This window comes from Eutrigla gurnardus (assembly GCF_963514095.1).
Source record: "Eutrigla gurnardus genome assembly, chromosome: 8".
NCBI lineage: Eukaryota > Metazoa > Chordata > Actinopteri > Perciformes > Triglidae > Eutrigla > Eutrigla gurnardus.
In genome coordinates, this window is record NC_139922.1 from 2,652,520 (window position 1) to 2,769,275 (window position 116,756).

A 116,756-nucleotide genomic window follows, 5' to 3' on the forward strand; every position below is an offset into this window, starting at 1 on the left:
AGTGACAAGGTAGAGTAGCTAACGCCATAGCGATAGTTACATTAGCACAATAGCAAACGCCTTAACTAACATGAGCCAATAAAATAATCAACAATGTATTGTACACAGATGCACACTGTTGGAAAAATAATGATTACCGGTATTATTTACAAGTCTAGCAGCAACAAAGCCAAGTCACCATCCGTCTTGCATTTTGTAGCCTCCTTCAGCTATCGCCAACGAGTGTGAGCCGGTCCGATATTCACTCTCGTTTGAGCTCTTTCTTTGTCATGCTGCCGTTTTCTTTTCTTCGCCTCATCGGACATTATACTCCTTTTCTTTGCAGGCTGTGCCATGACGCCAATTTAAAAACTACCTAGCTGCAAGGTATCTTCCACACACCTGCTGGGTGTTCTCCCTCTGATCTCCACGCCTACGGCTTTTGTAACGCTTGCCGTAAAGCAGGTAAAATTTGTATTCTCATTAGAACTACAAAACCACTACCCAACGAGGCAAAGTTACATAGTGCGGTTACAGCCGATAGAAGTGCCGTTCACCTGCCGTTCACCTGGTTTTGAGGTGATGAACCACTGAAACTATTTCGGAAACATTATTTTAAGGCACTAAAAACTCTTTAGTGTTGCTTTAATGTACTTTGACAGCCAGCTGTAAACTACTGTGTCCATTCTGATAAAAGGTGCTTTTTCTTCTACCGTCACGTTTCCTACAGCTGAACATATTGATTATGTTCTTCCAATAACAGACCGTTTATTATCAGCAGATGTCGAACCCGTTCTCACTGCCGAGGCCTCAAATAATCCGCTGGATCTCCTCGGCATCTGACACCGGCACTCATTCAGCGCGCGAGCGGTTCTATGCATCGCAGCCACCCGCTGCATTGTGGGTACTGTGTGATGTAGAGGAATAGTCCACACAGGGAGGGGAGGTGGACGGTCAAACAAACAAAGGACTTTAGTGCAGGAGACCACTGTTAGTGTCCCATGTCAAACGTCACGTCGGTCATAACATGACTCGTTATCGATAATCACATGACTCATTAGTCGGTCAAGTTAACAGGAACTACGCTCTTTTCCTAGAGGGGAATGTAGGTCGTGACATTGGAGGATAACGAATCGTCATTCTTGTCATGTTTGGCGGACTTGGAAACAGGCATGGACTCGAAAAACAGGTGGTGAGGACCCAAATGCAGTTAAAAAGGAGGATTTATTTAATAATAAACTAAATACAAAACCAAAAACTAAGACTAAAACAACGTATCAACTGAAGGAGACCACAGGGGCAAAAACGCCAGACAAAGAAACACTTACGAAACGGAACCAAACACGAAGGGACACGGGAGGCAGGACGAGGTACAAAATATCCATGGGCAAGACGTGAGACCGTAGACAGGGAGTGACAGACAGCGACATCAACGACGACAGCAACAACGACATTCAACAGCAACAATGATCCGACAAGGACACAAGGGAAACACACAGACTATATACACACACAGGGAGGCAGGGAGCTGACGAGGAACAGGTGAAACACATTAGGGCAGGCAAGGTAATCAACACGAGAGGATGGGGGAGTCAAGACAGCGGAAACAACAAGGACCAGGAAGTACGAGACAGGAAATCACACCAAGGGCAAAAATCACAAAATAAACCAGGGAATCAAAACATGAAAACACAGATCATGACAGTACCCCCCGCTTAAGGGACGGATCCCAGACGTCCCCAAGGTCCATGATACGTAGGGTGGGTGGAGGGGGCCAGGAGGGGGGGTTCAGGAGGCCGGGCATGAGGGCGACCTAGCGGGCGGGGCCGCTCAGGAGGCCGGGCATGAGGGCGACCTAGCGGGCGGGACCGCTCAGGAGGCCGGGCATGAGGGCGACCTAGCGGGCGGGACCGCTCAGGAGGCCGGGCATGAGGGCGACCTAGCGGGCGGGACCGCTCAGGAGGCCGGGCATGAGGGCGACCTAGCGGGCGGGACCGCTCAGGAGGCCGGGCATGAGAGCGACCTAGCGGGCGGGACCGCTCAGGAGGCCGGGCATGAGGGCGACCTAGCGGGCGGGACCGCTCAGGAGGGCGACGTGGAGCAGGCGTCGGACGGACCCCCGTCGGAACAGGAACGGGTGACGAGCGGACCTCCCGGAGGCTGCGCGGAGCAGGCGTAGGACGGCCCCCCGTCGGAACAGGAACGGATGACGAGCGGACCTCCCGAAGGCTGCGTGGAGCAGGCGTGGGATGGCCCCCCGTCGGAACAGGAACGGGTGACGAGCGGACCTCCCGAAGGCTGCGTGGAGCAGGCGTGGGGCGGCCCCCCGTCGGAACAGGAACTGGTGACGAGCGGACCTCCCGAAAGCTGCGTGGAGCAGGAGTAGGACGGCCCCCCGTCGGAACAGGAACGGATGACGAGCGGACCTCCCGAAGGCTGCGTGGAGCAGGCGTGGGACGGCCCCCCGTCGGAACAGGAACTGGTGACGAGCGGACCTCCCGAAAGCTGCGTGGAGCAGGAGTAGGACGGCCCCCCGTCGGAACAGGAACGGGTGACGAGCGGACCTCCCGAAAGCTGCGTGGAGCAGGAGTAGGACGGCCCCCCGTCGGAACAGGAACTGGTGACGAGCGGACCTCCCGAAGGCTGCGTGGAGCAGGCACGGGACGGCCCCCCGTCGGAACAGGAACTGGTGACGAGCGGACCTCCCGAAGGCTGCGTGGAGCAGGCACGGGACGGCCCCCCGTCGGAACAGGAACTGGTGACGAGCGGACCTCCCGAAGGCTGCGTGGAGCAGGCACGGGACGGCCCCCCGTCGGAACAGGAACTGGTGACAGGCGAACCCCCAATAGGCTGCGAGGAGCAGGTGTGGGACGGTCCCCTGTCTGGGCTGGTGCCGGACGATCGTCCGCCGGGACTGGCGACGGACGGGCCGCCGACTGAAGACCACTGGAGAGTGTCGACCGGACCGCCGACTGAAGACCACTGGCAGGTGTCGACCGGACCGCCGACTGAAGACCACAGGAGAGTGTCGACCGGGCCGCCGACTGAAGACCACTGGCAGGTGTCGACCGGACCGCCGACTGAAGACCACTGGCAGGTGTCGACCGGACCGCCGACTGAAGACCACTGGCAGGTGTCGACCGGACCGCCGACTGAAGACCACTGGCAGGTGTCGACCAGACCGCCGACTGAAGACCACTCGCAGGTGTCGGCCGAGCCGCCGACTGAAGACCACTGGCAGGTGTCGGCCGAGCCGCCGACTGAAGACCACTGGCAGGTGTCGGCCGAGCCGCCGACTGAAGACCACAGGCCGAGACAAGGGCTGTGACCGAGGCGTGGGCTGGATGCTTGGCTGTGGCTAAGGCCTGGACTGGAGGCTTGGCTGTGGCTGAGGCCTGGACTGGAGGCTTGGCTGTGGCTGAGGATGGCTGGAGCTCAGGGGTTAGGAGGAAGCCCCTGACCCAGGCAGGCAATGAGCCCCTGAGCCACGGGCTGGCGGAAACCAGCTCCCTGGCCCTCGCCAGGGCCGACTGCCTCTCCTCCTCTCCCTCAGCATGCCGGTGCTCGGCCTGGAGACACTGGAGTCTATAGGTAGCCTCCCGGAGCTCATGCGTTGAGCCACATAAAAGAAAGGCTGCTAGGTCCATATTAGCTGCTGGGTCCTTAATGTGGTCGGATCATTCTGTCATGTTTGGCGGACTTGGAAACAGGCATGGACTCGAAAAACAGGTGGTGAGGACCCAAATGCAGTTAAAAAGGAGGATTTATTTAATAATAAACTAAATACAAAACCAAAAACTAAGACTAAAACAACGTATCAACTGAAGGAGACCACAGGGGCAAAAACGCCAGACAAAGAAACACTTACGAAACGGAACCAAACACGAAGGGACACGGGAGGCAGGACGAGGTACAAAATATCCATGGGCAAGACGTGAGACCGTAGACAGGGAGTGACAGACAGCGACATCAACGACGACAGCAACAACGACATTCAACAGCAACAATGATCCGACAAGGACACAAGGGAAACACACAGACTATATACACACACAGGGAGGCAGGGAGCTGACGAGGAACAGGTGAAACACATTAGGGCAGGCAAGGTAATCAACACGAGAGGATGGGGGAGTCAAGACAGCGGAAACAACAAGGACCAGGAAGTACGAGACAGGAAATCACACCAAGGGCAAAAATCACAAAATAAACCAGGGAATCAAAACATGAAAACACAGATCATGACAATTCTGGTCCACCATCTTGAAAGCCATCTCAGAGATCTTATTTCTGCTTCGAGCAGTGACAAGAGATCACTGAGAAGACATGAGGAGAGATCACTGAGGAGACGTGAGGAGAGAAGAGAGGTGAGGAGTGATCACTGAGGAGACGTGGGGAGAGATCAATGAGGAGAGGTGAGGAGAGATCACTGAGGAGACGTGAGGAGAGAAGAGACGTGGGGAGAGATCAATGAGGAGAGGTGAGGAGAGATCACTGAGGAGACGTGAGGAGAGATCACTGAGGAGACATGAGGAGAGATCACTGAGGAGATGTGAGGAGAGATCACTGATCCTTTCAGAGCTCTTTTAGTATAGGATACAACGGACCTTCCTTTACGAAAGGAAAGAAGATCACGCCGACCCACAATTCTTTGCGAGAGCAACATTTAAAGTGCCGCACACCTCGGCCGTTCATGACAACAAACGATATGTGCATTTACATATTTAACAATGACTTTCATGCAGACATATAGTTATTGGAATTGTGTTGATAAATGTGTGTGGAAAGTGATAATAGTTTAGTGATATTTTTATTTATTTCAATCATGTTACAAATGTTTGACAGAAACTAAAATAAAACCACAAATTAAATTTTAAATACAGCAAACGGTCAAACAGGAAGGAGGAGCTGCTGGATCTGAAGCCGGTCAGTGAACCAGCTGTTTATAAAACCAACAACATGGGAGAAGTGGATGATGTGCCTTTTCTAGTCCATTATTGTAGTTTCTCCAGCACAGACGCACGGCAATCACCGGTGCCGATCATCAGCTGTCAATCATCAGCAGCATTATAATGACGTAGCTGAGTGAAAGTCCGGTCGGATTCTCTGAACACGGCGGTCATCTTTTCCTAAATCCTTTTGAGTTCTCCTATCGCCTTTCCTTAACCCCGTGACGTTTTCCCTAAAGGTCAAGGAATAGGAGTTAGGAATATGAGTTAGAAGTAGGAGTTAGGACCAATTTTTTTGACTATTCGACTGCAACCCTGTTTCAAGTCTTCTTCAACCCAGCATGATGGTCATTTAGTTAATTGGTCCACTTACTGCAAGGCGGGTTTGCAAGTCCTCCCCAGTTCTGTGGTTGATTTGTGCGTGCGTGCAACCGAAAGGAAATGGCAGAAATCAAAACAGCCCGACGACCTGCTAACCTATCAATCTCTGTTTTCCTCCATCCTTATTTCTGCAGCCAAAGGGTCTTTCCATCAGTCCGAAAATCTTCATTCTCCACCCCAGAAAATGCTTCACCGTCTTCTCAAACCTCTCTTCTTCCATTTCTCTGCAAGACACTAGAAAGTCTCTCTTCCTATCTTCAATCAACTCCAGGTCTGATTTCAAGGCAGGCCACTCAACAGAAACTGCCCTTCTTGCTGTCACTGAGCGACGTCACGGCCTCTCTCTCCTCCATGGTCATCCTTTTGGACCTTTCTGCAGTGTTTTACACAGTGAGCCACCAGATCCTTATTTCCACCCTTCAGAATCTGGGTGTCTCAGGCTCTGCACTCTCCCTGCTCACATCCTACCTCAAAAACCGAACATACTGGGTAACTTGGAGAGGATCTGTCAGAACCTTATCCTCTCACTAGTGGGGTCTCTCGAGGTTCTGTCCTGGGTCCCCTCTTCTTTTCTCTGTACACTGTTCCGTTATTCATTCACATGGCCTTTCCTACCACAGCTACGCAGACGACACCCAACTTAGTCTCTCTTGTCCCCAGTCTGAAACATATGTAGCTGCACGAATCTCTACTTGTCCGACTGACATCTCTCAATGGATGTCCACACACCACCAGAAACCTAGACAAGACCAAGCTGCTTTTCCTTCCAAAGAAGGGTACTCCCACCAAAGACCTTACCATCACCATTGACAACTCTGCGGTAGCCCCACCCAGACTGCAAGGAACCCCAGTGTGACGCTCTACAACATTGCTGCAACAACCTGATCGTGTAGATACATGCTGCACAACATCATTCGACACAGGTTCTGGTCCAGGCTCTGGTCATTTCACACCTAGACTACTGCAACTCCCTCCTGGCAGGTCTGCCTGCATCTACCATCAGACTTCTGCAGCTCATCCAGAATGCAGCAGTTCGACTGGTCGACTGGTCGACTGGTCTCTCCCACTACACTTGTACTTACGATGCGTGTTGCTAATGGATCAGACCCAGCATACATCCAGGACATGGTTAAACATTACACCCCAGCCCGTTCACTCCGCTCTTCATTGGCCAATCAGCTTGCTGCGCCCTTACTGCAAGGGACACCAAGTCAGTCGACTAAGTCACAAATGGTGGTATATATATATATCAGCTGGATAGTACAGTGGTTATGATCACTGACTTGAACACGGGAGACCAGGGTTCGAATCCTTAGGTAAGACCCCTCATGATATACCGGCCTACCTCAGGCATGAGTGAACACAAAAATGATAGAGTCATACCGGCTCAGACGTCACCTGGGTCAACAAGGTCTGCGTCAGTTGCTAGGGGACCAGGGCAAACTGATGAGAAATGGGCTACTGGAATGAAACACAGATGGACGAGGGAAGAAAATACGGAGTTGTTGAAAGAGCAGCTGGAACAGATGTGGAAGGTCAAGGCTAGCGTGGTCCCCGTGGTAGTGGGGGCACTAGGGGCAGTAACCCCCAAACTGGGGGAGTGGCTCCAACAGATCCCAGGAACAACATCTGAAGCCTCAGTCCAGAAGAGTGCAGTCCTAGGAACAGCCAAGATACCGCGCAGAACCCTCAAACTCCCAGGCCTCTGGTAGAGGACCCGAGCTTGAGGATGACACAGATACCACCCCACCAGGGGTGAGAAGGAGTTTTTTTTTTTATGAAAATGTAGCACTCTGTAGTATGGCTTATTTGAAGCTAATGTACTTACATGGTTGCTGTTCTGGGTTTGTACCCCCACGGTTGAATGCACTCATTGGAAGTTGCTTCGCATAAAAGCATCAGCTAAATGAAATGTAACACATTTAGAGTCAAACAGACCAGAAAGCAGGGTATGCTACCTGGTGACTGACAGGTCGCTACCACGCTACCAATGCAGTTAGCTACTAAGATGACTTCAACACTTAGCTGTAAAGTTGACCTTGAATCATGAAGCTAACATTGTTAACAGCCTCAAACCAGAATCCAAATGGATCCAGATCCAGTAAGGTTGCTGTTCGGGGTGCCACCTGTCACTCTTCCACAGTCCAAATATGGTCACTTACTTCACTGGTTCTGCCAAAATGGCAAATTTGAGGATTATTATTATTCCACAAACCAATGGGTGACACATCATCATGACTATGTCCACTTCTTATAGTCTATTTCTATATTATACATCAGCTTGACAAGGGCTCGGGTCTGACTTGGCATTTGTTTGGCTCGAACTCAACGGGTTTTGTAGACGTAACAGAAATAATCTTGACTGATCTTTTCTTTCTTTGCAGGACTTTCTCATAATATGGACCGAAGACTTGGTCTCCAGCCTGGTTAATGAAACAGATTACCACATAGGGCTCTAGTTTCGTAGACCAGGTAGTCAGCGCGCAGTGCACCTGTGCCACGCCAACGGGGTGTGTCCGCCTTGACTTTGCAAGTTTCGTGCACCGCGCAGGCTCGCGCAGGCTCGCCTCCCGTCTCGCCCACCCGCGCAAGTGGGAAAGAGGGAGGAGAAGAAGGCGTGAGTGGGAGACGAGGAGGAGACGAGGCGTGGACTGGGATTAATACAGCCGATTCAGATCTTCACCAATCAAATGAGCTCCTCCTCACCTTTAATGCGTTAGGGGAGGTTCAGTGCAAGTTCCGTCACTTGACAACCCGATGACAGAAGCAGCGCCGCCGCTCCCACCATGCGCATCACGCGCTGTGTGTGCGTATCATAATAATAACAATGCCGATATTATAAAAAACAGGAGAGAGAGAGGAAGATGTTTTGGTCCGAGAGGCTGAGTTTCCGTTACGCGTGCCATCCGCCTTTGATCTGACGTCAGATGTGACGGGACAATCTATATAGATATAAATTCACGTTGATTCAATTAGTTGCATTAAATAGTGTTTGTTGTGATTATTTATTGCATTTAAATGTGCCTGGAACTGTGGAAACCTGCCTGTGAGGTCTCGGTGACGTGTGCGCCCTGCGCGCCGGTCAGCCAAACTTCCACTCCGCCAAACTTCCACTCCGCCAGCTGTAATTCGCCTTGAATGAAGCCTGTTTCCCTTAGTTTAGACCGCCCACAAGCTCCTCGATTGGCTCTGCCGTTTCTTGTGTGATTAGCCGTCCCCGCTGTCACTCCATCTTTCTTGCACACCGACTGGTCTGCTAGTCAGGAGTCCTACAGGAGTCCGCTACTGGAAGTTGGTAGTTTGTTCTGCCTGGTTCACGTCTGCTAGAAGGATGTTAATATCAGGATACTTCATACTACAGAGTAGGCTGCTCAAAGCAAGTGATTTAAATTGATATTAATATAGGCAAGGATAAATAAATAAATATAAGAAAAATATACACCTCCAGAAGATTAAAAAACAACAACAACAACAACAACAACAATAGACAGCCGCTATTTGTGGTTAAAATATCTGACTGCTGCAGGAACAAAGGAGCGTCTGAGTCGTTCAGTAGAACACCGAGGCATCACTAAACGCTTACTGAAGGAGCTTTTAAGATCCCTAAATATATTGTGGAGTGGGTGGTTATCATAGAGGAGGACTGTTTTCAACTTGGTCCTTGTTCTCTTCTCCACTATTACCTCAAGCTTATCTGGGTTAAAACCAATCACTGAGCCAGCCCTCTTGATTATTTTATTAATCCTGTTCTTGTCGTCAATAGGTATACTGCCTCCCCAGCACAGGACAGCATAAAATAAGACACTAGCCAGGATGCCCTGGTAGAAGATGCCTAGCAGCCTTGGGCTAATGTCAAAGGATCTAAGTTTCCTTAGAAAGAAAAGCCTGGACTGAGCCTTCTTTACAAGGACCCCAGTGTTTTCCTTCCAGTTGAGCTTATTGTCCAGATGGACACCAAGATATTTGTAGGACTCCACAATTTCTATTTTCTGATTATTAATTGTCACTGGGACAGCCTCCTCTTTTTTCTTTCTAAAATCGATAATTAGCTCTTTTGTTTTACCCACATTCAGCTTTCACCATTTGGCAAAAGAGTGTGCCTCTTTTTTATAGGCCACGTCATTGCCATGGTTAAGCAGACCCACAAGTGCAGTGTCGTCTGAAAACTTTTGTATTAGACAGGATGGCTGACTATGCCTGTAATCAGCTGTATAAAGCGAAAATAAAAAAGGAGATAAAACTGTCCCCTGTGGGGCTCCTGTATTGGTTAAAATGATGTCTGAGGCTTTATCAAGCCTGACATACTGGGGACGGGCTAAAAGATAATCTAAAAGCCAGGCAATGGTTTTGTTATGCAATTTAAAATTACTTAATTTATCGGCTAAAATGTGTGGCTGTATTGTATTAAAAGCACTAGAAAAATCAAAAAACAGGATCCTGACAGAACTGGCTGTGGTTTCAAGGTGACTGTAAATGTTATGCAACATAAAAAAATGGGTCATGCTGGGCCTGAGGACTGCCCCTAAGGAGGACCTACAGTCCTCATCAGCGGAGCTGGTGTATGGCCAGCCATCGCGGGTTCCAGGGGATTTCGTTCCGGACTCTACAATTCCCTGGTCCTCAGCCCATCAGCGGACGGTGCTTCAGGATAAGGCTAAGCTTTTTGCGCCTGTACCCACTTCACAGCACAGCCTCCCACAATCCTACACTCCCCCACGTTTGCCAGCAGCGGAATACGTTTTCATCCGTCATGACGCACACCGGGGGCCGCTACAGCCTCCTTACGACGGCCCGTTCCGTGTTTTGGAGACAGGGGAAAAACAGTATGTGGTAGACATTGGCGGTAGGGCAGAACGCATTTCCGTGGACCGCCTTAAGCCGGCTCATCTGGATGTGGACAAACCTGTGGGGCTAGCCCAGCCTCCGAAACGGGGGCGCCCTCCAGTTCGGCCCAAGTCCCTGAGGTGGGCGCCTAGGTTTTCCCCACACGACGACCCTCCCTCCCACCTCAATGCCTCAGAGACGCCACCGCTGTGCGCTGGTAACTCAACCCACGCTCCAGTGCAGAGGAGTCGTTGTGGCCGAATTGTTCGCCCACCTCAGCGCTGACGTAATTGTTTCTCTGTTATAGTGAATTCTGGGGGGACGTGTGTAGTGGACATATTGACATAATTCACCATAATGTATGTTGACATGTATTTCCCTCGCTACGCTGTTGTTTTACTATGATCTGACGTGCGTTCCGCGTGACATGTTAATGTGTTAGCTCGTCCCAGTATTAGGGACGCTGTCTCTTTAAGGATGCCTACCGGGTTTGTTGATATCGCGGGCAGCGCCATGTTGGTTTATAACGGTTTCGAGTGACAAAATAAATGACACGCCGTTGCGTTGTCGACGTGAGAAATTGCTTCTTCTTGTCTTAAATCACAATTTCCACAGCGTATTAATTGTATGGGGTTTAATGGAAAGAAATAGCTCTGAATGAACAACAGCTGAGCAAAAGCGCTGGTCGACCGCCGCAGAGAAATACGCGTCTGGTCTGAACGGGGGGTGCGCGGATCGCTCGCGATTTTCGGCGGCACGCCGCGCGCTGCGCTTCCGCGTCCAGTGTGAACCAGGCGTTACGCCGGCTCCGCCACCATGCGCCACGAAACTAGGGCCCATAATGTTTAGCCTGATCACCTCCTAGAAGGAAACCCGCTAATGAATCATAGCACACACAATCCACTAAACCACACATGCATATTATACACACGCAATACACTTACAAACATGTCATTATTCCTGAAGTACTGACGTCCTGAGAGAGTGTGACTCACCCTGCAGCAGACTCTGATGTCTGCTGCAGGTTGAGTCACCCCAGTTTGATTACTCTGCTCGGCCAGGACTGTGTCATGATTTCAGATCCTCATAGCATAGTTTGCTGTGCTGTAATGACAATGAGCTCTTGCTCTGCAGTCGTCTGGCTGTGTTTGTTGCTTGTGTCTTTAATTAAACTGTGATGCTCATTTCTGCTCTGGTGAGAATATCTGTATATGTACCTCAGACTGTATATAACAAGTGGAAAAAGTCATTGTGATGTCACCTGTTGGTTTGTGGACTACGGTTTTGAATACTCAAGTTCAGCATTTCGGCCGTTGCTATCTTGGATTTTGGCTGTCACCATCTTGGATTTTTTTGCAACCACTTATTTGGACTGCAGAGGAGCGACCTTTCTGCATCTGGATCCATCTGGATTCTGGTGTCCTTCCACTAGTACCCTTCCACCAGTGTTCTTCCACCTGTCTCCTTCCACCAGTACCCTTCCACCAGTGTTCTTCCACCTGTGTCCTTCCACCTGTGTCCTTCCACCAGTGTCCTTCCACCTATCCTCCTCCTCTATCATCCTCTTCCTCCCCTCCATATCTGTAAAGTTCTCTAATGGAGGGGATCTTATCTGTTAATGTCAGACAGCCCATCTTCTGCTGGAAAACCAGCTAAAGAATCAAAGAAGGATATATAAGTCCAGATGGTCCATATTCTTTGTAAATATGATGCTTATGATGGTGGGGGGGTTTAGCTCAGGAGGTAGAGCGTGTTGGCTGGCAACCGCAAGATTGCCGGTTCGATCCCCGGCTCCTCCTAGCTGAGTGCCTGGTGTCCCTGAGCAAGACACCTCACCCTAATTGCTCCTGACGAGCTGGCTGTCGCCCTGCGTGGTTGACTCTGCCGTCGGTGTGTGAATGTGTGTATGAATGGGTGAATGTCAGTCATTACTGTAAAGCGCTTTGGACAAAAGCGCTATATAAATGAGGCCATTTATGATGTGATGGATGACGCTACTACAGAACTGTAGTAAACACTTCCTTCCACTTGTTAGGCTCCACCCACAAAATACATCATCCCTTTTTACAAACACAAAAGTGGTTTATAGATCCTCCTAAATGCTTCACACTGGACCTGTAAGTGCTGTTTCTGGTTAACTTATTCACATGCTTCCATATTTGACATGTCTAAATATGGACTCCATTCCATTTAATGAGTAAGGTTTTTTCCATAAATAGAATGATCCACTTTGTCATTTGGGAGCTACTTTTATATGCATGCGTGAGTGCATTTGAGTTTTGGGGCTAGACATAAAGGATTGCTAAAGACACATATTTGCTAAAATACCTGCCACTGGGGTTTAATGTGCTGTTTGTGGGTCTAAGTGCTGAGGCATTGTGTCTGTGTTTAATTTATCAGTGTCTGCATGTAGGGTTAAATTTAGCTCCACCATAAGTGAACGAAGGTGAAGACGAGGCAGAAAGCGAGCGCACAGGGAACATTTGTAACTCAGTTAAACAATTTACCACTTTAGTGTCTGAACTGGTCATCGTTCCTCATGTTCATCGTGTCTTCATCATGTTCCTCATGTCTTTACCATATTCCTTATGTCTTCCTCTTGTCTTCCCCATGTTCCTCATGTCATCACCATGTTCCTTATGTCTTCCTCATGTCTTCACCATGTTCCGCATGTTCATCATGTCTTCATCATGTTCCTCATGTTCACCATGTCTTCACCGTGTTCCTCATGTCTTCACCATATTCCTTGTCTTCCTCTTGTCTTCCCCATGTTCCTCATGTCTTCCTCGTGTTCATCATGCCTTCACCATGTTCCTCGTGTGTTCATCATGTTCCTCATGTCTTCCTCATGTCTTCCTCATATCTTCACCATGTTTTTTATGTCTTCACCATGTTCCTCGTGTGTTCATCATGTTCCTCATGTTCATCATGTCTTCATCATGTTGCTCATGTTCATCATGTCTTCCTCATGTCTTCACCATGTTCATCATGTCTTCATCATGTTCCTCATGTTCACCATGTCTTCTTCATGTCTTCATCATGTTCCTCATGTTCATCATGTCTTCCTCATATCTACATCATATTCCTCATGTTCATCACATCTTCATCATGTTCCTCATGTTCATCATGTCTTCATCATGTTCCTCATGTTCACCATGTCTGCTTCATGTCTTCATCATGTTCCTCATGTTCATCATGTCTTCCTCATATCTACATCATATTCCTCATGTTCATCACATCTTCATCATGTTCCTCATGTTCATCGTGTCTTCATCATGTTCCTCATGTCTTCCTCATGTCTTCACCATGTTCCTCGTGTGTTCATCATGTTCCTCATGTCTTCACCATGTTCCTCATATCTTCCTCATGTTGTCCTCATATCTTCACCATGTTCAGAATGTCTTCATCATATTCCTCATGTTCATCATGTCTTCACCATGTTCCTCATGTCTTCCTCATATCTACATCATATTCCTCATGTTCATCACATCTTCATCATGTTCCTCATGTTCATCGTGTCTTCATCATGTTCCTCATGTCTTCCTCATGTCTTCACCATGTTCCTAATGTTAATCATGTCTTCATCATTTTCATCATGTCTTCCTCATATCTACATCATATTCCTCATGTTCATCACATCTTCATCATGTTCCTCATGTTCTTCATGTCTTCACCATGTTCCTCATGTCTTCACCATGTCCCGCATGTCTTCACCATGTCTTCACCACATAAGGGACATGCATGTCCCTTATGTTCATCATGTCTTCACCATGTTCCTCATGTCTTCACCATGTCCCGCATGTCTTCACCATGTCCCTTATGTTCATCATGTCTTCACCATGTCTTCATCATGTCTTCCTCATGTCTTCCTCATATCTTCATCATGTCTTACTCATGTCTTACCACTTACCACTAAGTTTGGTTCTATTTCCTTCTCTTTTCCTTCCCCTCATGGCCTATCTGTTCCCCAGGTTTTTGTTTCCTGATGATTTTGATGATTTTTCTTTACCAGCTTTTCATTATTAAAGCTCACCTTTTTTCATTTTCTCTGCCTGTCTCGTTTCTGCATTTGGGTCAATCATGACAAAGATGTCTCAATCACACCAAATCAGATGATCCTGGACGTTCCCAGAACCAGAGGCGGCATTCATATATAAACGGCAGAGAACACAGAAACATCAGACACAGTTGAAGACTCACCTCTTCTCAATAGCATTTGATTGATTTTAGCCTGACCTCTTCTTTTGTTGTCCTGCATGTATTTTACTCCATATTACGTTTTGTTGTATATTCTGTCCTTATTGATATTTGCTCTTATGCTTGTTCAGCACTTTGGTCTTCTGTGGTTGTGTTTAAATGTACTGTACGAAAAAAAGGTTGACTTGAACTGACCCTCCAACATGATAACGTGTTAGCAGACACCTGTTTCTGTTCAGGGATCAAATCATTTTAATTACTGTTCGAGTGTGTGAGTCATGGAAGGTCATTTGGTGCTCAACTCTATGGAGAAAATATTTACTTTCATTGAGCTGGAGTGCTGAGATAAGAGAGTCGGTGGTGAACATGTAGATCTGCATGTCATCTGCATAACAATGTCAGTGAAAGTACTTTTATTTGTTCCACTTTATCTGTCTTACTCAACTACATAAAAATGTGTGTGTGTGTGCGGGGTGTGTGTGTGTGTGTGTGTGTGTGTATGTGTGTGTGTGTGTGTGTGTGTGTCTACCCCAACAAATAAGCCTCTGGTGATGTAACTTGCAAACAGATGATGTCATTGACCGACTGCACAAGCTTACAACCACGATGGCAAACATCTGGCTTGTATTAATACACACTGATCCATGTAGATAGACCTTTCTTCATCTCCTCCTCTTGTATCCTCCTCTGTGGTGGTGGTGGTGGTGGTGGTGGTGGGGGGGTCATCAACCAAGACCACAAAAAGATGAAAAATATGTAGTTCTTCATAATTAAAAACCACTAATATCAACCATAATTTTGCCATCAGGCCTGCTCTGTCTGGTTGGTCCTCTGGTGTTGGTCCACCACCATGTCTGGTTGGTCCTCTGGTGCTGGTCCACCACCAACACCATGTCTGGTTGGTCAATCAATCAATCAATCAATCAATCAATCAATCAATCAATCAATCAATCAATCAATCAATCAATCAACTTTATTTATATGGCACTTGCATACTTTACAGTAGCACTGTGATGGCCAGGGCCACACGGTAATATCACACTCATCTACTTTAGTTTCACTAATTAAGTTTTTTTGTAGACCACACCCCAAACAATTCATTCATCACACACAACCATTTATTTGATAGTTTCTTTTTATTTCTTTTAACTTTACACTGTTTAAAATGGTATGCACACATTTTACACTGTAAAGTTTATAGCATATATTTTCAGTATTAACTTTTTGTTTTGTGTTAATCTCTTTGAGTTACCGTGGTGCAGCTGGGATCTATCAAGGAGAGGCCAAAGGCGTGGCCAGGGGCGGAGGAAAGACTTATGCGTCACCTGATCGTTGGGCCAGGCCATCTCCAGCCATGTGGGGGGGGGGGGGGGGGGGGGGGGAGGGGGAGTTTTGAGTGTTAGTTGGTGCTGTGTATTAGTTCTAGTTAACCTCCATTTTGGTTTCCCCTGTTCTGTTAATTGGTTTGGCCAAGCCACTATATATGTTCTTCTGTGTTTCATTTGGGGGGTCATTTTTTGTTCAGTTAACACCTGGTTTTCTGTTGCTGTTTAGTTTGTTTATGATTCTATTCAGTTGACCTCTTTTATAGGCCTAGTTGTTAAGTTTGTGCTTTGTTTTGGGTAAATAAAAACCCTTATTTTTTGAAAAGCCCGGGTTTCCTCCTTGCCTTACTGTTTGGTCCCTGACAAGCACAAAGTGTCTCACAGAAAATAAAAGAAAAACTAAACGAAAAATGAGGAACAAGGACACCATGAAACCCAAACCTCCCACCCTCCCAAATATAAACACAGAGATACACAAATACATACACACACATACATAGTCATACTCACAGACATTCACACCCTCACACCCATACACTAGCTGTTGCTGAGGAGATATGGCTGGGCACCGAGATCTGAGGTGAGGAAGAAGCTACCTTTGGGGGCCGCGCACACTGAGAGGAAACATGGTCCATGACTGCAGGGGACGCCGCCACAGGGACCACCCCAGCCCAGGCAGACAGGAGGCTCCACACCACAGTGTAGAGCTCTCTAGCCACCCGGGCCAAGGCCGTCCACAGGACAGCACCCCCATCGGTGGACCAGAAACAACTCCCGGTGTGGTAGGCCCCCAGGAGGAAACACTGGAAAACCGAGGGGCTAAAACAGTAAAATAAGAGAAAAGGTATAGAAGCTAAAATCTGAGGGAATAAAAACAGTAAAATGTATAAAAATGCATAAAATAGACCCATTAAACATCAACATTCTCTGCGGCCCTGAGGTCCTCCGACAGGCTGTTCCACAATCGGGGGCCATAATAACTGAATTCCGCCTCCCCATGTGTTTTAGTTCTTAACTGTGGTATGGTTAAGGTTAAGGCCAGCACTGGAGGTTCCGTGAGGGTTGATAGGGTAAAAGTGTAGCAGATAAATAAGAAGGCCCAAGACCATTAAGACATTTAAAAACTAGTAAAAGAACCTTAAAATCGATCCTGAAGCGCACGGGGAGCCAATGCAGCGATTTTAAAACTGGTGTAATGTGCTCCCACCCCGTGCAGCTGAGTTATGTAGTAATTGTCAATTGTATATGTTCTTTTTGGGAAGACCAGAGAGCAGGGCATTACAATAATCTAAACGACAGGAGATAAAAGTATGCATCAGCACCTCCTCTGGTGTTGAGAGAGAAACTCGGACTCTGGCTATGTTCTTAAGATGATAAAAACCTATTTTTGTCATATTTCTGATATGTGGGATAAAATTCAGCTCAGAATCAAAAATCACGCCCAGATTCTTTACTGATTGTGTTGGTTTAAGATCTTGTAGTTTTGGTAAAAGTTTCTCTCTCTGGCCTTCAGGACCAATGACTAAAACCTCTGCTTTATCCTGATTGAGCTGCAGGAAGTTTGCTGCCATCCATGACTTGATGTCTACAATGCAGTTAAAAAGGGCATCAATTGGCCCTGTGTCATCAGGAGACACGGCCATGTTCAGTTGCGTATCGTTAGCATAACTATGAAAGCTGATGCCGTGCCTCCTGATGATGTCCCCAAGGGGAAGCATGTAAAGATTAAAAAGAGTTCGACCTAAAATTGACCCTTGAGGAACCCCACACTTTATCTTATGGGTTCCTAAGGAACATGTATCTACACTTACAAAGAATTGCCGGTTCGATCCCCTGCTCCTCCTAGCTGAGTGCCTGGTGTCCCTGAGCAAGACACCTCACCCTAATTGCTCCTGACGAGCTGGCTGTCGCCCTGTGTGGTTGACTCCGCCGTCGGTGTGTGAATGTGTGTATGAATGGGTGAATGTCAGTCATTACTGAAAAGCGCTTTGGATAAAAGTGCTATATAAATGAGGAGCATTTTAGCATTTAGATTAAAATCACCGGTTATTAAAATTCTGTTAAAAGTGGTATGAATGATTGATCAAAGTCCCGAAATTCACTAATAAAAGAAATAGAATACTGGGGTGGTCTGTCGACTTTTATACAAAGAATACTGTTGTTGGTCCACCACCACCATGTCTGGTTGGTCCTCTGGTGTTGGTCCACCACCATGTCTGGTTGGTCCTCTGGTGTTGGTTCAGCACCATGTCTGGTTGGTCCTCTGGTGTTGGTCCACCACCACCACCATGTCTGGTTGGTGCTCTGGTGTTGGTCCACCACCATGTCCACCAACGAGGAGATCGATACTGCTGCTGATGTCATCATGTCACCCTGCTGCAGGAACACATCTGCTAGCAGCAGCAGCTCCAGTCTGTGGAGGAACAGGAAACACACAATGTCCAACTGGTCCTTTGGGTTGTTGTTATGAGTTTATTAATAACATGTATTCATAGGCTGGAATCCCTCCCTACCCCCCCCCCCCCCCCCCCCACTCTCACTTTCATCTCCCCACGCTGTGTGGCCTCCCCCACAGCCTCCCGTCTCCTCCCCCACAGCCTCCCCTCTCTTTCCCTCTCCTCCCTCCGTCCTCCCACCACACTGCTGAACTGTAAGTACAGGGCACAGCAGAGGCCGAACATTCTTGGTTCCTGAGCCAATGCTCAGCTGGAGAGCACACACACACACACACACACAATTTTATGATTTATCTTAAATCTTAATCTTATTTAAGATTATTTGATTGTTTTTCACTGTAAACGATGTTCAGGGGGAACAAAGATGCGTGATTCCATGTTTCAGTGTCATTTTAAAAGTTGTAAACACATCTTGATGATTATTGGGATAATATCATAAATATAATATTATTTTTGACAGGATAATCATCGTTTCATGAGATGTTCATATGTCTCATAATGCCCCATGTCTGTGCACGAGCGGTCACCTCATACCTTTAAAATCCCGAAGGCGCGGTCATGACGTCACCCAGTAAAAAAGAGGCAGAGCGGGAGGGAGGGAGAGAAGAGAGATAGACAAATAAATAGAGAGCGAGAGAGAGAGAGAGAGAGAGACAGAGAGAAAGAGTCACACCCCCAGCACCTCTTTTGTTTTACCCGTTTACCAATTAAGGCTCTCACGGTGGAGGACGGAGAGAGAGAGAGAGAGAGAGAGAGAGAGAGAGAGAGAGAGAGAGAGAGAGAGAGAGAGAGAGAGAGAGAGAGAGAGGCAGACAGAGACCGAGGAGGTAGAAAAGAGCGAAGGAGCGCGCGGACCATCTCTCTGATTTTCCTTTACACCACCAGCACGACCATCACACCCACTTCACCCCACCGGGACCGTGGGGAGGGAGGTCCGGGACTCACGCACTCAGCCACTCACTCCGTCCGGGACCAGAGGACCGGCAGGCTGGTGCGCGCACTGACCGAGGACACGCACCTGAAGACCACAGGACGCAGCGCGCACGTAAGTCCGGTCCCGCTGCGGACACTTGAAGTTGTCTGTGATATATGCAAGTGTGTGTGTGTGTGTGTGTGTGTGTGCGTGCGTGTGTGTGTGTGTGTGTGTTTGTGTGTGTGCGTGCGTGTGTGTGTGTGTGTGTGTGTGTGTGTGTGTTTGTGTGTCTGTGCGTGTGTGTTTGTGTGTGTGTCTGTGCGTGTGTTTGCGTGTGTGTGTGTGTGAGAGAGAGAGAGAAACTGTCATTGAACGCACCACTAAGGTTGATAATGAAGCTCTTCGCCGTCGCTTCATGCCGTTATGCACAACTCTGGATATGCTGCGCGACAGGCAGCGAGACACGCAGTGAGACAGGCAGCGAGACAGGCAGCGAGACATGCAGTGTGACAGAGAGACATGCAGTGTGACATGCAGAGAGACATGCAGTGTGACATGCAGAGAGACATGCAGTGTGACGGGCAGTGAGACACGCAGTATGACAGGCAGTGTGACAGGCAGTGAGACAGGCAGTGTGACAGGCAGTGAGACACGCAGTATGACAGGCAGTGTGACAGGCAGTGAGACAGGCAGTGAGACACGCAGTGTGACAGGCAGTGAGACATGCAGTATGACAGGCAGTGAGACACACAGTATGACAGGCAGTGTGACAGGCAGTGAGACAGGCAGTGAGACATGCAGTGTGACAGGCAGTGAGACACGCAGTGTGACAGACAGTGAGACAGGCAGTGAGACAGTTCCAGTCTCTGGTGGTGATGTAAAGCGCTCATCCATCTCGCCTCGTTCCTCCACATGACGTGTGTGTATGGGTTGTCTCATGCGCGCGCCCGCGCGCACGGCAGCCGGACTGAAGCGTCTCTCCAGTGTTAAATTAGGGGCTCCGCACCAAATAAGGTAATACACTGGCTGCACTGGAGCTCGTTACGGGGGGCAGGGGCCCGCGTGCGCCCCCCGCTGGCGGCTCTGTACCCGTAAAGAAACCCGGAGCCTCGTGCTGCTCTTTAACGTTCAGAGCGCGAGCACCACCTAACCCAGTTTACTTGTTGGAAATTCTAAAGAAGCAATGCCGTTTAAAGACGTGTGTGTGTCTATCTCAATAATAATCATAATCATAATACAAATTAATTTGAATTATGATTATTCATTAATGTTTTAGTTCACCTTTATTTAACCAGAAAAAGATGCACTGATTAAAAATCTCTTTTTCTAGAGTGTTCTGGCCAGCAGGCAAGTACGTTATTATTATTAGTAGAAGCAGTATCATCATAATAAAAAATATTATTACTATAGGAAATCCATGTCATAATTTGGGACCTAAAAAGTACATCTATCAATCTATGATAATAATAATAATAATAATAATAATAATAATAATAATAATAATAATAATAATAATAATAATAATAATAAAATATCTAATATAAAATGTCTTCATATAATAAAGTGCTTTTCAAAACAAGTTACAACACATTTTACATACAATAAAAAAAGACAATAATCAAACACGCATTCTTATGATAAGAAAAGATAAGAAAACAACAGTTACAGCTGGTTGGAGGTCAGCTGTTAACCTTCAAAGTTATCGTTGAATGTAAACATCCGACAGAAATGTATCTCTGTAAATATAAATAAAGGCCTGTATATGAGGGACCGACTACCAGCACCAATATTCACCATTATCGGTCATTTTTTAAGCCCATTTGCAGATAAAATAATTGAATTTTAAAGTGCGTTATTTGGCTCTGATGTAGCTGCCTCGCTACTCTCTTGTCTTTATTTTAGTTATTATAACTTTATAAACCATATGGGGACTATTTTCTTTATTTGTTCACTTGTTTGTTGGTTTGTTCATCTTCATGCTGCTGAACGCTTCCTGCACTTCTTGTGTTCAGGTCACGTTGAACGGTTCTGTGAATTCAACGCTTTAAGACACTTTTCTATTTACTGCAGAGTCTTATCTGTTATCAGTGCCGGCCCCTACGACATAACACACATAGGTCCAGGACACGGGTCCATTTAACGTTCTAAAGGGACAAAGGTGACCTGGTTAGGGGTCCAGGTCTTTTCCTCGTTCCAGTGAACATGCAGCGTGAGAACAGTGATCAGATCCAGCAAGCAGGTCTAAGAGCAGAACTGTGGTTTCTCAGGCCTCGTTGGAGTCCATGTTTCTGAAACCATGACTGAAATAAGTGTGAACAGCGTGGACGAGAAATGTGATGAACACACCCAACTTCCTGTTCCACAGAGAGCCAGAGACCAGAACGTATAGACAATGATACGGAACATATATCTCATGAAGAAACCGAGGACTTTCTGTGTCTATACAGCTGTTTAATGCAGATGTTGCTAGTTTGAATCCTTTTTTAAACACTCACACAGCACATTGGTGCTTTATCTGGGGCTTTTGTGTCCACTGTCCAGTAACAGAGGGCTTTATGTTCCTCATACTTCATGCAGTAGTAGTAGTGATGACTGCATTAGTTTATAGCTCTTATTTCTGTTAACTTTCAGAGCAATGCAAAACAAAACGTCTCTGATCATTTAATCGACTTTCATTCCTGTCATGATTAAGTGATGATATCAGCCGCCACATTCCTCATAATCTGTCCCCCAGTGCTTCTTTGGTGATGAGAGTGATGAGAGAGGCTTTTATTCTGAAAGGGAGGTTTTCTGGCATCCTTTCATACTGTTGGTCATAACATTCCTGACACTTCATTGTCTCAAACCCAGCTGAGACAAATGTGTGTTTGCTGAAGGTTTGGGAGTCACGATGATGACGTATGCAGCGTCGTGGCTTCATTCCACCCTTACAACGAAGAGGTGACGAGGCCACGCAGCGAAACGAACGGGGCATCGAACGTGTGACATGGTAACATGTCCTTGTTTGACACTTCTTGGTATTCATAACAAGTGCCACCGATGTCACACACACACACACAAACACACGCACACACACACACACACACACACACACACACACACACACACACACACACACACACACACACACACACACACACACAGGGGAATGCCATAACTGCAGTAATCTGTGCGTCTGACTCTAAATGGGTGTATCATGTGGTTTGTGTCGCGGCATGCAGCTTTTATCTAACTTCCTGTGTTGACTTCTGCTCTGTTCAGCTTGTGGCTGGTCGGGTGTGGAAAGTGATGATGGTGGGAAGCTATTGTCATTGCAGTCTAGTACTGTTCTAAGAGTAGCATCATTGCAGTCTAGTAATGTTCTAAGAGTAGCATCATTGCGGTCTAGTACTGTTCTAAGAGTAGCATCATTGCAGTCTAGTACTGTTCTAAGAGTAGCATCATTGCGGTCTAGTACTGTTCTAAGAGTAGCATCATTGCGGTCTAGTACTGTTCTAAGAGTAGCATCATTGCGGTCTAGTACTGTTCTAAGAGTAGCATCATTGCAGGCTGCACGGTGGTGTAGTGGGTAGCACTGTCGCCTCACAGCGAGAGAGCGGGTTCGATTCCCGGTCAGGTTCCTTCTTCCTTTGCATGTTCTCTCCGGTTCTCCGGCTTCCTTCCACAGTCCCCCCCCCCCCCCCAGGTCTTCTAGGATCTTTACCTGCAAGTTAAAAAGTAAAGCACCATAATATAAGCATATTCATATTTTATGAAACAAACTATAACAGCTACCTAATCAGGCCATTACATGTAGGAAAAATCAGCCTGGAAGAATAAAACTAGAGGATGTAATATAACCACTAGAGGGAGCCAGGAGACAGGCCATGGCAGTTTGCTCTCCACATCCTGAGACATTTGAATGTGTGTTGTCAGCTCTTTCTGACTCCGCCCCCTTGTTTTGTTCCTTGTTTATTTGGCAAATTCCAGTGAAACAATAGGCAGCTCCACCGTGAATCTCTCCAGTTTTACTTCCAGTATAATATATGTGACATTTCTCTCTCTCTGTCTTCTGGGCCTTGCTGCTCCTTTCAATCCATTCTGCTGCCGTTAATCTGCTTTCGTGCTCCGCTACAATCAGTAGCACTGTCGTCATCAGGGTTCTATTTTAATGATGGCCAAAGCCTGTAAACTGTCGCCAGTGTATATGTATGCATTAAATGAAGATTACACACCTACAGGGACCAGAGCTGAAACTGTTTAAATCTATTGTTCTATTGTTTTAAATGGCCCAGTGAATGTAAAAATGTGTGTGTGTGTGTGTGTGTGTGGGTCTGTGTGGTTGGGGGGGGGGGGGTTGTTACATTAACAGGGCTCTTTTATAGGGGTGTTATTTAGGCTGGGGGCTCCAGGGTTGTTATGAGGGGTGAGTGGCATTCTTAAGATTTTCCCTCACCAGACTGCAAACACACGAAGGAAAAGCTCATCTCCCTCTGTCTCTGCAGCCACAAATCGTGTTAAAAGGACATTATTCAGTGTTGCAAGTTCACAAAGTTGGATGAGCAGGCAGAAACCTCCACTTCTGAAAAGTGAAGCTGAAGCTGAAGGTCCTTAAAGCTGCATTCTCTCCGCTGGCCACCAGGGGGCGACTCCTCTCCTATTGTATAGAAGTCTATGAGAAAATTGTCCTACTTCTCTCTGCTGGCCACCAGGGGGCGACTCCTCTCTGGTTGTATAGAAGTCCATGAGAAAATGATCCTACTTCTCTCTTGATGTATTATCTCAGTAAACATTGTAAAACATGCATTTATGGTCTTGATCTCTAGTTTCAAGTCTTCTTCAATCCAGCAGGATGTTCATTTATCATCAGGCATCTCCATGTCCCCAGTGTATAACTCAGGTCACATGTTTGAAATCTCGAGCCTGAAGGTGTTTCCAGACAGCAAGTGGTTCGGCCTCCGTTGTTTCCAATGTAAACATGACCTTGCATGACGGAAACCCTCGCTGTCTGAAGTCTGTTTAACTCAAGGTCATCCTGATGAAGCCGGGTGTTCAGAACTGAGACCAGACCTTCAGACCTGAGACAAGGCCTGAGACCAGACCTTCAGACCCAAGACTAGACATGAGACCAGACCTTCAGACCTCAAACCAGACCGCTACAACCACAGAGACATCACACAACTTATGTTCTTTGAAGCTATGTCAACATAGGTTTCGAGTTTCGTGATGATTGGTCCAAAGGTTATGGAGTTATGCTAATTGCGTTTTGATGGCACAACCCTCTTATGTTCTATGGCCGGTATCTTCTAAATAAAACCATATTTTCAGAACCTTTTTGGACCATGACCCTAGCTAGGTCTAACGAGTACGCACAAATTTCGTCCAAATCGGATCAACGTTGTCGGAGAAATTAGCAACATCCAGTTTTTCATAAAATCCAAAATGGCGGAACATTTTGGCAGGCGGACTTTTGTACTCCAAGAGGATTTTTTGTAGAGGACATTTGTCTGCACATTTGTGCAAAATTTCATGTCAATTGGAGTTACGGTGTGGCGGGGCTGGCGAATCTCCACACTAGGTGGCGTTAGCGAGCTACTTTTTTGTGGCTAATGCGAAACCGTCAAATTCGCAAATTTTTCACCAGGCCGCATGGACACACCAAATTTGGTTAGTTTTTTTTAATGCTGATGCCCCCAAAAGGCACATCGAATGTGTGTAAGAATAATAAGAAACATTCGAATTACAATAGGGCTTCGCAGCCCGACATTGTCGGCGCTCGGGCCCTAACAAGATGGCGATGGAAAACATGCTTAACTGGAAGCTTCAAACCAATGGGTGACATCACGGTGACATCACGGTGACTACGTCCAGTCTACTGGCCCATGTTGGAGACTCACTGATGCTCTATTCCCTCACATATTAATAATATTTACTTATCTGAGACTCGTTACCAGAAGCTGTAGATGAGTTCACATAGATGAGTTCTAGATGAGTTCTCATAGTTGAGTTCTCATAGATGTGTTTTGACAGATGAGTTCTAGATGAGTTGTCATAGATGAGTTCACATAGATGTGTTCTCATAGATGAGTTCTAGATGAGTTCTCATAGATGAGTTCACATAGATGAGTTCTCATATATGAGTTCTCATAGATGAGTTATCATAGATGAGTTCTCATAGATGAGTTCACATAGATGAGTTCTCATAGTTGAGTTCTCATAGATGAGTTCTCATAGATGAGTTCACATAGATGAGTTCTCATAGTTGAGTTCTCGTAGATGAGTTCTAGATGAGTTCTCATAGATGAGTTCTAGATGAGTTCTCATATGAGTTCTTATAGATGAGTTGTCATAGATGAGTTCTCATAGATGAGTTCACATAGATGAGTTCTCATAGATGAGTTCTTGATGAGTTCTCATAGATGAGTTCTAGATGAGTTCTCATAGATGTGTTCTCATACATGAGTTCTTGATGAGTTCTCATAGTTGAGTTCTCATAGTTGAGTTCTAGATGAGTTCTCATATGAGTTCTCATAGATGAGTTCACATAGATGAGTTCTCATAGTTGAGTTCTCATAGATGAGTTCTCATAGATGAGTTCTAGATGAGTTCTCATAGTTGAGTTCTAGATGAGTTCTCATATACCCCTTTTCCACCAACGCGAACCTAGTTCAAGAGCTGGGCCGGTGCCGTGCTGGTTCGCAGTTGGTTCAACTTGCGAACCGTCCGAGAACCTGTTTGCGTTTCCACCAGCTAGAGAGCCCAGAGAACCACGTCATTACGTCACTGTATACGTCTGAGGTTTCCCCGCAGCGCTAATTTCAAGCATGGCAGACATGTCTATTCAGAAAAAGTGTTTATTTTGGCGGTCGGCTTACATTACCCGAGGATGCATAGCCACTAGTTGCTGCTGTTACGAACGTAATCACTAGCTTGGTAAACTAAACAGAAATGTGTCGTTAGTTTGCAACGAGGTGAAACATTTTAAAAGTGAAACTTACCGGGAACAGTAACGTTAGTAAAACTCCGCACTCTGCAGCGGCGTATTTTCCCCCGTTGCCTCGAGCGTTAACCCCGCCCCCAGCCCCTAACGTAAGCCGGGCCCTGTTCCAGCCCAGCAAAGAGTTGGGGCCGCTCAGGAACCAGTTTTCCAGGCTGAGAGCCGGCTCTTTGTCTGTGGAAACAGGAAGAACTGGTTCGCGATTGGGCACCGGCTCCGAACCGGCCCTCAAAATGCCTCGGTGGAAAAGGGTAGATGAGTTCTCATATGAGTTCTCATAGATGAGTTCTCATAGATGAGTTCTCATAGATGAGTTCTAGATGAGGTCTCATAGATGAGTTCTAGATGAGTTCTCATATGAGTTCTTATAGATGAGTTCTAGATGAGTTCTCATAGATGAGTATACATAGATGAGTTCTCATAGATGAGGGTTGTCGAATACTATACTGTCGGTCCTATTCCTAACTCCTATTCCTAACTCCTATTCCTAACTCCTATTCCTTGACCTCTGGGGAAAACGTCACGGGGTTAAGGAAAGGCGATAGGAGAACTCAAAAGGATTCAGCAAAAGACGACCGCGGTGCTCAGAGAATCCGACCGGACTTTCATGGTGATTGACAGCTGATGATCGGCACCAGCAATTGACGTGCGTCTGCGCTGGAGAAACTACAATAATGGACTACAAAAAGCATGTCCTCCCCATGTTGGTGGTTTTATAAGCAGCTCGTTCACTGACCGGCTTCAGGTCCAGAAGCTCCTCCTTCCTGTTTGACCGTTTGCTGTATTTACATTTCATTTGTGGTTTTAGTTTTGTTTCTCTCAAACATTTGTAACATGTTTTAAATAAATAAAAATATCATTCAATTATTATCACTGTCCACACACATTTATCAACACAATTCCAATTACTATATGTCTGCATGAAAGTCATTGTTAAATATGTAAATGCACATATCATTTGTGTTCATGAGCAACCGAGGTGTGCGGCACTTTAAATGTTGCTCTCGCAAGGCATTGTGGGTCAGCGTAATCTCCTTACCTTTCATAAAGGAAGGTCCGTTGTATCCTATCCTAAAGAAGCTCTGTAAGGAAGCATTGAAGCTCCTTTTCTTTGCATTTAGAGAATTCAAACGGCTCTTGTCATGGCGGCCACTTGTTAACTTCCGGGTCACTTCTTCAGTTAGGAACCTTCCTAAGCAAAATGGACGATTCCACCGCAGCTGAGTTCTCAAAGTTCAGAAAGGAGACTGTTTCCTGTATCTGTATCACATGCGTTTCTGCCCCGCCCCCTTTAGGAGACCAGCAGCAGCCCATTAACTATTAACTCCAATGGAAGGAGTCAAAGTAAACACAGACCGATTCTTTCTCTCCATACTCACCATAGTAAATAAATACTGGAACCAATCGCCACAAGCCACATATCTTCCATCTCATCCTGCTAGCTAGCTAACTAACTTAGCTAGGTACGTCACCAACACTGCCGTTAGCTCATCTTGCTAGGTAGCTAGCTAATTTAGCTAGGTATGTCGCCAACACGGCCGTTAGTCACCTTGCTAGGTAGGTAGCTAGCTAAATTAACTACGTCACCAACACGGCTGTTAGCTCATCTTGCTAGGTAGCTAGCTAACTTAACTAGGTACATCACCAACACAGCGGTTAGCTCATCTTGTTAGTGTGAGTAGCATTACATCCTGGTACTGAACACACAGAGAGACAGGGTTGCCAACTCTCACGTTCCTGGCGTGACACTCACGCTTTCACCATCAATCTCACGCTATCACGGCAAGCGTGAGTGTCACACCGGGAGCGTGAGAGTTGGCAACCCTGGAGAGAGGCGCCAGTTAGCAAAGTTAGGGTTAACCTCTCCATTTGTTCAACAACTGTTCGCTGTGTCCTATCTAGTGTAAACCGTTTGCTAGCGTGGTGCAGCTTGTAACGCATCATCGTTTGCTCAAGAGCATCTTACAAGACAAATCCGATCTTCTTGGACTCTGAGGTGCATTCACGTAAAGTTCTTGATGATTTAATCCCAATGTTAAACATCGAGTGAAGACTCTGGCAGACATTTTGAGCACTCGATGAACACGTTTGACATCAGCTGAGGATATTACCTTCAATTACTAGCATGGGTAGACAAAGAGAAACAGCTGTTCAACTGGTATACATGACATTAATATTATGGATTACCATAAAACAGAGGCTTTACTCCACACCTGGTTTGTTCATCAACCATTGTTTTCATTTTGACGAAAGTGATATTTCCTGTAACCATTCTATGAACCTGGAAGACGTTTAATCAGCATCAGTCCTGATCTGATCATAACTATTAAATATTCATTAATTTTCAGGATTTTAACCCTTAAAATCCCAGTTTCTGTACATAATGCCAATGGGTTTTTTTTAAATTAAAAAAAAAACACAAAACACAAATTACACTATATTGCCAAAAGTACTCACTCACCCATCCAAATAATTGAAATCAGGTGTTCCAATCACTTCCATGGCCACAGGTGTATAAAAGCAGCACCTAGGCATGCATACTGTTTCTACAAACATTTGTGAAAGAATGGGTCGCTCTCAGGAGCTCAGTGAATTCCAGCGTGGTACTGTGATAGGATGCCACCTTTGCAACAAGTCCAGTCGTGAAATTTCCTCACTTCTTAATATACCACAGTCAACTGTCAGTGGGATTATAACAGAGTGGAAGTGATTGGGAACGACAGCAACTCAGCGAAGAAGTGGTAGACCACGAGACTGAGAGCCAGGCCTTCCCGTCCAACATCAGTGTGTGACCTCACAAATACGCTTCTGGAAGAACGGTCAAAAAGTCCCATAAACACACTCCTAAACCTTGTGGAAAGCCTTCCAGAAGAGTTGAAGCTGTTATAGCTGCAAAGGGTGGACCAACGTCATATTAAACCATATGGATTTAGAATGGGATGTCACTTAATTTCATATGCAAGTCAAGGCAGGTGAGCAAATACTTTCATGAATATAGTTTATTTTCCATATACTAAATGCAAACTGGTCACAGTGGTCACACAATCACAGTCCGGGATATGTCAATGATTAGCAAAAATATTGATATTTTATTTATTTTATCTATTAGTTTTTGTGTAGTGTCAGATTAAAAAAAAACTCACACTGTGACCCTTAAGGCGAGTCCACACCGGAAGAACTGCCGGACTCGCGTCGGTAAATGAAGTCGGGCTACTTAATATGGCCGATTCGAACAACGACATGGGCGGTTCACACCTACGGAATTACAGCCGACGCCATACTTCCGCGCTTGCGCGAGATGTAATGTCTCCAAAACAACAGGCGGCGCTAATCTGTATTGTGGGCCAAAAAACACGAAAACCGGAAGTAGCCGAGAGAGTGTGTCGACACCTTCTTCGATTCCACTGTTTATCTGGTATGTTTACCATCGTCACTTCCGGGCTTCACTGATTCGCTAGTCAAGCTGCTAGCCTCCACCAATCAGAATGGTAAAAGAATGACCGACTCGAATGGCAGATTATACATTTGAGTCGGCTGAAATGAAGGCCGACGTGGGCCGATTCAAGCGACCACACCACGGAGACTCATGTCACGGACGCCGACTCTCTCAAAGACGTCGATTTTTCCGGTGTGGACTCGCCTTTAGAGGACAAAAATGTCCATGTCAAAAAAGTGCCATAAAATGATTATATATTAATATTTGTTTTTTAGTCATTATTTAAAATCAGCATCAGTCCTGATCATAACTATTAAATATTAATTATTTAAAAAAAATATATTTCAGTACTTCAAAGACTGAAACTGAGTGAAAAAGTACACCCCTACAAAGATGCACACATCCTCACCACACACTCCACACATGCACGCACACACACAAACACACTCTCTGACATCTTTTTCAACACACACACACCATCTGAGTTGAATATATTTGCTCCAATGTCTACCAGTGCTCAAAATCACATGGAGAAACTAAGGATGTGTTGCATGTGTTTTCCCTATATCCCAAAAATGGGAAAATGGCTTAATCTGTTGGAAAACAGTAAAAACTACAATTTTGAAGTCTTGACTTCAGAACGAAAGCCTAATGCCCAAGTTATGCTTCCGCGTTGACACAACGCAAGGGGGCTTACGGACCCTTTACGTCCTTGCGGACCCACCGCAAGGGCCTGACGTGCACCTCCCAAAAATCCTAGATGCGCGTCGAGGCGACGCAGCGGCATTGGCTGTGATTGGTCCGCTAACTACATCCGCTGGAGACCGCTTTTCCGGTTTCCACTCATAAACACCGCCATTTCAACTTTTAATGCTTTTATTGTTTGCACCTTGTCGCTTTTGCACAAAGAAATAAAACACTGAAAAATTGTGGATGTTTAAAGCCGGAAGGTAAACAAATAGGCTATAACGAGGCTAACGACGATATACGTCTCGGTCGGTTGGTCAGTCTTTACAAATAACATAGCGCCCTCTACCGGTGTGGCATTGAATTGCATTTCGACGCGTAAACCCAACGCAGAACCATCACGGTCTCCAAGCAACTGCGTGGCCATTGCGTGGCCATTGCGTGATCACTACGCGGAAGCATAATCAGGGCTTAAAAAGAGAGATTGCGTGATGTTATGCTGTAATTGCAGTGGGATCAAACATTGTAGTTTTTCCTGGTTTCAGTTGGATATTCTCCTAAATTGCTGAGTGTGATTTGTGTTTACAAATCTAAAACTACATAAAAAAGAAATAATTGTTGCATATATGTATTCCACTGGCCTGCTATGATCTGTAATACAACAGACAGTGAATCTTTGGAAATGGGAGGAATTGTCTCTGTGTTCCCAAAATAGGAAAATGGCTTTATTTGGTGGAAAATAGTAATATATATCTACTATATAGTAAAAATATAATAAAAAAAATCACGACTGTGTGCTGCAATGGCCCTGGGGTCAAAAATTGACAGTTATAATGGGTTTCAATGAGGACATTTTTGTTACAGTGTAACAGCAGTGGGTCCAAAGTTTATTAGAAGGTTGATAAAAACAATATCCCCCAAAAATACACCCTTTGGCATAAATGTATGCCATATACATTAACACAGCCAAAATGATCATAAAAGGGGTTCAGGGTTAAACCAGTAAGAGTCCTGCAGCCTCTCACTGGACCACCAGGTGACGTCAGTGAATCCCTGAGGGTCCAGGGTTAGGGGGACTCTGGGACTGGATTCCTTAACACTTTATTATACAGCTCAGTCATGTTCCTGTAAAGTTGTTGTCTCTGATTGGGACTCTGACGTCATACATGAACGTCTGCCATATTTAATGTAGTTTATTCTTAAATGAGGAGTGTGCGCGTGCCTTCACTTTGATCCGAAATGACTCGTTTGTTTCCTCAGCAGCAGATGTGTCTGTAAGCCTGTCTCACTGCTTCTTTCTGTCTGCTTCTCTCACACAGACGCGAGACGAGAGAGAGAGAGAGAGAGAGAGAGAGAGCGGCCCCAGACTCGAGCAGGCTCCACACAGACCAGCAGACTCCACCCAGACCAGCAGACTCCACCCAGACCAGCAGCCAGCGAACCGAGAGGCGGCCGAGAGCATAAAAATGAGCGGTTCACACCCCCGACTCCACCAGAGCGCCGCGCCCGCTCCCAACGCTCTCTCCCCGGACAAGGACGCAGAAATGCCCGCCACGGAGAAGGACCTGGCCGAGGACGCGCCGTGGAAGAAGATCCAGCAGAACACCTTTACGCGCTGGTGCAACGAGCACCTGAAATGCGTCAACAAGCGGATCGGCAACCTGCAGACGGACCTGAGCGACGGGCTGCGGCTCATCGGGCTCCTGGAGGTCCTGTCCCAGAAGAAGATGTTCACCAAGTACAACCAGAGGCCCACCTTCCGCCAGATGCAGCTAGAGAACGTGTCGGTGGCGCTGGAGTTCCTGGAGAAGGAGAACATCAAGCTGGTGTCCATAGGTGAGTGCAATGAATGGGCCCCTGAACGCCCCTCCGCTCAGGTGGCCCCTGCTGGTGCTTACGTGTTTGCTTTACGGTGCGTTGTGACACAGACGGGAACCGTGCATGACTCCCGCAGGGGGGAAAATCCGCTCGAGTCCACTTTGTTCTGATGGGGGGGATACGAGTCCAGCAGGGCCGCCGGTGCCGGGACCGTTACCGGGGTCTGCAGGCGTTGCCCTGCTGCGTGTGTCTGTCCACATCAGAGGAGGGTTGTTGTGGGAGGAGGGGGGTCTGGAGGGGCGTCTGTTCGGAGCTAGGCAGGGACGGTCCGAGCCAAACTCTGTGGGCCAGGATGTAGCTCAGGGCCTAGTAGGATAGGAGAGCTGACCCTGCACACACACACACACACACACACACACACACACACACACACACACACACACACACACACACACACACACACACACACACAGTGAGACACACAGGGCTATTGTGCGGCCCTTGTCGTGCGGGGGTACAGGACTGGGCTCAGGCTCGGTGACGCTGCTCATGTCTGTTAGAAACCACCAGTGAGTTGTGTAGTCCTGTGTGTAGTTCTGTATGTAGTTCTGTGTGTAGTTCTGTGTGTAGTTCTGTGTGTAGTCCTGTGTGTAGTTCTGTATGTAGTTCTGTGTGTAGTTCTGTGTGTAGTTCTGTGTGTAGTCCTGTGTGTAGTTCTGTATGTAGTTCTGTGTGTAGTTCTGTGTGTAGTTCTGCTGTAACAGTGAGTTGTGTGGTTCCGTGTGTAGTTCTGCTGTAACAGTGAGTTGTGTAGTTCTGTGTGTAGTTCTGCTGTAACAGTGAGTTGTGTAGTTAATTCATATTTGGGATGATATGAAAATGTCACGACTATCCTGGACCAAATAATAAATTATATTTTCCTGATAACCATGAAAATACGCTCAAAAAAGGTCAGCGAAACATCCTGCAACACTTTTATTGTTTTATTACAAAAAAATCAGCTTTCTTTAGTGAAGATCGTAAATACAAATAGAAAATAATGTATGAACATTGTGAGTCGGTTCTTTCTGAGGATATAAAAAAAAAAATTAGGCTCCATTTTCACGTGTCTACCATGATAGTGAGCTGGATGGCTTTTTCTAGTCACGATATTCATGATTATTGCTAAATGAAGCTAAAGCTACGCTCTGCTAACCTTCCCTGTCGGCAGGGAATATGTACGATTACCATAGAAGGGATGGGAAGATAGAAGATTTTATTACAGTTTAATGGTTGAATTTCTGTTATTGTGATAACAGTGATGTTCATATCATCCCACGATTAAATACCAACACTTTTTTGATTCTTGTGTGAATGAAATCCTTGTATCCTAACTTAAAGAGTTTATAACCTAAACAGTCTCATTGATAATAAGAGTTATTAGGTCATTGTTCCTGTGTCCACACAGTGCTTCCTTCTGGCAGAAAGGGGGCGCTGCATCAAAAAAGCACTCCGAGCACTTTTAAAAATGTTTCTGACAACAAAATCTTGGCAATATCGAATAATCATTTTAATAAACATCCTTTTTGATGAAAAATAATCACATAATCTGAAATATGATGCTCGCAAATAATAAGGACTCCCTACTTTGGCGTGTCTACCATGAAAGCAGCTCAACAGCTTTTCAAGTCACGCGTGACGGTATTTACGATCTGCTAGTCGGCTTCTCTTTGTTATGATGCTGTCTGTCTGACATATAAAGCTGTCTGTCTGACATATAAAGCTCAGGACAGACCGACAGGACAAACAAGCTCCTCCTCCATTTTCTCCACCAGCACGTTTGGGAAAAGTTCAGAGACTTTCACCTGAAAGCGCTCAATGCACTCTCTCACTCGCAACCTCACTCTCTCACTGAGAACAATAGAAACAGAGGCCGTTGTGGACTCAGGATTAAATGATAACTGATATCAGATTGGCAGGAAGACTTAGGTCCTCACTGATCCCTGATCCATCATCTGAGGGTCTATGGGGTTCTTTCTGTACCAGGATCGGTACCGGAGTCATGCTATCAGGTGTTCCATGCCTGGAGTACAGAAAGACAACAGGGTCAGGGTCCGGGTTAGTCCAGGTGAGGTGACGGTTGAAACCCACCATTTGTGTTTATCAGTGTTATCAGTTGCGGGAGGATGGTGTTCAGGGTCCAGTACCAGGCACGATGCCCCCCTCCTCAGGTCCACTCACATGCACGATGCCCCCCCTTCTCAGCCTGATCCTCCAGCTGACTCATCCTCGCTGCTGCCCCTGAGTCATCATGTGAAGATGAGAGGGCCGCCTCCTACTTCCTCCTTTCATGCAGGAACAGGGCACACCCAGCAGCAACACTCACCAATGGTTGCCAAACCGCCGTTGCTGCTGTGCGTTGCTGTACGCGGCCTCACCCCCTTTCTGTTCTCTCCACCAGCTCACTCTGAACCTCTCTGCCTGTCCTGGGTCTTCATGTCCAGACTTCTCTTTTGCTTGGACGTGTATATTAATACTCAACTGCCTGACACCGAGCAAGTCATTCTCTCCCCAAAAAGTGGAATGTGGAACTAAATAATAATTACAAATGAGTAATGGTTTTTTACTATAACATGTCTGGAAAAAATGTTAAATTAGCTTCAAACGGTCCAAAACCAAAGTTATTCAGTTTGCAATGATAAAGAATAGATTCCTGATAGAAGTTCAACATTTTGACTTGACGAGTTAGCTGAGACAGCAGCTGGTAAGATAGGCATAAAGACTGGATCTCATTACCATGCTATATAGATGTTGTGGTTCATCATTTAGTGTCTGTATGCTAAGCTATGCTAACTCACTGCACAGACATGAATGGCACCAAATTGACTCTTGGAAAGAAAGCCAATAAACACGTTTCCCAAAATGATCAACTATTGTTTTAAATGACCAATTTAATATCAAAATAGATTTTCTTGTGATTGATCAGTGAACAAACTGATATCCTGTTCACCTTTTCAGCCGTCGCCATTCCAGGTTTTTGCAAACGAAGGCGAACGAGTTTAACTTTGGCATCAAGCAGCAAAATAAGTTAATTTGACATTTTACTTCCTGCCATGTGACTATTGATGCACACCTCACCATGGCGATGCTGAGAGGATCAATCAGCAACCTCAGTTGGTGCTGAGCATGGCTCCCAAAGTCTGTATACGAGAGTTGGATGTCGTCATGGTGACATCACCCATTGGTTTTTAAAGCTTCAAGTTCAGCAGTTGGGTGGTCGCCATCTTGGATTTTTAAGGAAGTGACCATATACGGACTGTGGGGAAGTGACGGGTGGATCTAACGAACAAAAGCGGCAGTACTGTTAGTAGATAGCTGCATTGGTAGCATGGTAGCGACCTGTCAATCAGCAGGTGGCCCCACCCCCTAAAGCATCCCCTGCTTTCTGGTCTGTTGGACTCTAAATGGACCATAATGTACTAAATGAACATCTTGCTAGATTGAAGAAGACTTGAAACTAGAGATTGAGACCATAAACTCATGTTTACAATATTTACTAAGATAATACATCAAGAGAGAAGTAGGACCATTTTCTCATAGACTTCTATACAATCAGAGAGGAGTTGCCCCCTGGTGGCCAGCAGGGATAATGATAGTTTAAGGCACTTCAGCGTCGGCTTCACTTCTCAGAACCGGAGGTCCGTGGTAGCTCTGACAGCTCAATGGAGTAGCAGTGGGGGCGGGGCTTAGCTGAGGGTCAATTAGAAAGGAAACTTACAACTGCAGCATCAGTGATCATATTAGTGAGTGTAACTAGGAAGTCTGCGTAGTCTGGATCCGGAGGGTCCGGCTCGTGTTCAGGGATGTCGTACAACATCTACTCCAAGGTTTTCTGAAAAGGGATGAAAGTAAAAGAGTGGCGGTGGGGCGAAGGGCAGCGAGGAATGTTGGTGAGATAACGGTGTTCAGCCTCTCAGTTTTCTCCAAATGGATCACTTCCTGCCAGCTCATTATCATTAGCATCATTTCCTGTCTGCACAGGCGAAAGCGGACCGGTCTAGTGGATAGTGATGATTAGCAGAGCGTACATTCCTGTTGAGCACGCCGGTATTCAGGCGTTACATCAGAGCTGGAAATGTGCCCCGCCACCCAGCCTGCATGTTCAGACCCAACATGCAGACCTGAACCTGCATGTTCAGACCCAACACCCAGACTCTGCAGTTGGGAAGACTTCTTCTTCATCTATATATTTCCATACATTTTCCATACATCAACTGCAATGACACCATATCCTGTAGCAACATTATTGGTTTACCCAGAAGGCTGTGCTGGATGCTTGTCCATTATGTTTCTACCTACAAGCAGACGGACCAGAACCATGTCTAGGTGGATCTACTTTTCGAGACCTGAATCATTTTCTCCACACCAAGAACTTTGCTAGTGTCCTCCTCTCACCTCCTCAGCCTCGGTCTCAGCCGGGTGTCGACCTAATCCTCGTTCTCAGCCGGGTCTCAACCTCAGCCTCGGCCTCAGTCTCAGCTGGGTCTCGACCTCGGCTTCAGCCGGGTCTGGCCCGGGTCTCTTCCTTGGTCTCAGCCAGGTCTCAGCCTCGGTCTCATTCTCAGCCGGGTCTCGACCTCAGCTTCAGCTGGGTCTCGGCGGGTCTCGACCTCGGTCTCAGCCTGCTCTAGTCCTCGGTCTCAGCCAGGTCTCAACCCCAGTCTCAGCCGGGTCTGGACCGCGGCTTCAGCTGGGTCTCGGCCTCAGTCTCAGGCAGGTCTCGGCTGGTTCTTTGCCTCGGTCTTGGGCGGGTCTCGACATTGGTCTCAGCCGGGTCTCAGCCTCGGTCTCGGCCGGGTCTTTGCTTCGGTCTCAGCTGGGTCTAGGCCTCAGTCTTGGCCGGCCCCTCATACTTGCGGCCCCCTGCTTCGCCTCATAGTTTTAGTCTTTCTTGTTTTGCTGCTCCGGTCTCAGAAGGAACGGCCCATCCTCAGCGGCTACTATTGTCAGTGCAGGCTTTAAAAATGTCCCACACAGCACTTTTCCCAACGTTTTTCTCTCTTTTCTTGCTCAGCCCTCTCTCCCCTCGCTCCCCCCTCCCCCCCCTCCCCTGAGCTGTCCTCCCTCCGCCTGTAACCAGAGCTCGGGGAATGGGAGGGCTGCCAGGATCCAGTTTGCTTCTGCCCTTTTAAGGCTAAAAAACCAGGAGGAACTTTTTCCAGCGGAGGGAGTGAAGAGAGAGACGGGAGGGAGGGAGGATGACTGGAAGGAGTAGAAAGGAAGAGGAGGAAGTGTAGTAGCTCCAGTGTGGCTTGTTGCATAGAGTTGGGGGGAGAGCTACAGGTCAATGATTTTCAGCAGAGAGAGAGAGAGGAATGTGTGATATTTCCTCAGAATGTTCTGTTTGACGGGGGTTTGGTCGCTCCAACCACTTCTCTTTTCCAGGCGTGTGTGTGTTTGTGTGTGTGTGTGTGTGTGTGTGTGTGTATTTTTATCGATACCAGATCAAATAAATACAAAAATGCATTTATTTGTATTTTTTTCTCCTTTAGATGTTTTCTCTCGTTCCTGAACAAAATGTAATGTGTCCAGAATGTTCTTCTGAGCACATTTTACCGATTATCGGGATAATATCGTAAATCGCAGTTATTGTGGGAGAATAATGGTGACGTGACGGTTTCATATGGTCTCATGTCCAGTTGGGATAGTTATTTGATGTTTGAACACATTGTTGCATTTCTGCAACACTTATGCAACTTATTGGTTAATTAGTAAATAAACAGATACAGCAGGGCTGCATGATTATGTTCATAATGATGATCACGACCATTTTGATCTTTATTGGGATCACGATCATTCATTGATTTTTAAGGACAACATATTACACTTCCACATTTAAATCCACTTCTTCGACGGTCCTGCTCGTCAACACATCTTTGTGTTAGAATGACGGTTCGGCCAGATCCCAACATCCCCCCTCACGGACTCACAGACTATGATGTTGTTCCCATTGAGTACCTGAGGGTTCAGCTCCGTCCCACAGTCACATCATCAGGTACACGAGGACTCGCTTGAGGACTTTTTAAGTCCTGTATGCCCACTTTCTGTAAGTCAGCATCGATGCTGACTTGACCTTAGGAGATAACCCACAGTTCATAGCGTTGCGACGTGAAACACTGGGTTACCAGGGGAAGCCCGAAGGAATTTAAATGGTGCATGTGTGGAATATTACATTTACACAGAAACATTGATATTAAAGATTTAATATGGAACGCTTGAAATCATAGGAATGTCATCATAGACTACACACCTGGTTTATTATTATTATTATTATTAATAATAATAATAATAATAATAATAATAATAATAATAATAATAATAATATATTACACATATTACTCATATTACTGCTGGACGTATTGATGTCTTCTATATGGTACAGTTTTAGCGTGGACCACCTGCTGTTTAAGAAGTGCTCGATTTGATATGCAGCTGCATTTTCTCCAAGTGGAGCATTGAAAGTCCACTCTGTTCATTCAAATGTGTTTGTGTAGCGCTCGGGTACAGATGTGCAAACATCAGTCCAGTTCCACACCCAGTAAAGGTCCAGTTCTACACCCAGTAAAGATCCAGTTCTACATCCAGCAAAGGTCCAGTTCTACACCCAGTAAAGGTCCAGTTCTACACCCAGTAAAGACCCAGTTCTACACCCAGTAAAGATCCAGTTCTACACCCAGTAAAGATCCAGTTCTACACCCAGTAAAGGTCCAGTTCTACACCCAGTAAAGACCCAGTCTGGGACCAAATGAAAGCTTCACATCACCATTATCCTGATAATCATTCAAACATGCTTACATGCAAAATGGCATTTAGTTAATAGTCTAATAGGGCACAGATCTGTTTCAGCAAGCAAAAGATAATAAATCATAAAACTAAAAAAAATGTTAAAATAGCACTGCTGTGTGAGTCTGTCTGCTGAATGATAATTCCTTCATATTCTGTATTTATTACATTATCCCCATAATGGGAATTAGTAAATACTAAAGAATAGTAATATTGTATTTTATGGTATTGGTGGACAAATGTGTCCTGTCACCGTTATCCTGCCAGAATAATTCATTATATTATCATAATAACCATCCAAATCTGCTATAATATTTTTATTATATTGGTCATAAATCATCTCCCTGCATAAATAAAGGACAAATAAATACATAAAGGCTCTATTTTCGCTCCTCTACCTTGATAGTGAGCGCAACAGCTTTTTCATGTCACAATATTTACGATTTTCCCGATGATGCAAATTTACCACGATCAACTTATTGTGATCCACTATAGAATCCTCTACGGTCCCAGTCCCTCACCCTGACAGTCCTGGGATTATTAAATATGACACTCATAATAGACATGAGCCTCTTTTGTTGGACAGGGACCTGGGCCTATGTAGCAGGTCTGGATAGATCCGAGGGACCCGGGTCTCTCTAGACCGGCTAAGGACTAACTGGCACCAGATGCTGCAGGACAGAACTGTCGCTCTTCCCCCTTCCTCCCCTGTTCCTCTCTCCGTCTCTGATATGCTGGGATCAATCAAGTTGTGGGTCAGGGGTTGCAATGATGTCATAACAATGCCAGTGGAGGGGGAGGGGCAACGAGCCAAATTCATGAGTCATGGGAGTTTTGGGGGCAGATGGAGCATCAACCACAGAGACGCACCCTCTCCATACAGTAGCCGCTGTTGACTCCTCGCTCACACACACACACACACACTCAACACGGGGGGGGGGGGGGGGGGGGGGGGGGGGTTGAGTCAGCGGGGGGGAGTCTGGTCTCGGCAGTCTGTGTCCGTATATGGGCTCCAGCCGGCTTGGTGCGCTGTGGTCGGCCGGGAATGCTGGCAGATTCCTCACATGTTTAGTGGCTTTGTGTGTGAGACACGCACACACACACACACACACACACACACACACACACACACACACACACACACACACACACACACACACACACACACACACGATGAGGGAGTGTGAGTGAGTGTAGGTCCAAACCAGACAACAACCTCTGGTTCTGAACAGGGACGCCAATGCTGAAGGTCCTTAAAGCTGCACTCTCTACTGGCCACCAGGGGGCGACTCCTCTCTGATTGTATAGAAGTCTATGAGAAAATGGTCCTACTTCTCTCTTGATGTATTATCTCAGTAAACTTTGTAAACATGAGTTTATGGTCTCAATCTCTAGTTTCAAGTCTTCTTCAATCCAGCATGATGTTCATTTAGTACATTATGGTCCATTTAGAGTCCAACAGACCAGAAAGCAGGGGATGCTTTAGGGGGCGGGGCCACCTGCTGATTGACAGGTCGCTACCAATGCAGTTAGCTACTAAGATGACTTTAACACTTAGCTGTAAAGTTAACCTTGAATTATGAAGCTAACTTTGTTAGCAGCTTCTCACCAGAATCCAGATGGATCCAGATCCAGTCAGGGTGCTTCTCTGCCGCTTGTGTTCATCAGGTCCACCCGTCGCTCCTCCAAATATGGGCACTTCCTTCACTGGTTAAAGAAATCCAATATGGCAACGGCCAAGATGGAGAACTCAAGGCTTCAAAACCGGGAGATGTCACCATGACGACGTCCTCTTCTTATAGACAGTCTGTGGTCCTAACAGTACTGGCCCGTCTGCTAAGGACATTGCTCAGTTACTGTGTGTGTGTGTGTGTGTGTGGGGCTGGTCTACATTCCTGCTGCGAGTGCTGACCTGTGCCCCCCCCCCATCCAGCCCTGCAGGCACATCTGTGATGTTATAAATAAAAGACTGCAGGAGACTTGGGAAAAATTGTGATGCGACGATTATCCTGCCAAAATAACGATCCTTGAACCTCCTGGAATCACTTTACTGTGTTTGTTAATAAACAACAAAATAAGAGACGCATCTGTTTTTAGTGAAAAACAATCAATGAATCTTAAAATAAATAAATCAGCTAGACGCCTTTTATAATCCCAGATCAGGACTTCTATGTGATCCCAGATAAAACCATTTCTGGTCCTCCAGCTCTGCCCCGTTTCTCCTGAGCCGACCGAGTTGGCGCTTTGCTGCGTTGCCATGGCAACGGGAGTTTTCCTGCTGACGCGTCCTGTGTTCTGTTGGAACATGAATCCGGCGGATCGGCAAGCTGGGATGTTGTCTGCTGCAGAGCTGCTTCGTCTCCTTCATGCATGGAATTCCAACCCCCCTCTTCTGGTCTAGACCCCCATCTGTCCTGACCCCGTTCTGCTGTCCTCAGACTCCTTCTGCAGCTTTCAGAACCTCCTACTGGGTCTGTTCAGGCGCCCTGCCCCCAACTGCAAAAACATCCCAGAGAATCACTGAGGAACTTTCATTGTTGCTGAAGTTGAGCTGCTGCCAACAAGTTTCCTTCTCAACAGCAACACAACAACTTCAGTTGCCGTCCCCAGATGTTGATTGTGTTTCTGCCTCGTTGTCCTGCAGCTCTGTTCAGAGGGACAGACCCCAACCCCTCTCACTCCTGATCGCCATCAGCACCCGGACTCACAAGAACCAGACTGCTTCCTCCTTCACTTTGTTCTCATCTGGATCAGCTCGGAGACTCACAGACACTCAGCTCCCTCAATCCTCCTGGCTGGACCTGAGCCACCTGAGCTGGACCAGGTCTCCCCACCAACCGCTGCTTGTGCAACCGGTGTGTGAGTGCGAGTGTGTGTTGCTCCCTCAGACTCCCCCTCTGGTCCGGTTGCACTGGTGGTTCAGATGGAGGTCTTGATAAGGGCAGTGAGCTGGTCTGAGGTCGGATTGAAATCTGTCCAAAAGGCTGTAAAGTTGGCGTGTGGAACACAAACTCACTATCTCCCGACAGACCAGACCACGTTCGTCCATGATTCCGAGATATGCATCCCAATCCTCCTTAAGGCCATACATGAGAGGGGAGATAACAGACCCTCCTGGGGGGTGTCATTACAGGTCCTCAAGTAGACCAGCACAGATCCAAATCTCTAACTGTTTCTTCTGCATTTTCTGCATCCTCCAATGCAGCAGGACCTACCTGTCTGTCTGTCTGTCTGTCTGATCTACATGTAGTTTTAAATGTCTGAAGCATTGTGGTAACATGTGGTAACAACCCCCCGCCCCCGCCCTCCTTCTTTTGGACTGCAGACTCCAAAGCCATCGTGGATGGGAACCTGAAGCTGATCCTGGGTCTGATCTGGACCTTGATCCTGCACTACTCCATCTCCATGCCCATGTGGGATGAGGACGAGGAGGCAGACGACGGCAGGCAGAAGACGCCGAAGCAGAGGCTGCTGGGATGGATCCAGAACAAGCTGCCAGAGCTCCCCATCACCAACTTCCACCGGGACTGGCAGACCGGCCGGGCCCTGGGGGCCCTGGTGGACAGCTGTGCTCCAGGTGAGGGGATGCGTGTGTGACACCATGTCAAAATGAAATCTCCAGCTGGTTGGTTACTTTGTAACATCCATATCAGCAATAGTAGGACATTACTATACAAACAGGCTAAGTGTTTCCTCCATGAGTACTAGCCAATCAGAGCAGAGTAAGGCGGGGCTTCATTGAGAAACTGTGACAGGTGGATGAGAGGACTGTGGCGTTGTTTCCCTGCTGGAGGATAAATAGCTCACTTTTTATTAGCCTGTTCCATATTCTTCGTCTTAGAGCTTCTTAACTGTGTACATGACAGATCTGAGTTCAGGTCAGGGGCAGCATAAGGGTGTACTTCTCATCTGTGTGAGAGTAACAGCTGTGGGGGGTGGAGGTTTCTATGTTTGGCAGACCCGAGGACCGCGACAGCACAGATAAGGAGTCAACCGAAGCTTTGATTTCCGGCAGCTACAGATTTATAAAATATCACACAATCACACGGATTTTTCTTATAAAAGACAATGGTCAATGAAACATAATAATGTGATTTATTGTGTTTAACAATACATCATAAATCTACAAAGCCTGTCGTGTTGTCATCATCATTATGTGGGTGATAACTTTCCCTCCTGCTTCCTGCTCACTAACTCGCCTTCCGTCCTGCAGGTCTGTGTCCGGACTGGGACCAGTGGGATCAGACCAAACCAGTGGACAACGCCCGCGAGGCCATGCAGCAAGCTGACGACTGGCTGGGCATCCCACAGGTGAAATACATACCTTCTCACATTGCCGTGGTCCCAGTTCCCTCATGGGAGCTGTCCCGAGGTGGGTTGGGACCTGTGGGTGGGTTTCGTGCTCAATGCCCCCGGTGCCACTACGAACCGGGAGGACAATGCACCAGGTTGATGCATCTCACATGAGACTGGAGTGGACACGGTTCCAGGATATGACCGGATGTGAGGCTGCTGATGAGCGATGAGTGAAACCGATCCAGCAGAGTTCTCTGATATAATATGTTGTTTTTCATCGCCTTCAAATGCAGAAAATATGATCTGGTCCTTCCTTCCCTCCCCGTTCCCATGGTTACGTCAGCCTGTTGCTGCTGCAGTAATAATACCACAGCAATATTTCATATTTCATACTTGCAATTAGGGCTGGGTGATATATCCATCCATCCATCGTCTACCGCTTATCCTGTATTCAGGGTCACGGGGCGGCTGGAGCCGATCCCAGCTGTCATTGGGTGAAGGCAGGGTACACCCTGGACAGGTAACCAGTCTATCGCAGGGCCGACATGTAGAGACAAACAACCATTCACGCTCACATTCACACCTATGGGCAATTCAGAGTCATCAATGAACCTATCCCCATCCTGCATGTCTTTGGACTGTGGGAGGAAGCCGGAGAACCCGGAGAGAACCCACGCTTAAGGCCCCCACACACCGCCCAGACGTCCAATTGCCTTATCCGACCACTCTCCGCCCACTCTGTTGCCTCTCGTCTGACCCGTTCGGCAGAAAAGTTGCGTTGTACACACCGCTTCGACGTGCTTCCGACAGCACAGCAGCGTGTACGTTCTGCGCTTGCGCGAGATGCAATAAGCCTCCTTAACAGCGGGTGGCGCTAGTCTCGTGCCAGTACTCCAAAACAGGAAAACAGGAAATGACGGAACGGAGTGCAAATAAAAACAATGCACACACAGTCTTGGTTCAGTATTCGTTCGACTCGAGAAGACCTTTGTGGACTAAATACTTGGCATTTCTGGAAAGATGGCTCTGGCTAGGGTGACACTCGCGTTGTGTGCTCTCGGGCTCATTATTTTACGAAGACGTCGTCTCAGTAGGGAACGAGTAATACGGAGTTTACCATCGTCACTTCCGCCCCGCCCACACACCGCCATTGGATACTCTGATTCGCTAGCACACCGCCAATCAGAGTATCCAATGGCTCAGACGTCCAACAGCCCACCTCCTCAGACTTCGTATGCTCAGTCTGATCAGACAACGTCCGCGCGGCTCCGAAAGCTTCCGACGCAGCTGTACCCACCAAACATATGTGTTCCCGACCTCGTCCGAGCCTCTCCAAACGCTTCAGACGTCCAACGGTTGGGCCGGTGTGTTCCTGCCTTTACACGGGGAGAACATGCAAACTCCACACAGAAGGAACCCGGGGCCGACCCAGGGATCAAGCCAGGATCCTCTTGCTGTGAGGCGAGAGTGCTAACCACTACACCACCGTGCAGCCCCGGGTGATATATCGATTTTTTAAATATATCAATATTTTTTCAAACGAGATATGGAACGCAACGCTATCGTCAACATCAATATAAAATAATTTGCGTTTAAAGTACTGCACATTTGGTCCAAATAACAGTAATTCCGTGCCGCGCCTGCCGCCTGCTCTTTCGCAACTCTCTCTCTCTCCTGCTGCCTCCGGCACACACTGCCCCGCCCCCGCCCTTCCACTCACGGTACTTTTTAAAAAAAAATCCCCTCCAGCGCGGAGTCCGGCGACAGTTTGGAGCGCTTGCCATCTGCTGAGTAAAAAAAATGCTTCATGATGCATCGGAGAGGCCGTTAAACGTCCTGGTTCGTCTCCGAAAGATTCGCGGCTCATGACAGGCTGACGGCACATCGAATGCAGCATTTTGCCTTTTATTAAACCACTGTTTCTACCACATTCAAAGTAGACACGCAGACATGTGATGTCCATTAGCAACTTGGGCGATTTTGGCTGGACAGACTGATTCATTTTACAAATTTGGGATTGAGTTTTTTATCAGCCGGTTACGAGCACAAGGCAGGCTGGACATGAATGCACAGTGGTCTTGATGTAGAATAACGAGTTGGAACGCGGCAACGCCATTTATGTTATTGCGACAACAAATATCGATATTTATCTTATATCGATTGTTTTGATTATTTTGCTTGAAAATATCGAGATATGACTTTTGGTCCATATTAGGGGTGCAAACAATTAATTGCGTTTTGAACCCGTAATTCGCCGCCAGTCCACGCGAGGGCGCGCTTGACGCCAGACGTACTTGACGCACATGCGATAACAAGCGAAGCAAGGCTCTGACGACAACAACAAGACAAAACGAGAAGCGGGAGCAGTGTTTCCCACACATTGACGAGACTATGGCGCACCGCCGTAGTCTAATTTAGGCCGCCATAGTCTCGATGTTCTCCCAAAATTATTTTATCAAGGCAAATGGACTTAACTCTAGCTCTAATGATAGGCCTAAACAGGACGGCAGCAGCGCTTATTATAAGGGGAAATCCTCGCGGCTGGTTTGGCTAATCAACGTTCTGTTTTCCCCCGTCGCCATGGCAAGGCGTCCCCCGCGCCGACCCCCCCTCAGCTGGAGAGTTTGACGGCGCGTATAGCCCCGTTCACATACGTCGCTACTCGCCCGTCACTCGCTTTCTCGCTGAATTCTACTCGCTGGCAAAAAAACTCACTGCCGCCGGCGGCTAGTTCAAGCGGCAACTCTTTGAGTGGAACTCTCTGTTGACGTCAACTGTCAATCATCTCTATTCTACATCCCGATTGGTGCTCGCTTCACTCGCGTCCCAGAAAGTTAAAGTTATTTGATCTCCGTTCCCGCCCACATCGCATCGCCTGTCCTGGCCACATTCCACTAGAACACATTCACATTCATTGACAGCTGTCGCTCAGAGATGGGCGAGTGGCGACGTATGTGAACGGGGCTTCAGTCAAAACCAAAACACCAAGGAAGGCTAGGGAATAGTCACCCACTTATAATAATAATAATAATAATAATAATAATAATAATAATAATAATAATAATAATAATAATAATAAACTAATAGTTTAAAGGCTCAGCCCTGTGTTTTAGTCATTTTTGTTTTCATATTTTCTTGAATGCTTAAACTCCTTAACCCCATTTAATATGTCAACATTTGGATCAGAACCAGCAGTTTGTAAGAAATTGGTCAGGAAACGATATGTCATATTTTGGTTCTCAAAATTCCCCAAATTGATGCATTAAAATGAAATTATTCAAAATATGATTTGCATTTTCTTTATATCATAAGGAAGATAGCATTTGATGTTACGTATGCAGCAGATGGAACCTATTCTGAGGGAAAATCAGCTTCTCAGAAGAATTGCCGCTTATCAATTAATCGATCACCGATCGATAAGATGAAACAACTATCGATTAATGAATTACTCGATAATTTGCATCCCTAGTCCATATCACCCAGCCCTACTTCCAATAATCATGTGCACGCAACCACTCAGTCTGTGGCTATCACGTTTATTTACTCTTTACTTATTTATTGTGTCGTTACTAAGTGACTATTACTATGTGACCAAAATAATAGTGATCCCGATATTACCCAGAAGTCGCACTCCTCTGTCTCCGTCTCACTCTTCTGTCCCCGTCTCACTCTTCTGTCCCCGTCGCACTCCTCTGTCCCCGTCGCACTGCTCTGTCCCCGTCTCACTATTCTGTCCCCGTCTCACTCCTCTGTCCCTGTCGCACTCTCTCTGTCCCCGTCTCACTCCTCTTTCCCTGTCTCACTCCTCTGTCCGCGTCTCACTCCTCTGTCCCCGTCTCACTCCTCTGTCCCCGTCGCACTCTCTCTGTCCCCGTCTCACTCCTCTTTCCCTGTCTCACTCCTCTGTCCCCGTCTCACTTCTCTGTCCCCGTCGCACTCTCTCTGTCCCCGTCGCACTCTCTCTGTCCCCGTCTCACTCCTCTTTCCCTGTCTCACTCCTCTTTCCCTGTCTCACTCCTCTGTCCGCGTCTCACTCCTCTGTCCCTGTCGCACTCTCTCTGTCCCCGTCTCTCTCCTCTGTCCCCGTCTCACTACTCTGTCCCCGTCGCACTCTCTCTGTCCCATCTAACTCCTCTTTCCCCGTCTCACTCTCTGTCCCCCTCTCACTCCTCTGTCCCTGTCTCACTCTCTCTGTCCCCATCTTACTCCTCTGTCCCCGTCTCACTCCCTCTGTCCCTGTCTCACTCCTCTGTCCCTGTCTCACTCTCTCTGTCCCTGTTTCACTCCTCTGTCCCAGTTCATTAAAGCTGGAGGACTCTTGAGGATGAGCTTGGTCGGGTCGGGTCTGGTCTGGTCCTCCTGCAGCCATGTGGATTCTGGAGGTTTTACATGATGTAGAGTCACACACACCCGGCCCTCGACATTTAGTCCCTTGTTGGGTTTTGTTCCATGTTTATCTGAACCTGGGTGCAGTCTCAGGGTGCTGGTTCAGGGTGCAGTCTCCGGGTGCTGGTTCCTGGGTGCTGGTTGCTGGGGCTGGTTCAGGGTGCAGGTTCAGGGTGCTGGTTCCTGACAGTGTATTGTTGGCATGGTTGGCACCGTGCCGGCAGCTGGCAGCATCGCGTGCTGACAGTTGGCTCTGTGGTTGCTGCTGTTTCCGCCTTCGGCTTTGAGTCTGCTGGGAGACCAGCTCGGTCCTTCCCCTGCCGTCTCTGTGGCCAGTACAGTCAGACACTCAGCCTGTCTGTCTGCACCGCTGTCTGCTGGTTCGTGTGAGAGTCTGTCTCAGGTACTTTCTGAGACAAGGAAGAGGTTGGTATGTGGTTTTGATCACTAAATCACATCAATGCTCGGTTGGTGTTGGTGGGAAATACGGTCTCCATGGCAACAGTCAGAATGTGCAGATTCAGTGTGTGTGACAATTCAGTTTTGGTTATAGTGTCATATAGCATGAAAAGTTATCTCAGCTCAGGATGTTCAGAGTCCCAACATTGCCAGGATCAGAGCTACAGCGCCACCTAGTGGACAAAAAACACAGTCTGAGCAGAGGCAGAAATCTGGAGCAGACCAGGATCTGGGGTTCCATCTGGATTTGGTGTTGGTATTATTTTCAGTAGTAAAACCTGTTTGTTCTTGTCCCGGTCTCCTAGGTGATAACGCCCGAAGAGATCGTTGACCCCAATGTGGACGAACACTCAGTGATGACCTACCTGTCCCAGTTCCCCAAAGCTAAACTGAAGCCTGGAGCACCGCTACGACCCAAACTCAACCCCAAGAAGGCCCGCGCCTACGGGCCAGGTACACACACGGGCGCGCACACACACACACACACACACACACACACACACACACACACACACACACACACACACACACACGCACACACACAGGCACACACACAGGCACACACACAGGCACACACACACACGGACACACACACACACACACACACACACACACACAGGGGGCACACGGACACACTTGAGTTGTATTGAGTAGCTGGATCAGGTTAGAAACGGGGAATTAGCAAGTTCGTTATATCCAAAAACTGTGTCCAAGTCCAAGAGTCTGGCAGTCAGTCTCGAGCAGTCAGAAGGAATTCAACCATCCAGCCAACGTGTTCCGCCGAGTCGCCGGTCGGCAGGTTGTTCCAGACGTCCCTCCTCCTGGGCGACCCCGAGGTTTTCCCAGGTCAGATTAGATGTCAGTGTTTCCCCCAGAAAATGTGTTAGTTAAGGTGGTGTCTGTCAGGGGGGGGGGGGGGGGGGGGGGGGATGATGAGCATCACATTAATAGCTACAGATACTGTAAAACACTACAACGACATATGAGTGCATGTCTTATATTATGAAGTAAAATATAAGTTATGGGTTTACTCAACAGCTTAATAGTTCATAGAAATTCAGGTAGAAATAGGTTAACTCAGAGTTCCACAGCTTATCAAAAACAATCCTCCCCCCACAGGGGGTGTCTCCCCCCCATGTAAATGATTATTGATTTATGAATGAATTGATAGGTGGCTTATTTTTGGCATATATTAATTTCTTTTTGGCCTGGAAGCAAGGGCGTAACTTTGAGTTGAACATTGGGGGGGTTGAGATTTCCGCCTGTGAAGCAGGTGTATATATATATATCTTTGGAGACTATGGTGGGGGGATTGCGATCCTGTAGGGGGGTCCGGGGGCATGCCCCCCCGGGAGAAAATTTTAAATAATTTCATTTTAATGCATCAATTTGGTGAATTCTGAGAAACAAAATATGACATATCAATTACTGACCAATTTCTTACAAACTGCTGGTACTGATACAAATGTTGACATACTAAATGGGGTTGATGAGTTTAAGCATTCAAGAAAAGATGAAAACAAAAATGACTAAAACACAATTTGTTTATTATTATAATAATAATAATAATAATAATAATAATAATAATAATAATAATAATATAAGTGGGTGACTATTCCTCAGCCTTCCTTGGTGTTTTGGTTTTGACTAAAGCCTCGTTCACATACGTCGCCACTCGCCCATCTCTGAGAGACAGCTGTCAATTAATGTGAATGTGTTCTAGTGGAATGTGGTCAGGACAGGCGATGCGATGTGGTCGATCGGAGATCAAATTATTTTAACTTTCTGCGATGTGAGTGAAGCGAGTACCAATCACAATGTAGAATAGAGATGATCGACAGTTGACGTCAACAGAGAGTTCCACAGATAGTTGCCGTTTGAAGTCGCCGGCGGCAGTGAATTTTTTTTTGCCAGCGAGTAGAATTCAGCGAGAAAGCGAGTGGCGAGTAGTGGCGTATGTGAACGGGGCTATACACGCACGCACTGTCAAACTCGCCGGTTGGGGGGGGGGGGGGGGGGGGTAACTTTTGTTCAGTAACATGATTTGACTCGTGAGAGGTGGCACTGGAGCCCTAGCAGTAGCTACCTCCTGTTGGGAAGATACTTTTATTCTTTTGCTTTTTTTCGCGTGCTTTCTTCATACCACCGCTGATGCGGGGAGAGACCGGAGAGACAGTAGAGAAGCGCAGGTCCGGCAAGGTGGGCGAAACCAAATCTCAGAGCGGGAGGGGGCACAGACAAACGTCACTATTTTTTACTGGTAAATTGAGAAAATCTACCACACTGTTGTGATTATAATGCTTAACATTCAATATCAATAATTATGATATCAAATTGGGTGGGTTGTGGTGGCTGGTTTGGATTATTGGGTGGGTTGCAACCCCCCCATCCCCCCCATAAATTACGCCTATGCCTGGAGGCCCTGCCCGGCCTGTACAATGGTAGGGTAAACACTGCGGCGAATAATGCTAGTATATGGATTTTTTTTTTTTTCTTTTTCTTTTTTTTTTAAGACGTTAGTTTAGGCGGCAGCCCTCTGTTGTTAAGGCGGCCGCCTTAACAGGAAAGCGCTGCGGGAAACCCTGGATGTATAACCCAGGCTTGGGCCAGTCTAAAAATGTTCAAACCGGTTTGATATTAAGCCAAACAGCTGACCGGACCGGTATACCGATTTACCACTAGGTGTCGCACTTGCCACAGCAGCCGCTCAAGAGCCTATGAATGGGAGTGTAGCATTCAGACCAGGTGGGGGCGGTAATGCATCTCTAAACTGGTTTGCCACCCGCCAAACACTTCACAAGAGGAAGAAGCAAAGCGAAGCGGCTCCACAACCAGCAGATTAGGGAGTAACATAGAAACCACAACCCAAATTTGAGGGAGTTCAAGCCCATGTTTGCCATAGATTGTTCTGGGTACTTAAATGTGACATAAAATTAAATATGTTTCTACAGCCCTTTCTGGGTCAATCAGGATCTTACAGTTTAATGGTTTGTCCCAATGCTCCTCCTGAAGGTGTCGAACCTGTTGGTAACGTTGTGATGAAGAAGGCTTTGTTCACCGTGGAGACCATCAGTGCAGGAATGGGAGAGGTGCTGGTTTATGTGGAGGACCCTGCAGGACACAGAGAGGAGGTGAGACACTCTTCTCTCTACTCATTCTCTGAGAATGAAATTAAAGAATGAAGTGTTGCATTTACTACCTTGTTGCAGTGGCCCTAATGCACATTTGTAGTTCCATGTGAGTACCTTCAACATTGCTGGTCATAATGTGTTTTTAATGGTTCCTCTAGGCAAAAGTGACGGCCAACAATGATAAGAACCGCACCTACGCCGTCTTCTACATCCCGAAAGTCACAGGGATGCACAAGGTGAGCTACCAGTTCCCCTTAGTGCACCAGGCTCACCTGACAGGACTGTGATAGGACTCTTTGTGGGCCCTTTAAGGTGCAAACCATGGACTACTTACTGAAGTATGGTTAGGAGTACTTGTACTTGAGTATTTCCATTTGATGCTACTTTCTACTTCAACGCCACCACATTCCACACCTACAGCACCTTTTAGAGTCCTAAGTGAACGCATCCTGGGAGTCTCTGGTCCGGGTCTCTGGTGGCCCGAGACCCAGACGGTGCCTATCAAAGTTTATTCTTTTATTTTTCTAGCAGTTTCCTTTCCAATCCAGACGTCACAGTTGACCATGAATTTTAGTCACCCTAGAAAAGTCCAGGATCGTTAATGGAACCCATTTAGGTTCTTTTAGGAACCTTCACTCACAGAAATGAAAAAGGTTCCAGAAGCTGTGATCTTAAGAAAACCCAGCAGGATATCTGAGTTTCCTCATCACCAGAGTTTCTTGAATATGTTTTCAAGTTCCCTGTTGGACATTCAAGGCCCTTTTAGTTTTTCAGGACTAGCTGGATGGTCCTGAAACTTTGGTAGAGAATGATGAAGAGTGGAACCATACTTGGTATGACCAATGGGGCCTCCAGCTGTTCCGTTCACTCGCCCTCTGTGTTTCGTAGGTGACGGTGCTGTTTGCAGGGCAGCACATCTCAAAGAGCCCCTTCGAGGTGGAGATCGGCAAGTCTCAGGGAGACTCCAGCAAGGCCACCGCCCAGGGTCCAGGCCTCGAGCCCTCGGGAAACATCGCAAACAAGGCCACTTACTTTGACGTTTACACAGCAGGTACAGGCATGGACCAGGTCTGCTCAGTTGGCAGCCTGCAGACCCACATGTAGTATCCCTCAAATGTGGTCCCCTATTTAAAAATGAAGGCGCCCGGTAAGGATCATAGAAACTTATGTGTAATATCTTTCTCCCCTCTCCTGTTCCTCTCAGGTGCTGGCGTTGGCGAGGTGGAGGTGATGATCTTTGACCCCGCTGGCAAGAACACGGCGGTGACCTGCACCATAGAGGACAAGGGCAACAGTAGCTACCGTTGCACCTACAAGCCCATTCAGGAGGGCCAGCACACCATCTACGTCACCTTCGCCGGCGGTCAGATCAGCAAGAGTCCCTTCACCGTCACCGTGGGAGAAGGTAGGAGCCCTCACCACCACGAGTCCTGATCCCGTATTCAGCATCACGAGTCCTGATCCAGTATCACTGAGACGCCTTGTTCTCTGACCACCCAGACCTTCTGTGCTTTAAGGCTGAAACCACCAACATTATATTAATAGAAGTCCAACATCTCAGCATGTGATTTCGACCCACAACACTGTCTCATTGTCCTTTTAACTCTTCATCGACGAGGATTGTAACATAAATTGCAACATACTACGATTGTTTTATCAAACAACATACGTTTCACTACAATCAGTTTAATAGCATTTTTGTTTTGACCAACTTCCCGCTGACTTTACCCAGAAACAACTGACACCTAGTGGACTTAAGATGCAACTGTTACCGAAAGGTTTAATTGGTATTTGTAATATGATAAAAGATCAAATCATGGCATCTGTGTATCGTTACAAACTATCACGATACCTTGTTATATCATTCTTTGTCCCAATAACTCTTGCTTTCCTGTCTTCCTGCCTTCCTGTCTTCCTGCCTTCCTGCCGTAGCCCTGGATGTCCTCTCTTCTTCTCTCCCTCCGTTCTTCTCTCTGATAGCAGCCTGGCGGTATCTCTCCTCTCTCTGGAACGGCTTCTTCCTTCTGCTGTCATTTCCTGTTTCCTGGGATCTCTCTGGGGTACCCGCTGTGTGCGATTGCATGCCTGCTTTTATATGCGTGTGTTGTGGTCTGTCGGTGAACTCAGTGATTCACCATCACCTTCTCAATGAGAAATCCACAAACATATTCTCAAATATTGGTGGAAGAAGATGAAGCTTTTTTGCCAGGAAACCAACCACAACGACGCTCCGTGTTAAAATAGAGCTTTTGACACGAATATTGTGCATTTCTAGGAATTCAAATAACACATACAATCATAGAATAACTAATGGCCTTATGGACAGTTAAATAGTTCCATCCATCCATTGTCTACCGCTTATCCTGTATTCAGGGTCACGGGGGGGCTGGAGCCAATCCCAGCTATCATTGGGCGAAGGCAGGGTACACCCTGGACAGGACGCCAGTCTATCACAGGGCCGACATGTAGAGACAAACAACCATTCACGCTCACATTCACACCTACGGGCAATTTGAACCTAGTCTTCAATGAACCTATCCCCATCCTGCATGTCTTTGGACTGTGGAAGGAAGCCGGAGAACCCGGAGAGAACCCACGCTTACACGGGGAGAACATGCAAACTCCACACAGAAGGAACCCGGGGCCGACCCGGGAATCGAACCCAGGACCCTCTTGCTGTGAGGCGAGAGTGCTACCCACTACACCACCGTGCAGCCCCAGTTAAATAGTTATTAATCATTAATATTTTGGGCTGCCAGGTTGTAAAAATGTCCCCTTTCTATTTGGTAATGCAGTGCATTGTAGATGTTACTATGTAGCTTGACATACAGGAATATCGATCTAAAGGATGCTAACATTAGCCACCATATGCTACTAGTATAAACAGTACAGTGATAGCATCAAAGCGATAGCATCAAAACCTCTTATTTCTTATTGATGTAATAAATGCTCATGTTTATTTATTTTAGGCATTAAGACCAGTTTTATAATCGTGGTTCAGAGAAACTCATTTTTCCACGTGTAATATTATACTAGAGAAACCTTCTTACATACAAGATAGGAAGAGTTCTGTGCTGCATCAAAATAGGTTTTAATATAAAGAAATATTCATGTATTCCACGGTGTGCTTAAATAAGCCAAGTAGCCCACTTCCTGGAACATATCTCGAGACCCTTTCAGTTGCCTCCCTTCCTGTGGGTTTCCTTTGCTTCCTGCAGGGCATCGAATGGTGACTCAGCAGCTCCTATTTTCTGTACTGTTAATCAGTAGATATGAAGGATACTCCACTTCCTGTGTGAGGATAACGGCTAATTTCCTTCACTGTGGTCCATCAATTCCCTCTGTGGGATAAGATAGGGTGCATGAGGGCGGCATGATACCGCAAAATGAACTGCCATTGCAATATTTATTTATATATTTCTATTTACGAAGACCAAAATGCCAAAACGAGCTTCAAAACTGTCGTCCACAGACCAACGGTCCACTGCTTCCACGCAGTCTGGTCGGCTGAGCCGAGTTTCACAATATACGGGGTTCATTGCGAAACGGGTCTCCCCAGACTGCAAGTCACTCATGGGGAAACACTGATCAGGGAAACAAGAGTCATCTTCCCTTCATGTCTGGCAGCAAATAAGTTGTAGAACGACACATTTCAGTTTACACGGTGTGCAATGTGACTGCATGCAGACGCACAGTGTTGATGTTGAAACGATAGGTCTGTCATGCTCTCTGTGTCTGTCCCTCTCTCATTCCTTCATGTCGTGTGTCTCCACAGCCTGCAACCCCAGCCTCTGCAGAGCTAAAGGCCGTGGTCTGCAGCCGAAGGGCCTGAGGGTGAAAGAGACTGCAGACTTCCAGGTCTACACCAAAGGGGCCGGCACCGGAGAGCTCAAAGTCACCATCAAGGGGCCCAGTGAGTTGCACTGTGACCATCACTCTCCTTTTTTCTGTCGCAAAAATGATTTCTCAACTCCATCTATGGAAACACATAAATTTAGTAGAGTACCGACACGTACATGTAACACCTATTCAAAGCCTTGTGGTTACAATCCTCAGATAGGACGTTCATGTTAGCTACTAGCTGGTGAACATATGTAGCATCAGGCACCAAGCTGCAGGCAACGTTAGCTACTAGCTGCTGGACATATGTAGCATCAGGCAACGTTAGCTACTAGCTGCTGGACATATGTAGCATCAGGCAACGTTAGCTAGGAGCTGCTGGACATATGTAGCATCAGGCAACATTAGCTACTAGCTGCTGTAGCATCAGGCAATGTTAGCTAGTAGCTGCTGGACATATGTAGCATTAGGCAACGTTAGCTACTAGCTGGTGGACATATCTAGCATTGGGTACCAATCTGCAGGCAACATTAGCTGCTAGCTGGTGGACATATCTAGCATCAGGCAACGTTAGCTACTAGCTGGTGAACATATGTAGCATCTGGCACCAATCTGCAGGCCACGTTAACTACTAGCTGGTGAACATAGCATCAGGGACCAAGTTACAAGCAATGTTAGCTACTAGCTGGTCAACATAGCATCAGGCGGCAACCTAGTCAACGCTGAAGGTTCTCAAACCTGCATTCTCACTGCTGACCATCACGGGACAACTCCTCTCTGGTTGTATAACAGTGACCCTTGCTACAGCTACTACAGAACCGTCAGTTCGACTCCGCCCACAAAATGCATCTAGACACACTCCCTTATAATGTAGTTATGATGCAAACAAGGCAGATAAAGTGTATTAGTTTGGAACTAATGAGACTGCTGCTGATCGCTGCTCACAGAGGGTCTGGAGGAGCCGTGTAAGAGGAAAGATCTCGCAGACGGTGTGTACGGCTTTGAGTATTACCCTACTACACCTGGAACTTACACCGTCACCATCACCTGGGGAGGGCAGCACATCCCCCGCAGGTACACTCGCACGCTAACACACACACACACACACACACACACACACACACACACACACACACACACACACACACACACCACAGTCGACCTGCAGCGGCGTTATCATGGTGACTGACTCTCTGCTCCGTTTAGTCCCATTGAGGTGAAGATCGGCGCTGAGGCCGGCCAGCAGAAGGTGAGGGCCTGGGGCCCGGGCCTGGACTCAGGAGTCGTCGGCAAATCGGCTGACTTTGTGGTGGAAGCTGTGGGAGACAACGTCGGCACACTGGGTAAGACGGCTGGAGGGACAGCAGACAGGAACGGGTCCTGGAGGTAACGGCTCTGCTGATGTGGCCCTGCTTGTGTCCTGGTCAGGTTTCTCCGTGGAAGGTCCGTCTCAAGCCAAGATCGAATGTGACGATAAGGGCGATGGCTCTTGTGACGTACGCTACTGGCCCACGGAGCCGGGCGAGTATGCTGTGCACGTGCTCTGCAACAACGAAGACATCCAACACTCTCCCTTCATGGCTGAGATCGTCAACCCTCCACCCAAAGACTTCTACCCAGACAAGGTATGCACATGTATGGAGGACTATAACTTCTTCTATTTTTTTTTCTTCTCACTTTGTTTTATGATGTGAAGCACTTTGAGTCTGCCTTGTGTATGAAATGTGCTATACAAATAAAGTTGCCTTGCCTTGCCTTGCCTATAACTACCAAAGGAAATTAATACATTCATAAATATAAAATCTCGCAGTTCCATCGCTGCTGGTAGTGACACCATCATGACATCTTCAGCCATAATTAACTTATGGGTGAAGAAATAGAGAAACAGTAATCCATGGGGAAATAAATAAAAACAGAAATAATGAAACAGAAAATGATAAACTGGGAAATAATAAGATATGAGATAAACAAAGAGAAACATATATATATAGACAAAATATGGGTAATTAATTTGTCGTTGATCCCAGGTGAAGGCGTCCGGGCCCGGCCTTCAGAGCAGTGGTCTGGCTGTGGGGAAGCCCACCGAGTTCACCGTGGATGCCAAGCAGGGAGGGAAGGCTCCTCTGAAGATCGTGGCTCAGGTGGGCTAATGTGGTGCATCCGTCCCACCATCTGCTCCTGTTTCCTGTCTGCATGTTCTCCTCACGGATCTGTCCCATCGTCTCTTATTGACCTCTAGGATGGCGAAGGAAGTCCTGTTGATGTCCAGGTGAAGGATAACGGCAACGGCACGTACGCCTGCACGTACACCCCACGTAAACCCGTAAAACACACGGCCATGGTCTCCTGGGGAGGGGTCAACATCCCCCAGAGCCCCTTCAGGGTGAGTACGCCCACTCTATCCCTGTATATGATCTAGGACTGTGTGATATATGACTATAATATATGACTGTATGATATATGAATGTATGAAATATGACTATGACTGTATAATATATGACTGTATAATATATGACTATATGATATATGACTATGGCTTTAGGACTATATGATATGACTATGATATATAACTCTATGCCTGATATATGACTATATGATATATGACTATATATGTGACTATATGATATATAACTGTATTACTATATGAAATATGACTATATGTTATATGACTATATGATATATAACTGTATGATTATGATATATGACTGTTAACTATATGATGTGACTGTATGACGATATGATATATGAATATATGATATGACTATATGCTATATCACTGTTGACTATATGATGTATGACTATATGATATATGACTGTATGATATGTGAATATATGATATATGAATTTATATGTGAATATATGATATATGAATATATGACTATTCGATATATGAATATATGACATATGACTTTATGATATATAAATATATGATATATGGATATATGAATGTATGATATGACTATATGATATATGGATATATGAAATATGGATATATGATATATGAATATATGACTATATGATATATGACTATATCAAATATGGATATATGATATATGAATACATGACTATATGATATATGGATATATGATATATGACTATATGATATATGGATATATGATATATGGATATATGATATATGAATACATGACTATATGATACATGACTAGGGCCGGGACTCGATTAAAAAAAATAATCGAATTAATTAGAGGCTTTGTAATTAATTAATCGAAATTAATTGCATTTTAATCGTATATAAATTTGACCTGAGAACTGTGAGAAGTAATTTTTTCACATGGATTTTTAGTATACCATTGAATAATGACTGAATACATAAGCATAAGCAACAAAATATTGTTTATTTTTGTTCAACCAAGTCCAACAGACCAGTGCAATTTTTGCCATTAAGTGTAGCAATAGCATCTGGTGGAGTGTGGGTTAGGTGTGGGTCCTTGTACTCGGAGTGGGGCTAACGTCCATGCTAGCTACCACGCTAGCGTCCACGCTAGCTGCTATATGTTTTGCATTGAGGTGATACTTGAGGCTCGATGTGCTGCGGTGATATGCGAATTCCTTGTTGCATAGCTTGCACACAACCATGCTCTTATCAACGCCTCCATCCGTTCGTTTTTTTTAACAAAATGTCCCATCCACGGGGCCAACCAAAGCTAAGGTGACCAGATTTCTGAAATGAAAATCGGGGACATTTCCAGCGCGGTGGTCAAAATTCCAATGTTATCATTATGAAATAAATAACAGGGGCAATTACATGTTAATTTTAATATGTAAAAGCAGTCTGCAGCAATTAACATTACGCACTGTGATAATCATCCTTATTTTACTTCACCTAACCTACACACAGCCAAGTCTAGTTCAAGCTCCGAAAATAAATGGGTTCATACAACAAAACTTACCTTAACACAGGTGCATTCACATTCTCTTCTATCTTCTGCTCTTCGGGAAGAAAAAGTAAACAACTCTGCTGCATATTTTGTTTCCGGGTACCGCGACGTAACGTCAGTACGTTAGTTTCACTGGCTACCGTAATAACTGGAGTTTGCGTCGGTGCGCAACTTTTTACTGGCTACCGTAATAACTGGAGTTTGCGTTGGTGCGCAACTTTTTTTCTCTCCCATTCAAATCGGGGACATTTTCGGGGACAGCTTTAACCGGGGACAGGTCGGCCAAATCGGGGACTGTCCCCGAAATTCCGGGACGTCTGGTCACCCTAACCAAAGCGGTCTCATCAGCTTCTTCTTCGTTCATGTTCACTGTGGTTTGTTGTCTGAAGTCATGAACGCTAGTTGGTGCTCCAGTATAATCGGTCCGCCTGAAACACGTTAATTTTTGTGTAATTAATTAATCTTAATTAATGCGTTAAAGTCCCGGCTCCCTATATATGACTATATCACTCTCCTGATGCAAACACTTGTTTCATAAAACATCTGTTATTGACTAAAGGAAATAAACACCAAGCACATCATAGTTGGAGGATGATGATGCATGTGTGAGTCATCAGTGTCAGAAGTTATTCATACATATAAATGTTGCTTTCTAAATGATGACTCATATTTGCCCTCTGTGTTGATTGAATAGTTTAATGTCTGAAGTCTGAGGTCTGTAATGTTTTAAATGTGGATCCCAGCTTGACTTTATGATCTCTAATAATCCTGTTTGAATGGTTCCTAACAGATGAATATCGGAGCCGGCTGCCATCCCAACAAGGTGAAGGTGTCGGGACCCGGCGTGGCCAAGACCGGCCTCAAGGCCTTTGAGCCCACCTACTTCACAGTGGACTGTGCCGAGGCCGGACAAGGTGACACATCCTGTCGCTGAATCATCACAGCAGCCTGCCTGACCTTTTACATGCCTAAATAGGAGCTTTGGCATCTCATTGCTGTGTGTGAGGTCAAAGGTGAATCAGGGTTACAAACCCGAGATCCCCTGCAGCCCAGGTTTCCTCTCCCAGGCTGTAGATCCAGCTCCGGAGAACCGCCTACTCACACAAAATCCCACAGTCATAATAACGTCTCCACCATGTTAATAAACCACCCTCACATGGATATAGATCCGATCAGAACATTGCTTTGCTCTCAGGCTGCCGGTCCCGGACTTTGTAGAACCTCATAAACCCTCAGCTGACATCATGTGGTCTCCTCTCCTCCCCCCAGGTGACATCAGTATCGGGATCAAGTGCGCCCCCGGAGTGGTCGGACCCGCGGAGGCCGACATCGACTTCGACATCATCAGGAACGACAATGACACGTTCACTGTGAAGTACACGCCTCCTGGAGCTGGCAGCTACACCATCATGGTCCTGTTCGCCGACCAGGTGAGTCTAGATCCTGAATCTGAGACTAGAATGTGCACCTGTAGGATCCAGCAGTACTTTCTCTGTGGTGGTTTGAACACCCCTGTTTGTACCTTAGGCCATTCCAATGACCCCCATCAGGATCAAAGTGGATCCTTCTCATGATGCCAGCAAGGTGAAGGCGGAGGGACCAGGACTCAGCCGCACTGGTGAGAACCCGGATCTCTGTTCCCCCTGCGCTGCCATGGCGATCGCACTCAAACCTAACCCAAATAAAAAAACATTAACTGATAATCTCCCAGAATGCCTTTGGTGAACACAAATGCTTCTATGAGCGTCTGTAAGTCTAGAAAACGTGTGAGTGGTTGTGTGTTTGAATCCTGTCCCTCCGTCAGGTGTGGAGTTGAACAAGCCCACCCACTTCAGCGTGAGCACCAAGGCGGCGGGGAAGGCCAACCTGGACTGCAGCTTCAGCGGGCCCACCAAAGGGGACGCCGTCAAGGACTTTGAGATCATCAACAACCATGACAACACGCACACTGTGAAGTACACACCTGTGCAGCAGGTGAGACGGCGCTCACACAAGAGTCCACTGCTGTAACCAGCCGTAATGATGCTAAGCTAAGCTAACCCCCAGCTCCGTAGTTAATGAACAGGTCGGGGGATCTGAGACTCCCTAAATGACCAATGATTCCTTTAACTGGATTCCACCATGGACGCATGTTTATGGTCTCCATGGATTAGAAAGTCTACAATGATCCCAATAAAACGATGACTCATCATCCTACTTCATCACATGATGATGATGATGTCAGAGCTGTCAGATCTTCCAGCTGTAGCGTAGTTTTACGTTGGTTCTTATTTCATGTCACAAGGTTGTTAGTGTCCATTAATACTATCTAGCGTACTTGTGTTGACCCCGCCCCTTCCTGCCCCAGGGCCCTCTGGGAGTTGCTGTGACCTACGGTGGAGATCAGATTCCCAAGAGCCCCTTCAGCGTTGCTGTGGCCCCGACGCTGGACCTGAGCAAGATCAACGTGACCGGCCTGGGGGACAGTACGAATACTCCTTTTTCAAACGTCTACTTCCTGTTTCATAACTGTGACTTTGTACTTTGTACTTTATACTAGCTAACAGAAAATGATATTACTTTTATCATCTGATGATGTCAGCACACATTAACTCTTATGATATCTGGCTCGTTTTGATGATGATTATTATTATAACATTAATAGGCTAAATTACATTTGCTTCTAGGAAAAGTCCATTGTGTTCATTATTCCTCTCCATTCACAACGTGGTTTTATTGGACCAAATACTGTGATCAGTCTGCCAGTGTGACGGTGTAAATACTGAGATGGTTCTTCACTCTTTGGACCACATGTTGAGGTCTGGCTTGTTGGGGTCTCGGTGAGGACACCATCAGCTTATCAGACCCTGTCTGACAGTAAAGGGAATAGAGGAGGAAAAGTCCTGGGGAGAATAACGGGACTTAAGTTTGAAGTTTTTATAGGAAATCAAATAAGTTATTCACCATTTTACAGCCGCAAAATCGATCCAATCAGGTTTGGATCAGGCAGGTCTCATTGATGAGTCAGAAAAGACAAGCATAACCATGGCAACTAACCGTGAATATGTTTCCGCTCTGTCTCCTTGCAGAGATGACGGTGGGCAAAGACAAGGACGTCACCGTCAAATCTAAGGGTGCTGGTGGTCAGGGGAAGGTTGCAGCCAAGGTCACCGCACCGTCAGGGAAGCCGGTGGCCAGCAAGGTCTCCTTTCACTTTAGTCTATTTTTTAATAATATGTTATTAATATGATACCATTCATCTGTGATATTTTTGTGGGTTTTTCATCGTGTTCCAGGTGGAGCCGGGTCTGAGCCCCGAAACCAGCCAGGTGAAGTTCATCCCCCGGGAGGCGGGGCCGTACCAGGTGGAACTGACCTATGATGGGGTGCCGATCCCTGGATCCCCCTTCAATCCCACAGCTTATCCAGTCTCCGACCCTTCCAAGGTCAGCCCTGCTTAACGGTTACTGTACCGGTTACTGTAGCGGTTACTGAACTGCCATGTAACATGCCATTCATGTCTTGGCCCTCTGCAGGTGCGCTGCTCTGGTCCAGGCCTGGAGCGCGCCAAGGTTGGGGAGAAGGGGGAGTTCATTGTCGACTGCACCAACGCCGGCCCAGCTGAGCTGACCATCGAGATCATCTCAGACAGTGGCACCGAGGCCGAGGTCCACATCCAAGACAACGGAGATGGGACCTACACCATCACCTACATCCCCCTCTACCCCGGCTCCTACACGCTCACCATCCGCTACGGGGGCCAGGATGTGCCCAACTTCCCCGCCAGGCTCAACGTGGAGCCGGCGGTGGACGCCAGCGGAGTCCGTGTGTTCGGACCGGGAGTGGAGGGCAAAGGTAAACAACCCACTCTGTTATTTACTGCTTTATCTCTTATGTATCTGTGTTGTGTGTTATTATTTGTCTTTCCTATTTCATTTTTTTTTTCAGCATGTGTGCTGTAAACACATTTTGTAGAAGCTCAGTGTTTCTGTTCACAAGCCTTGTTGAATAAATGACGTAGTGAACATTTAATCTAAGCGTATACAAGGACACATTTCACCAACATGCTGTGTTGCTACTCTGTGGTTTGAAGGTGTTTTCCGCGAGGCGACCACAGACTTCACCGTAGATGCTCGTGCTCTCACGCAGACCGGAGGGGACCACATCAAAACCCTCATCAGCAACCCGTCTGGCAGCCGTACGGACGCCCTGATCGCCGACCTTGGAGATGGAACCTACAATGTGGAGTACACTCCCTACGAGGAGGGTGGGTTCAAACGGATTCAAGTTGGTAGGTTTGGTTGTTGGGTTTTCTGGTGCTAATCTGATCTAGCCTTGTCTTGACCTGTCTGCCTCAGGCCCACATAGCGTGGAGGTCTGCTACGACGGCTCTCCGGTGCCCAAGAGTCCGTTCCGCGTCAGCGTCACTGAAGGCTGCGATCCAGCTCGTGTTCGTGTGCACGGTCCTGGTCTGAAAGGAGGCATCACCAACAAGCCCAACAAGTTCACCGTGGAAACCAGGTAAGTGGACGAAACATTCACTTCAGCCCATAGAACAAACTCACTGTGTTTCGACTGCAGGAACCAGGGTTAAAATAGAGTTCCAGGACTGGGGATGGGGGACAATCGTGGTTCACAGTACGGATCACCTGGGCCAAGTGGGCGTGAACCCTTAGTCCCTGGGCTTGGAAAATGTACGTGTTTGCTCTTCAACGTCCTTGTCTTCCCTTGCAGGGGAGCAGGTACTGGTGGTCTTGGTCTGGCGATGGAGGGTCCATCCGAGGCCAAAATGTCCTGCACTGATAACAAGGATGGCAGCTGCAGTGTGGAGTACATCCCATACGAGGCCGGCACATACAACCTCAACGTCACCTATGGAGGACAGCCCATCAAAGGTACGCAGTCCTCGCAGGAGAAGATGTTTCCTGGCATGATGTTTAGCGCATTTAAGAAATTAAATGTGATTGAGGTAGTCTAGCACTGATCTGGTTGCATTCACAGGAAAAGGATTGGTTCCTTACCATGAATACTGTTTGAATGCCTGATATGCCATAAAATGGATTTTTCTTGTGTTGTGTATCATGTGGACGGCAACTGAGACTGCTCTGGGTCTTCAGGATCATGGTGCTTGGTTCTCTGCCGGTATGAATATGTTTGATGCTGATCTGTGTAGCTAACCTGCTGGTCTCCTGTGGACCATGCTGGTCTCGGCAGGGAGTCCGTTCTCGGTGCCCGTCAGTGACACGGTGGACAGCACCAAGGTGAAGTGCCAGGGTCCAGGTCTGGGGACCAACGTCAGAGCCAACATTCCTCAGGCCTTCACTGTGGACGCCTCCAAAGCCGGCGTCGCCCCCCTGCAGGTCCGGGTCCAAGGGCCCAAAGGTAAGTGTCTCTGTGGGACTCTGGGTCTCTATTCTTGATTCAAGCTTGTATTTTGGGACGAAAAGTAAGAATTCAAACAGCTGATATCTGAGTTTTTGGTGTCTGTGTGTCTGTGTGTCTGTGTGTCTGTGTGTGCGTGTGTGCGTGTGTGTGTGTGTGTGTGTGTGTGTGTGTGTGTGTGTGTGTGTGTGTGTGTGTGTGTGTGTGTGTGTGTGTGTGTGTGTGTGTGTGTGTGTGTGTGTGTGTGTGTGTGTGTGTGTGTGTGTGTGTGTGTGTGTGTGTGTGTGTGTGTGTGTGTGTGTGTGTGTAGGTGTGGTGGAGCCCGTGGAGGTCCTGGATAACGGAGATCAGACTCACACTGTCAACTATGTTCCCACCAGAGAAGGACCGTACTCCATCAATGTGTTGTATAATGATGAGGAGATCCCACGCAGGTAACACACCAACAATAATCATAGTAATAATAATAATAATAATACATTTTAAACATAGAGGGTTTTTCATGGAAATCCGAGTTTACAGTTGAAATAGAAACAAAACAGATGAACGAGACAAAAACACAGCATCTGTCACAGTTTGGTGATTCATGTGGTTTCCAGAAGGGAGGAGGTTAGGGTGAAGACCTTCATGGTCTGGAATGAGTTGGTCTGGTCCACAGAAGATGGAAATCTTTGTCTATGTTTTGCATGTTTTTAGAAGAAGTAACTAACAATATCTGACTAAAATGGAGCCAGAGATCACGTTTTTCTTTAATACCCTGATGGAGGAGACGCTTCATGGTGGATTTCAGGCTGAGAGAGTTTATTCTGCTGCTGATCCACTCTTTGACGCCATGTTGATTAAAATCCAGTCGTCACCAGCACGCAATGAATATTGGGATACGTTGGGCCGTGAAGGATCCATCGTGACGCAGCTAGCACTCAAGTATTTGTTCCTCGTTACTCTCCGTCTGTGCTCACGCAGCCTCTCCCCCTCTCTCAGCCCCTACAAGGTAAAGGTGCTGCCCACCCACGATGCCAGTAAGGTGCGAGCCAGTGGACCCGGTCTGAACACCACAGGGGTGCCTGCCTCTCTGCCCGTCGAATTCACCATTGATGCCAAAGATGCCGGCGAGGGGCTGCTGGCCGTGCAGATCACTGTAAGCTCTCGCACGTTAGTCACACAATCAAGAGAGAAACAGATACCTTTGGTAAGTGGTTTTGAAACCTTGGTCCCCTTGGACCCCTGCAGGACCCAGAGGGGAAGCCCAAGAAGGCCAATATCCGTGACAACCACGACGGGACCTACCTGGTGTCCTATGTGCCGGACATGACGGGCAGATACACCATCCTGATTAAGTACGGAGGGGATGAGATCCCGTACTCGCCCTACCGGATCAGGGCCCTGCCCTCCGGAGACGCCAGCAAGTGCACCGTCACAGGTGCGTACACTTGTTTTCATGTTTTAACGATGAGCTCATACAAGAGTTACTGTTACAGTTGACAGCATCACATGTTGCGTGAGCAGGTCGTTAGTGCTGCTTTGCTGCAGACATCCAGACCCACCCCTCAACAAAGAATATTAAGACATGACCCCCCCCCCCCCCCCCATTTTCCTCCGGTGGTCCATTCCATAAATACCAACGGTCCCTTAGAAGCTTTAAACACTGAATTTAAACCGTCATCAGCTTCTAAATGGACTCAAGTTCTCCAGAATCAGACAGGATCACAATGGTTCAACTGGAACACCTGTTGCTCTGAACCGTTGTGACCCTGTTCACTGGTGACATTCAGCTGGTTGTGACTTCAGTAATTGTTTGGCGTAGATAATAAACACAACTGGATTTATGATGGATTGAAGTTTCAATGAGGACAGCTGCCGTCGCTATGAGCAACCATAGCATAGCAAACGCTAAGTGACCAACTAATGTTGGTACAGGATGCCTAGCTTGATTAGAAGTCTGTCATTCCTGTTAACTGGATGCTAACTTTGGTGACGAGGCAGCCGAACACTGAATGACGGCATGCAGAGAGCTGTCAATCACCAGGTAGCCACGCCCTAAAGCATTCACAGGTTGACATTCAAGCTCGTTCCAGCAGAGAGAAGATTGATACCATGAAATATGAAGCTGTGGATGGATAGCTTAGTGTAGCATAAAGACCGGAACCAAAGGGAAACAGCTAGCCTTTACGTCTCGTTTTTTTAATCCAAACGGAAACCACGACGCGTTGTTTTTCACTCGCTATGCTAAGCTAAGTGGCTCTAGCTTCACATTTAGCATCAGAGTGTCATCTTAAAAGAAAACCCACATCGATGTTTTGTGTGTGTGTGGTTGTGCACATGTACACTGTATATTAGCCTTTTAAAGTTTCATATCTAATGTTTCATTCATTGTTATGTTGTGTTCCTCACGCTGTGCTCCTCAGCTATACACACACACACACACACACACTTAGACACACACACACACACACTTAGACACACACACACACACACACTCATACACACACACCCCCTGCTTCACACCACCGTTTGTTCTCATGGAGCACAGTTATTGCCTCCCACCCCCCCACTCCCACCTGACTGTCTGTTATTTGTCACTTTTGTGTTTCCTCCTCGCTCTCCTGCTTCTCACCTACTATCAGTCTCAATCGGCGGTCATGGTTTAGGTAAGCCTTCTGAACGACCTTCTTACCTTCCTGTCAGCATGGAGGATAGTGGCACCAGCTTTCAGCCTCATGTCTCCTCTCTTACTTCTCATAGTTCTTTCTCTCCCACAAGTGAGTGTCCTCAGACTAACGGACTAACCGATAGGTAGGAAGGCATGGTGGAATGGCTAATCCAGCTTTCAGTTCTACATGGGGGACTGTCTGATAACACCGTACCAGCTGGTGGTTTAACATGACTAGACCTGGTCCCGCGGTGTTCGGGTCTCCTGTGGTGGAATGTGCATGCTGAATGTTGTTCGTCTTTGAGACCAGAAGTAACGTGTCTCACCGCTGACCCGTCTCACCCTCAAGGCGCCGGCGTTGGCCCGACCATCCAGATCGGCGAACAGACAGTCATCACGGTGGACGCCAAGGCTGCTGGGAAAGGCAAGGTGACGTGCAGTGTGTGCACGCCTGAGGGGGCGGAGCTGGACGTGGACGTTGTTGAAAATGAGGATGGCACATTCGACATCTTCTACACGGCGCCGCAGCCTGGCGAGTATGTGATCTGCGTCCGGTTTGGAGGGGAGCACATCCCCAACAGTCCCTTTCAAGTCACGGTAAGTGGAGCGTGTTTCCGTGCTCGTCAATAATCACTGAACCTACCGGAACGAATCACTCGTCAATAATCACTGAACCTACCAATCAGCAGGCAGAGATCAACAACTAAGAGGTCCGGTCAACAAAGCTCCCTGACGCTGTTTCTTCCTACAGAAGCTTTGTGATTGGCTCCTGGTTGCACCAGACAGTTTGGACTTGTTCTGACTGTTTTGTCCCCCCCCCCCCCCCCAGGCACTGGAAGGAGCGCCATCAGACCAGCTCCTGCAGCAGAGCCAAATGCCGCAGTACTACGCTCAACAGCCCTGGGTACCGACCAACCTCCGCCTCCTCCTCCTCCTCCTTTCTTCCTCTTCTTTTCTTCTTCTTCCTCTTCCTCCTCTTCTCCTTTTTCTTCTTCCTCTTCTTCTTCTTCTACTTCCTCTTCTCTTCCTCCTCTTCTTCTCTTCCTCCTTCCTCCGCCTGCATCAGTGTCTGCTGTCTCTCCTTGCAGGTGTTTTACCTGAGGGACTATTTTCTCTCTTAAACAGGATTGCTTAAACATGGACAACAGAGCTGCATGATATTCATATTTTCCTCCCGTATGTCTAAAACGTGTGCACACAGTTTGTATTCAGCAATATGGCAAACCTTGCAATTTTGGATGTCCCATGAGTCATTGTGCTCGTCTGTAGCTCCATGTCAACAAGCCATTTTGGGGAAAGGTCCATGTGGGTTTGTCAGCTGCTCCACATGTTGCAAAATGGCTACCTGTGCTTTGTTTGTCTCCCTCACCGGCCCGGCGCTTGTCCTCATCTCGTCCTCCTGACCTCGATCATCATCACAGCTGTTTGTTGGTACTCGGGAACGTTGACCCCTCTGTCCTGCGCTGTGTTCATTCACTGTAATCACGGCCTCTACAAGGACGCCGTGTCTGACCTCTGATCTCTTGTCTCCCAGGCAACGGACAGGCCGATGGGAATGAATGGTCTGGATGTGGCGGGGCTGAGACCGTTTGACCTTGTCATCCCATTCACCATCCAGAAGGGCGAGATCACCGGTAGGTTCACCAGGAAGTCCAGATGCTGCCTTCGCAGCAGTTGATGCAAATTCAAACAATTCCTGTCAATAATGTGTGAGCTTGCAATTTAGTCCAATCACAACTTTTCCATAAACATCCTAAATAAGGAGATCACTGTAAAGTTTCCTACTTCCTGTTTGATACATTCTGTATCCTGTCAAGCAAACATCACAGATAAAAGGTTAAGTTGGTCCCATTGATCTGGATCACAGCTGATCACTGCCCTATGTGTGTGTCTCTCTCTCTCTCTCTCTCTCTCTCTCTCTCTCTCTCTCGTTGGTCTCTCTCTCTGTCAACGACATCATATGATTGTTGGATATTCATAATGGTCACAACAGTCATCAAAGTGTCGTGGTGCGTTCGGGGGCAGACATGTTGACTTGCCCCCACTAATGAGTTGCACACTAACATCTCCACACACGGAGCCTGCATCGCTGCCGACCTTTCACGTCTGTGTTTCTCTGCTGAAGGCGAGGTCCGGATGCCGTCGGGCAAAGTGGCGAAGCCCGACATCACAGACAACAAGGACGGCACCGTGACCGTGAAGTATGCTCCCACCGAGGCTGGCCTGCACGAGATGGACATCAAGTACGACGGCATCCACATCCCCGGTACGACTCCGCCTCTCACCCACCTCACACCCGCTCTCAGGGATGTGCATCCTTTGAGGATCTCATCCGTCCTCTCTGGTGTCTCCTCACAGGAAGTCCCCTACAGTTCTTCGTGGACTACATGAACAGTGGGAACGTGAGCGCCTATGGACCGGGTCTGATCCACGGGACCGTCAACAAGCCGGCGGTCTTCACTGTGAACACTAAAGATGCCGGGGAGGGTACGTTGTCTTTCGTGATATTATAAACCTGCTCATTACACAGACTAACAAATATCAGCAGATAACCCGTCATGTCCTTGTAGGGGGTCTGTCTTTGGCCATTGAGGGTCCCTCCAAGGCAGACATCAGCTGCCTTGACAACCAGGACGGGACCTGCACCGTGTCCTACCTGCCCGTCCTGCCCGGAGACTACAGCATCCTGGTCAAATACAACGACAAGCACATCCCCGGCAGCCCCTTCTCCGCCAGGATCACCGGTAAGATCCCCCTCTACGCGAGGATTCATCTTCACATGCTCTGAACTTGTAGGGGGCAGCGTTTCACCTCTACTGCTTTCATCAGAGGAACTAGAACAACCGCCTCACTGCTGTATCCCTCCACCAACCAATCATGTTGCAGTTTGCATCCACTGTGTCATCGTTTCATCCCTCTAGACCCGTCAATCACCATACTACCTTCCATGGGGGCAGAGTGGGTAGCAGGGCTTGGCCTCTGTACTACCTTACATGGGGGGTAGAGGGGGGCAGGGCTTGGCCTCTACCACCTCTGTACTACCTTACATGGGGGGTAGAGGGGGGCAGGGCTTGGCCTCTCTGTACTACCTCCTCTCCGTTGACTGTGTCCTCAGGTGACGACTCCATGAGGATGTCCCACCTGAAGGTGGGCTCCGCTGCAGACATCCCCCTGGACATCGGAGAGTTTGACCTCAGCCAGCTGACCGCCTCGCTGACCACGCCCTCGGGCCGCGAGGAGCCCTGCCTGCTGAAGATGCTGCGTAACGGCCATGTTGGTGCGTGTGTGTGATGGCCGATGAGCCTCCGCTGTCGCTGCCGCCTCCTTTTAACCCTCCGCTTGCTGCTTTCATGCGTTTGTCCGTCACAGGTATCTCCTTTGTCCCGAAGGAGATCGGAGAGCACTTAGTGAACATCAAGAAGAACGGTCGCCATATTCCCAGCAGCCCCATCTCCGTCATGATCAACCAATCAGAGATCGGCGATGCCAGCCGCGTGCACGTGAGTGGACCTGGCTTGAGCGAGGCCAGGACCTTTGAGCCCGCTGAGTTCATCATCGACACTCGTGACGCAGGTACGTGCCCGATGAAACGCCGTGTGGTTCTTTGTTCCGTGTTACTTTCTCCCGCCGTCTCACGCGTCCTCCGTCCATGCAGGCTACGGCGGCCTGAGCCTGTCCATCGAGGGCCCCAGTAAGGTGGACATCAACACCGAGGACCAGGAGGACGGCACCTGTAAGGTCACCTACTGCCCCACGGAACCAGGAAATTACATCATCAACATCAAGTTCGCTGACCAACATGTGCCAGGTGCGATCCGTCAGGAGGCGGTATTCTTGACTTCCTGTCCACATGCTAGGCAAGTCAGAAGCCCAAACCATCTGTAAGCCAGCTGAAGTGAATCCTGAGGGGAGATGTTTCTAACTCAGCTTGGAGTTTAACACCTACTACAATTAAAACTTCAAGATGAGAAATTACCTTCAATTCTGAAATTATATATTTGAAGCGTCTCAAATATCTGAAGGGTCCCTTTTAGGAGAGATTGGAGGTCAGAACACAAACACAACACTAAACACTAAGCGATGATGGTATAGGCCACGTTGCTATGAGATCACAGGCGTTGATTTCCTCAAAGTACCTTTTCACTGCACATTCTGGGGTCGGAGGTCGTTTCGTACAACTACATGGATGCAGAGTGATGTTGGACTGAATCATGTGTGTGTGTGTGTGTGTGTATGTGTGTGTAGGTAGTGCATTCACAGTGAAGGTGACGGGGGAGGGGAGGATGAAGGAGAGCATCACCAGGAAGAGAAGAGCAGCATCAGTCGCTAACGTTGGCAGCCAGTGTGACCTCAGCCTCAAGATCCCAGGTAATGATGATGTCATAATGTTAGTGTTAGATGCAACCGTCACAGAAACGACTCGTTCACTAGTGCCGTGTCCGTTGGTAACCTCCCAGAGTTTCGTGCTCATCACTGGTCCCAAGTCCCGGAGGAAGGGACCGGTACCAGTCTAGTGCAGACACGGGACCGGTACCAGTCTATTGCAGACACGGGACCGGTACCAGTCTAGTGCAGACATGGGACCGGTACCAGTTCTGCCTTCAGACAACAGATGAAATAACGAGGTTCTTCTGCACTCAGAGATCAGCATCGCTGACATGACGGCCCAGGTCACCAGCCCCTCGGGTCAGGTCCACAAGGCCGACATCATGGAGGGGGACAACAACACCTACTGCATCCGCTTCGTCCCCACGGAGACCGGTGTGCACACCGTGTGTGTCAAATACAACGGCGTGCACGTGCCTGGCAGCCCCTTCCAGTTCACTGTTGGGCCCCTGGGAGAGGGCGGGGCTCACAAGGTCCGTGCCGGAGGGCCGGGCCTGGAGAGAGCTGAGGCTGGAGTACCAGGTTGGTGTCCGGAAAGTTCAGGTCCCATGACTGTTGTGGCCCCTGTGTTGTGTGTTAGATGATGTCTATTATTCTTCAGATCCCCTCACTCTGTTGTGGCCCCTGTGTTGTGTGTAGCCGAGTTCAGCATCTGGACCAGGGAGGCTGGGGCCGGAGGTCTCAGTATCGCTGTGGAGGGGCCGAGCAAGGCGGAAATCGCCTTCGAGGACCGCAAGGACGGCTCCAGTGGAGTGTCCTACATCGTCCAGGAGCCCGGTGAGAGATGAGTTTAACATCCTCAATCATATTTTTGCAAGAAAAAAATCTATTTCTTTATTTTTATAACTAAATCCTTTGTGTTTTCACTTCCTGACTTGTGCTTAGTATGCTGGTACCAACAATAATATATAATATGCGGTTGTGGAGTGCCTGTGGTCACACGGCAGTGTCGCAGCCGCCTACCTGTGCTGCGGCCGCCTCCTCGTGGCACAAGTTTAGACACAAGCAATCGACATTCAAAGCCATCCATCTCCCTGACTGCTGTCTGAGGTGCATGCAAAGTGTGGAGCAGATGAGACAATAAAATCCTTAGCAGGTGTGGAAAGTTTCATTGATCTCTCCCTCCTCCTCCCCCTGTGTCCTCTCTGCAGGCTGAAATGAGAGGAATTAATCAGGTGTGGCTTTTACTTGGAAAAAGTCACAAAATCAGTGACATTTCCTGTCGCCAGTAGGTGGCGCTCTGACTGTGAGTCAATATTACAGTGCAGACGTGTTCAGGGTGGGACTCTAATCAAGTATGGAAACTTTGGAGCAGATCACAGAAGCAACACTGAAGTTATAATAGTTTTGATGTTTAAGGCGAAGGTTCAACTGACAGCTGTCTGAGTGTGAAGGTGTGAAGTTTGGACCTGATCAGACAATGTATAAAGTCATTGGCAGGTGTGGAAAGTTTCATGTGTTGATCTGGTGTTAAACAGTGACAGAGGTCACATCTTCTCCATGCCTTCCTGACATCTCTCGGAGTCCCTTAGTGTTTCTCCTTCTCCTCCCAAGTATTTACAGTCACAGAGCTGATGGTGGTTAAAAACATCTTTTTGCTCACTTCCTGTTGACTTTAGGCGGTAGGTCCAAGAGGCTTTTTTGTACATCTCCAGGTCTATCTAGGAAAAAATATTTTGTGCATGTGCGCCCAACCTAAAGGGGGGGCTGTTACTCAGAACAAGGCCATGAAATCTGTCACATTTCCTGTCGCCATTAGGTGGCGCTCTGACTGTGAGTCAATATTGCAGTGCAGACGTGTTCAGGGTGGGACCGATCAGAGAAGAAACGCTGAAGTTATAACAGCTTTGATGCCTTTGGTGAAGGTTCAAAATAGTAGCGCAGTCATGGCGTCGCCCTGGCCACGCCCCTTAATATTCTGGACATCTTTGGATAACTTTGTGTCCTTGAGGCCTTTCCAACCAGATAACCAACATTGGTATCAATCGGATCACCGGTGTAGTCCAAAATAGATCAAGTACAACCCCTGTGAATGGCTAAAAATGGCCAAAAATGCAGATTTTATTATTTTATTTTATTTTTGGAAGCGCCCCAGATTACTCAATTATAATGAAAATTGACATGTATGTTCTTTGAAGCTATGTCAACATAGCTTTCGAGTTTCATGCTGATTGGCCCAAAGGTTGTGGAGTTATGCTTATTGCTTTTTGGAGCCACAACCCTCTTATGTTCATTTGTCGATATCTTATGAATAAAACCATATTTTCAAAACCCCAGCTAGGTCTAATGAGTACGAACACCAAATTTCATCCAAATCGGATCAACGGTGTCGGAGAAATGAGCAAAATCGTGTTTTCATAAAATCCAAGATGGCGGAAGATCTTGCTCAGTGGACTTTTGTACTCCAAGAGGACACTCACCCGCATATGTGTGCAAAATTTCATGTCAATCGGAGTTACGGTGTGGCGGGGCTGGCAAATGCTCACGCTAGGTGGCGCTAGCGAGCAACTTTTTTGTGGCCGAATACGAAACCTAGCATCATATATATTATATATTATATATAATATATATTATATATGATGTCATGACAGCCGTCCTTTAATCACTATGGGTGCAGTCGAATAGTAAAAAAATAAGGTCCTAACTCCTATTCCTATCTCCTATTCCTTGACCTCTGGGGAAAACGTCACAGGGTTAAGGAAAGGCGATAAAAGAACACAAAAGGACTTAGGAATAGTCGACCGTGGTGCTCAGAGAATCCGACCGGACTTTCACTAAGCTACGTCATTATAACGCGGCCGCTGATGATTGACAGCTGATGATCGGCACCGGCGATTGACGTGCGTCTGCACTGGAGAAACTACAATAATGGACTACAAAAAGCGCATCGTCCACTTCTCCACATGTTGGTTTTATCAACAGCTGGTTCACTGACCGGCTTCGGGTCCAGCAGCTCCTCCTTTCTGTTTGACCGTTGTATTATTTACTTTTCATTTGTGGTTTTAGTTTCGTTTTTGTCAAACATTTGGAACATGATTGAAATAAAATTTAAAAAAAACATTCAATTATTATCACTGTCCACACACATTTATTATCACTATTCCAATTACTATATGTTTGCATGAAAGTCATTGTTAAATATGTAAATGCACATATCGTTTGTTTTCATTAACGGCCGAGGTGTGCGGCACTTTAAATGTTGCTCTTGCAAAGAATTGTGGGTCGGCGTAATCTCCTTTCCTATCGCATAGGAAGGTCCGTTGCATCCTATGCTAAAGGAGCTCTGAAAGGAAGCATTAGAGCTCCTTTCCTTTGCATTTAGAGAATTCGAACAGCTCTTATCATGGCGGCCACTTGTTTACTTCCGGGTCACTTCTTCAGTTAGGAACCTTCCTAAGCAAAAAAGACTATTCGACTGCACCCTATGTGTGGAGCCGCAGTCCTCTGTAGCTCTTCCTCCCCATGTGGTCGTTGTAGTGACCTTTGACCTCTGTCCTCCCACAGGAGACTACGAGGTGTCGATCCGGTTCAATGAGGAGCACATCCCCGACAGCCCCTTCATCGTCCCTGTGGCGTCGCCCTCCGATGATGCCCGACGCCTCACTGTTGCCAGTCTTCAGGTGAGGCTCTGAGACACACACACGCCAGGCCGCAGTGCGCTACCCACAATGCAGCAGCAGCATATCGTAGTTCCGCGTTTTGTCCGGGTGTGGACAGAATACCATGAACACTTGGACAACAACACTTGGAGAGTGGTTCTGGTTTTGGTAGCTGCTGCTGCTGCTGCATCGTTAGGCAGTGAAGGCTTCTGGGATACGAGAGGGACTGTGTGTGTTTCTCGTGCCTCATTCTAAAGGCTGCCAACAGCCTCCCACCGCTAACGTGATACAGGCCGCTAAAGGGTTAAAGAGGTCTGACATGGGCTTCTTCCTCTCTGTCTCTCTTCTCACTCACTTTCTTATAATCATCTCATCGCAGATATGACATGATGAAACCTTTCACACATGAACACGCATCTCTCCACCTGCATCAGACGGACCCTCCACAAAAACATCAACATAATCCTAAAAATAATCATAAACACACTCACATCTATCTATCTATCTATCTATCTATCTATCTATCTATCTATCTATCTATCTATCTATCTATCTATCTATCTATCTATCTATCTATCTATCTATCTATCTGTCTGTCTGTCTGTCTGTCTGTCTGTCTGTCTGTCTGTCTGTCTGTCTGTCCTCCTCACTGCTCAGCCCTCCTCTTTAGCCTTGTTAGCAACCTCAGGTAAGCTAGATGCTAGCGCATGCTATTAGCTAGGGATGCACCAATACCACAAGTACTTACATTTCAGTTGTTACTGATATGAGTACTTCATAAAACTGTCACAGTTCTAACAATAACTTTGAAAAGAGGAAAAGAAGGAGCAGCTCCACGGACTGTGGTGCTAGAACGAGGGTCTTTAGCGATTAGCTTTGCTGACTCATGATGTTTGAGGTGCTCCTGCGGAGGCCACGATGTTTGATCTAATGTTAATGCTACATTGCGCCACCTTAAGGTTGGGTGAAATTAGATCATAAACAGGCTGCAACTGTCTAGAATCTGCAGTTGTCCCTTAATATTTAATTTAATGTGTCACTTGTAATGTTTGTTCATCAGGTTATTGTTGCAGCTGGGCGGCTTATTAGGCTCCATGGTGAGAGGTTAAAGTGGCAGTCGGTAAGATTTGAGATGCGTTGCTTCTAGCGGCCTCTGTGGCGGTAGATGGAACCGCAGGCGAGCCTCTGGGACTCATCTCCCTCACTAACAGTGTGGACTGTCTCTCATCTGCGTGATGCCTTCAAATGCTCCACACTGAAAGGAGGTCTGTGGTTTTCCCTCGTTGGCGTCACTTTGCTTCTTGATGACTTTCCTTCTTCACTTCCATTAGTTTGTTGTTTCTTTTTCTTGGACTGGAAGTTGAATGGTCTTCTTTCTCTGCCTGTTGATCCTCCATTGTGAGTCAGCAGTAATGAAATGTACCTGGTCACACACTTTAGACTAGAGGGAGCCTGACTCAGCAGCTGGAAGTTACCAATTTCTGATTCCAAGTTAACACAGCATACTTCGGTGAGTAGCTCCACCTGCAGACCAACTGCTGCTGACTGACGGAAAAAGATTAAACTCATTTAGAGTTTAGTGGGAGAAATAGGATCAAAGTAGCAACAAGCACTTTCATTAGTGGTCACATGATCAACCACCATTGTTTTAACTCACTCTTTGATAGATAGGAACTAAAAAGACAATTACATAGATGAAAATGTTACGGACTGCCACTTTAACGTCACGTTGCCATAGCGGTATCAGTGAGGTTGTATCTTAGGAATTTGAGGAGCATCGGTGTATCCTGACTATGAATCAGACTGTAACAGAATCAGCAGGTTCTGTTGGTTGGTGTTTAGTTGTGGAGACACAGTGTTGAGTGTGTGAGTCTGTGTTGTCGAGCAGGAGTCTGGTTTGAAGGTGAACCAGCCGGCGTCGTTCGCCGTCAGCCTGAACGGGGCGAAGGGTGCGATTGACGCTAAGGTCCACAGCCCGTCTGGAGCCCTGGAGGAATGCTGCGTCACAGAGATCGACCAAGGTAACACCCGAACCAGACCTAGACCAGACTGTCTGATGCTGCTGGACAGAAGACACGTCTTCATGTGTCCTCTCTGTTTTCTAGATAAGTACGCAGTTCGGTTCATCCCCAGGGAGAACGGCCTCTATCTTATCGATGTGAAGTTCAATGGAAGTCACATCCCTGGTAGTCCCTTCAAGATCCGGGTAGGAGAGACGGGTCAGGCTGGAGACCCGGGGATGGTCTCGGCCTACGGGGCAGGACTGGAGGGAGGCACTACAGGTAACACACTGCCCGTCCACAAGACCACCATGTTCACATCTGTCACCTCTTCACCTCACCCCCCCCTCTTTCTGTCTGCTGGCCTCCAGGAACCGCATGCGAGTTTGTGGTGAACACGAGCAAAGCTGGTCCTGGTGCTCTGGCTGTGACCATCGATGGACCCTCCAAGGTGAAGATGGACTGCGTGGAGTGCCCTGAGGGCTACAGAGTCACTTACACCCCCATGGCTCCTGGCAACTATCTGATCTCCATCAAGTACGGCGGTCCATACCACATCGTAGGGAGCCCCTTCAAGGCCAAGATCACAGGTGAGGAATCTTCCTTCAGCAGACCGGCTCAAACTGAATGTGGATTAACTGACAGGTGGTCTCCACCTTCCAGGCTCCAAGCTCGTGCCCAGCCACAGTATGCATGAAACCTCTTCTGTCATGGTGGACCCCGTGACCCGTGCCATCAGCTGTTCTCAGCAGGCGGCCCCTGCCCAGTCCGACGCCAGCAAGGTGGCGGCCAAGGGCCTGGGCCTGACCAAGGGCTTCATCGGCCAGAAGAACAGCTTCACCGTAGACTGCAGCAAAGCAGGTGTGTATGATCGCCATGGTAACATGTTTTTATGGGGTTTTCACCTCTGCGAGACAAACCCACTAACAGCGGGTTCACTCTGCATCAGCTGCACTGGTCATTCCCAAGAGCCAGCATGCACAGCTCAAGGGTCCTGGTCTACATAAATGGAACGGGGCCGGAGTCATTGTCCTGACACGTCTGCTGGGAAAAGGGCATCCGGCAACCAGGGGTCCAGGGACCCTCTGTGGTATGTGAGGGAGTTCCACAGGGTCCCCAGAAATGTGGGGAGTTTAGTTGCACTTTTGAATTCCCTGGGGCAGTGAGTCATAAGAGACTGTTGTGATTTCACTTCCTCCTTCCTCTGCTGCAACTGACATCTATAACATTTATAACATCTATAACATCCTCCTCTGGCTCCTAACTAGCAACATGTTTTAAGATGGAGTTCTCTGCAGGGACCATGACTGCATCTGGATCCATTTAGGGGTCCTTGACAAACAAACAGAACATGGGAGGAACTTCTTCTTTCTGAAGTTTCAACCAGTTTGAAACTCTTGACCCATGACCCCACCAGAAAGGATGCCATCTAGTGGACAGAAGAAGAAGTAGTGGCGTTGAGGTAACGGTGGGTCTGAAACTGACGTGGTGTCTCCGTCCTCAGGTCGTAACATGCTCCTGGTTGGGGTGGACGGACCCAAGGTCCCCTGTGAAGAAATCCTGGTGAAGCATCTTGGCAGCCGCATGTACAACGTGAGCTACCAGCTGAAGGAGAAGGGCGAGTATGTCCTGGTGGTGAAGTGGGGGGAGGACCACATCCCCGGCAGCCCCTACCACATCACTGTCTAACACTTTACCACTGTCTTCTGTCTAGTACCACCATCGCTGTTTACAACCTCCATGTTCCAACATCTCTGGCTCTCTTCCTGTGTGCTTTAACTATTTAACCAACTAGAATCAAACTCTCACATCAGTGTTAACCTTCAGCCAGATTCCTCTTTTAAAACCCAGAATCTCCCAAAGATGAACACACAGACACGTCTTCCCCCTCATCGCTCCCCTCCCGGTTTTATTCTCATCGCCTCGTTCAGTACTCGTCATTTAGGGAGGAAGAAGCACCTTTTCACTATGATAAGCCAGACTCTTATCGTTACATTTCCAGTCTTGGACTCAAGTGGATGTTAGCAGGTTTGTGTGAGCTGGTGTATGGTGACGGGCTAGCTCAGTGGGCTAGCTCAGTGATACCGCTCACACCAGAGGAGCAACACAGATAATGGATTCAGCTACATGTGAACGATTACAGGACTCGAACCAGCGAGCGTTAGAAGTACGGTGACCTCCTGACCTGCGTCCACGCTGTAACGCCTTTCATTGTAGAGAAGTCAGATGGAGCCGTTGCTTCTAACCACCTGGCTCTGGTTCAGTCCAGCACGTGGTCTTCATGGTGCCGGTTCCCTGACCCGGTCGCACCTGCTGCTCCGTGTTCCGGCGCCCCCGGTCCTCCGAGCAGGAGAACCTCTCACAGCAGCTTCTGGTGGTTTGTCTCACGCTCTCGCAACACCGCCGCTGTGTTTCACATGTGACCCGCGTGTTCCTCAGTCTGATCCTGATCCAGAATAACGTGGTGGAGGCGTTTTCACATTTATTAAAAGGTTTAAAAAGGGAAGTTTCTAAAGTTGCTGACAGAAGGGCTGAAGAAGATGTTGTGGTTCGTCCTGAAAAACCCAAAGAGAACAGCTGTTTCCTTGGTTTTCTGCCCCCCCCCCCCCCCTGCTGGCTTTGTGCATAGTGATATCTTTCAGAATAAAAAAAGAATCTTGTCCTTAATAAAAGGCTTTAAAGTGTTTGTAAGACAGTATTTTGATACACAATAAAGTTGTCTAAGTATTTTTCTGTCAATCAAATGGCTGTTTGTTTTATGTCCTAAAACTTCGGTGTTATTATGAATCTGACAAACTTGATATTCCAACACCTGACACCTGTGTTATTAATAATACTCATAATAATGAGCAGTAAAAGCGTTCAGTGTGAAGTAACATGGAGACGCAGTGAAGCCAACACCCTTCCTGGAGGGCTCGGCTCCTTATAGGGCCGACTGGCTTCCTGCCTCCAGGGGGCGCTGCAGGACAGTGAGCGGCAACCTTTTTTTTCAAGGGCCATTTATTTAAATGACATAATAAAGACCAACTTGATGCCCCAAGAGTCTGTACTAAGTCTGAGTTCCTCAAGAAGAAACTTTAATAAACACGATGAAAGAAAATAAAGGACCTGGAGGGCATAAAACCGGTATTCCAGACCTGATCGATCCTGGGCCTGATTGATCCTGGGCATGATGACTATGTTTTTATATTTTTAAAAGTAATGTCTTGTCTCAGTCTTGAACTGGTGTTTGTCATAAAAGAACACATTTAAATGCATGGAAATTAATCTTCATATTAATAGATATTCCTTATCAAGCCCAAAATGTTTCATATGAAAACATTCATGAAAGAAATATGAAGTGAAATGTAATTTCTGTATTTCTTTAGAAATCGGCTCGTTTGATCATGTACTTATTTATTGTTGGTGGTGACAAAATATTAGTTATCTATTTCTGATTAGTATTTTCAAAGAGAGTATTGCGGGCGAGGCCACCATGATGGGGTTCTGGAACATCTGTCTGATTCCAGACGACGGGGATTCAGGGCAAAGAGCAAAAACCTCCCGAGGACGTGGCAAGTCTGTTGCTGGGGTTAGTTCTGCCCATCCCCAAAGTGGTGCTGCAGATCTGATGAACCGACAACAAGTGTTGAAGCAACAGTCAACATGGAAGACAAATAAAGTCCAGGTCCAGGAAAGACGACATAGAACATAAAAGGACGTTTGCATCTTTTGCCAGGTTCTACTGTAACTGGTTCTGGGGTCTTCGTGACTAAGCAACAACAACAGGAAGTACACACCGGTTTGTCTGGTCGCCCACATGTATTAGGACTGAAGCACACTAATATTTTAAACATCATATTCATCATTAAAGTAATTTACATCTGTCAATGATTGACATGTAGGCTACCTTCAACGTAAAATCAGAGTGTATTTACAAAAGCACCAAAATAAAAGCATCCTGGGTCAGGATCCCTCCTATCTCCCCCAAAGTCCCCACTGGAAGGTCACCATAGAGGTGACACATCATGTGATCACCCATGGGGCATTCAAGTGCAGTGGTTTTATATTTTGAACAGGGATATGTTTATATATAAGGTCTTTGTATCGGTAACATCATTAAACATTCCTGTCCTGGCTGTCCTACAACCTGTCTCACTCTCACTGTGTCAGTGTTTGTGGGTTGGACCTCCTTCCTCAAGCATGTTGCCTTGAAGCTGTTTCTTTGTTCACGTCTGTATGATGATTGGACTCAGCCTTATCAATAACTTAGTTATGAACCAGCATGATTGATGATTGATCATTTCCCACCGTATCTACTACTTATGTGGCGTTCACACCGGACGCGATAGACGCGAATACAATCGCACGCGTGTATCGCGCCGCTTGATCATTTTGGACTATTCGCTTCATTCGCGTCATTCGCTTCATTCGCGTCATTCGCGCATGACGCTAATTTTTGAACCGGTGCTGCTCTAGTGGGGGAAACGAGGGCAGCGCCGGCGGGGAGCCGGCGGGTCACGTCGGCGGACCCTCCTCCTCCGCCTCGGGTTACCCGATGCCAGAGTCCGTGAGCCTCCTCCGGGAGCCACGTCCCTCGCACCTCTCCCCAGGGAGAGTCGGGGCCACATTCGACTACGACCTCAGATCAGACGAGACAACCCGCTGAATTTAAGCATATTACTAAGCGGAGGAAAATAAACTATCTAGGATTCCCTCAGTAGCGGCGAGCGAAGAGGGAAGAGCCCAGCGCTGAATCCCCGTCCGACGGGCGGGCGGACGTGGGAAATGTGGCGTAGGCCTACGGAAGACCGCTTGCCCGGTGTCGCTCGGGGGCCTCCTTCTGATCGAGGCTCAGCCCGTGGACGGTGTGAGGCCGGTAACGGCCCCCGTCGCTCCGGGGTCCGGTCTTCCCGAGTCGGGTTGTTTGGGAATGAGCTCAAACATATCTTTGACATGTATTGTTACTTATCAGTTGATACAAACACAAATACTGATATAAGATAATGTCAGCTTATATATCCGCCTGGCTGATTTATTTGCAAGCTTAATGACAGCTTATTGGTCTGTGTCAATATTTAGACATTTGAATCCACCAGGAATTAACAAACCAAATCCCCCCAAAAACCCAAAGAAATAAAGCTTCCTCAAGAGATGACGAAGCAAATGACTAAAAACAGCTAAAAACAGCTCATCTGTCTGTCAGCTCATCTGTCTGTCGGCTTGAACTCGTCGCTGATTGGATGTCGCGGCGCGATGCCGCCTGAAAAGTTCAATATTTTCAACTTTATTCGCGTCGCTTCAGACGCGCCATTCGCGCCATCGCGTGGTACAGACACGCCAACTCCGGCAGCGACGGATACGGACGCAACGGACCGTCGAACGCACCGGCGAGTGGGCAGGTCTGTGTTCAAGTTGGATCAATTGGATAGACGTCCTGCGAAGTGGGCGGGACTTGAGTTTCGCTCTGCCGTTTCCAACATGGCGGCCGGGCCACAAACGATCTCATTTTACAGTTAAACTACACGCTAAAGCATGTTTCTGAAAACATTTGAGGCGGGAAATGTGTAGGTAGACACACCAACTCCGGCAACGGACGTCAAATTAACGGATCCCATTCATTGTCTATGTAGAGCAGGAGCTCCGCATGATGGATACGGCACGTCGAGTTGACGGCCCAGTCGCCGTATGTGAATTTGCATAAAGTTCGATAGATTGAACTTTATGCAAATGACGTCCGTCCAACGCAATGCCGCCGGCTCCAGAAACTTCGTTCAAACTATCAAACTAGGCAGTGTTGATCAAATATGAATCCAGATTCTGTTACTGCACTACACATTTCCCGCCTCAAATGTTTTCAGAAACATGCTTTAGCGTGTAGTTTAACTGTAAAATGAGATCGTTTGTGGCCCGGCCGCCATGTTGGAAACGGCAGAGCGAAACTCAAGTCCCGCCCACTTCCCAGGACGTCTATCCAATTGATCCAACTTGAACACAGAATCGCCCACTCGCCGGTGCGTTCGGCCGTCCGTTCCGTCCGTATCCGTCGCTGCCGGAGTTGGTGTGTCTGTACCACCAGACGCTCCATTCGCTTCATTCGCGAATGATTCGCGCCATTCGCGCCATTCGCGCCGCGTCTCATCGCGCCAGACGCTCCATTCGCGTCGCCTCCGCCTGAATCGCGTGTCATCGCGCCATTTACATTGATTTTCAATGTAGAGTCGCCGCTCAATTCGCGTCTATCGCGTTCGGTGTGAACGCCCCTTTATGCTGTCACTCATGATGCCACGCCCCTCTCATTTGGCACCACGCCCCGCCCGCCAAAATAACATCAGGAGATTAATTTGCCATTTAAGGGTTAAATAATGTATTATTATTATTATTATTATTATTATTATTATTATTATTATTATTATTATTATTATTATTATCATTTATTGTTCAATATCACATTTCTGACGTGATGTTATTTACTCATCAAATGTGTCATAAAGAATAATAAAGAAAGGCCTGATTGTTAATCTTTTCATACTTTTTATAGTTACTCGCTTCAGTTGGAGCTCTTCCAAGAACTAGACCAAGTCTGACCAAGGACCAGGCCAGGTCTGACAAGAACCAGACCAGGTCTGACCAAGGACCAGGCCAGGTCTGACCAAGAACCAGGTCTGACCAAGGACCAGAGCAGTCAGAAATATTGAAGATCTTTGACACAGAGGAACAACATCAATGTGCTATTTACTCCTAATGAACGGTACATTTTAACAGCAGGATTAGTTCTGTGGACCTCTGACCCTCCTTCAGTCTATGTTTATGGACTCGAGGAGGCAGATTCAGTCAGTCAGGTTTCGTGAGTCTGGGTCTGTTGGTCCACTAAAGGGGAACTTTAACTGAGTGACCCACGACGACGAGTCCTCCGCTGATCCACCTTCTCTAGTCTGTGTAACTCCTAGCATCGGGTCAGCTGATGGACTGGGACGTTAAAATCACATTTTACAGCGTATTAAGACAGCAATGGTTTTGATGGTTTTATTGTGTAAACGTTGCCTGGTGTTAGCAGCAGCTGACCCGGTCAACGGAGACTCGACCCGGATCCTTTTACTGATCCGGGTCAGCTTGTGAGTGAGTCTTCTCATCTCCGTTGACCCGTGGGGGGTCTGTTCAGAACCAGCAGGTGGGGAGTGGAAGTGGAGAGTCCACGCTGACAGCACGCTCCAACAAACATTTACTCATTACCTTTATTAATCCCAATAGAAAGTCTTGTGCTCCATGTTATAATATACAATAACTAAGAATAAATCAATAAAATATAGGTTAAGTAAAAATATAACAATACAATACAATACATTACAAGATCAGTGTTATTATTTTATTATTTACATATATACAGTATATGATTATATGTATATACTGTATATAATCATATATATAGATAATATATACACTACTCACAAAAAGTTATATAATTATATTTGGCTTTCAGGTGAAATTTATGGCTACAGTTCAGGCTACAGTGATATTATATCATGAAAGTAGGGCATTTAAGTAGAAGCATGCGATGGTGATTTCCTCATCTCAAACTATTTATTGAAACAAAAGCCAGCAGCAGTGGTGGATATACCACAACAAAACATGTCACTGTCTCAATAACTTGTCATGTGACCAAAGGACGTCCACGTCTCTGCTTTCTGGGACTCTTCCAGTCTCTCTGTGTCTCCGTAGCAACCTGCTGATGACACTCTGTGACTCTCTAAGCTCATTGGCCACTTCCCTCTGACAACATCCTGTTAGCATGGCGAGGTGCTCTTGATCACTTGTTAGGTGTCGTCTTGGTCTCATGATGTCAACATGTGAACAGCATGATGAAGACGATGTTTTGAATACCAACTCTAATTGAACCAGGACATTGATTGGTCGATTCAAGGATCAAACAGCTGTTGTGAATTTTACCGTTCAGCTCTGTGTTAGAGAACAGCAAGTTGTGCAAAAACCACTGAAACATTGAACAGTTGGACATTCAAAAGTTTAGAGAAGGTCAAATTAAGTTCATCTGTAAAGGTTAAAGCGCATTTTAGGTTCATCCTGAAATTTCACCTGAAAGCCGAATATCCATAACTTTTTGTGAGTAGTGTGTACAGTATATGTGTGTGTATATATACACTTATATATTTCTGATGGTCTCTGATGGTTTCCGTTGGTTACAGATGGTTGCTGATGGTCTCTGATAGTTGCTGATTGTTTCTGATGGTCTCTGAGGACCATCAGAATTTAGCTGACCCATCCAGGGAGTGGAGGTTAGTTCCAGCTGGAGAGACTGATGGAGATGCTCTCAAGGATTTGAAACAGGAACCCGTCTTCTGGTGGTCTAAAGGCGGTCTAAAGACTACCAGTACTGTTGAGGTCTTTGGGCAGAATGGAGAGTCGAGGCTCTTGTATCGACACAGCCGGGGACCTGCGAAGAAGGACACGTTACATGACTGCCAATCAGACCTACCTAACCACGACACCCTACGGGCCTCTACGCCACTTCATCACATCATTGTGTCTTTTCAAAATAAAGATCACAGGAATTTGGTTAAACCACGTACAGGGCATCCCAGAGGCCTATACTACTCAGTAAGTTCAACATACCAGGTATCTTCCAGTCATCCAGCTTAAGTAACCCTTACAAAGACAATCAGAGATCAGCGGTCACACAAAGCTGGTTATCAACTCGTTAACTCAACCCAGGGTTTACCTGTCCAGCTATGAGCGCGTGCACATGAAAGAGGCGGGGTTTGCAGCATTTGACCAATCACAAACATGGATCAGTCCACGGGCAGCGGAGCGGCGTATTTCACGCACGAGGAGCGAACCATAATTTTATAAAACTACGAAGAAGTTAAACATATAAAACAGGTAAAAAGCAACAGTTTTATCTGCCAAATGCAGGAAGGAGAGCTGGCAAAAACTCACCGACTGTGTGAATGTGTAAGCCGTATTAATAGTATTAATAGTATTAATAGTCGGCGTGCAGGTGGTGGAGTGGTTAGAGCCCATGCCATGTAGGCACGTACGCAAACGCAGCAGACCTCGGTTTGAATCCTGGTTGAAGGTCCTCTGCTGCATGTCACACCCCCCTCTCTCTCTTATCTATCCACTGCTAATAAAAGGCATTTATGCCTGAAAAAATCTAAAAAAAATAGTATTAATAGTTATATAATATCACTGCCCCAGCCTATAAGGACACTACTAGACCTGACTGATTAAATAAACATGTTAACTGTGCTGATAGCTCAGTGGTAGAGATACTGCCCCATGTTCTGAAGCTCTCTGCAGCGGTCCTGGGTTCGAATCCACCCTGCTGCCCTCTTTTAAATGGTGTCGTCCCTCTCTCTCATCCCTTTATCTCTCACGCAATAAAAGGCCAAACATAACTTTAAAAACATGAATGTGTTGCTTAGATGTATTCTTATAACGTGGTTTATGACAATATTAGCCTAATTCTTTCAGCTGCAATCCCGGCGGTGTAAAACGGACTTGGGAGCAAATAAAATAAATAAAAAAACATAATTCAAAGTGGTCAGTAGGCTGTACACTGACACAGATAAGTCATTCCCTCCGATGAGAATCTGGATCTCTCATATAAAACATCGCTCTCGGAACATGAGCTCTCCTAAGAGACCCTCTCATAATCCACGCACCAAGGTTTGTTTGTTTGTTTTTTATCCGCTCCATGGGATCTTTTACAAATGGTGATGCCATTTTCCAAGACAGCTGATTGGTCAGTCGGCGGTGTGTTTCTCCACGTTGATCTCTTATCAGGAACATAACCTGCTCCGGAGCAGGTTAGCTCTGCAGCGTAAGTTACCATGGCGATCTACCCCGGTAAGAAGTGAACCAGCGTCGTAGAACGGAAAACCCAGAGTTAACGCTTAAGTTACCTCGCTAAGCCCAAATCCTGCTTGCTAGTACAGGCCTCTGGCCTCTTAGATTTCCCTCTCTTGTGTCCAAGCTCCTCCCTGAGACCTGACCCAGCTGCAATCAGACCTGGTGATGTGTGTGTGTGTGTACTGACCTGACAGCGTGGCCCTCGAACCCGAGCGCTGTGATGAAGATGTTGATGAGGACGGTGAAGAAGACGAACACTGTTGCTACGTTGTTCATCGTGTTCAGCTTGGCCTGTTTCCTCACATCGTTAAGATCGTACTTCACTGCTGGCACAGGATCACACAGTGAGCTAGGACACTACTGGTGAGACACGAGGCACACCAGGGACACGAGAGACACAACAGACACAAGAGACAAGGGACAGAAGAGACAGAAGCAAGTGAAGGAAGTGACCATGTTTGGACTGTGGATGAGCGACAGGTTAATTTGATGAACCCAAGCGGTAGAGTGGCACCCCGAGCAGCACCCTTACTGGATCTGGATCCATCTGTATTCTGGTGTGAAGCTGCTAACAAAGTTAGCTTCATGATTCAAGGTCACCTTTACAGTCAAGTGTTAAAGTCATCTTAGTAGCTAACTGCACTGGTCGCGACCTGTCAATCAGCAGGTAGCCCAGACCCTAAAGCATCCCCTGCTTTCTGGTCTGTTGGACTCTAAATGGACCATAATGTACTAAATGAACATAATGCTGGATTCAAGAAGACTTGAAACTAGAGATTGAGACCATAAACTCCTACAATGTTTACTGAGATAAATCATCAATATCATACAATCAGAGATGAGTCGCCCCCTGGTGGCCAGCAGAGAGAATGCAGCTTTAAGGACCTTCAGCTTAGCTTCACTTCTCAGACCTGGAGGTTGCCTCCTGGCCCTGGACTTCCTTGACTCCTCCTGTCTGTAAAGATTCTACGATCACAGGTATGTTTGCAAGGTGCACTAAACGTGAGTGACTTGCCGATGAAGACGAGCAGCAGCCCCACTACAACCTGCAGTGTGATGGACAGAGACAGTAGGACAATGAGGGGGATGTAGAAACGGTAATGGGGTCCCACATAGAGGACGGTCTTCAGCTGGGATGAGTTGGCCATCAGCAAGGCCACATCCAACATGCTCTGGGCCGCACTCTTCTTCGTGGCGTAGTGGTTCATGTTGATGTGGCGAGACGCCTTTCGAGACTGGCCAGTCTGGGCCTGCACAGTGGAGAGGGCAGGTGGATTGGTTGGTTGGTTGGTTGGTTGGTTAGTTGGTTGGTTGGGTGATTAGTTAGCTAGTTGGTTGGTTGGTTGGTTGGTTGGTTGGTTGATTAGTTAGCTAGTTGGTTGGATGATTAGTTAGCTAGTTGGTTGGTTAGTTGGTTGGATGATTAGTTAGCTAGTTGGTTGGTTGGTTGGTAGGTTGGTTGATTAGTTAGCTAGTTGGTTGGTTTTTAGTTGGTTGGTCGATTAGTTGGTTGGTTGGTTGGTTAGTTAGTTAGTTAGTTAGTTAGTTAGTTAGTTAGTTAGTTAGTTAGTTAGTTAGTTAGTTAGTTAGTTAGAGAAGCTGGAAAGTGGACCGTAGTATGTTAGCTAGTCCTGGAAGGTCTCTTCTATTACAGTGCCAGCATACCTGCCCTTTGAAACGCTGGCCCTCCAACTGAATGGTCCAACTCCAACTATTTTAGTCATGTATATCACCCACCCAAAGTAAACAAGGATTTTATTAATGACGTCTCTGCTTTCCTGACTCACATCTGCTCACTCTCCTCAAATGTAATTCTTGGTGATTTTAATATCCACATGGACAACTTCAATCAGGCCCTTCCCAATGATTTTACATCCTGCCTAGTCAGCTTTGGTTTAAAACAATACAGCGATTTCCCTACCCATACTAAAGGACATATTTTGGATCAGGTCTGCTGCTCTGGTGTCACTCCCCTCAACTGTTCTGCTGATAATCTTCCCATCTCGGATCACATGCTAATTTCAACTGTAGCTCAACACTCTGTAGTCACTCTCACTACATGTATTGCCAGTCTCCCCCATATCAGCCATTCCTGCACTCCTGATCAACTGGTTACCCACTACAGCAATGGTCTCCAAACTTTGCTCAACTCACTCACTCCTGTAAAAACTTCTGTCTCATTCACCCACTCTACGCCATGGTTCTCACCCCATCTATAACAACTATAAGCCAAAGGACGTCAACTTGAGCGGCTTTTCAAGAACACCGGACTCTCTGTTCATCAACAAATGTACCACACCCACATCCTCCACTATAAAGACACACTCTCTTCAGTCAAATCCCAATATAATGCAGGTCTAATCAGTGCTGATGATGGTAACTCTCGGGCCCTGTTCTCACTAGTTAATAATACACTGCACCCTCCAAACTATTTTCCTCCATCTTTTTATTCTACAGATCACTGTAATTCATTAAATTTTTCAATGCAAAAATAATCAAGATCCACCACCACCTGACCTATGCCACCTGCAGTCCATCTCCTCCACATTTCCATGCCCCCCTTTCTCAATCATTCTCAAGCTTCCAACTGCCCCCTGCTGTTGACATCTCGGACCTCACCCTCAAATCCAAAAAAATCCACTTGACAATCTTAGTTAGTTAGTGAGTGAGTGAGTGAGTGAGTGAGTGAGTGAGTGAGTGAGTGAGTGAGTGAGTGAGTGAGTGAGTGAATTAGTTAGTTGGTTCTTGTTGAGGACTGATAAACAAAGTGACACCTTCACTGTTCTCCCCTCAGGATTGTCTGAATGATCTGTACTTGTGCCCATTTCCTGAGTCACTGGTTGCTTCCAAACACTGGTGCTATGTGTTTAGTTAACATGCTTGTGGTTGTCGGGGCAACGTGGGTGTGGCCAAGCAACAGGTGATGACTCACCTGGACGAGAGATAGAGGCAACAAGACTCAACATGCTGTGGAGCTTTCTCCAGGACTCCACTAGACCACATCAGTGGCAAACGAGCCCTCTCCTGTCATATATATATATATATATATATATATATATATATACACTACTCACAAAAAGTTAGGGATATTTGGCTTTCGGGTGAAATTTATGGAAAATGTAAAGAGTTCACACTATATCATGAAAGTAAGGAATTTAAGTAGAAGCATGCAATGGTGATTTCCTCATCTCAAACCATTTATTGAAACAAAAGCCAGCAGCAGTGGTGGTTATACCACGTTAAAAAATATCAATATCTCAATAACTTATCATGTCACCAAAGGACGTCCACGTCTCTGCTTTCTGGGACTCTTCCAGTCTCTCTGTATCTCTGTAGCAACCTGCTGATGACACTGTGACACTCTATGCTCAGTGGCCACTTCCCTCTAACAACATTCTGAAGCAATGATGAGGTACTCTTGATCACTTGTTAGGTGTCGTCTTGGTCTCATAATGTAAAAATGTGAACAACATGATGAAGACGATGTTTTGAATACCAACTCTAATTGAACCAGGACATTGATTGGTCGATTCAAGGATCAAGCATCTGTCATGAATGTTGCTGTTCAGCTCCTTGAGAAGAGCAAGTTGTGCAAAAAGTACTGGAACATTGAACAGTTGGATATTCAAAAGTTTAGAGAAGGTAAAATTAAGTTCACCTGTAAGGGTTATAATGCATTTTAGGTTCATCATGAAATTTCACCTGAAAGCCGGATATCCTTAACTTTTTGTGAGTAGTGGAGTAGTGTATATATATATATATATATATATATATATATACACATATACATACATACCCACATATGTGTATATACTTGTAACACACTAGATTAGAACAGAACAGACAACATAAGAGAACAGAACAGACTAGATACAGAAGAGACTAGAAACATAAGAAATGAGAAACATTTCTTATGTAAGAAACTATAAACAGAAGAAACTATAAACATAAACTATAAACAGAAGAGTCTATAAACAGAAGAAACTAGAAACAAAAGAAACTAGAAACTGAAGAAATTAGAAGAGAACACGATAGCAGTGGGACCTGGCTCGTCTGTCTTGCCTACCTCTACGTCTTTGTTCAGAGCTATGTCCTCTCTGTTCAGTCGGTCCATTGTCCTGTTGGTCTCTGTTATTCCCTGGTGATGCCTGTTAGTCCCTGATGGACTCTGTTAGTCCCTGTTGGACCCTGATGGACTCGGTTAGTCCCTGTTGACAGCTCTGAGGACTCTGTTGATATGTAGAACAGGAGCCGGTGTACTGTAAACCCTCAGAGGCCTCAGACAGGCTCAACGAGTCCTGCAGCTCCTCCTTACACACCTTTACAAAGGCCCCTCCCAGTGTGTCATCTCCTCTCACTCTCACTTCACACAGACCTGATAAGAATGAAAACTGCAGAACTAGTTGCGTTTGGTCAATGTTCATGGAAAGTCTAAGTACCGCGTTACTTGAACTAAAGCGCGAACATGGTTCAACTAAACTAAATGTATGATTTCACATGTAATTATGAACACTGTCCAGTAGAGGCCACTGGAGCGATACAAGAGGTTGGACTGAATTTAAACCAATATTTATTTTACAGTTTTTCTCAATTGCTTAGACACAATTCCTGGAACAACTCACCATTTTCTTAAATCTTCACACACACGATTCTAAAAACTCACACCCAACAGTACAAATATCTAACTTCTGGGTCCCAATCAGTTTTTACCCTCAGACAATACACACGTGGTCAAAACACAGACTACATGAGTGTTTGTTACACACAGGAGGGATTAATTCAATACACTGCCACCAAAATGTCAATAGGGTTTATTCACAGTACTTCCATATTGAGCACAGGTTCATCAGCATCGGCATCAACATCAGCATGATCTTGTCTCAGGTCAGGGTCAGGCCATAGTATTTCATCAACGTCACACATTATGTCTTCTCTCGCCAGACAGCGTGGTAAATATCCCCTTGTGTGTCGGATCCAACCCTGGATAGGTTCCAGAGAAATATCCTCACAAGCATTCACCATTGCCTCCAGGAGATTGTGCTGTGTGTATTGGTTGCGGTCACAGACTCTCCACCGCCATGCTGAGAAAAATTCCTCTTTTGGCTTCAGAAAAGGGGAGTATGCTGGCAGAAAAAGGACCCTGAACCTGGGGTGGTCATTGAACCAGGTGCGAACCAGAGCAGCCCGATGGAAGCTCACGTTATGCCAAGTGACAACATATTGGGGTTGCTCTGGTTGCCCTGGCTCCCCTCCCTGTTGGAGAATGTTATTGTGCAGCTGATCTAGAAACTGAAGGAGTAGTGCAGTGTTGTATGGACCCAGTATGGCATGGCGGTGGAAGATGCCACGATTGCTAATGGTTGCACACATGGTGATGTTGCCTCCCCTCTGGCCCGGAACTTGTGTGATTGCACGCTGTCCAATGATGTTGCGGCCCCTTTGCGCCTTTTTGTGAGATTGACCCTGCCTCATCGATAAAGATGTATTAATGAGGGTCAGCCATTGCATCAATCTCAAAGATTGTCTCCAGGAGTCAAAAAACACACATTTTACTTCAAACACAGTACTGTGTGTATTGGAATGAAAGAGGGGTCTTTACATACTATAGCATTTCTGAACAGTATAGCACTTACCTGCACATATTGGAATCGTTGCTCCTTAACCCTGTCGGAATTCCTCTCAAAAGGCACGCGGTAAAGTTGCTTCGTCCTTATGTGATTCCGCTGTATTACCCGGTCAATGGTGGAAAGGCTTATGCTGTTAGTCCCTTGAAATATTGCCTGGTCTTCAATAATGCAGGTTTGAATCTCCCTCAAAGTGATGGCATTATTGGCAATCATCATATTTACCAAGGCAGTCTCCTGCTCAGCAGTGAACAATCGCCTCCTGCCTCCAATAGATGGCTGCCTCTCAGTTCTGCAAACAGTGGCACGGATTTCATCAGATATCACTTGTCTTTGTTGTCCTCTCCCTCTTCCTCTCCCTCGTCCTCGTCCTCGTCCTCGTCCTCGTCCCCGTCCCCGTCCTCTCTGTTGTCTCTCAACCTCTGCATGGTTGGGATCCATTGTTCCAAAGGACATGAACATGCCTCTAGGCTCTATTTATTGACCTCCAATTGTGATTGGTGTGTTAACAATTTTTAGGTTGAGTGTTTTCACCTGGAGAAGGGTGTGGTCTCTGAGTTTAGGTTATGATAACTTGAGTTAATAATATTGGGAGCATGTGTTTGCTGAATGAACACAGTGCAATGAATGATTTATTTGGCCACTTTTGTGTAAGGTTTTGCAGAAAGAGTTTTGAATATTGAGACGTGTGGAAACAGGTGAATTGTGTTTTTGGTTATGGGAAATGTGTGTGTGCTTCTGGGAATGACGAAAAGGTTTGGGTTTTTGTGCTACAGGAACCAGGTTTTGTGTTTTAGCAATTGAGAAAAACTGTAAATGTGGACAAGTATACAGGAGGAGATTGATCAAATCTCCATTTGAATAGAAAATATGTTTTGATATATATTTTAGAGTGAAGACAGATAATTAGACTACTAACTCGAGTGTACCACTCCGGAGGTTATTAGGGCCCGAGCACCAACAATGTCGGGCTGCGAAGCCCTTTTGTTTTTCCATCCATTCATCCATCCATTGTCTACCGCTTATCCTGTATTCAAGGTCGCGGGGGGGCTGGAGCCGATCCCAGCTGTCATTGGGCGAAGGCGGGGTACACCCTGGACAGGTCGCCAGTCTATCACAGGGCCAACATATAGAGACAGACAGACAACCATTCACGCTCACATTCATACCTACGGGCAATTTAGAGTCATCAATTTACCTATCCCCATCCTGCATGTCTTTGGACTGTGGGAGGAAGCTGGAGAACCCGGAGAGAACCCACGCGTACATGGGGAGAACATGCAAACTCCACACAGAAGGGCCCGACCCGGGAACCGAATCCGGCACCCTCTTGCTGTGAGGCGACAGTGCTACCCACTACACCACCGTGCAGCCCCCTTCTGTTTTTCAAATGTTTATTATTCTTACGTCAAAATAACGCGTTTTGGAGGCCTCAACATTAAAAAAAACTCATCAAAATTGGTGTGTGCGTAGAAATTACAGGAAATTGCGAAATGGTAACGGTTTCGCATTCGGTCACAAAAAAGTTGCTCACTAGCGCCACCTAGTGTGGCCATTCACCAGCCCTGCCGGACCGTAACTTTGATTGACATGAAATTTTGCACACATGTGCGGACGAGTGTCCTCTACAAAAAATCCTCTTGGAGTACAAAAGTCTGCCTCCTGAAATGTTCCGCCATCTTGGGTTTTATGAAAAACGCAATGTTGCTAATTTCTACGACACCGTTGATCCGATTTGGACGAAATGTGGTGTGCATACTCATTAGACCTAGCTGGGGTGATGGTCCAAAAATATTTTGAAAATATGGTTTTATTCAGAAGATATCGGCCAATGAACATAAGAGGGTTGTGCCTTCAAAACGCAATTAGTATAACTGCATTACCTTTAGGCCAATCATCACGAAACTCGAAACATATGTTGACATAGCTTCAAAGAACATACATGTCGATTTTCATCAAAATTGAGTAATGTGGGGCATTTTTGGCCATTCACAGGGGTTGTACTTGAAATCAGAGCGACTGTGGTTGACCATGTTGTCAACAATGGGATGTGCATGAGGGAGGCTGGGCAACGGGTTCAACCAAACCTGAGCTGCTATACTGTTGCAGGTATCATCCAGATATTTAGAAATGAGAACTGGTAAGTAACTGGTACAGTAATATGGACTGTATTGTCATAATTATAAGGATCTATCACTAAAACTGTTCACCCCAGAGCAGGAGACCTGCAGGACTACATAATGGCAGATAACACCATGTTCCAAAAGGTCAACAGAGTAAGGCTGTATTCGAAACCGCATACTATACTGCTAGTACGTACTGATTTGGCCAAAATGTAGTATGCAGTATGCAAACAAAAGCAAAATCTGCAGTATGCGAAAGGTTCCCGGATGTCGTACTGATTCGGAGAATATTTCCAGTATGCATCCGACCAGTCTACTCTGCCTACTGTTTCCCACAATGCAATGCGCTGGAGCCTGGATAAATCGAGTAATGGCGGAGCAAGAGAGCGTTTCCAGGGGAATACAAATGCCGGAGCAGTACGGCGTTTATATTTGTTATATTTGTTTACATAAGTACAGTGCATAGGCTACTTGATTATTGTGACGAAAGCTATATAGGTACAATAGAAATCCAGGCTGTTGTACATATGAAATGAAAAAAAGTACTCTGTTAATTCAAACTTTTTTTTATTAATATTTGGTGATTTCTGTACATGCAGAGCTCCCGAGACAGCGCTATACTGTATACTGTCCACTACAAACAGCGGTTAAGATAACTGGCTTGCTGCCCCCCCCGGGACGACGACGCATGTTGGCCGGCGGAACACCTCTGGAGGCGGGCTGCTGCCTCTGAGACGACCCGCTCCTTCCGGAGCTTCACTTCTCCGAAAACATCGAGGCAAATTACTAAACAGCCGTCATTTGGGTAAACTAACCGCACATTGGGGATCTAAACGGTTACTTTCTCGCATGAAAAAATATTAAAATTTAATAAAGTGACATAATAACAGCGCTACAGCGGGAAATAAAACAGCTTTGCGCCTGTTTTACAACTACCGCTGCCAGTCTCCACGAAATGCATTCTGGGAAACTTGCATACTGCATACGGTGTGAACGGCGTCAGTCTGCTGAAGTAGCATACTGAATCCCACATTCAGTACGCAGTATACAGTATAGGCTATACTAACGCAATATGTAGTAGGCAGTACGGTAGTATGCGGTTTCAAATACAGCACAAGTCTCTCTGCACTGACTTGTCTACTGAAACGCAATAGCATTAGGATGAAGCAGCTGTACAGAGTCCCTTTCGAAAGAAACTCCGGCCATATAAAACAACTGAGATATGAATATGTTCAGGTGAGCGATACGATCCTATCATTGGTACTGGATCTGGAATGGTATAGTGCTACATCATATTGACTGATCCCTGTCTTTTCGTACTGTGCTACATTGTTTTGTCTTGTGTCTTTCAGAGAGTCATGGAGCTAGAAGCAGATGCAGTGCATCATAAGCCAATGAGCTAACCCTTGCAAAAACAAGGGGCCATTGTAGAAATTTCATCAGACGCCGTGCCATCATCAACGTCCCGGGACAACATGGTGGCAATGTTACCGGCGCCAGACCTAGGGGGTATCTGGGCAGGTAAAAAGACCACAGGCTGGATTGCGCTGTGGGTTAAAGGAAGTGGAGAGCAACACAAGTTATGTCTTTCTCAAGTAAACAGCGTTTATATTCTCAGGTCAAGATCAAGTAAATATTTGAACATCATTATAGTAAATATCAACAACAACAACAATTATATATACTGTAAATGGCAGTGGAAGATCATAAAAACAAATACACAAGTAGATCAATAATATATATCCTACACAATACATCTCACACACAACAGAACCCTTTAAATAGAGAAGATCATGAAACTCACAGCAGTACAAATACAGAACAAACATCATAGTATAATAAATTAATAACATGCTTCAAAGTGGCACATAGAATACGATGCCGAACGAACATCACGTCTTGTGTTCACGTGAATGCGCACACCAATTGACGACACTGCCGGCAGCCGGCGCTCACATGAACGCGCACACCAACTGACGACGCGAACGGCAGCCGGCGTTTACATGCATGCGCACACAAGCCCGTTAGTGAAGACACTAACGGCAATAACTGCTACATTGACAGTGTCCGACAAACGAAAGTGACATAAGTCGGCACAGAGCACTGGCTGGACAAACAAAACGATACAAAGTACAGGAAAACTTCACATACATTTTACATACACTTAAACATTAACATGACAAGAGAACGGAACCTTCACTGACGGCGGCTGGCCAACGACAAGCAGCCTCTGTTAGCTCGCCGGCAACAACCTCAGCAACAACATCCAAAACACTTAAAAATCACCACAGAGCTCTCCAAGCATTACAAGAGCGAACGTATTGCTTACAGATTTGTTTGCTATATTAGTCACAGTTAAAACAGTTCAAAAACATACCTGTGGGTTAAAGGAAGTGGAGAGCAACACAAGTTATGTCTTTCTCAAGTAAACAGCGTTTATATTCTGAGTTCTTGAGCTACGGTCTCCATGACAACCCACTAGGTGCCACCGCACAACAGTGCCATCTAGTGGCATGAAGATATAACTTCGTACCATTAGGTTTATATGTAATAAAACAAAAAAATGGGATGGGGTAACTGTTTTACATACAAGCCATTTTTCAATGCCTGTTACACTCTCCCCCACTTTAAAAGATGTCTCCTGACATCTAGAACTACCTATGTACCTACGACAGTCGGAAAGTCAGGTACAGTATCTACGGGACATCAGTATGAACAGGAGGTGAATCTGTCCAATGTCAGTCACAGGTAAGTAGTGTGCAAGTAAGATTGTCTGTCCATTTCAATGTCCTGGCCACTGTCAATTCCTCCGTATGTCCATACAGCTTGGAGAGGGTAGTAGCACATCTCAGGAAACACTGGGTAGGTTGGCATGGGATGCGGGACACAGTACATGGCATTTGTTCCCATTCTCCAGGGCTGGTAGGAAGGTTCTCCTGACTGGTCATACATGAAGATGTTTCTGGGTTTCACTGGTCTGGTGGATCTCCGCAGTTGCTGTTTTACTACTTGCACTGGCTGAGGAACAGGCACAACGTATGTCTCAGGATCCTGAGGACTTCCACTCTCCACAGCATCATTCCTCTGTTGTTCCTGTCCTTCCACAGCTGGGGACGGATCCGCCCTTGGTGGTACAGGTATCGGCTCTGCTGTCGTCAAAGGGTCAGATGGTTTTGCCTGCCAGACATCCTCAGACTCCAGCGTTCGGTTCATCGGCTGATATGCTGGAGCCACAGCCCTCAGCTTGCTGCGTAGCTTTCGTTGAGGCAAGTGGTGTTCGACAGCCTTCCTCTCATACACAGGCAATGGTCTGAGGTTGTATGAGCACTCGCCCTCATCACCGGAGGTGCTGGAGTCTGACTTGGTGGTTTCTCTTGGCGGCACATGCTGTCTCTGTCCTTGTGGCTTCTTCCTAACGCCAGCGTCAGGTTCCTCATGGCTGACTGGTAAGTCACTAACAGGCAAGAGGAGGTTGCGGTGGAGGACACGAAGGGTTTGGTCACCTGTTTCTGCTTTGACACGATAAACTGGACCATCTCCTAGCCTCTCGATGACACGGTGGGTCTTTCCTTCCCAGTAAGATCGGAGTTTGCCTGGGCCACCTCTCTCGGACAGGTTCCTGACAAGCACCCGATCACCTGGCTGCAGCAGAGCTCCCCTTATACCCTGGTCATAGTGCCTTTTCCCTTTCTCTGATAACTTCTTGCTGTTTTCTGAGGCAATCCGATATGCCTCCTGCATCCGGGAAGCCCAGGTCTGGGCATACTCCTGCCGTGTCTGTGCTTTCTGATCTGGGTCAAGGTTGAAGATCAGGTCAATGGGGAGCTGAGGATGTCTTCCAAAGAGGAGAAAGAAAGGTGAGTAGCCCGTTGCCTCATGTCTTGTACAATTGTAGGCGTGGACTATGCTGGGGAGATGGTCTTTCCACTCTGCCTTCTTTTCCTCATGGAGCGTTCTCAGCATCTGGAGAAGCGTCCTGTTCAAGCGTTCAACAGGGTTCCCCTGCGGATGGTAAGGAGTAGTTCGAGAGTGAGAAATTCCTGCCAGCTGCTGGAGTCTCTGAAACAGGGTGTTCTCAAACTCCCGGCCCTGGTCATGGTGAAGCTTTTGAGGGTACCCGAAGCGTGGAATGAAATCATAGAAGATCTTCTCAGCCGCTGTTTTGCCAGATTTATTTCGAGTTGGGTAGGCCTGAGCAAAACGGGTGAAGTGGTCTACTACAACAAGGATGTACTCATAGCCTCCTTTACTAGGATCCAGGTGCATGTAGTCAACAGAGAGCAGCTCAAAAGGGGCACTAGTTGTGATTGAGCCCATTGGTGCCTTCTCATGGACAGCGGGCCGCTTTTGCTTAATGCATGAGCACTGGTGGATGACGTAGTCTTCAATGTCCCGCTGCATAAAGGGCCAGTAGAATCGCTGCCTTGCAAGGTGGATGACTTTGTCAGCCCCGACATGCCCCATATCATCATGCAGGTGTTTGAGCACAGTTGACTTGAGTGCTTTGGGAAGGACTAGCTGTTGATTCTGTCCTGAGTGCCTGTACAGAATTCCTTGTTCCAGTTTGAGCCTGTTCCATTCATGTATGAGCCGTTGTGTTCCTGGTTGTATTGGCCTCTGGTCTTTGTCTCTAGGATTCCATCCACTTCTTTTCAACTGGATCACCTCGCCAATAGACTCATCCCCTTTCTGGGCATTTCTGATGTCCTCTGGTGTGAACATGGGCGTACTCACTGCAGGAACGTCACTGGCGGAGATCTGAAGGGCAGCCGCCCACGGCACATCCTGATCTCTCTCAGCTTTGTTCCCCTGCCAGATGGCAGACACAACCTCAGGTAGCAGTATCTCAGAGTACTCCAACAGGTCATCTTGGAGCTTCACTGGATACCTGGACAGGGTGTCAGCATCAACATTTGCCTTGCCTGGCCTGTACTTGATGGTAAAGTGGAAGTCAGCTAATTCACCAACCCAGCGGTGTCCGACAGCATTCAACTTGGCCGTGCTCAGAACATAAGTGAGGGGGTTGTTATCGGTATACACAGTGAAAGTTGGTGCATAATACAGATAATCACGGAATTTATTGCAGATGGCCCACTTCAGTGCAAGGAACTCAAGCTTACTTGAATGGAGGTGGTAATTCTTTTCAGCAGGCGTGAGTGACCTGGACCCATAAGCGATAACCCGGAGTTTACTATCCTGTTCTTGGTAGAGCACAGCCCCCAAACCTTCATTGGATGCATCGGTGTGCAGGACAAATGGCAAAGTGAAGTCGGGGTAGGCCAAGATGGGGGGCTTGATCAACATGTCCACAAGGTAGGACACAACAGCACTGTGTTCAGGGGTCCACAGAACTGGTGTCCTGGATGGTAACTGGCCACTGTTCTTGCCTTTCTGGGTGGACTTTGCGGTAACAGGACACTTGTTGGACTCAGCAGGCTGTTCTTGGAGCTTAAACAGTGGTCGGGCTATTCTGGAAAAGTCCTGGATGAAGGATCGATAGTATCCCAAGAACCCTAGTAGAGCTCGAACCTCTCCCACATTCTTTGGGTGTCTCTCCTTCATCTGCAACACCGCTTCCAGGTCTTTGGGGTCTATCTGAACACCTTCGCTTGTGACCAGACGTCCCACATACCTCACTTGGCGTTTAAACAGCTCACACTTTTTTCAGGCGCAGCTTCACACCATGCTCTCGTAGGCGACACAGCACTCGTCTCAAGTCCTCAACATGCCCATGGAGCGTCTTGGAAAAGCAGAGGACATCATCCAAGTACGGAGAACAGCATTCATCTCTCAGACCAGCCAGTATGTCTTCCATGCAGCGCTGAAATGCTGCTGGGGCGTTGGTGAGGCCAAATGGGAGGCGTGCCCACTCGTAAAAACCCCAAGGTGTACTGAAAGCAGTGAGGTGACGGCAGCTCTCTTCAACAAAGCCTTGGTGGTAGGCACTGCCCTGGTCAAGTATGGAGAACCATGAGTTGCCTCCTAAGTTGTCCAGAAGGTCTTGGATGCGTGGAAGTGGATGACGGTCGGGGATGGTCTTGCTGTTCAGCCCACGGAAGTCAACACAGAGCCGCAGGCTCATGTCCTTTTTCCTTACACAGACCACCGGAGAAGAGTAAGCTGAGGTGGATTTCCTAATCCAACCACGGTCAAGCAAGTTCTGAACATAGTCTTTTACCTCTCGGTACAAGGGCTTTGGAATGGCATTATAAGACTTTTGAACAGGTGTATCATCTGTGAGGTTGATTCTAAGTTGTAGGTTAGGAATACAACCAATGTCAGCATCGTCTTTGGCAAACACGTCTGACTCCTCGAACAACATTTCCTTCACTACTCTCTGTTCATCCTCTTCCAGATGGGATACGTCAACAGGGGGGTGCCATCTGTCTTTGATTTTAGGCAAAGTCTGTCTGTTTTGCTCATCATTCAGGTAAGTAGCTGGATCTGTGTTTATCTGAGCTGAAAAGGTTTGGACAACTTCACACTGAGTGCGTTCAGGGCTCATGATCGGTTTCACAACAGCCACCTCTTCAAGAGTGCCGAGAGCGGTTCTCTGGGTGAGATAAATGGCATGTCGGGCTGCATTCTGGATGGGAATTTTAATGCATTTTGTTGGCCCACAAGGAATGTCAACTAGAGCAGGAAACAGTTCAAGACCCTCAGGGCAGTTGTTCTCTATGAGAGGCTGGAACAGCATGGTACGATTCTCTGACAACCCCCTGACCCGGCATCTGATTTCGTAGACCTGACCAGCAGGGATAGTGACACCTTTCCTGCCGGTACGCACAGTACACAAGGCTGTCTCGTCAGTGTTTGGGATCTGGAGGGCACAGACTAAAGCCTCAACGGTGTTCTCTGGGACACTTAAAGCATCTGTCAGGATCGCAGTCACATTAAGGGTGTTATCATGCTCTTTGACGATCTCGGCTATTACGTTGCTACCTAACAGGGGACAGTGACAGCTTGGACTGACAAGTAGGGGCACTCTAATTGTCACAGACCCGTGGTGCTCACTACAAATCTGGAGGTCAACCTCAGCCCAGCCATCCAGGGGAACTTGTGTACCATTTGCTGCTGAAATTTCAAGAGGCTGATCGGCAAAGAGGGACTGAAGTGGTTGGATTTTGACATGGGGTGATGCACTGTCTATCCAGGTTTTGCTGACCATCGTCACCTGAGCGCCTGAGTCTAGAAGCATCTCAATAGGTAGACCGTTGATGTTGCAGGAGACGGTACAACGTTTTCCTATGAGCTGTGCAATACGTTTCTTTGGGTCTGATAGGCATGGTGAGACTGACGTCTTGAGCTTAACTGAGGGCATAACACTGTTCACGGTCACTGGCTGCCCTTCTCCTGTGACCTCTTCCCGTTTCCCGATGACCTTCTTTGTAAACAGCCAATGGCTCGGTGTCCTGCCTGGCCACAGACAAAGCAATGGGGACAGCTCATGGTTCCGCTTGATAAACAGTCCTGGCATCTACCCTTTTTGTCGACTGACAGTGGCTGGAGACGACTAGATGAGGTATTATGGCTGCCAGACTGCATGTGTTCTGCCGACCTGTCAACTAGAGTCATGTGTCTGGTCAGTGAAGACACTTGTGCAGTCAGTTGCCTGATAGCTTCAAGGTTAGCCTGTAACTCGGCATCAACTAGAGTCGGTGTAATCATGTCAGCCTGTCCACCGTCATGTTGAGCAACGCTTACCGTCACTGGTCTACACTTAGCTACAGCACCCAGTCGCTTTAACCTCCCCTCTTCCTCAATCATTGACCTAGTCATTTGTTGTAACAGAAAGTCATCACTAATCTGCTGGTCAGTAACAAACGTTTTGATGTCATATCTGACATAGCTGTTTCTCTCGTTTAGACCTTGGTAGAGTGTGTGTAGAAATGTACCCTGTACAAGCCTTTTGTCGTAGCTAAACTCTACACCAGGCTGCTGTGACTCAAAAAGAACTCTCTGTTTCAACCCCATAAGCCTATACAGGAATTGCTGTGGACTCTCCCTGTCGTGCTGTCTAGCATTGCTTAACTCTTGGAAGAGCTCACTTACACTTTGATCTCTGATGTGAGAGCGGAGGAACCTTTTTAACCCATTAACGGTTAGGTCATCATGGTTAGTTAGCATTTCTCTAAATGTACCAGGTTTAATTATTTTGAGAACTGCTCTAATAACCTCAGCCTCAATAAACCCTTCTTGTGAAGCAGTATCAATCTGCTTACAAAGACCCTTAAAAGACATGTCAGAACCTGTATCAGATATCTGACCACCATGCATTTTACACTCTCTGCGTGGGAGCAGAGCAGTAACATCAGACAACCTTACAACCTGATCTGTTACACTGGAGGACAAGCTTGACCTACCATGGTGGACACTGCGGTTACCAGCGAAACTCGGCTGGGCTGGCATCCCCAGAGTGTCTGGTGCCTGAATGTCCATGGGTGATGTGTGTATATGCATGTCCTTGGACGACGGGTGTGTGTGAATGTCACCTGTGCCGTCCATGTGAACGGTGGAAACAGGAACCTCAGAAGGCCCAGCGTCTGTCGATGTCAGTTCATGCAGCAGGTCCTGGAGGGAGAGGAGTTGAGCCATGCCTTCATCTTCCATCGCTTTCAACCTCTCGCTCTTGGTGTAGTCGACGATGAAGTCATACAGCTCTGGTTCACTGAAGTCCTCAGTGCTCTCGCTGCCATCTTCAACCGAACTGGCAACCAACTGCAGTTGACTGGAATTCAGCGCTGGAAGTCTTTTGTGGATCTGGAAGATCAGCATCCGCCGTGGAGTAACTTTGGCCATCGTGATGTCTCACCGGTGACTGACGCTCTCTGGATGACGCTCAACGCAGCAGCCTTCCCTGAAGCTGGGACACCTGGTCTCACTGTCACAGTGACCGCTCACCCTGCTCTTGGATGCTAGATCCCGGACGAGCCCCCAATTGTTACCGGCGCCAGACCTAGGGGGTATCTGGGCAGGTAAAAAGACCACAGGCTGGATTGCGCTGTGGGTTAAAGGAAGTGGAGAGCAACACAAGTTATGTCTTTCTCAAGTAAACAGCGTTTATATTCTCAGGTCAAGATCAAGTAAATATTTGAACATCATTATAGTAAATATCAACAACAACAATTATATATACTGTAAATGGCAGGGGAAGATCATAAAAACAAATACACAAGTAGATCAATAATATATATCCTACACAATACATCTCACACACAACAGAACCCTTTAAATAGAGAAGATCATGAAACTCACAGCAGTACAAATACAGAACAAACATCATAGTATAATAAATTAATAACATGCTTCAAAGTGGCACATAGAATACGATGCCGAACGAACATCACGTCTTGTGTTCACGTGAATGCGCACACCAATTGACGACACTGCCGGCAGCCGGCGCTCACATGAACGCGCACACCAACTGACGACGCGAACGGCAGCCGGCGTTTACATGCATGCGCACACAAGCCCGTTAGTGAAGACACTAACGGCAATAACTGCTACATTGACAGTGTCCGACAAACGAAAGTGACATAAGTCGGCACAGAGCACTGGCTGGACAAACAAAACGATACAAAGTACAGGAAAACTTCACATACATTTTACATACACTTAAACATTAACATGACAAGAGAACGGAACCTTCACTGACGGCGGCTGGCCAACGACAAGCAGCCTCTGTTAGCTCGCCGGCAACAACCTCAGCAACAACATCCAAAACACTTAAAAATCACCACAGAGCTCTCCAAGCATTACAAGAGCGAACGTATTGCTTACAGATTTGTTTGCTATATTAGTCACAGTTAAAACAGTTCAAAAACATACCTGTGGGTTAAAGGAAGTGGAGAGCAACACAAGTTATGTCTTTCTCAAGTAAACAGCGTTTATATTCTGAGTTCTTGAGCTACGGTCTCCATGACAACCCACTAGGTGCCACCGCACAACAGTGCCATCTAGTGGCATGAAGATATAACTTCGTACCATTAGGTTTATATGTAATAAAACCAAAAAATGGGATGGGGTAACTGTTTTACATACAAGCCATTTTTCAATGCCTGTTACAGCAACATAGCCCACACTGCACACATTATCACATTTCTGGACACCCTCCACAACAGACTAATTCCTAATGACCAGGGGCCAGAGCAGCCCAGGTACGTTATCATCTGGGACAATGTTCATTTCCACAGGGCTGCTTTGGTCCGCAATTGGCTCACAGGTTTTCACACTTTTCATCGCATTCAATCTCCCCCTATACTCTCCGTTCTTGAATCCTAGTGAGGAGTTCTTCTCTGCATGGCGTTGGAAGGTCTATGATCGTCAGCCACACTGTCGGGGTTCGTTATTTTTCAATGGAAAGATGATGGCTCAGTCGGTGAACTTTAGTGCGGTGAATTTTATTTACACCAAACCAAAGTAAAATACCCTCAGGTGGGAAAAAAAAGTAGCAGGAATATTTACAATATTTACACAAATCACGGCAGCAACTGGGACCCACATGTCTCTCAACCAAAAAGCCCCCTTCAAGTGGGCTGAGCTCCCTTTATATACCCCCTTGGCCCCTCCCCTGGGCAAACCAATTAACCCAGCATAGGGGTTTAGAAACATACTTGAAAAAATTAGCCCCAAAACACACAAAACCAATTCCCTTACACTCCAATATTATGGCACTAACAACCCTCCATATGGCTGCACCATTATTTACACTGGAAGTCTCTAACTTGACCATTTTCAATACAAACAATAATGTTAGTTCAGTCCGTGGTCACCTGACCCCTTCAAGCGAGCCACTTAGCGCTATTTACGGCATGATCCGGGACTGCCTCGGTTCGGCCTGTGAACCCGAGACCGACCTCCGCAGCAGCAGCAGGTGAGCGTGTGTGTGTGTGTATGTGCCACGTAGGCGCCGAGTGTGCACCCTCGACGTCCTACCATGGGGAGAACAGAGTCCAGGAACTGGGAAAAAGTCTGTATAGCTGCTGAACTGCGAGATACACACAGTTTTACCGGCGACTTCCTCCGGCACAAAAGAGAGCGGCACGTGCTCCCGGCCTGGTCTCCGAGCTACGGAGCGAGAGAGAGAGCGTGCACCGGTCGGAGCATCACCGACGCTCCACCACATTATCCCCCTCCTCCCCGAGGTTGGCGATGTGCGGCAACCTGGAAAGATAGTCCGCCACAATGTTGGCCTTGCCCGCCCGATGGCGGATCTGGAAATGGAACGGCTGGAGGGAGAGGTACCAGCGGGTGAGACGGCTGTTGTGATCCTTCATTGAATTTATCCAGATCAGCGCACGATGATCCGTCTCCAGGTCAAACTCCCTCCCCAGCAGGTAGTACTTCAAGCTCTCCAGGGCCCATTTGATGGCCAGGCCCTCCTTCTCCACAGTGGAGTACCTGGTCTCCCGAGGCAGCAGCTTGCGGCTTAGGTACAGCACCGGCCGCTCGTCACCCGGCTCACCTTGGGCCAGGACTGCCCCCAGTCCTACCGCGGAAGCATCGGTCTGGACCAGGAACCGCTGGCTGAAGTCGGGGCTCCTCAGGACTGGCGAAGAGCACAGACAGACCTTGAGAGCATGGAATGCCGTCTTGCAGTCCTCATTCCAGATAACAGGGTTTCTCTGGTCCTTCGCTGTCAGGGGAGCTGCGATTGTGGCTGTGCAGCTACGGATGGCCTCAACCTTGTCCACTTGTGGTCGGACCTCCCCTCGTCCAAGCCGGTACCCCAGGTACTTCGCCTCCTCCCTGGCCCACTGACACTTGGCCGGATTCAGCGTTAGGCCTGCCTGCTGGATCCGGCCCAAGACTCGCTCCAGATGCTGCAGGTGCTGCTCCCAGGTGGCACTGAAAATGACCACGTCATCGAGGTAGGCAGCACTGCAGTCCTCACACCCCCGCAGAACCCGGTCCATCAGCCTTTGGAAGGTGGCAGGTGCCCCGTGTAGGCCGAAGGGCATCACTGTGAACTGGAAGAGGCCGACAGGTGTCTGGAATGCCGTGCAGAGACGACTGGACGCTTCCAAGGGTACCTGCCAGTAACCCTTGCAGAGGTCCAGAGTGGTGATGAACCTGGCCCGGCCAATCCTCTCCAGCAGGTCATCGATCCGGGGCATTGGGTAGGCGTCGAACTCCGACATCGCGTTGAGCTTCCTGAAGTCGATGCAGATGCGGAGGGAGCCATCCTTCTTCACCACAATGACCACCGGGCTACACCACTCAGACTGCGACGGCTCGATCACCCCTAAGCGCAGCATCTCCTCCACCTCCTACCGAAGCTTGTCCACCAGTTGTTGGGGCACCCGGTAGGCCCTCTGACGAACCGGCCCCTTGTCTTTCAGGCGGACCACGTGCTCAACAAGGTCAGTCTTCCCCGGGCTGGCAGCGAAGAGCTTGGAGACCCCCAGGAACACCTGGCACAGCTGGCTGGACTGGGTGGCCGAGAGATGGTCGAGAGCAGGTGCAGCTGACTGGTTGAGGTCGGCGAGGGTAGTCTCCTCCTCTCCTTCACTGTCCACCTCATCACCAGCACGCCACAGGAACCCGAACCGGAGCCTCCTTCCACTCCTTCAGCAGGTTGACGTAGTAGATCTGCTTGGCCTTTTTCTTGTCCGGATGGTGGATCTCATAGGTCACAGGGCCCATCTTCCTGAGGATGGTGTACGGGCCCTGCCACTTAGCAAGCAGCTTGCTGTTGGAAGACGGCAGGAGGAGTAGGACCTTCTGGCCAGGCCGGAACTCTCTGTGCCTGGCCTGTTGGTCATACCAGGCCTTCTGGGTCTGCTGGGCCTCGCGTAGGTTGACCTCGGCCTCCTCTCGGTACCTTGTTAACTGGTCCCTCATCTCCAACACGAACTGGACCACCCCACGATCACTGGTGCCAGTTACAGGAGCCTCCCAGGTCTTCCGCTGCAGATCCAACAGCCCCTGCACCTCCCAACCGTACAATAGCTCAAACGGGGAGAACCCCGTGGATGCTTGGGGGAGATCACGGGCAGGGGTTGGAGGTAGGCACGGTCTGATCGGCGGACATAGCAAGTTTTCTGACAGGTGGGACAGGTTTTGCAGAAGTTTTGCACATCAGCATACATGGAAGGCCAATAGAATCTGGAAGATATGCGCAAATAGGTTTTGTTGCGGCCAAGATGACCTGCCCAAGGTACGGTGTGTGCTAGGTGCATTATCATCGACTGACAGGACACAGGAACTATGAGGCGTTTGATACCGTCTGCCACTACATACAGAACATCACTATCAACAATAAGACATTCTTTATCCGCCTCTACCATACCCAGCCCCCCAACCAACTTGGCAAACAAGGGCTTCAGAGTCTCATCCTCCCTTTGCCGTGCCCCAATGTCCCCAGGCACCTCCCACATGTCCTTTGCCAGCCCCTTTTTACAGTCCGGCTCCTGGGATTGCAGGCCCTTTTCAAACCGCCGCTGGCGGCGGGACTTCCTGGGGGCCTTCGTGCCAGGAGGAAACTCCCAGAGTCAACCAGAGCAGTCACAGGTTTGCCATTAATGGTAACGTCTTTAAAACGCTATTGACCTCCCTCAGCACTCGCAACCTCAGCCCGAGGAGTGTAACATGCCCCGCTAAGCTTAGTTTTTCTAATGGGGCACAGAGAAGCCTTGTGCCCTGCTTGCTGGCAGTAAAAACAGATGAGCTCCTTACCGGGGCTGCGCTGGCGAGATACGGGCCGGGGTTCTCCAGGCGGCGGCTGGCTGGCTTTGGCTGCTGGTCTGGGCTGCAATGAAACCTGACGACTGGGACCACTCTGGTAGGCAGTCGGGCCTCCCCTCCGTGCGTTGAGGTACTGCAGCGCTAGCTTGCTGGCAGCTAGCCCATCTGTCGGCTTGTGCTCCTTTACCCAGGTGCGGATGTCTGCCGGGAAGACTCGCAGCAGCTGCTCCAAAATGACCTGCTCACCGATCTGTTCCTTTGTATGCTGCTCCGGCCGAATCCATCAACGGTAGAGACCCTTTAAGCGGTGGTAAGTCTCTGTCGGGTTCTCTCCGGGGCGGAACTGCCATGGCCCGGAACTGCTGGCGATACGTCTCCGGTGAGATGTCGAACTTGGTCAGGAGCGCTGCCTTCAGGTCCGGGTACGAGTGAGCTCTTTCCTCGTCTATAGCTGTGTAAGCCTCTAGTGCTTTTCCAGAGAGTAGCGGCACCAGGCGACATGCCCACTCACCCTCTGGCCAACCCCACGTCCTGGGATATGCCAGGTACTGCGGGATCTTGGGGTCACCATAGGGCCTGCCCTCAGGCCTAGGAGGTCCCTCTACACTGCTACCCCCAATCCTTGGCGAACTGCCACGTAGCCGAGAAGCTGGAGTCGGCAAGTCCAGGCGGAGGCTCATCATCGACCCATCCGACAGGGTGGCCCTGCGTGCTGGGCTCGGTGGTAGCGGCCTCGTTTGCCCAGCTCTGTCCGGAGTTGCTTCCCGCTTTTGTGAGCGCATTCCAGTACGTCTTTGCCTTGATCTCCTCAACCTCCTTCAGGCTTGGCTCCTTCAGGTTGAACTCTGTTGTTGGGGGGGGGGGGGGGGGGGGCTATGTTGGGTTCCAGTTCTTGCTCTCTCAGAGGATCGCTCACTGTGTCCTGGAGGAAGTGATTCACTTGCTCTATTGAGCACTCAAGCCACTGCGCTTGTCCCCGAGCAGTTGTTTTGTGAAGCCAAAGGGATTGGCAATGAAGGCTGATCGCTTCCTAGCTCTCTCTCTTCCCCGTCTCCGGTGCCACTCTGCTCTGCGAAGGATCATCAGCTTCTTCCGCAGGATGTTATGCAGTTCTGCTAAAGGTTGCTTCTCCTCATCAGTAGCAGTTTTGTACTGTTTCTTGAGAGTGCGAACTCCTGGCGCAGGTGATGTATCCTGGTGGCCCTGCAGTTCATGGAGGAGTAGAAAGATTGGTTTTCAGTAGTGCTGACTGGGAAACATTTAAGCAGGTTATGTCATGTTTGGCGGACTTGGAAACAGGCATGGACTCGAAAAACAGGTGGTGAGGACCCAAATGCAGTTAAACAGAGGTTTTATTTAAATAATAAACTAAATACAAAATAAAACCTAAGACAAAAAACAAAGTATCAAATGAAGGAGACCACACGGGCAAAAACACCAGGCAACGAAACACTTACGAAATGGAACCAAACACGAAGGGACACGGAAGGCAGGACGCAGGGACAAAGACAAATCCAGGGACGAGACATGGTGCATGACAGCGACAAGAGACAACGACATCGACAGCAACAATGATCCGACCAGGACACAAGGGAAACACACAGACTATATACACACACAGGGAGGCAGGGAGCTGACGAGGAACAGGTGAAACACATTAGGGCAGGCAAGGTAATCAACACGAGAGGATGGGGGAGTCAAGACAGCGGAAACAACAAGGACCAGGAAGTACGAGACAGGAAATCACACCAAGGGCAAAAATCACAAAATAAACCAGGGAATCAAAACATGAAAACACAGATCATGACAGTACCCCCCCCTTAAGGGACGGATCCCAGACGTCCCCAAGGTCCATGATACGTAGGGTGGGTGGAGGGGGCCAGGAGGGGGGGTTCAGGAGGCCGGGCATGAGGGCGACCTAGCGGGCGGGGCCGCTCAGGAGGCCGGGCATGAGGGCGACCTAGCGGGCGGGACCGCTCAGGAGGCCGGGCATGAGGGCGACCTAGCGGGCGGGACCGCTCAGGAGGCCGGGCATGAGGGCGACCTAGCGGGCGGGACCGCTCAGGAGGCCGGGCATGAGGGCGACCTAGCGGGCGGGACCGCTCAGGAGGCCGGGCATGAGAGCGACCTAGCGGGCGGGACCGCTCAGGAGGCCGGGCATGAGGGCGACCTAGCGGGCGGGACCGCTCAGGAGGCCGGGCATGAGGGCGACCTAGCGGGCGGGGCTGCTCAGAAAGGCGACGTGGAGCAGGAGTAGGACGGCCCCCCGTCGGAACAGGAACGGGTGACGAGCGGACCTCCCGAAGGCTGCGCGGAGCAGGCGTCGGACCGCCCCCCGTCTGGACAGGAACGGGTGACGAGCGGACCCCCCGGAGGCTGCGCGGAGCAGGCGTAGGACGGCCCCCCGTCGGAACAGGAACGGGTGACGAGCGGACCTCTCGAAGGCTGCGTGGAGCAGGCGTCGGACGGCCCCCCGTCTGGACAGGAACGGGTGACGAGCGGACCTCCCGAAGGCTGCGTGGAGCAGGCGTCGGACGGACCCCCGTCGGAACAGGAACGGGTGACGAGCGGACCTCCCGGAGGCTGCGCGGAGCAGGCGTAGGACGGCCCCCCGTCGGAACAGGAACGGGTGACGAGCGGACCTCCCGAAGGCTGCGTGGAGCAGGCGTCGGACGGACCCCCGTCGGAACAGGAACGGATGACGAGCGGACCTCCCGAAGGCTGCGTGGAGCAGGCGTGGGACGGCCCCCCGTCGGAACAGGAACTGGTGACGAGCGGACCTCCCGAAGGCTGCGTGGAGCAGGCGTGGGACGGCCCCCCGTCGGAACAGGAGCGGGTGACGAGCGGACCTCCCGAAGGCTGCGTGGAGCAGGCGTGGGACGGCCCCCCGTCGGAACAGGAACTGGTGACGAGCGGACCTCCCGAAGGCTGCGTGGAGCAGGCGTGGGACGGCCCCCCGTCGGAACAGGAACTGGTGACGAGCGGACCTCCCGAAGGCTGCGTGGAGCAGGCGTGGGACGGCCCCCCGTCGGAACAGGAACGGGTGACGAGCGGACCTCCCGAAGGCTGCGTGGACCAAACACGAAGGGACACGGAAGGCAGGACGCAGGGACAAAGACAAATCCAGGGACGAGACGTGGTGCATGACAGCGACAAGAGACAACGACATCGACAGCAACAATGATCCGACCAGGACACAAGGGAAACACACAGACTATATACACACACAGGGAGGCAGGGAGCTGACGAGGAACAGGTGAAACACATTAGGGCAGGCAAGGTAATCAACACGAGAGGATGGGGGAGTCAAGACAGCGGAAACAACAAGGACCAGGAAGTACGAGACAGGAAATCACACCAAGGGCAAAAATCACAAAATAAACCAGGGAATCAAAACATGAAAACACAGATCATGACAGGTTAGTGATAAGGAAATGGAAAAAGTTGATATAGAAGAATTAAATCATTCTATTTGTCAAGCGGTTCTAGGGGCAACAAAACAAATAATTCAAAAGGCAGGGAGGTAGAAGTAAAAAGAAAATTGTACCATGGTGGACAAAGGGCAAAATCTCAGAACAAAGCATTTAAACTTGTAAAAAGAACTCATGATTTTCAGAATTTAAAAGGTTGCAAGCAAATGTGAGGAAAACAATTAAAAATGCAAAGGAGGAAATTTTGTAAGTCAATAGGAAGACAAACATAAATAGGTAAAATATGATGAAAAGAATGAATGGAATTAAAAGAGAATTTGGGTATCCAGTGTTGGGACCTCAGGGTTTGTGTCTATGAAACAATTCATGGATGCAGATTGAATTGTTTCTGAACATTCAGAGGCCGTTCACACGAAGCAAAACAAACTTTTTTTCTCCGTTTTGCCTTGGCGTCGTTTCAAGAAAATCTGCATCCAGACGAATCCACTGAAAACGACTCAGCGCGCTGTAGTACATATTCCAGCCTATATGTGGCACTGTTTTTGCTACAAAAATGCAGAAGAAGAGACAGAGTTTGACCGGATGTTTGCCATTGCTATGGCAACACGTGAGAGCTACGGCTAATCGCCACCCGACCACCCGATCAATAAACACCCATAAGATGACAATTTGGCCCGTATCAATAAAACCACAATAAGCATCAACAGCCGTCACCCTAAGGACCTTGACGAGGCGTTGTCACACGTTGGGATGGATTAATTAGACAAATAAATGCCTACATTCATGGGAAGTTAGCTAGCAGTTGTTTGTTAGCATCGTAATAAAGTAGCATATCTGCAACTTTTTTCCCGGAATATTGCCCCCCTCTCTCGGCTCCGTTTTTTTTCATACAGTGGCCCTGATATGCTGACGTACAGACGAACAGCCGTTGTTGTTTTTGTTACGTGATGTCGAGGGGGAAGAAGTCAGGCTCGAGGGTCGAGGGGCGGGCCGATGACGTCATCGTATTCGTTTTAGCCGTCAACATGAAAACGAACACGAAACGGAGGGGTGTCGTTTTTTTCTTTTTCACCCTGAGAGCTGGTTTTAAAAAAGTGCGTTTTCAGGGCGCGAAAACGCCGGATCCGTATGGACGGCCGGGCGAAACACACAAGCCTTGTGCGTTTACCAACAAAAAACGTCTTCGTATGGATGGCCTCTCAGATTGGAGGGTCCTCTGTGTGGAAATCACGCACCTCCACAGGGTTCACTGGTTTGTGGTAGATATGAAAGCCAACCAACACTGCTTCTTATAGGCCGGTCAGCAATCACAGACATTGACGAAAGCTGAGCCATTTTACCCTCGTTAATACCAAATTGAGTTGAAATGTTGAAAGTTGAAAGTGAAACTATCACTATGTGAATACTGTGTAAGTGAGCCTAAGTTTTCACACATTTTGTAGGATAATTTTGAAGTATAGCTTAATATTAATTTCACAATTACACAGTCTTCATAATTAGATTAGATTCTATGATTAAGTTTATCGATTTGAGGGTCCATCCTTTGCCCATTATCACCAAAAGTTTATTTTTTATCTAGCTTTTAGTATCAACCAATCACAGCTTTTGAAATGATGACTCATACCTAGCAACGGGGTCAACCACACCTTCTCACTAAGATAGGAGTTTCTGTCCATTCCTTGCTCAGAGTTCTCTGAGAATGTTCTGGAATCACTCTTAAGCTAAGACTCCTTGCTAAAACCTTTAGGAATACGGGCCCTGATCTGTTACACTATGTCAAATCATCTTCGTGAATTATCTAAAAACATTCTACTCAGTCCCGGCGGCATGGGCGGGCATTGGCGGTCACAGAGTCAGCCATGCCCGTCCTGAGGGGTATTCCACCAAACTCGCTAATTAAAGCGGCGCTTACCTGGTTAAGCCTGGTTAGAACTAACGCCAACTTCCACTTGCGGCTAAACCCATTCCATTAACGCATTTCAGCTGCGCCTTGTTGAGGCTAATTCAAGCCAGGTTAACGTTGTCGTGTGTTACGCTGTTCACGGGATATGAAGCCAGACAAGAACCGTGAATGACGAATCATCGAGAAAATGGCAGAAAAGACCAGAGCAAAAATTATTGATGGAACTGTACGAGGAGTACAAACCCATCATAACCAAAAAAGGGAAAACTGTAGTGATAAATAAAAATCGCGAGGCTGCTTGGGCAAGAATTACCGAGCGATTAAATACGGAAGTACCGTTAAGAGTAACATGTTCTAATATAACACTGACTATGACTTCTCAAACGTGAGGATAGTGTAGAGGTAACACGCCAGCTTTGTATGCGGCCGGCCACGGTTCAATTCCCGACTATGGATGTTTGTGAAACTTTTTTCTTTGGCCGGAACTCTCTCTCTCTCTCTCTCTCTCTCTCTCTCTCTCTCTCTCTCTCTCTCTCTCTCTCTCCTAGTAAAGGCCTAGTAAATGCATCTACATTGACCAACTCATTTATCTCAACAATTCAATGAACACATTCAATGAACCTATTAATGAACTCACCTGAAAGGAATTTATGTGGCTGAAAATTGCATGCAGCAATGCCTTTGTCATTGGGATATACATGCTATTAATAATAACATCTTTATGTCTATCATGTTTTTGCAAGTTATATTTGGGTTCTGGGGAAATTGTATGACATATTTATCATAGTTAAGGTAAAATGTTGGTCTAATTCTCTGATCTAAAGACAATTATACAGGCAAAAAAAAAAAAAACACACACATGAGATGTCCTCGCCTGGATGTGAACCTTTAATGCCCACATTCAGGGGCAGGTGCATCACCACTCACCCAACTGGGGGCTTTAGATAATGTTATCGGTCTTAACTAAATAAACGATTTAGTCATATTTTTTTAATTGCAAGCATGTATTCTTAGACGCTTGATGAAAATATAGTCTGTTTGTACTTCATATATGTAATTTTGGTAATTTTTGGTCCTTTCACGTGACGAAATCACGAGGACTAGGCTTGGCGGAACCTTGCTGGTACAGTGTTTCCGACAGTCGGACTTTCTCTGAAACCCCTGCTAAAGTAAGCCTGATGGTTAAGCCTGCCCCGGGGCAGGCTAGTTTGGTCGGATAAATTCCCATGGTTACTTAGCGGAGGAGTGCCTCAAGTCACGTTGATGGAACGCAACTCTCGCTAAAGGTAGCGAGGCTTATCGAAATTAGCCCGGCTTTGCGCTTACCGAGTTTGATGGAATACCCCTCTGGGCTGGAAAGAGGATATGTTATATATATATATATATATATATATATATATATATATATATATATATATATATATATATATATTACACACACACACACACACACAACGCAAGGCAACATGTGGAAGGGCTTTTTTTCCAGTATATTTGTATTATCATTCTATGTTTGTATTAACCAGACCTCACATATAAATAGGCCTACTCACAACACAATGCACGAACTTAAGATCAAGCCATGAGATCAATGCGACCGAAATAAAAAGTATCATTTCACCACAAGGTGGCCGCCGAGTGCGGACCTGAACGCACGTCATTGAACTTTTACCAATGAGAACCATTCCGCTGTAGCGGAGGTGTGGACAAGCCCGTTTGCAGCCGTCGTAGACCGCGCTGCCAAGCGCTGCAAGAGCGGCTCTTAAAAACTTGTTCCCGCGATGTTTTGGGTCACGTGATATGGTCGCGACCCTGTGATGTCTTTGCAGTCGGCTGCTAAGTCGGACACAATTCTAGCATCATGCATCGCTTTCAACCACAATACATCACGTTAGGTAGCGCGCTGCAGGCGGCTACATCAAGTCGAATTTGCCTATTTTTTAAATTTGTGTATGCTATTCACGGCACTTTCGGTGTACAATGCCGACACTGCCCCCATGATCCCGTTGGAACTGCAACGTTTGGTCCGTATCGGTACGCATCCGCAAGCTTGCAGGATACGGACAGAAATACGGACGAAATGTACGCAGAGAACGGACAGAAGGCTCCGTCCGTATCCGTATGCGTGTCTAGCGTAGAGCATAAATGAGCTATTACAGGTGTTGGGGGGGCGGGTCACTGAGTAACAACAAGTTATTTAGCTGTGGTGTTCGGCATGGATGTCCGTATTTTTCCCCAAAAAATACGCGGACAAGAAGTGAGGACGCGAACGGGAGCGAGCAGGAAGCAGCGATATTTACTTCTACTGGAAACGTCAGCACCGAAGTCAACAGTAACACTGGAGTAACAATTCATGTATGGAGAGGTAGCTCCCTAGCTGCTGTAGCTACCTCTCCTAGTATGAGTTCAGTGTTCAGGTTGACATCAGTGCTTCTGTTTCCAGTAGAAGTGTATGGTGCTATCTGCATGCCACAACCCTTGTTGCTGGTCTTCTTGAATAAATGTATACCGGTAGATGGATCAAGTATTTTTTATTGGGAAGATCTATTCAAGTTAAAATAGGGAAGAGTTACACTGAAAGTTGATATTGAAAATGGAACGCCTCAAGAGCGTATAGTGAGTCCTTTGTTATGTTCTATTATGACAAATTATGTTTTTCTGGGGCACGGTGGTGTAGTCGTGGGTAGCACTGTCGCCTCACAGCGAGAGGGTCCTGCGTTCAATTCCCGGGTCGGCCCAGGGTTCCTTCCTGTGTGGAGTTTGCATGTTCTCCCCGTGTAAGCGTGGGTTCTCTACGGGTCTCCGGCTTCCTCCCACAGTCCAAAGACATGCAGGATGGGGATAGGTTCATTGATTACTCTAAATTGCCGTAGGTGTGAATGTGAGTGTGAATGGTTGTCTGTCTCTACATGTTGGCCCATGCGATGGACCTGGCGTCCTGTCCAGGGTGTACCCCCGCCTTCGCCCAATGACAGCCGGGATCGGCTCCAGCCCCCCCGCGACCCTGAATACAGGATAAGCGGTAGACAATGGATGGATGGATGGATGTTTTTCTGAGCTTAGAAAATGGGATGGGATTTTCTCTTTTTGCGGGTGATGGGGTAATTTGGAAGAGGGGTATTTGGAATTTATTGTGAAGAAAATACAAGAGGCTATTATTAAATAGAAGAATGTCATTTAAGCGGGGGATTTAAATTCTCTTTTGATAAAACAAGAACATTTCTTTACAAGGAAAATAATTGTCATTAATTTAAAACTTAAATTATATAATCAAGAATCTGAGAGAGTGAAACATTTAAAATATTTCGGTTTGTGGTTTGATGAAGAATTGCATGGAATGTACATATTCCGGAAAATAAGTGACAAGTGTAAGAAA

At 47.4% G+C, this 116,756-nt stretch overlaps 2 protein-coding genes across 3 annotated transcripts; one reads left to right on the forward strand and one right to left on the reverse strand.

Annotated features, from left to right (window-relative positions):
- The first annotated feature begins 18,928 nt into the window (after positions 1-18,928).
- On the forward strand, positions 18,929-79,496 carry flna (filamin A, alpha (actin binding protein 280)). Of its 2 annotated transcripts, XM_084015354.1 has the most exons (49): positions 18,929-19,153; positions 31,440-31,956; positions 42,086-42,337; positions 42,974-43,071; positions 48,207-48,354; positions 50,914-51,032; positions 51,191-51,268; positions 51,921-52,083; positions 52,237-52,437; positions 54,808-54,945; positions 55,820-55,946; positions 56,079-56,215; positions 56,301-56,497; positions 56,900-57,013; positions 57,112-57,255; positions 59,562-59,685; positions 60,041-60,201; positions 60,299-60,389; positions 60,576-60,745; positions 61,119-61,236; positions 61,840-61,952; positions 62,047-62,196; positions 62,287-62,605; positions 62,844-63,017; positions 63,109-63,271; positions 63,485-63,645; positions 63,965-64,132; positions 64,443-64,566; positions 65,114-65,270; positions 65,363-65,552; positions 66,757-66,780; positions 67,132-67,379; positions 67,612-67,686; positions 68,317-68,416; positions 68,908-69,048; positions 69,141-69,269; positions 69,353-69,526; positions 69,898-70,059; positions 70,152-70,355; positions 70,438-70,590; positions 71,028-71,150; positions 71,424-71,690; positions 71,808-71,945; positions 74,673-74,788; positions 76,656-76,788; positions 76,873-77,049; positions 77,139-77,357; positions 77,431-77,628; positions 78,272-79,496. In XM_084015354.1, the coding sequence occupies exons 2-49, from the start codon at positions 31,587-31,589 to the stop codon at positions 78,454-78,456; spliced, it is 7,635 nt and encodes a 2,544-aa protein (XP_083871480.1). In that variant the 5' UTR covers positions 18,929-19,153; positions 31,440-31,586; the 3' UTR covers positions 78,457-79,496. The 2 variants fall into 2 exon arrangements, with proteins under 2 accessions (XP_083871480.1, XP_083871481.1); XM_084015355.1 differs by lacking the exon at positions 66,757-66,780.
- Positions 79,497-85,057: 5,561 nt separating this feature from the next.
- LOC311017215 (ninjurin-1) lies at positions 85,058-90,870 on the reverse strand. Its single transcript, XM_084015435.1, has 4 exons — positions 90,680-90,870; positions 87,629-87,863; positions 86,801-86,936; positions 85,058-85,195 (listed from the first exon to the last, which is right to left on the reverse strand). The coding sequence occupies exons 1-4, from the start codon at positions 90,725-90,727 to the stop codon at positions 85,120-85,122; spliced, it is 495 nt and encodes a 164-aa protein (XP_083871561.1). The 5' UTR covers positions 90,728-90,870; the 3' UTR covers positions 85,058-85,119.
- Between the last annotated feature and the right edge of the window lie 25,886 nt (positions 90,871-116,756).

Bases quoted from the DNA above. Each gene is read 5' to 3' on its own strand.
- flna (XM_084015354.1), top strand. From the start codon at position 31,587: ATGAGCGGTTCACACCCCCGACTCCACCAGAGCGCCGCGCCCGCTCCC. The intron at 65,271-65,362 runs GTAAGCTCTCGC...GGACCCCTGCAG, and splicing joins TGCTGGCCGTGCAGATCACT to GACCCAGAGGGGAAGCCCAA. The intron at 77,050-77,138 runs GTAACACACTGC...GCTGGCCTCCAG, and splicing joins ACTGGAGGGAGGCACTACAG to GAACCGCATGCGAGTTTGTG.
- LOC311017215 (XM_084015435.1), bottom strand. From the start codon at position 90,727: ATGGACCGACTGAACAGAGAGGACATAGCTCTGAACAAAGACGTAGAG. The intron at 86,937-87,628 runs GCAAGTCACTCA...CTGTGCCAGCAG, and splicing joins GCTGCTGCTCGTCTTCATCG to TGAAGTACGATCTTAACGAT. The intron at 85,196-86,800 runs GTCAGTACACAC...CCTTCTTCGCAG, and splicing joins TTCGAGGGCCACGCTGTCAG to GTCCCCGGCTGTGTCGATAC.